The 121,896-nt window shown below is 52.7% G+C and overlaps 7 protein-coding genes and 1 long non-coding RNA gene across 21 annotated transcripts in view; 3 read left to right on the top strand and 5 right to left on the bottom strand.

Moving 5' to 3' along the window:
* The first annotated feature begins 3,059 nt into the window (after positions 1 to 3,059).
* Positions 3,060 to 5,777, top strand: HYI (hydroxypyruvate isomerase (putative)). 2 transcript variants are annotated; one of them, XM_045799774.2, is made up of 9 exons: positions 3,060 to 3,311; positions 3,396 to 3,507; positions 3,915 to 4,031; positions 4,531 to 4,645; positions 4,847 to 4,925; positions 5,014 to 5,063; positions 5,176 to 5,245; positions 5,365 to 5,499; positions 5,618 to 5,777. In XM_045799774.2, the coding sequence occupies exons 1-9, from the start codon at positions 3,113 to 3,115 to the stop codon at positions 5,689 to 5,691; spliced, it is 951 nt and encodes a 316-aa protein (XP_045655730.2). In that variant the 5' UTR covers positions 3,060 to 3,112; the 3' UTR covers positions 5,692 to 5,777. The 2 variants fall into 2 exon arrangements, with proteins under 2 accessions (XP_045655730.2, XP_045655731.2); XM_045799775.2 differs by lacking the exon at positions 3,915 to 4,031 and having other exon boundaries at positions 3,063 to 3,311.
* On the bottom strand, positions 5,769 to 55,901 carry SZT2 (SZT2 subunit of KICSTOR complex). 4 transcript variants are annotated; one of them, XM_045799770.2, is made up of 72 exons: positions 55,800 to 55,901; positions 45,633 to 45,758; positions 45,154 to 45,327; positions 44,701 to 44,871; positions 40,995 to 41,126; positions 40,115 to 40,256; positions 39,594 to 39,700; positions 36,366 to 36,576; positions 35,985 to 36,155; positions 35,336 to 35,570; positions 35,020 to 35,149; positions 34,149 to 34,291; positions 33,763 to 33,915; positions 33,506 to 33,620; positions 33,073 to 33,290; positions 32,757 to 32,972; positions 32,281 to 32,359; positions 31,956 to 32,050; positions 31,526 to 31,694; positions 31,209 to 31,323; positions 30,982 to 31,095; positions 30,605 to 30,775; positions 30,341 to 30,435; positions 29,975 to 30,098; positions 29,712 to 29,876; positions 29,417 to 29,621; positions 28,997 to 29,112; positions 28,646 to 28,892; positions 27,746 to 27,887; positions 27,496 to 27,588; positions 27,275 to 27,353; positions 26,878 to 27,171; positions 26,574 to 26,715; positions 26,310 to 26,417; positions 26,159 to 26,222; positions 25,769 to 25,954; positions 25,228 to 25,395; positions 25,060 to 25,138; positions 24,853 to 24,924; positions 24,467 to 24,668; positions 23,610 to 23,709; positions 22,777 to 22,906; positions 20,896 to 21,048; positions 20,714 to 20,816; positions 20,518 to 20,623; positions 20,319 to 20,430; positions 19,570 to 19,688; positions 19,299 to 19,463; positions 18,969 to 19,053; positions 18,656 to 18,820; positions 18,408 to 18,575; positions 17,942 to 18,075; positions 17,375 to 17,541; positions 17,133 to 17,230; positions 16,908 to 17,040; positions 16,654 to 16,784; positions 16,451 to 16,551; positions 16,202 to 16,378; positions 15,729 to 15,996; positions 15,553 to 15,632; positions 15,340 to 15,465; positions 15,017 to 15,216; positions 12,980 to 13,070; positions 12,737 to 12,817; positions 12,580 to 12,654; positions 9,951 to 10,164; positions 9,469 to 9,622; positions 9,195 to 9,317; positions 8,688 to 9,093; positions 8,442 to 8,558; positions 6,765 to 6,833; positions 5,769 to 6,641 (listed from the first exon to the last, which is right to left on the bottom strand). In XM_045799770.2, the coding sequence occupies exons 1-72, from the start codon at positions 55,824 to 55,826 to the stop codon at positions 6,498 to 6,500; spliced, it is 10,290 nt and encodes a 3,429-aa protein (XP_045655726.2). In that variant the 5' UTR covers positions 55,827 to 55,901; the 3' UTR covers positions 5,769 to 6,497. The 4 variants fall into 4 exon arrangements, with proteins under 4 accessions (XP_045655726.2, XP_045655727.2, XP_045655729.2 ...); XM_045799771.2 differs by having other exon boundaries at positions 16,217 to 16,378; XM_045799772.2 differs by lacking the exons at positions 5,769 to 6,641; positions 6,765 to 6,833 and adding an exon at positions 7,202 to 8,328.
* A 65-nt stretch (positions 55,902 to 55,966) lies between these two features.
* MED8 (mediator complex subunit 8) lies at positions 55,967 to 64,276 on the top strand. The gene is made up of 7 exons (XM_087865793.1): positions 55,967 to 56,048; positions 57,393 to 57,511; positions 58,215 to 58,359; positions 58,884 to 59,024; positions 59,224 to 59,305; positions 59,680 to 59,928; positions 60,951 to 64,276. Exons 1-7 carry the CDS (start codon positions 56,043 to 56,045, stop codon positions 61,013 to 61,015), a joined length of 807 nt encoding a protein of 268 aa, XP_087721919.1. The 5' UTR covers positions 55,967 to 56,042; the 3' UTR covers positions 61,016 to 64,276.
* Positions 64,277 to 66,686: 2,410 nt separating this feature from the next.
* LOC148109125 (uncharacterized) lies at positions 66,687 to 69,965 on the bottom strand. The gene is made up of 3 exons (XR_015726233.1): positions 69,837 to 69,965; positions 69,291 to 69,488; positions 66,687 to 67,670 (listed from the first exon to the last, which is right to left on the bottom strand). It is a non-coding gene; the product is annotated as an uncharacterized LOC148109125 (long non-coding RNA).
* ELOVL1 (ELOVL fatty acid elongase 1) lies at positions 69,884 to 77,049 on the top strand. 5 transcript variants are annotated; one of them, XM_045799778.2, is made up of 8 exons: positions 69,884 to 70,001; positions 74,882 to 74,941; positions 75,113 to 75,303; positions 75,477 to 75,557; positions 75,696 to 75,752; positions 75,837 to 75,942; positions 76,030 to 76,166; positions 76,318 to 77,049. In XM_045799778.2, the coding sequence occupies exons 1-8, from the start codon at positions 69,965 to 69,967 to the stop codon at positions 76,537 to 76,539; spliced, it is 891 nt and encodes a 296-aa protein (XP_045655734.1). In that variant the 5' UTR covers positions 69,884 to 69,964; the 3' UTR covers positions 76,540 to 77,049. The 5 variants fall into 5 exon arrangements, with proteins under 5 accessions (XP_045655734.1, XP_045655735.1, XP_087721918.1 ...); XM_045799779.2 differs by lacking the exon at positions 69,884 to 70,001 and adding an exon at positions 72,297 to 72,446; XM_087865792.1 differs by lacking the exon at positions 69,884 to 70,001 and adding an exon at positions 72,315 to 72,439 and having other exon boundaries at positions 74,876 to 74,941.
* Positions 77,050 to 77,188: 139 nt separating this feature from the next.
* Positions 77,189 to 81,941, bottom strand: CDC20 (cell division cycle 20). Of its 2 annotated transcripts, none has more exons than XM_045799777.2 (11): positions 81,805 to 81,941; positions 81,483 to 81,712; positions 81,219 to 81,367; positions 81,034 to 81,130; positions 80,720 to 80,848; positions 80,424 to 80,620; positions 80,216 to 80,310; positions 79,874 to 80,102; positions 79,590 to 79,715; positions 78,572 to 78,689; positions 77,189 to 77,432 (listed from the first exon to the last, which is right to left on the bottom strand). In XM_045799777.2, exons 2-11 carry the CDS (start codon positions 81,661 to 81,663, stop codon positions 77,254 to 77,256), a joined length of 1,500 nt encoding a protein of 499 aa, XP_045655733.1. In that variant the 5' UTR covers positions 81,664 to 81,712; positions 81,805 to 81,941; the 3' UTR covers positions 77,189 to 77,253. The 2 variants fall into 2 exon arrangements, with proteins under 2 accessions (XP_045655733.1, XP_087721917.1); XM_087865791.1 differs by having other exon boundaries at positions 81,483 to 81,688; positions 81,818 to 81,933.
* On the bottom strand, positions 81,917 to 101,369 carry MPL (MPL proto-oncogene, thrombopoietin receptor). Of its 3 annotated transcripts, none has more exons than XM_087865790.1 (12): positions 100,784 to 101,369; positions 100,502 to 100,634; positions 100,005 to 100,183; positions 99,169 to 99,467; positions 98,614 to 98,776; positions 98,228 to 98,354; positions 93,190 to 93,368; positions 92,885 to 93,027; positions 90,786 to 90,945; positions 90,524 to 90,620; positions 88,358 to 88,445; positions 81,917 to 82,033 (listed from the first exon to the last, which is right to left on the bottom strand). In XM_087865790.1, the coding sequence occupies exons 1-12, from the start codon at positions 100,860 to 100,862 to the stop codon at positions 81,983 to 81,985; spliced, it is 1,698 nt and encodes a 565-aa protein (XP_087721916.1). In that variant the 5' UTR covers positions 100,863 to 101,369; the 3' UTR covers positions 81,917 to 81,982. The 3 variants fall into 3 exon arrangements, with proteins under 3 accessions (XP_087721916.1, XP_045655732.1, XP_087721914.1); XM_045799776.2 differs by lacking the exon at positions 81,917 to 82,033 and adding an exon at positions 86,474 to 88,152; XM_087865788.1 differs by lacking the exon at positions 81,917 to 82,033 and adding an exon at positions 86,474 to 88,152 and having other exon boundaries at positions 100,502 to 100,607; positions 100,784 to 100,863.
* A 10,945-nt stretch (positions 101,370 to 112,314) lies between these two features.
* TIE1 (tyrosine kinase with immunoglobulin like and EGF like domains 1) overlaps positions 112,315 to 121,896 on the bottom strand; it is a 19,363-nt gene continuing 9,781 nt past the window's right edge. For 2 of the 3 annotated variants that reach the window (XM_045799784.2, XM_045799785.2), the window contains 11 exons: positions 121,036 to 121,326; positions 120,556 to 120,746; positions 118,173 to 118,383; positions 117,895 to 118,005; positions 117,542 to 117,732; positions 116,433 to 116,546; positions 116,261 to 116,331; positions 115,079 to 115,119; positions 114,896 to 114,992; positions 114,715 to 114,814; positions 112,315 to 113,018 (listed from right to left, as the gene is read on the bottom strand). In XM_045799784.2, coding sequence (XP_045655740.2) covers positions 112,947 to 113,018; positions 114,715 to 114,814; positions 114,896 to 114,992; positions 115,079 to 115,119; positions 116,261 to 116,331; positions 116,433 to 116,546; positions 117,542 to 117,732; positions 117,895 to 118,005; positions 118,173 to 118,383; positions 120,556 to 120,746; positions 121,036 to 121,326 — 1,490 coding nt within the window. In that variant the 3' untranslated portion in view covers positions 112,315 to 112,946. Of the gene's footprint in view, positions 113,019 to 114,714; positions 114,815 to 114,895; positions 114,993 to 115,078; positions 115,120 to 116,260; positions 116,332 to 116,432; positions 116,547 to 117,539; positions 117,733 to 117,894; positions 118,006 to 118,172; positions 118,384 to 120,555; positions 120,747 to 121,035; positions 121,327 to 121,896 lie in introns of those variants that run through there. The other variant, XR_006780073.2, reaches the window with a different exon arrangement.

The raw sequence follows: 121,896 nt of genomic DNA, 5'->3' as shown, positions 1-121,896 counted from the left end.
TGTCACATGCGGTGTGTGTGTGCGTGTGTGTGTGTGTATATATATATATATACATATATTTTTTTCTTTTTTTACCACACTGGCAAGTGCAATCCAGTGATTAAGCAAGACTCTGAACTCTGCACTCAAGTCTTAGTCATCATCCATGTAACTATTTATAAGTTGTTACCTTAACTCATTGTCATACCAAATTCTTTGGTTCAAAGTTAAATGCAAAGAATCAAGATCTGTAATAATAACTTAGTGTAATGCCTATGTTGCAAAGTGGCATATGGCAGAAAGTCAAACAGTGAGTAAAGAAAATAAATACTTTTCGGGGTACCTGGCCAGCCTAGTTGGTGGAGTATGCGACTCTTGATCTTGGGGTCGTGAGTTTGAGCCCCACATTGGGTGTAGAGATTACTTAAAAATAAAATCTTTTTTTTTTTTTTTAAGATTTTATTTATTTATTTGACAGAGACAGCCAGCGAGAGAGGAAACACAAGCAGGGTGAGTGGGAGAGGAAGAAGCAGGCTCCCAGAGGAGGAGCCCGATGCGGGGCTCGATCCCAGAGCACAGGGATCACGCCCTGAGCTGAAGGCAGATGCTTAACGACTGTGCTACCCAGGCGCCCCTAAAAATAAAATCTTAAAAAAAAAAAAAAAAGAATTTTCACAGGCATTGTCCTCCTCTTGGATTTATTTTGACGTATAATGTAAAAGTGTTGAAGAAAATTAAGGGGGAAGTGCGTCGTGCCCCTCTAGTTTATATTTATACATCGTCTCTGCCGCCCTGCCGGGTATACACGCAAAGGAGTGGACCCCAGCAGATGGTGGTGCTTTCAAAGTCTTGAGTAGAATTGACACACCCAGAGATTTACAGTGAAGCTTTAAAAAGGAATTACTTCTGGGATGCCTGGGTGGCTCAGTCGGTGAAGCGTCTGACTTCGGCTCAGGTCATGATCCCGGCGTCCTAGGAGCGGCCCGCGTTGGGTTCCCTGCTCATCGTGGAGCCTACTTCTCCCTCTCCCTCTGCCTGCCGCTCCCCCGCTTGTGCTCTCTCTCGGACAAAAAAATAAAATCTTAAAAAAAAAAAAAAAAGGAATTACTTTCCTTGGATGTTATTCTGCATGGTCAACATTGGACTATAAACATGTGGGTTGATTAAAATGTTAAACTTAGTGAGGTCACGTCCTGGTTGGACTATATCCAAGAAACACGTTTCAGGACAAGTCAAAGTTCCAAGTGTAACACCAGCTGCAAATAGGCAAGAAATCAGGTGATCAGTACAAGCCGATGGCAGTCTGCTCCCAGAGGCAGAGCAGAAGAACCCGAACTTGCTCGCACTTGGATGAACTGTGATGCCCGCCTGGACCCCCCCGGGGCTGAGTGGGCCTGCCTTGCCATCGAGGCCAGCAGTGACAAACAGGCCGCGCGAGTTGGGGGCTCCTCACGTTGCGCCTGCAGCTTCCTTCTGTCAAAGCTAGCACAGAAAACAGACCAAGAGGACTTCCACTCGCGTACTGGTTGCAATATTTTTGAAAAGCAGTTCAGCAAAGCATCAAGACCTTAAACATGTTCCTATTCTCTGACTACGTAAGTCCAACCTTAGGCATTTTCCCAGTCATTCGGGTTATTGAGGATGAGATAAACTCATTGCAATTCTCTCAAGAAACATTAAGAGGCTACAGACAGAGAAACCTAGGGAAGTCTAAACATCCCAGCCTGGGAAGTGCAGAGATCCCAGGCGGTTGTGGGGTTCGCCAGCGGAGAAACTCCACGCAGAGGTTTCTCAACGTGCTACCTCTACCCCTAATACTCTGGGGCTTGGTTACCCCGTCTGCACTAGCGTTCCTTCCCCGACTCCTGCTTACTTTGTTTCTACGGCCACAATCATCTTCGGGCAACACCACCTCTTAGTTGACTTTCTCAGCACTTCCTGGTTTGAACTTTGAGAAAGAGAATCTGATTGGCTAGATCATCTCTCCAAACTAGGCAAGTAATGAGTCTCCGGCCGTCTGAAGCATTGGCTGCCCTCGGATCAGATGTCCTCCTGCGGCCCAATCAGCTGGGGATAAGAGGGAACAGCCCACCCATAGCCGCTCAGCGCAGAGACCAGTGGAGGGGCCAGTTTTCCTTGTAAAGGACTTTGCGCTGGCAAATACTGTAATGAACATTTCAAAGGAGCCAAGAGGTGCGTTAAAGTGCTTTCACAGCACGCACACACGAATGTGAAAAACCCTAACGACCATCAACAGAGCAGTAGGATAAATTCTGGGTTGCGGGTATGGCACAATGAACAGCGAATGCAATGACTTTGAAGGATATTGAACACGCGGAAAAGTTAACAAAATAATATTAAATGAAAAAGCAGACCACAAAACTGCATGTACAGTATGATCAGAATTCTCTAAGAAAAAAAATCTGTTTATGTTTATTTTTTAATTTGTAAGGGAAAGTTAACGGTTAGGGGTGAGACGACTGGTGATTTAAATGTTCCTGATTTCGTCTCGTAGCTTTCAAACGTTGCATAATGAACATATACTATTTTTATAATGAAATAAATACTAAGTATTTGTTGAAGTTCACGTTCCTCACTTTTAACTACGTTCTCGAGACGGCCCCGTTCTCTCTTGCCCTTCTCTCCGGGCTCTCAGCCCAGGGGTCCCAGGCCCCCGTCTACCCGCGCGGGGTTGGAACCGGGAGGCGGAGGAGGCTCTCCCGCCCACACCCGGGCGGAGCTCTCTCTTCCTCGGCTCTGTCGCCTCTCCCCGCATTTCCCTTTCTCCAGTCTCGAAAAATGTCACTTTTCTGGACCGTCCGTGGTCTTTAGCCCACACTGCTTTTCTAACCAAAAAAGTCTGGCACAGAGGGCTCTTGGCTCGGCTCGCGGCACCAGCGCGCCTCCCCTCGGGTCGGACTACCCGGACGCGCCCTCTCCGGCCGGGCCCAACCCGGCCCCGCAGCGCCCCCCTCCGGATCGGCGCTCCCCGCGGGGCCCGGGCTCCGCAGCACCCTGCCCGGGATCGGCGCTCCCCCGCCAGGCCGGGTCGGGTCCGGTCCGCGGAGCCCCGCCTCCTTCCGCCTTCCGGCCCACCCCGGACTCTGCCCTGCGCGCGTGTCCCCGGCCGGCCATGGCTCCGCTCCGTTTCTCGGCCAACGTGTCGTGGCTGTTCCCCGAACTCCCCGGGCTCCCTGCGCGGCTCCGGGCGGCCGGCAGCTCGGGCTTCGAGGCCGCCGAGGTGGCCTGGCCGTACGCGGAGCCGCCCGAGGCCCTGGCGCGCACGGCGCGGGAAGCGGAGCTGCGGCTGGTGCTGATCAACACGCCCCCTGGTGCGCCGCGGGCCCGGGGCGGGGGGCGGGGGCCGCCGGGAGCCCGGGGATGCGAGCCGGGGCTGAGGACCGTTCTCTCCGCAGGAGACCGAGAGAAAGGGGAAATGGGGCTGGGGGCCGTTCCCGGGAGGCAAGCGGCCTTCCGAGAGGGGCTGGAGCAGGCAGTGCTGTACGCCAAGGCTCTGGGCTGTCCCAGGTATCCTGCCCTCTCCTCCTCCACCTCCTCCCCATCTTGCCCTGTCTCCTCCAAGACCCTGCCCCACGTTTGGGGTCTGGGAGAGAACGCCAGGTTGGAGAGGTTCGGGAGTCAGCGCACTGGCTCTTCTCCACTCCTCCAGCGCCGGTCCTTTGTAAATTGCCTTTTGTATTTTATTTGTCCTGTGTCATTCTCAGTTTGCTACTCTTTCATGCTGGGATCCCGTGCCAGGAGCTGTCTGACTAGGGAGGTAGCAAAGCAAACATAGGGAGTGATCCATTTGAGGGTCAGTGGATGACAGCTGTGGGAGCAGACTAGGCACCTGTCTGGGATCAGAGGAAGCTTCTTGCGGGTTGTGATGTTGAACTGGGTCTCAGAGGAATGAATGGGCATTTGCTTGATGTAAGGAGCACTGGAGGCAAGGATGCAGTGGCCAGAGACAAGAGAAGGCTTGGGGTGCTCAGCAGAGTTCCTGAGGCTGGAGATGTGACCCGTTGGAGTTGGGTGTGGCCAAGAAAGATCAGGTGATGGCCCGGGGAGGTGGAAGAGGCACAGTGGGGCTGGTCAAATAAATGTCAGATCCCACTGAGGGTGAATGGGCTGAGACGGAACTGGTAACAGGGTCATTACTTGTGTGGTGGGGGCAGAAAGCAGATGGGAAGAAGCTAACAGATGCAAGGAGTGGAGACAAGCAGCACGGAATACTTAAGGGAAAGGGTCAAAATACTTGTTAGAAAGAGGCTGACGTGCACGTTTATAGCTGCGAGGAGACAGCCACTGGAAAGGAGAGGTAGCAGAGACAGGGAGGGCTCGATGAGAGGTCTCTGAGGCGGGAGGTTGGGGTGGCCCTCAGAAGGTATCTGGGAAGGGGCTTGGCCTCAGGCTGACACAGGAGTACAGGTGACAGACCCGCCAGCAGGGGGGATGGGAGGGAGCTGGACGAGGCACACGCGGAGCCAAAGGAATGAGGGGCCTGCTGTCAGGACGGGGCCCCCCAGCCTCCTCCAGTGCCATTTCTGCCAGGATTCACCTGATGGCTGGCCGAGTACCCCAGGGGGCGGACCGAGCAGCCGTCAGGAGTGAAATGGAGACAGTTTTTCTGGAGAACCTGAGGCACGCGGCTGGGGTTTTGGCTCAGGTGAGACCAGGGACACACAGACAGGCATACTGACATGAATGCCTGTGTGTGCGGGGCGGGGCACAAGGTGGGGAGAGCCAATGAGGCACGAGGCCGGGCACTACCCAGCTCAGAGGGAACAGTGAGGGGCTTCACCAGTGACTGGCTGAGGGGGGACAAAACTGGGGCAGAGCTCTGTTCACGGGTCCACCATGGTGCTAGGAGAGCCTCGTGGGACTGCTGGAGCCCATCAATACTCGCATCACTGACCCCCAGTACTTCCTGGACACCCCCCAGCAGGGTAGGACCACAGCCCTATGCCCCCGAGTCCCCTCTGATTCTTGTACTCTCCGTGGGTCTCATGGCCCTCTCCCCGATTTCTCTCCCAGCGGCAGCCATCTTACAGAAGGTTGGAAGACCCAACCTCCAGTTACAGATGGTAAGTGGAAGAAAGGGAATGCTTCTCAGAAGGCCCGTGTTCCCCACATCTGGGGAGAATGGGGTGGGGGTAAGGGAGCCTGCACGGTCTCCGACTAGTATTCTCTATCCAGGACCTGTTCCACTGGCAGATCATGGATGGGAACCTGACAGGAAACATACGGGAGTTCCTGCCCCTCGTTGGTGAGAGGGGTCTCTTTCTTTGCTCCTTCTCGTCTGCTGTGCTCCCCCCCCCCCCCAGCATCAGTCCCTCAGGACTCGGCTGGAGCCTGGGCCCCACACCTGCCCTCCCCTGTGTCTAGGGCACGTGCAGGTGGCACAGGTCCCGGGCCGGGGGGAGCCCAACAGCCCTGGAGAGCTGAACTTCCCCTATCTGTTCCAACTGCTGGAGGATGAAGGCTACAAGGGCTTTGTGGGGTGCGAGTACCGGCCTCAAGGTGAGGGGGGTGGGGGCTCCAGGCCGGGCCCTGGGGCAGGGAGCTCTGGAGGGATGGGTATGGGACACGGCTGCTTTTCTCCTCGGGGGCTGAGGCCGTCACCTCCCTCTCTCCTCAGGAGACACAGTGGAGGGCTTGAACTGGCTTCGCTCTTACTGGGATAGGCGGGGCCGCCCACAGGCTGGCCGGTGAGGTCCTGCCCTGTGCTTGCCTGCCGCTGGGGACAGGGTGCCCTGCAGCCCCCATCTCCTGGATTAAAGACCACCTGCTGAACACTTGCCACATGTGTGTTATTGGGAGGGGGGAGGACACACAGTGTCTAACCTGTTGCGCTCCCGGGGCTGCTTCCCCCCTGGTGAGAAGGGACGAGAGGGGACGCACAGCTCACGCTCCAGTGCTCCGGTCTCCTGAGCCAGTGCTGCTGTGCACACGGGGGTTTTGAGCCCACCTCCTCATTTACAGGCCCGAAACCACAGGTCCGAGAGCTGAGGGGCTTGCCTGTGGTCACAGGGGCTTCAGAGGCAGAGCTGGCATTGGAACCAAGGTGTCGAATCTCAACGGCAACGTCCAGCAATGATGTTCAAGCGGGAAATGACCAGAGGGCTCAACGTGGGGGTGGGTGGCTGACGGCAACCAGACTTGGAGGCAGCGTTCAGGCAGAGGAGCTCTCGGGGGTGAGCGCTTGCCACCTCGTGTGAATTCCTGGGACTCCACCAGGCGAGCGGGAAGGTAGAGACCCTTTCTGGAAGGGTCCAGGGCCTGAGAGGAGATGGGCACTTCAGGGAGTTCACCTGCCCCTCTGGAGCCCTGTGGAGGCAAGTGCTTGGGGAGGGCAGCTCCCACTTCAAGGCTGGGGCTGCAGACCCCTGAGATCTAGTCACAAAGCTTTTGGTGTCCTTCAGTGTCTGGACCCAGAAGGGCTGGTCAGTCCTGCTTCAAGTGTACAATCTTACAGACCCCCATGATTCGAGGAACGGTGACATTCACTGGCCTGGCCCTCAGAGGAGGCGGGTCCAGAGGGTGAAGCAAGCTGTGTTGATGACGGACTCGAGGTGGTGGTAGGTGGAGACCAGCTGGGCAGGGGGGCTGTCGCTGTCTTGGGGCTGTACCGGGAAGGGCTCTCGGAAAACCACTGTCAGAGACTGTGGGGAACATGGCGGGGATGCAGTGTTGAGGGAGGGCAGACACGGGGAGCAGGGACCTCAGCAGGCTCGCGGGGGAGCCTCCCACTAGGCTGACACAAAGCCCCTCACCCCTGTTCTCACCGTCTTTCCCAAGTGGGAATCCAGAAACACCAGCACAAAACAGTCGGTGAACTTCTGATTCAGCACAACCTGCAGTGAAAGACAAAGTGACATGGGGAGTGAGGTCTGTGTCACCTGAGGCAGTATCCACCTTCCTTGAGGGCATTCTGGAAGTGGGCCTGGTGTGAGGAAGGCCTGCTTCCATCACCACACCCGAGCCCACGTGCATTCCAGTCAGCCAGGACCTTGTCTCTGAACTGAACCTCAGTGCTCATCCTCGCTGGCTCTGTCAGCCCGACCAGCCTCCTCAGAATGAGGGGGAGGCGCCTGACTGGAAGGTTTCAGAGCTCGTCTATCTGGAGGCCCTGCACAAAGCTGGCACACTGAAGCCCGTCAGTGACGGAGAGTTCTCTACCCTTGGCATAACCCCTCCTTGCCTCCTGTCCTGGGTCTTGTAGTTTTTTTTTTTTTTTTTTAAAGATTTTATTTATTTATTTGACAGAGATAGAGACAGCCAACGAGAGAGGGAACACGAGCAGGAGGAGTGGGAGAGGAAGAAGCAGGCTCATAGCGGAGGAGCCTGATGTGGGGCTTGATCCCATAACGCCGGGATCACGCCCTGAGCCGAAGGCAGACGTTTAACCGCTGTGCCACCCAGGCGCCCCTGGGTCTTGTAGCTCTTTGACAATCCCCTGGGACTGTCCCCCTGTGCCTCACTGCCCCTCTGCTCAGCTCTGTGATCTCTTCCAGGTGATTCCCTCTACTCCCAGGCTTCAGTGACCACCTGTTCATGTAGCTGTTGCCCAGGTCTCTCTCTCTGGGCTCCAGTCTCCAGCATCCGTAAACCTAGAATGTGGTTCTGGGAGGGCCTCACGACCTCTGACTCGTCACCCTTCCCCCAAAGCCACACCTGCTTCAGCACTCCCACCACCCACAGGAGCACCCCCATCTGCTCATACCCCCTGCACAACTGCAGCCTTACCAACTCACCTCAGCATCCCAGGATGCCCCTTCGCACCCTGAAACTAGCCTTGCCCACAAGCAGTGTTGCGGGACCCCTCCCTACGGACAAGTTCCTACTTTTTTTGAAGTCTTCTTCTGAACGTCTCCTCTCCACAGCCACTGCTCTCATCAGGCCCACCTCTTCAGTCTCTTAACCCCCACGCTCTCTGGCTACCACCTGAGCCTTTTGCCCTCTACCGGGCCCAGGTAGTGCTTCAGCCTCTCACGTGCGCCTGGGGATTGGGCTGGACGGCACGTGCTGGGTCGGCGGGGCTGGGGCCTGAGAGTCTGCAAGCTCCCAGGTGTTGGCAAGCTCCCAGGTGTTGCCGCCACCACTGGTGTGAAGACCACACTTGGGGTAACGAGGCTTTAAAGCCTCCGCGGTCCTTCTTGGGATTTCAGCCGCTAAGAACAACCACTGATAAGGTTCCAGAGCTTGGCCTTCAGAGTCTCTAGCCAAAGGTTTGTGCTTTTTTTGTGAGCTTTTAAGGTCAGAGCCCTAGGCTGTTCTCACGAATCCTATGTCGAGGCTCGTGCTCAGTGCTTGAAGAGTTTCACATGGATTCCATTCCATCTAGGCTTCCTGCCAAAGCAGACCTTGTTTAGTTGGGCTGGGGCTCCTTCAGGGACCTCTCATCTCTCTGATGAGGCATTTGGCTATGTCTCCCCTTTCAGAGGAGTCTCAAAGAGACTTACCAAGTATTGAGTTCCCAAGTCTGGGCTCTGGAAATGGCGACAGCTCTGAGGAAAGCGGCTTAGGAGAACCTTGATAAGGCTCTGGTACCAGGAGACCGTCATGGACAGGAAGCAGTCCTAGGGGAAGGTCCATAGGGCTGGATCTGCAGTCCCAGGGCCACCTGAGATCTCTGCACCCTCTACCCTGGCTGCTGCTAGAATCCCTAGTATCCAAACCAGCCCCTTCTAGAACCCACAGCCGCTTACCAGCTGGGGATCAATGTCCCCAATGGATTTGGCATGGACTGCTTCCAGGAGCTCCTCCAGCTCTGCCAGGGCCAGGCGCCCCCCTAGCCGTAGCCGGTCAGGCCCTGGAGGCTCGAGCAAGAAGAGGCGCTTCCAGAGGGTGTCCCGACGGCAGTGCCCTCCAGCCAGGCGGACCAGCTGAGCCAGCCGTGCCCGAGCCACGCCCACCTCTGCAGCCAGTGGGGGGAACAGGGGAGCTGGTCCAGGGGCCAGACCAAGCCCTGAGGCCTCCCCAGGACTACCAGCTGAGCTCCCAGGAGCTTCTGGCTCAGGGGGCAGTCTGGGTGGCTTCCGGAACCGGCGCATGTCAGCGGTGAGTCTGGGGAAGAGCTCTCGTTGGCTGGTGAGCACCACGAAGAACTGCAGCCTGTGGTGGGGAGGGGGCAGGAATGGGGTGATCAGAGCAGGAGACACAGAGAGCGAGGGCACAGGGGAGGCTGCGCAATTCGAGGTGGGGGATCTGCTGACCGCAGAACGTGCCGCTCGGCTTCTCCTTGCTCTTCGAAGGGTGCAGCACAGTGACACACCAGCAGGGACACATCAAAGTCGTCCTGGTGACGAAGCCCCTCAGAGTCCAGGTAGGAGCCGGAGCTGTACAGTGGGGGTGGGGAAGATGCCAACCCCAAGGTTCTAATGAAGCCCATCCCTCTGGCTCGAGAAAACACGTTTCCCTACTGCCCGATGGCCCCGACCTCAGCTCCACCAGAGCACATGCTGGCACCGCCCCCCCCCACAACTTCACCTGTGCCAAGCCGATACCAGGGCATATTCATTATGTTCTGGGCCTCCGGGCCGGGCCATCCGCAACGGCTTCATGTGGTAGGAGCTGGCGTGGTCAGCTACGTAGTTGTACAGCTGGTGAGCAGCAATGAGCGGCGTGGAGAGCTCCAGTGTCCCTGGGGGGCAAGTTACAGGAGACCCTGAGCGTGCGACAGACACACTGCATAGGTAGGACAGGGGACAGACGTTCCTAAGGCTCTGACAGGTGGATTGGCTCTGCTTTTCCGCAGGGGCTCCAAAGGTCCTGTAGAACATGGAGACGGGCCCAAAGTGGCTCAGAACAGAGAGCGGGGTCTAAACTTTGATAGGAAACAGTGTGAAGAACTTAAGACACAAGCCAGAAACACGGAGACACAGTCCAAGTGACATGAGGTGATTAACAGCACCGGACAGGAGGTGCAGAGGTTCTATCTCTGGCTCACCGGCTTGCCCTTGGGCACCGACCTTGGTAAATGTGATTGCGGCCAAAGTGCGGCCCGTCGGGGTGGTGGGCCAGGAAGTGGCGCAGGAAGGTGGTCAGGTGGTAGCCGTGCCGCAGCACCAGGTGGGCGCCCAGCACGTGCTGGTGCACGAGGCGCAGGTGGAAGTCGTAGCTGAACGAGTGCACGTGCATCAGGTCCCGCACCTTGTCGCATTCCTCCGTGAACAGCATGGACAGCTAGGGGGAGCAGCGGGGACCCGGTCAGGACCCGGCAGGCTGCCCAGCACATTCCCGTCTCCCTCCCTTTCCCATGGGAAGAGGAAGTTCGTATTCCCCCTGTTGCTGTGGGCCCAGGGGAACCCCCTCTGCCGGAATGACTTCTGTGGGAAGCCCTCAGTGTATTCTTTTTTCATACAGAACTATCGTTCTGTTTACGTGAAACTACGACTGTTTTGATAGATCGGCCTTTGTACTCCAGCCCAGGTTCTGCTAAAGTCCGGCACAGACCCACTGATGCAAAACATACTTGTTTACTGCCTGCCAGGTACTGTTTGAGCGCTGGGGATACACTGGGAGAGGAGCAAAATCTAGGAAAAGCAAAATCTATGGAAAATCTAGGGAAGGGCCGCAGTTTTACGCAGGCGGCCAGGGGAGGCCAGGCATGGCATGTGCTCCTGGGAAGTCTTTCCTGGCTTCTCCCACCTCTCCACCTTGACCTTCCCATCAAACTACCTGCTATTCCCAGATATCACATGTTCTCTTCACACTCTTGTACCTGCTTGTTCTCTGCCTGGAATGCTGCTCTCCCTGCTCCCCAAATCTGGCTAGCTCCTACTTGTTCGTGAAGTGTCCTCTGGGACATCCTGCCAAGGCTAGGCCAGGGTGGGCCTCCTCTAATTGATCTGTGAATGAATGAATGAACCATGGACGGAGGAAGAAAGGCAGACAGAGACACGGAGCTGGTGCTTCTCCTGGCAGAAGTCACCGCCACCGAGAGTGTGTTAGCGGCTGGATCCGTGGTGCCTGGCTGCCTGGACCTACACGCCCATGCCCTCCAAAGCACTGGGCGCAGGAGTTATAGAAAAGGAAAGAGCTGGCTGCCGAAGGAGCGACAGCCTAGGGGTCAGAGTAGCCGTGTGGTCTTGGCTGAGTCACAGTGTCTCGGTTTCAGCTCCCTCACCCACACAGAGATAAAGCAGAGGTCTTTGTAAAGCTAGAGAACGTGTGATAAACTGAACTGCCCACGGATTACGACGATCGCGAGCACTAAGCGGTGCCCGGGGAAGGCGCTCAGATGCTCATGGAGGAGGGGAAGAAGTGAGGGAGGCCGGGGGACATAATTCAGGCTCAGGGACGTCGCTGACCTGGCTGTCGGGGATGGTGCATGGTGGTGTGCGTTAGCTGAGGGCTCCGGCCACAGACCTGGATTTCAGCCCCAGTCCTGCCGCCGACTAGCGTGTGCTCAGGGGGCACTTACTAAACCTCCGTGGGGGGCACAGGTCCCCTTATGTGCGCAGCAGGAGGAAAACTCTCCCCTCCTCTGAGTACGCATCCCCCACACTTAGTAACAACAGCAGCAGTACAAGCGATTTAGAAATCTACGTAGGGTCAGCGATTACACAAGTAGGGGAGACAGAGCCAACTGGATGGAGATCAGGGGCAGAAAGCCACAAGGACTTCCAGAAGCTCGAGAGAGTCATGGAGCTGGGTCTTTCCCACAAGCAGGACAGCAGAGTGTGAACACGTACCTGCCTCTCCAGAGCTCCCTCTGGAGCCCTTTGGAGCACTCTGGCCCAGGGAGCTTTCTGCACGTAAAGTCACCACGCTTTCTGGGTCACCTTATCCCATGATGTCTGGACTAGGTGTCCACACTCAAGGCAAAGGCAACCACCATCCATTGGCTGGATGCGAACTATCCAGATATGAGGAGTCAGGCAGACTAGGCCCAGTCAGATCCTGATCCCAGGAATGAGATGAGAGGCACAAAGAAGGCACAGGCCCTCACACAACTTGCCTGGTGACCGAAGGAGCAGAACTAACTCAAGTCCAGAGGGCTTCAGGTCCCTGACCTCACTCGATCCTGACTCGTTCTGAGCACTGCTGGGAGCTGGGCCCTCATGGGTAGAGAGGCCCTGCCCTGAGGCAGACAGACAGGGACATAAATAACAACCAAGTGCCAGGGGTATGCTGTGTGGCTGGGAACTCTGGTCCTCATTCTAAGTGTTAGTGGCGATCCTGACAAAGCCTGGCTGTCTCCAGCTCTAGGTCAGGCCAGGAATGCCCATGGCACAGACGTACCCATGTGTCAGATTACCCACTATGTTCACAGGTCCTCACTGACCATCTAGGGTTATGGATCGCCCACAGTGCCAGGCTCCTGTCAGTGCCATGATGACCACAGGGCCCGACCAGCCACTGTGCTGGGCACCTTCTGCCTCCAGTGCTATGGTGGAATATAGCTCTGGCCCGCTGCCAGAATGGGGCTGATGGGTGGATGACCCAGTCGTGGTGCCGGAATGGCCACTGACCTGGCCAGTCCCCAGCAAGAGATCACCACTGGCCCAGACGACCCGTGCATTCCTCTTACTGGCCACAGCGCACTGGGGATGCGCTATGCCTGAGATCCTCTATTTCTCTGTCCCCACCACATACCTGAGAGTTGACAGCTTGGCCCATGGGGATTCGGGAACATTCGAGGGCAAACTGTTTGACACAGAAGTAACAGCCCTGGAGAGAGGGTGAAGATGAGGTCAGGAGGGCAAGAGACGGGTGGGTCTGGCTCTCCCCACTCACTGTTCCTCCCGCTCACCTGAAAAGCTAGCTCCATGAGGATGATGCCCCCGGGCAGTGCCCGCTGCAGGTGGTAGGTGGTGACCGGAGAGCCAGTGCTCTAAAGAAAGGAGAAAGACTAGGGTTCAAGGGCAAGGGTTGGGGATTCATAAGCCTCAAACCAGCAGGGGAGTCCTCTGGGTCAGTGATTCTGGCTCAGTGACACCTGGGTCTGGGGCATCGCTGATGGCACTGTCAGGGAAGGTACACAATGATGCATTACCTTGGGGCTCCCGTCAGTCTTGGTTTTAGGGCAGGAGAAGGAGCCGCGACCCTCCGTTCCAAGGATAGCCATGGCCCGCAGCCGGCTGGTGCTGCAGAAAAGAAGAGGGAGGAGGATGAGGCAGGCCAGTGGGGAAGCAGTCTGGCCAGTAGACCCACAGTCGCTTTCACGGGCAAGCGTTCTGCAGGAGTGGAGACGGGGCTGGAGAGGCGAAGGACCTGTTTGGGGTACTGTGCTGTGTAAGCAGCTGCGACTGGAGTCCAGGTCTAGACTGCACGCGGCAGGGCTCCGCAGCAGCTCCTGCTCTAAGGGGAAACTGGAGGAGTGTTCCGTGGGGGGGTAGAGAGCAGGCCCCTCTCCACCAGTGAGAGGAGAGGGGTCAGGTTAGGGCGTGAGAAGCTGCTGAGACTACGGGGAGACACCATGAGGGGATGGAGATGTCCCTGTACTGGGGGGAGTGGGGATGGGGGGAAGAGGAAAAATCAAGGATATGCTTGATAGCCTGGTTAGGTACCTTCCTCTGAGAGGAAAAAGGGGTTCTCTTTTGACTGAGAAATGGCAGTTTTAGGGTCCCACAGGCCTACTCAACTCAGAGGTAAGGGGAGAAGAGAAGCAGGGAAGGTACTGCGAACAAGGGAAACAGCAAGGGCCAGCAGGGTTCACGCATTACCTCGGGAGCTATGCACCGCCAGAGCTCTTGCTGGCGATCTGGGGTTGGGGGGGGCGCTGTGTGTCAAAGCCTCTGGCGAAAAGAAATGTCTCATTTAATCCTCAAGGAAATTGGAACGAGACTTAAGCAGTGATCGGTGATGGTTAAAGACTGGTGAGAGAGGAAGGCCTAACTATAAATTTGGCTCTAGAAACGTATTTTTCACCCTACTGTCTTTTTTAAAAAAATTATTTTATTTTTTTAAGTAGGCTCTACACCCAGCGTGGAGCTTGATTTCATGACCCTAAGATCAAGACCTAAGCTGAGATCAAGAGTCAGACACCCAACTGGCTGAGCCACCCAGGTGCCCCCGGTGTCTTTTGTTTTAAAAAGGTACCCAGACTTTTGGGAAGAGCTTCAAACTGAATGGAAAGTATGGAAACTGAAGTCTTTCAGAGACGCTCCTTTAGGGGGACCTGAGAGGGCAGCAAGCAGAGCTCCTCCTCGGGCCCTCCCCAGAAACGAGAGGGGCGGGGTCCCCGAGGAGCAGGCCTGTCCTTTCTTCCTAATGCCTGGAACAGGGAGGGAGGCTGGGAGCTGGACAGCTGGTTTCAGAAACGCTAAGGAGCTGGAACCGGCGCTCTGGCCACGTGGTGTCCCGAGTAAGAAGTACAACCTGCACACAGAAGTAAGCGTGTGCAGCACGAAGAGGTGCGTCCCCACAGCCACTGGGAAGGTGCTGAGAACACAGAATCTGGAGGCTCCAGTGTCGAGAGGAACATAAAAGCAGGGGCCACAGAAATGGGAATCTGAAATGTGATGGAGGACAGGAAAGGTGGCCGTGTGTCACTGTGCTCTGGGGAGCTGAAAGGTGGTGACAGAGGAGCTGCCTACTTTGCAAGACTCAGACCTGTCACGACTGCCCCACAACGGGCCGGAGGACAGTGACACAGGCGGGCCTGGCGCAGAGGTCCCTGGTGAGAGAGACTAACTCGGCGAGGACAGGGCTCCCTGGGCCACGAACCATGAGAAATACCCGGAGAGGTCCCTGCGGTGATGGGGCCGGGAATCATTAAGCCCCAGATCCAGAAGCCTAGGAGCTCCCCGTGCGTGGATGCACACCGGCCGTCAGCACGCAAGACGGCCGTGGGTGTGAGCCTGTGAGGATGTACGCAGCTGTGCATACACCTGTGCGGCCGTGAGGCTCACAGGACGAGCCTGCGGCCCGTGCGAAGGCGACCCTGACCCTCGTGGATGTGTTCTGCCCGGTGGGATTGACGTGCACAAGGCCCACGTGGTTCAGATGGGGCCCGGGTGAAGATAGTGAGGCTGTGTGGGGCCTCGCCTGCAGCGGGGGAGGGGAGCGAGAGGGGAGGAAGGGGGCTCACCTGCGGGCAGGTGAGGGGGGCCGCAGCGGCACGAGCACGAAGCCCATGCTCTGCAGGTACTGCACGTACTGCTGCAGGAAAGCCAAGCTCAGCTCCTTCAGCCAAGGCTCCTCGCGGGCACCCGGCGCAGGTGCGTCCGAGGGCTCGCAGCTCGCAGGGGCCTCCCGGCTCCCAGCCCCCGACTCGGGGCGATGGCGCCGCTGTGGGAGTGGAGATTAAGGCAGGTTCTAGCCGCTGTCAACCGCACCACGGGAGTGAAGGACGGAGGGCACGGCGGCTAAAGGGAAGTCCCATGGGAGAAACCCAGGAGTCTGGAGCCTCACCTGGCCCTCGGGGGGCCCAGAGGTCTCTGGGGGCCCATGCAGCCAGGCAGCGGGGTCGAAGAGCAGGGCCGTGGCACAGTAATGCACCAGGCGGGACGACTGCTTCAGGGTCTCAAGCTCTGTGGCCTGGGGAGATGAGGCAGTGAGTGCTAGCACGGTGGCCAGGAAAGGATCACAGGACGCTCACGGAGGACACGGGCTTGGGCCACTCACACTGATGGGCATGCTGGCTGGGGCAGAACGCTGCTGCCAGGTCACAAACAGGTTCTCCATCTTCATCTGGCGCTCCAGCTCTGGGGGGTGCGGGCATTAGTCACGGCCCCCAGGAGCTGTCACTCCTCTCCCTCCCACACTCCACAGACTGCCCCTGCCCAGCCCACGGCCCTCACCTCTGCGCTCTGCCATCTTGATCTCCAAGAACTGTTGTCCATGGTAGGTGACGGGATCAGGGGGTCTGGGCACAGGACCGAGTGAGGAGCTGGGGCGGGCAGCCGTGATATCCCTCAGGGCCTCATCGAAGGGGAATGTATCCAGGGGAAGGGGGCCCCCGCCCCGAGAGGATGCACTCAGCCGGCCCTGTTCACGGCTCAGGGGGGGGCTTGCACTCCGGATGAGGGTCTCCGCTTCCATGGTAGGCAGGAGGAACGGGTTTGGCTCCTGAGAGAGACGGAGTGTCACAATGGGTTCAGGGCCTTTGCCTTCAGACACCCTCTCCCAACCCATGGCCTCCTCTCTCAGATGCTCCCTCCCCCCACTGCCTCTGCCCTCAGTCTGTCCCCTCTCCCCTGCTTCTGGACTGGCACTTCCTTGAACTAATCCCGTAGGAACCAGAACTAGAGGAGGGAGCCCGAGCAACGGGCACCTTTTCATCCCGCACCGGGAAGTCCAACTGGCCGTAATGATGGAAGAGCCCAAGCTTTTGGCTCAGGAGGCAGAAGATGAGGTGGGCACGCGAGTTCTGCCACTGCACGAGGCGAACCAGCGCTCGGCCCAACGCCGCTCCCAGGTCTGGAGCCCAGTTGTAGGTCAGCAGCTGCAGCTGGAAGTCAGGGGTAGGGTCAGTGAGATCACTGTACCCCTTCTCCCACCCAGCCCCTGGCCCCACATCTACCTTCTTGTCCACGACCTCCAGCAGCAAGAACCTCTGCCGGGGAGCACTTCTCCCGGAGCTCCCGTCACCTCCTGGCTCAAAGCGCTGCACGGCTTTGGCAGCTGGAGGGGGGAGCGCTAAATTGGGGTCTGGAGGCAGATCCCCTGGAGCCCATCCTGCCCCCGCAGAACTCTGAGCTCACCCCCTCTAGGCCATGCCCTCACCCTGCTGGGTTGGTCTCCTCCACTGCAAGAAGTTCCTTCCCAGAAGCAGCAGATGCCGCTCCATTGCGGGGCGTGGTGCTGGGCCCAGCTGTCCAAGGGAGCAAGGACTGAAGATCTCTGGCTCTGAACCCCTGGAGGGAGGAAGGGAGGGACAGAGAGCAGACCAACCATGCATGGCCCCACTCCCTGGCCATCACCTCCCAGGCCTAGCCCCCACCTGTCTGAGCTCAGCCCCCAGGAGACCCCCAACTCACAAATGCTGTTCAAAGACACGGACACTGGTGTCTCCGGCCATTGACGTGACCAGAGTGGTGAACTCAGAGAGGACAGATGGAAGGAGAAATCGGGACACCATGTGGGTGGAGCTCCTGGACACTGAGGCACAACCTGGAACCGGGGCAGAGAAGTCACAGTGGGGCTGTAGGATGGGGACCAGGCCATGGGGTTGAGTACAGGGGACGGGGGTGCTGGGGTCTCACCAATCTGAACCATAAACTCCATCCAGCGCTGAGTCACACGAGCAAACACAGGCTGCAGGGTCCCCACCTCACCCTCTTCTAGCTGTGTGGTCCGGCGTCTGAAGACACAGCGGGAGTAAGAGCCCCACCTCCACACGTGATGCGTGTGTGCTTACATACACCCAACACCCACCTGTGACTTCAAAACCCCCCATGATGTGACAAGACGACAGACAGACAGACAGACAGACAGACACACACACCTTTGTCTCTGGGCTCCAGAATCTGGGCCTGGTGCCCGCTCAGTTCCACCCGGAGTCCGAACACTTTCAGTTTTGTGACGCCTCCGGCCCCGGGTGTCTTCTGGCCGATCCAGGACAATGTCATCAGTTGTTTTGGGGGAACCCAAGTCCCCACATTCTGTTTTACTCTGGGGGCAAGGCAGTGAATGAGGAAGTGCTGCTGGGAAGGGGGATGGTGTGAAGGATGGGGGTGTCGAGGACCAGTAACGAGAGCCTGGGGGGTTTGGAGGCCCAGGGGCAGGCTCTGGCCTTGGGGAGCACTCAGCTTTCCCGAGCCCTGGCACCCTCACTGGTAAAAGCCCTACTTCTCCCGCGGGCGGCTGTGAGGGCTCCGTGAGAAAAGGGAAGTGAGGGCGCTTGTTAAGCCGAGGCTTGCTACGTCAGAACCTGCCCCGCTGCACCCCCCGAGGGACAGCACTGCTTTATGTAACAGGCCATCCGGGGCCAGGTCTACGGGGTGTAGGGGAGTTAGGGGACGGGCACGAAGGCAGATGCCAACTCCACCACCTCTTCCCACCCTCTCATTACCAGCATATCCCAGAAGCTACGCCGGCCAGCTTTGCTGGGGGGAGTCACAGGCTCCCCGGGGCCGGGGCCAGGGGGAAAGGTGCTAGCTCGGCCCGCAGGGCTCTTAGCTTCCAACGACCCGCTCCGGAGACTTCCTGTGGACATGAGACGTGACAGACTCCTGTCACTGACCACCAATGCCTACTTCAGACGGTATGAGAGCGACTTGCCCCCTATTCCACCTGTTAGTCAATGTCGGTGTATGCAGCTGACAGCTACGTGTTTGTGTGAGGGGTTCCTGAGGAGGACCAACTGCACGTGTGCACTTCTGCTGGCATGTCGCCCTGCTGACGCAGAGAAGATAAAGGACAACTGAATGTGTACTTCAGAGGGAGCCTCTGTGATGCCTTCCCAGACGCCCACCTTTGCAACCTCACCGGAAACAGCGTACTGCCTGGGCCTGGCACGTTCTCTGGACCCCACGTACCTGGAGATGTGTCCTCTGTACACAGTGAGGCTGGCAGCAGCCGCAGCTCCATGATGGCATCAGCCAGGGCCTGGCGGGCTGCTCCCCGGAGCTTCTCCTCCAGCTGCACAATACTGATGTTCCCCTTCTCCCACACATCCAGTCGAAGCCGTGGGGCCCCATTCTGAGCTGGAGGAAAGAACGGGGGTGACGTGAGGGTGCCCTCTGGTTCCCAGAGCATTAACTGAACACACCCTCCACTGGCCCACCTGAAGAACTGTCCGGCACGATCGGGCAGCGAGTGACCTGGGTCAGCTGCTCAAATTCCTCCTCTTGCAGTGGGTCTAGGGGCCCCGGAGAGGAGGGGGGCCATGATGCCAGTGAGATGGGGCTCCCGCTTTCATCCACGAATGCTAGAGTGATGCAGGCAACCCCTGTAGAAACCCACACGAAGGCTCAAACCCAAGACCTCCAGGTCGTCCTGAGCTGTAAGGCTGGGCAAGGCCCCGTCAGCCGCAAGGCAGGAAAAGGCTCTTGCAAGCGCGCGGGAGTGGCACAGGCCTGCGCCCTGCAGCGTCGTACCTTTGCCGCCGGTGCCCTGTCCACCAGGCTTGTTATACAAGTAGATGTCCAAGTCGGGGAGGCCGCCCTGTGGTGGCAGCGGGTGCTGGCGAGAGAAGCACCACCGAGAACTAAGCCCAAGCAGATGGACGGGAAGCATCAGGGGATGGTATCCACAGCAGGGAACGGCGGACAGGCATCGCCAGGAGCGCGGGAAGACACAGGTAGACAATAAAGGCGCAGGGGTGGGGGAGGCAGGGTGTATCCAGGTCCACAGGCGAAGGGGAGCTGCGGGCACCCGCAGGGAAGGATTCCGCAGTCAGGGGAGCGCGGCAAGGGGCCGAAGCTCACCTGGAAGTGGTTGCGGCTGTTGCTGTCCGTGTACTTGGGAGAGTGCAGGAAGACCAGCAGGCTCTGCCGCAGGTACCAGGCCAGGGCAGGGAGCCAGGGCCTGCAGGAGGCAGGGAGGGCCAGATGCAGCACTTCTGATGGGGGACTGCCGGGCGGCTGGATGAACTGCAGAGAGCAGGGAGGGGCGTCAGAGCTGCCCGGAGAGGGTAGAGCACAGACTGTCCCCGCACCCGAGCCTCGGAGGGCGGCCAGAGGCTGGGAGGGAGCTGACCTCCACATCAGCGGGTGTCAGCTTGCAGTTCCGAACAAGCATGACCGTGATGACATCCAGCGTGGCCTCGTCCAGGCGCCGACGCAGGACCCGTACTAGCTCATCGGTAATCTCTGGACCTTGACACAGCCACGGCAGGAAGGTGGGGACCCTGGCAGAGGAGCCGGCAACCCCCAGACCGGCCCCTGACTCCCAGACTTGAACATCCCCCCACATACTGGAGGCAGCCAGCACTAGGCTCTAGTTCTGCCAGGTTCTAGTTCACTGTGTACCTGCACAGGTGAGTGTCACCTCTCAAAGCCTCAGTGTCCTCATCTGTAAGATGGGAGTAATAATAACATCTACCTGGTAGGTAACGGTCTTAGCGCAAGGCCCCGTCCACGTTAAACCAGCCGTAAACGTGAGCTGCGACAGCCAGTTGCCTACAGGGTACCTCATGCTCACATTGCCCAAACTGAACCCATGACCTTCACCCCAAACCTGCCCTTGGTCTCCAGCCGGTGAGCCAGCATCCACCCAGTCATCCAGGCCAGATACTCAGGGTCAGCTTTAATGACTCCTCTTTCTCGAGCTACATTCAGTCACCTGCAAGGCCTACCCTCTAAACATGTCTGTCTGTCCCGCCCGGCTCCTGCTTGAGGGAACCCAGAGCACGGCATGAGCTAGAGCAGAAAGGTGCTAAGAGAAGTCTCGGGAGGATCCCAGAATCTCCTCTGGTCACTCCCCTGCCCCCTCCACACAGCGCTTACCTGCTTGCCCCACGCCATGCACCAGCAGCTGGATATGCCTGTCCACCTGGCCCACAGGACGAGCAGTGTCGGAACTGCGGCTAGAAGCCATGTCCAGGGGAGACCGAGGACCCTACAGGGAAACTGGGGTCAGGGCCTGGCTCCAGGGGGCAAAGTATGAAGGGAGCACAGGGGCATCGGGGGTGGGGGTGATACGTACTGAGGCTTCCTCAGAGTAGATGGGCTCCTGGCTTCGGGACAGAGCTAGGGAGGGGGGCAACGTGTCACCTTCCCATGGCCGCTCGCTGCAGGACGTCTCCAGGAGCCTGGGAGAGAGCGGCACAGTCTTTTGGACATACCGCCTCTGCCACCATCCTTGACCCCTGCTTTACCACCTCTTCCCGGGGCCCACGTACCGCAGGTAGTACACAGCCTTCGTTGCTCGTTCCTGATAGACAAACATATTCTTCCGGTTCACCACAGAAAAGGCATTAAGAACGGAGCGCAGGGCCTGGATGGCTGTGGGAATAATAGGGGCTCAGGACACCCCTTCTCCAGGTCCCCCCCCCCTGCCTGCCCTCTCATACCCATCACACACCCCGAGAGACCCCCATGCTGGGCCCCATTTTCAGGCGCGAATGGACTCGAATCACGGTTCCCCATACAACGTCACAGGAGAAATGGCCAGGGACAAACTGCATTGTGGCGGCTAGATACCCTCGGGGTGCACAGCTCTCATCAGCAGCGTAATCTGGGGAGAAGGGAGACAGTGATCAGAAGCGGAACACGGCCCTCTGCTCTCCTACTTCTCACTTATGAACTGGCTACTTGTTCTCACTCCCCAGGACTCCTGGGCCCTATCTATTACCCTGCAAGGGAAAGAGTCATTTCAGATAACAAGGCAGGACCATGCTCTCAGGAAGCCAGGTCACAGCACAAAGGGTCTCAGGGACATGTGGAGAAGGAGCTAAGAAGAGGTGTCAGGTAAGGCAGAGCATGAGAAAATCCTGAAGATAATGTCAAGACACTCTGGCTGTGTCGTAATGTAATATATAACATACACCCCGTCCACGTACTCACAGGCAGTGGCAATGAGAACCCCGTTAGAACCAAGACGACAGGAGTGCTGGTACACACCCGCAGAGTCAGGGAAAACACTGCTCTGAAGGACAGCTATTCCAAAAGAAACCATAGGGCAGCAGGGCAGAATGCAGGAGCCCAAGGACACAGTCCAGTGCTTGTCTGCCCCTTTCCAACTTCCCAGGTTGATGAGCCTCCCCGTACGGCAGAAGTGGCCATCTGGTTTCCCAGAGAACTGCTGCCAGATGTGAGCAGCGTATAGAGCACACAGGAGGCTGTCTGGAACGGAATGCTGGCTGCTGAGGGCTCTAGCAAAACCATGTGGAGAGACTATAATGAGGAAGCGCCGTCTCCGGGCTCTGACCGTCTTCTGTCGCACACTGCTAGAAGGCATTGCAGCAAAGGTGCGCGGCTATCCTAGCTCATGCTCAATGTGCAGAATAAGCCATCAAACCCTGGGAAGTCCGCTAATTAGGGGAATGGTGCTGTGATATGGAGCACACCTCAGGATGTGCTGAGAGATGTGATGTCCGGGACTGTTAGGAACGTTCACCTATAGACTTGCTGAGAATATTAAAACAAGAAGTGGTCTGATTTTACTTTTAAACCAGATGAGAGAACTGCAAAGGAAGGACATCATTTGGTTTTCCCCTCTGAGCTGGGGTGAGGGGTCATCAGGAGTAAGAGAAGAGAGCGAAGTGTCAAGACTTCAATTAGCATCTCGAGAAGAGTATCGGACTTCCTAACCGCAACCAGAAATCTCAGGAAGCCCAAAGGGGTCCTGTGCCTGCCTGTCAGGAGGGACAGCCGATCTGAAGGCAAATCCTCCTACCAGGCCTTAAGCTCCTCCCCTCTGATCTTCTCCCACCTGTGACCTGGCCGACTCGCTCACCCCCTCCCCCACACCATTCCTCGGCCCTATTACCCAAAGGGGAGAGATGGTCATTTTGGAAAGGAAGGTGGGGCCAGGCAGAGGCGCAGCCTTAGGAAGACAAGTGCCCCTTCCACAGTCCCTTTTCTCCTGTGTTCTTCAACCGTTCCTTGTCTCCTGGCTCCTTCACTGTGGAACATACATGTGCTCGAGTCCGGCTTGTTGTCAAATTCCTTGTGTGCCTGCCACACTACCTGAACGAGTCTTTCTTCTCTGCCCCACCCGTGTAAGATCCTCCCACTTGTCTCCCCTGGTTCCTAGTCCCACCCCTCCGCCAAAACTACTTTCACTAATGACACACGGGAACTCTCAACAGCCAAACTCAGTGACCCTTTTCTGTCCTATCCTCTCTGCTCTCCTGGCACAGGTGACCAAGTCACGGTGACCCTACCTTCATCTTCTCACCCAAGTAGGGACACAGGAAGGGCGGCAGCAGCCCATGAGGGAGGCTCCTGGGTGGGGTCTCACCATCGCTCGGCAGCGGTGCCCGCTGACGGGAGTGGAAGGGGGTCTCGCTGCGCCACAGATCCTCTTCACTTTCGGCCACCAGAAGAGAGTTACACACGTGACTGTCATGGAGGTCCTGCAGAAGCAGCCGCTGGGAGGAGGAGCCAGGTATCAGGGAACTGAAATAGTCCTCATACAATTGGTGGCGGTCAGGGGTGATCAAAGGCCAGAGAGGATGCCCGTTATCACGGGGGGTCAGTGGTCAAGAGAGCATCAGTAATCACTGGGGGCGTCAGAGATGTGTCTCACAGTCACCGGGCTTAGGGTTCTGAATTCCAGGTTAGGAACACTCGTCCCTCCTCTTTGCCAGAATCTGTTCCCCATCCTTCAGGTCTCAGCTTAAAAAAATAAATTCTTTCCCTGACACTTCAGAAGGTCAGACCCTGTCCTACGTGCTCGTCGCACTTTCTACTTTTCCTCTGTATGATTCTTCATAATCGTAGTGGAAATAATTCATGTAATTTAGTTGTTCAATGTCTATCTCCCTCACTCGACGCAAGCTCTAAAGAGTCAGGGTTTCCCTGTCACGTTCACTATTATATCCCTAATGCTAGCGCAATGCCGCAGATGAACAGCTCACAGCCAGGGTCTGGGAGAGTGACCCATGTTACTGGGAGTGGGTGAGGGAGCGTGCCCCAGTTTGCAGAGCCCAGGGAGTGAGAGCACCCCAGACTAGGTGTCTAAGGAAATGTCCAAGATGGATCTAGAGCCTCCGAAGGTCAAGTTCCTGGAAAGCCCTTCCTCGCTGAGCAGTGTCCCAAGCCTAGACAGCCCTGCTCCCAGCTGTCCCTTACCTGGTTGACCTCCCTGCAGATCTCCCCAACTCGCCTCACCAGGAGCTGCTGCAGGTGGCGACACTCGGTGCCTGGCCCCCCATCCTCCCGAATCAGGCTCCTGGAGGGGAGGGATGGCTCAGACACAGTTGGGGGGGCGGGGGCTTGGGAGCTGGGGCCAAGAGAAGCCATGAAAAGAGAGTAGGACTGGACCGAGGGAGGCAAACATGGTGGAAACGGGAAGAGCGGAATTCTCTGCAGCAATTATGGAAGCACAGACTCCAGGCTCATCAGCTTCCACAAGGGCAGCGCACCAAAGCTTCCTTTCTCTCCATTCCCAGATCTTCAGCAGGAGGGTGGTCTGCCCTTCTCAAACCCACTCCACCCCATGACAGGAGCCATATTTAACCGGGGGCCTTGCTGGGAGTCCTGGATCTGCCCTTTCCTGTGACCTTGGGCAAGTATTTAACTTACCTGTGCTTGAGTTTCTTCACCCCTGCCACAAGGAGAATAATACAGTCTAGGACTGTGGCATAGATGAAAGGAGCTGATCCAGGCGGAACACTCAGAACAGCGTCTGCCACGTGTAAGTGCTTGGTAAATATCACCTGTTAGTCCCATGTCAACTTCTGAAGCTGCTCTGAACTGTGGAAGCTCTTAATGCTTGGCTAGGAGCCCAAATCTTACCAGCTCTGAACTCCATTAGGAAAGCAGAGAGTGACCTGCTCTGCTATAGGCTGTGGGAAGTGGTCAGAATAGTCAGACCCCTGCCCAAACCCTCGGTCCCAAGTCTTACTCTGGAACGACCCTGGAGAGGAGTGTTGTGGGACCAGGGGAAAGCAGCGGACATCGGAGTCAGGGTGCAAGGCCCTGCTTACCGTGCGTGGGCGTACACTTCTACACGGTCCTGCAGCACCCGAACGATGAGCCAGAAGTCAGGAAGGCAGGGCCCAGAGAGGCCTGAGAACGAAGGCTGGGGAGGTGCTGGCCCAGGTGGGGTCTGCAACGTGAAGGGAGCCTTCTCCCCCAGGGTCTCATTGGGACCCTCACTGTCTGAGCCACTGCTGCCACCATCGTAACCTGTGTCAAACGTGAAGTTCAGCCCCATCCTTTGGCTCATCTGATCCTCCAAGCGTATCAGGCTTGATGGGCCTGGTCCCTTCACGTCAGTCCCTTCTGATGTCCCCTGCCCAGTCCTTCTGCCGCACAGCCCTGCGTCTGCCTCCCATCAGCTTAGAGTCCTCCCCGCGTTGTCCCAGCTTACCCAGGTGGTCAGAGTCCACGCTGCCCTGACTGGACATAAGGCTCAGTCCCCAGCTGGGCCCAGGCTGGCTCCCTGGGAAGAGAAGGGAAAGGCCTGGAACCTCTACTGATCTTGCTCAGGACCGCCGTCCAAAAATGGAAACAGGGCCAGGGATCTACAAGTCCCTGGTCCTAGCCCCCAGACTTTGTTGCCCAAGTCCTCTCTTACCTCCCTGTGGCAGGCTGAGGAGTGGAGCGCCCTCAGAACCCTCTGGGGAGCCAGGGGCTTGGGGGCTGGCTGTCAGGGCCTGAGGGGCAAGAAATCAGAACTGAATACAAGCCCCCACACATCTACCTCCACCCCCTCCATTTCCAGGTCATCCCAGGAAAGGCTCACCCCCCCTTCGATGCCTTCGGCCCTGTCCTCATGGCTGTGCCAAGCCCAGGCTGCTGAAGGGGGCTCCCCCTGGGATGCCCCTGGCTGTTGGCCAACTGCCACAAAGAAGAAGCCACTGTCAGGATCCTCAAGAAGAGCATGGCCAGGGAGGTGAAGGCGGCGGAACTCCTGGGGAGCAGGAGCCAAGGTCACAGTTAAGGCAAGAGCAGCCCTGCCTATTCATGGCACCCCACACTTCCTCATCAGATCCTCACGACCACCTGGTGAAGCAGACACTGGCACCCCCATTGCTGAGGTACCCAGAGAGTCAGGGACTTGCCTAGACTTCAATAAGGCCTGGTGGCAAGGAGGGAGGCTGGGTCTCTTCCTCTTCCCACTGAGTTGGGCTGCCAGGCATGGGGTGAGGGACAATGTGGTGAGGAGGCTGTCCGGAGGGCAATGCTACGGACTCAAACCAGGAGAGGCCCTTCTACTTCTGTATCTGGAGTCCAGGGAAGAACGGGCCCCAGGATGACCAGGGGGTGTTATGAGGGCAGCGTACCTCCTTGAACTGTGTGAGGGAACGTTCTGGCCCAAACACAAAACTCAGTGGCAGGGTCTGGCGAAGGCAGGTGCTGCGTCCAGGAGAGCTACGGATGTGGGCAGCTGCCCGGTGCAGGGCAGGGCTCTGTGGGATGCCCCCTCTTCGGAGGGCCCCCACCATCTCATCCTCCAGCAACCAGTGGATCTATAATCACAGAGCAATCCGGGAAGTGGCAAAGGGCACCTCCCCTGCCGCTTGGGGCATCACCTCCCTCGCAGACTAGAAGACCCTGCCTCACAGATTAGGGTGTCCTTACTTTGATCCCAGAATAAAGGGGCCCCTTCCTTACTCATATGCTGGCCAGGGTATCAGTTACAGTGCTTAGCTTGGGGGAGGGAAGGCCCTCACCTCACTCATGGTGGTCTCAATAGCCAGTCTGTGGGGTGTGGCCAAGTTGGATAGTCCGGGGTGCCTAAGTGGAAGAAAGGTTTAGATGTTGGTTTCCAGAAAACAAAACTGACAAGGAGCGAGGAACTCTGAGAGGCAGAAGGGGAAGTACCTGTCTTCTTCTGGGGGTGGCAGTGGGGGCCCCAGGCCATCATCCGACCTTAAAGATGATGGCTGCCCTGGGGATCGTGGGAATGAAGCACTGCTTTCAGACGTGGACCTGAATAGGGTAGGAGTGAAGGTCAAAGATCAACTACTCTCTTCCTAGACCTCCTCAGCACTCCTTTCTTGGAATCCTTAAGGCGTCCCTAGATTCCTTTAATGGGCCCCTACCCCAGCAAGGCCCAGACCGCCCCCACCAAACTTGCTGCCACACCGGTGGTGCTGAGGGTCCGAGGTCGGGGGAAGCTCCACTTCCAGAGGCAAGGTCAGCACGAAGACGTCCAGGGTAACACTGAGGTCCCTCAGGGGCACTCGGCCTCCAACGGGGGGGCCCTCCAGACTGGAAAGCACCTGGCCTGGGAGAGGCGGACAGTCAGGGGTTGCTGGAGCCCGGGGACAAGCACAGACTTCAAGTCCCTGTGCTAATGAGTTATAGCCGTAGGTTCTGCCCCCGACCCCCCAAAAGGCAGGCGGGCTGTACTGGGACCTGTGCCCCGCCCGGGGTACCCCAGACTCACCCAGGCAGGTGGGCAGACTGCACACGGGGACTGAGTTGTGCTGCCCGCGCAGCCGCACAGAGCACGTGAGGTGCAGGAAGAGAGGCGGCAGGTCACGCACCAGGCTCTCAGGCCCCGTCGGTGAGTCGCCCCCCAGGATACTGAAGGAGTCCTCATCAGGGTTCACGGTGTCTGCATCTGACAGCGAGGTGGAGTCAAGCCCCGCCGGCCCCAGGTCAGGCTCACGGCTCTCGCGGTATTCTACCTCCAGCTCTGGGTCACTCTCGGTGACGACACAGCAGGCTGACGTGTCTCCTAGACGGGGATGCACGTCGTGTGCTTATTGGGGCAGGCTGGCAAAGGGCCCCGAATCCTGGCTTGAAGCAGCCTTCCCACCTCTCCCCACTTGCCCACACACCTTCTTCTCCTATGAGCTCAGCTTCTGAGAACTCCAGGTCACTGACTTTTCTGTCTACTGTGTCCCGGGGGCCCTCATCCTGAGCAAAAGAAAGAGACAGCTTTATCCAAGGCCAGACAAGAGCCACATCGGAGCCTCAAGGAGCCAAGAGTCAAAAGGATCTGGGTGGGCGTGTGGGGCTATGGCTTGGGGGTCTGAGACAAAGAGAGGAAGCCACTGACCTCTCGCCGGCTGGATGGAGGGCAATAGAAGAAGTAGTGTGGATTGGAGGGCACCGTGCGGAAGTGAAGACCGCTGATCTCCAGGAACTTCTCCTGTTAGGGGGTTAGGAGGAGACTATTATGCCAGCCGGCCCTCAGCAGAATACTCCCCCCAGCCTAGAGTAAACATCTACGCACCCTGCCCCAGGAGAGCACACCGCACCGGGGCAGGCGCGACTCCACCCTCCTCTTCCTCCACCAAGCGTCCCACCTGGATGAGACTATGAAGGGCGTCATGCGCCTCTCCTCTGAGCTGGCAGACGTCCGTCAGAGAGATCTCCAGGCTAGGGTCTGGGTTGCCAGGGACACGGCTGCTCTGAAACTCAGGCTCGCTGAGGTCCTCGGTCTCTATGCTGAGTGGTCAGGGTGGGGGTGAGGGGCGTCGAGGCGTTAAGAGCCACCAAATCCTGGAGGAGCCTGCTTCCCTACTGGGAGCAGCACGCACCGTCTTTGGCTCTAGCAAGGGTGCTTAGCACGACGGCACAGGCAGTGGCAGAGGTAAGGAGAACCACCCCACACATTTTGGCTCGAACCCCCACGTTTCTTAACGACTGGACTCCCAGCTTTCTGACTCAGACCACTGGGTGATCTCATTCACTGTGGAAGAACACAGGTGGGGAGAAAATGCCCAGATTCGGGGCATGACAGGTAGAGGGTCCAGAGCTCCAGACAGGGAACTGGGCTGGAGTTTGGGCCTGGCGTCATCAGCACCCTCCTCCCTGTGTTTCTTCTGTATCCCTGATGCTAATACACTGCAGAGGGCCAGACACACACCTGTCTGCTCGCTGGTCTTCCTCCCTCCCTTCATCAGGGACCTGCTGGGGACTCAGCAGCGAGTGACACACTCTGAAACTCACAGAGTGGTTCCAGGAATTACTACTATTGCATGAGGGTCCCCAGAACAAGCTCCTACTTTCACTGATGGCAGCCGGCAACTCTACCCCTCACCCAGCTCACCACTCCACGCCAGAAGAGGAGAGAAAAAGAAGAGACTGATAAGTGGGAGCAAGAAGCCAACTGCCTCCCCGGTGTGTGGGCATGACCTCGCACAGCCCTACGCCTGGCTCGGACCTCATGCAACCCCGACACGTCATTCCAGGACCGTCCTAACCTGGACTCAGAAGCCAGGACAGCTCGTTCCCGAGGCTCGGGGCCCTCCTCGATGCTGCTGCTGAAGGGCCCAGGGCTGAGAGGCCCAGGGCTTGGGGGTGCCTGGGGCAAACCCCGTGTGTGGCCACACAGTGCAAGCAGGAAAGGGGTGATGTCTACTTCTTGTAGTAGCTCCTCGCAGGCATCGACCGCTATCAGCAAGTCCTGCGAGGAGACACTCTGCGCTTGCTGCAAACTCCGGAACAGCCCTGAGGAAGCGGAAAGGGCCATGACGGTCAAGCTCTGGAACGGCCCCTCCAGTCCCCATGCCCGTAATCCCACAAGGCCCCCCTCCTCCCTGACGCTCCCTCACCACGGACGTAGCATCGCTGTGCGTGCTCCTGCAGCAAGGCACAATGGTTGGCTGCCTCCTTGAACCTGGGTTCCATCCAGGCTGAGGATGCGGAGGGCTGGTCGAGGAACTGAGTCCTACAAATAGGACGGAGGGGCGAACTTGGCCAACTCTCCTAAGGGATATCTCAGACTCCCTATCTACCCACGCTCCCGTGGACTGTCCATATGTCTCTACCGAATATATTCATGGCCCAGCATGTCCAGCTGATTTGCTGAAGGAAGCTAAGCTAGGCGTCGGCGGGCCATGGACGGAGGTCTGGACACTGATCATCCACCTGTCTGTCCAGACGCCTGGACACCACCCTGAGCGTGGTGGTCACGAGCCCTGGCTGGGGGCCGTGGCTGGGGGAGGACCTAGGTCAACACTGAGGGTATTCACCGGAAGATGAGGTCTCGGGGTGCCTGAGGGGGTTGCAGGCCAACCATTTGCTCCCTCAGCGCTTCCAGGGCACAGCTATAGATGTAAACAGGACATCGGGTCCGGGGACCATCTGCACCCTCTGTCTGTGGAGCCTGACGTCCAGCGTAAGCTTGTAAGTCCCGACGGAAAGGTGGGCTTAGGTCTCCTGGGTTCTGGTCAGTGCCTGTGGGAAGAGGTGTCACATGGTCTCCAAGCCTTCTACTTCTTCCCGTTCCTGCTCCTGCTTAACTGACTTAAGAGTCAGCAACCTTACCGCCGGCTGGGGTGACACTGAGCATGGGGACCTGGGCCTTTGCAGGCCTCACCCCAGGTGCTCCCAGATCTTTCAGGCTGGCTGCCCCACTCCAATCCCCGAACTTAGGCTTGGTCTCCTCTTGAGAGGGTCCCTCCAGGCCATAGGCAGCCAGCTGTTGGACATCTGAAGAGAAAAAAAGAGAAGTCAGAGCTGCCTGCTGGGCTGGTGGGGGAGTCCAGGGCTTGTACCTGGGTCTAGTGACAAAGGTGAGCAGGTGGCACCTGAGAAGGTAGCTGGGAGGAAAGTTAGAAACACATGCTGGGGAGTCACAAGCCTTGCATAGCAGCGCCACTGAGGGGGCTGGGCAGAGAGGAGAGGCTTGAGAGTCTCAGGGAGGCCTCCACCCTGTAAGAAAGAAACAAAATCAGAGCAATCTGCAAGGGACCACCCAACCCCTGCTCCCTTCATCCACCCTGGAGTGCAGCTCGAAGTATAGCTTCTAAGATTCAGGACAAAGGGAGGTGACAGTATCCCGTCTCTGGCAGGAGGCACTTAGCATCCCCGGTGACAGAAAGTCGGGCATGTGTATGTGCTAACGGAAGGAGGTCGGTGGGAAAACGGGCTCAAGGAGACAGAGCAGTGCTGACCAGGGGAGAGAGCGCTGAGTCTCCACTGCCTCGGGTGCTGTCGACTGCTCCATCCTTTAGGGTCCCATGGCCCCCTGCGGGTGGCTCCTCTGGACCTACAATGGGGGCTGAGGTGAGTGGACGAAGGCAGGGCCAGCGGAGATGCAGGGCTATGAGGTGAAGAGATGGGGAGGCCAAAACCCAAAGACAGAACCCCCCCCACCAGGGGTGGGGAAAAGGGGGCTGGGCCAGAGTGTGCCATCTAGGCAAGAGGCGGGAGCGCACCTGGACTGTGGCAGGTCCGTCGCAGCACCTCACTCAAGAAGGTGGCCTGCTCAGCAGCGGTCAGCGGGATCTCCCGGTCACTCAGCTCCTGCCCCAGGCAGCTGTGCAGCAGGCACAGCACCATGTCGTTGGCGGGACAGGGCCCCTCGGCAAGGGGGACGCCCTCTGGCTCTGCCCGACACACACTCCGCTCAGCACCGAGAGCCTGCTGCTGCCCAGCACGCTGGCTCAGCCCTGACCACGGCGGCCCCCATGCAGCCTCCAAGCCTCCTCTGGCCCCAGCACTCATCTGCTCACTGGCAGACTCATCTACTCTCTGTGCCCATCACTCCCACGCCCGCTGGCCCTGTGGGTCAGTAAGTAGGAAGCTCACCCACCTCGGGAAAGCAGAAGGAAGAACATCTGGAGCTGCTGACACTGAGGCAACAGTCCCATTAGGTCAAAATGGAAAGGGATCTCATGGACACAGGTATCTCCTCCCTGGTCCAATCCTAGGAGGGACGGCAGGAAGACGAGACCCACGGTGAGACCCAGATGCCCCAGCTATGGTTGCTCCCCACCCTCCACTCTCCAGCTCCCCCTCAGGGGCCCCTTCCCCACTGACCATCAGAGACCCTTGGCTCGGGGGGCAGGGGGCTCCATTCCTTGCTCTGGCAGAGTTGTATCAGGTATTCGAAGCTCAGCATGGAGCCTATGCAGGCAGCATCCCGAGGGTGGAGCTAGGGCACACACAGCAGAGGTCAGGGGTCAGCCTGCCCGAGGCCAGAGTACTCTGGTGTCCAGCTCTCAAAGAAGCACACACAGTCACAGATGGGCAGAACAGAGAGATTCGGAGGGACCAGGAAGCCCACAGGCTGTGGTCCTCCAGAGGGGACGGCGCCTCACCCGGTAAGGCATGGGGCTCTTTCAGAGGTCACTCACAGCTCGAGGGATCTCAGAGTATGTCAGGTCCTGAAGATGCTTCCAGCTCTCAGGGCCGGGTCCCACCCGCCCATACTGAGGTTCCACCCACACCTCGGTGACCAGGTTGAGCTCTGAGTCTCCTTCCAGGGCCTCAACCTCCACGTCGTTGTCATCATCTGTTGAGAAGCTAAAGGAGGAGGAGCCCTGAGCCTGGCAGAGAGGAGAATTTGATCCACAGCCGAGTGCCAGGGGCTCAGTCCATGGAAGGAACACAGGACGGATGTAACTCCTATGTGGCCTTTCGGGACCAGTGTCTGCCTGATGAAGCATCTGAAAACAGCACCCCCTACCCTGACTCTCTAACAGCCCGTGAGACAGAACTCCAGGGCCAGTAGGGACAAGTGGGAATGTGGAGAGACGCCACTCCCAGAGAGGACATGGGTCTCACCTGTCTTTGGTGGAGGTAGAGTGAGGGGGGAAGAGGATGTACTGGATGACGCAGGTGTGCTTCTCTTCGCCTGCAGCCTGCCCCAGGGGCTCGTTCTGGGGGCCAGAACAGGAGATCCTGGGTAAATCTCGGCCAGGCCAGCTCGGGCCCTCAGACCCCAGCCCCCGCCACACTGTCCTGGGACTGGCCTCAGGTTTTGGGTCCTCTGGTCACAGGGTCCCCATGAGGCCGAGTTTACAGCAGTCCCAACCCAGCTGAGCGGCAAGTGTCCCTGTGCTGACAGCCTCTGGCAGGGAGACGTCATGAGGGATTCCAGTTCACGTACCTGAACCGGAAGCTCCAGCACCATGTTGATGATCCCTTCCCCACTGCAGGCGAAGTGGAAGCCTTCGGAGAGTCGGACTCTGAAGCCCCATGAAGGTGGGGGTGGGGACGGGATGAGAGGGGGAGACACGCTCAGAGTGCATCCCCCTGACCCCCGAGCCACTTACGTGGCCACTTCCAGCAGCCACCAGGCAGACCTGTCTGCTGGCAGTCCTGCTCAGACTACTGGTGCCCCAGGTGCAGCAAGTCCTAGCTGCACAGGCCAAAATAAGTCGACTGGGGTGGGGGGCGGAGGGGAGGCAGGGGAGGGCAGTGGCAGGTGCTGCTCGGAGCTAAATACTGTGCGTAATGGCGGTGGCAGCACAGGGGCTCAGAGAGGGGCAGGGTCTGACCTAGGCTTTCTGCCAGGGCCAAACCCAGAGTCTACACTTGCTCTCTCCCCGCCCTGAGCTGCCTGGCTGGGCCCGGGTAACATACTCAGTAAGGATGGACAGGAGCTGCGCAATGGCGCTGAGCGGCAGTGCGGGGGCCAGGCCTGAGGGGACACTCCAGAGCCAGCGCTGATGGTAGAGGTAGCGGGACAGCGACGCTAGGCTGGAAGAGGCTGAGCGGCCCGACACCAATGGCAGTGGCCCCGGTGGCTCCAGTGTCAGTAAGAAGGGCGCCCGGTAGTCCAGGGGTAGCTTCTCATACCTGGGCAATAGAGGTAACCCTTCGATCTCCACTCAGACCCAGCTGAACCTCAGCTGGGGCTCCCATGTGCCCAGGCCTGGGCTCCAGCCTCTACACCAACCTGATGAGGAGCTTGTCCAGGGGTTTATGCAGGACCACAAGGCAAGGCCGGTCAGAAAGGGCCTGCTGCGGGCCGAGCATCGGGGGGGACTTGGAGGGAGAGCTGCCCCCACCAATGCCCCCCAGCCCTTTCCGTTTGACCTTGGGTGTTGGCTCCTTGCTTTGCACCCGGTGGGGGAAACGCAGCCGCAGGATCTCTTCCTGCAAGCCCGACACAATCTGCGGGAGAAATGTGATCAGATCCTCCTAACCCCGTCCCCTCTAGGTCTGGGAGAAGGGGCCCCCAGACAAGGTGAGACAGCCCTCTACTCCAAGCGTTCCTTGGTCTGGGGGCTCCTGTCTCCATTGGCCCTGGCCCTGTATGGTGTGGGGAGAAAGAGCCAGGCCACCCTCCAGGGCTCCTGCATCTCGGAGTCAGTCAGGGCCCGGCTCACCTTGTGTCGGGCCTGGGCTGGTGTGCCGATGGGAAAACCCAGGCGAAGGACCATGCACGGGGCCTTGGAAATGATGCGGACCATGTAGAAGGAGGAGGGGGGCTGGTCGGGGGCACTAGGGAGAAATGGGGGTCAGTGAGCAGCTCTAGGCCAGGAGTCAGTGGGTGGGAGGAGGAGGAGCGGTGAGGTTTGGGGTTAGAGGAAGAGACATGGGATGCGGTGGAGCGGGAGGCGCGAGGGCCCATCACTTCGTGCACCTGGAGAGCAGCTTCACGTAGGAGTAGCCCTCGACCAGCACAAAGCTACTCCAGTCCCGAAGCAGAGAGGTCAGCGAGGAGTGCGAGATCCTGCACTGCACGGTGCTGTAGCGTCCGTTGCTGCCGGGGGTGTGCAAGTGCTTGGGGATGGGGCTGGAAGAGCGGTGTGGGCCCAGGTCAGACCGGGAAGCCCCAAGCTTGGGGGCAAAGCACAGACCGCTGTCCCTCTCTGCCCAGTCCTATCTGAGGATGTGGGGGTGGGTAACCGGGAAGGCTAGGGAAGGGTCATCAGTTTTCCTTGGCTGAGGTGGATGAGGGCTCCTTGGCCGCCCCCTTCCCCATCGCCCCCCCACCCCGTCCCTTCAGCCCGCAGAGGACACACGCACGTGTCGTGCTCCAGGATGAGCACCAGGCGGTGCATGTGCAGCCAGCGCTGCCAGGAGTTGGCGTCCATGGACAGCACAGGCTTCCAGTAGGCCGCAAACTGGGCGTGCGAGGAGTCGGACCCACTGTGCTGAAGGGAGAGCACCTGGGGACGGCAAGCGCTGCCCTTTAGGAGCATTCGTGGCGAAACACGGCACAAGGGCCAAACGGCCAACAGGACCGTGGGGTCCGGGGGTCAGAGAGGAGCTCAGAGTCCAGCCTAGGACAGGAGCAAAACCCAGAGGCCTCTAGGACGAAAGCCAGATTGGGAGGAGCCCAGAGACAGACTGGGTAGCCCTTTCAGCTAAATTCAGGCAAAGGACAGAGCTTGCCGTGTGTCTATCACTGCCTGAGGAGGACAGCAGCTGAGGGACGGCAGGAGCTCAGGGTGAGGCCACTGCGTGCCAGCATAAGCCACCGCCTGGTGGCATGAGGCTGACGTCCGCGGGCCGAGTGTGAAGTCAGCACAGGACAAAGGAAGCTCTGGTCCTCGGAAGTGCACAGTTCACGGTGGTTGGCACTGGTGGGAAATGGGTGAAGATGCCGGGGGAGGCCAGAATACGCCATGTGGAGGTGGGGTGAAGGGGCTCGTGGGCACCTCCATGTTCTCCAAGCCGCGTGGTCAGCTGAGGACAGCCTCTCTCTACAGACCCTTCTCTGCCAGGAACTTGGAAGGAGGGAGAATTGTTCTCAAGGCTAAAGCTTAGGAATTCTGGTTTACGTGCCTCGGACTTGAGAGGGAAGGAAAAAGAAGGTGGCGCTGGGCTCCAGGAGCTGTGCCAGTCAAGCCTGGGTAGGCGTGGAGCAGGGCTGACGAGCGTCAGAGCCACTCACCGGGGTGGCGGAGCCGGGCGGGATATAGAAGAGCGGCACTCCACTCTTGGTGCTGTCGGGAAGCGTGAAGTGTTCTGGGACTGAAGAGAAGGACTGAAGGTGGGCTAGCATCTGGTCCGTCTGGTTAATGCTGCAGAGCAAGGGCCAACCCTGAGCCACCCCTAACTCTGGAGGGCACAGAGGAAGGGAGCCCCAGGGGGACATGGGACACTGGACACAAGCCCGGGCCTCAGCGGGTCTCTCACTAGCTCCCATTTTCACACCTCTGCCCCCCCCCCAAACGGGACATCACTCACTGAGCGGTGGGTGACCTCACCTCTGTAGCGTGTTCCAGAACCGTCGGATAACATGGGTACGATACAGTGAGCGAATGGGCTGCCTCAGTGCACAGGACACGTCGTGCAGAATGTCATAGCCCCCTTCCATTGTCACTTCCACCCGTGTTCCTCGAGGGCCCTCAGGCTCCAGGGGCCAGGGCGCCACGGCCACGTACTCAATGCGCATGTTGTGTTTCCACAACAGCACGAGCTTCACCTCCAGCTGAGACCCTCCTTCAGGGGAAGCGGGAGGCTAGTCAGGGGAAGAGGGCATAGGACTCCAAGCTGGGACTGAGTTCTTTCCGAAACCCCCACCTACCTCCTGGAACTCTAGCTTGGCTAAAGGTTCCAAGCACGGTTCCAGAGATTTCAGGCCTAGAGCCTGCCAACTGCCACAAACAGAAGTTTGCAGGAGTGATGTGAAAACAGAGCCACGGTCAGGATACCACACCACCCTCTGCTGACCCCCCCTCTGACAAAGGAGATGGAACCGGGAGGCTCAACGCTGAGAGAACGAGGCCCTGAAGGCAGCTCAGAACCCACTGTCTCCAACGACGAGCAGAATTTCACGGGTGATACCTAAGTGCCTTCCGCTTTGTCTGGCAGCTCTGAGACTTGAGCGACGGGGCAGGGCCTAGTGACCCTCACCTTTGGCCAGTGTGACCTCGCGGACACTGTAACCCTCTCGAAGACGTACAGACACAGTGCTGACCAAGTCGGCGGGCACCTCCTTCTCAGTGTGCTTCTTCCGGCGCAGAGCCAAGGCAGGGTTGCTGCTTGCAGAGACCAGGTGCTCATTAAACAGGCGGTGCTGAGAGCCTAGAAGACCAGCAAGTGGGGGAGAGGCAGGTGGCTATCTGTGAGCTGACAGAGAGCTGGGGGCGGGGGGGAGGCCATGCTGCCATCCCAGGGGAGAGAACCATGCCAGAACAGTCAGCCCCACTCCCCCCAGGGACCCATTCCTGCATCACCTCCAGGTCTGTGGTACACTCCCTGGCCCCCCACCCCTGGCCCCAGTCTGCCCCTCACCGCAGTAATACTCGGGGTTCAGGGCTTCCCCACTGCGCAAGAAGGAGTAGAGGAGAAATGCCCGGTGGTAGACAGTCAGACCCGGGCTGCCTGGCTCCGGCTCAGGACAAGTGGACAGGTAAGAACCAAATGTGGCCATTGCGATAAACTTCATCAATTCCACGTTGGGCACATGGCCAAAACTGCAGTCATAAGAGTAAACTCCTCCCACCTAGAGAAAATGAGCAATTAGAGGCCTAGCACCAAAGCAGGCACTCGAGAAGGAAGTACAAAGAGTGGAAGAGACTGGGCTGGTGGCTGTTCCCAGCCCTGGGCACCACAGAGCGGGAAGTGGGTCAGTGTTCTGCAGCCTTCCTTCCCTTGGGCCCTGGCTGAAGCCCCGCCATCTGGCCACACCCCTCTGCAGAACATCAAACGCCAGACTACATCACTCACTAAACATTTTGAGAAGTGGTTCACTGATTTCCTGTTACCATTGGAGAGACTTCAGTGTCTCTAACAAAGTGCTTCTCAAACCTTAGGGTATATACAAAATGCCTGGGGATTTCTTCTTAAAATGCAGTAAGTCTGGGATGGGCCTAAGATTTCCCATTTCTAACAAGCTCCCGGGTGATGCCAATGCTGCCGGTCCGTGGACCGTATCGTGAATACTAAATCCACAGATCAGAGACCGGCCAACTACATACAACCTGCGGGTCTAATCGAGCGCAGCACCTGGTTTCGTAAATGAAGTTTTATTCGAACACAGCCGTGCCCATTCATCTGACCTACGACTGCTCCGACACTACAAAGGCAGAGCTGAGTAGTTGTGACAACCGTATGGCCAGCAAAGCTTAAAATATTTACTAGCTGGCCCTTGACGGAAAATGGTGACAGACCAACTTGAGCTGTTTCATTCAATTCCTTGACCTTTCATCTCCAGGAATCCTCTCTATTCCACTCGCCGGCCCGCTGCCTACACCCTGGCCCCTGGCTTCTCTTGGAACCACTTCACTTGCGCAATTTCAATTGCCACATTCTACTGATTACACACAACTGTACCCGTCGGGGCTCCTTCCGTCCTCCCACTCCTGCTGCTCTTTGACCTCATTAAGACTGCCAGCCCTTGAGCCTCCGCTCTCCAAGCTATCCCTGCCCTCTTGACTGGACTCTGCTTCAACCTCCAAACTCCAAAGAGGATCACCACCTCGCCAGGGGATCTCAAATGGAGAAAGGTGCACCGTTGTCTAGGCTGGCACCACCTGGGAACACACGACACCCAGCCCAGCAGGTCCTTCAGGGCTGTCCTCAACACTGTTCTCCCCAGTGCTGGCCGCCCCTCCTCACAGTACTCACCCTCACCTTTTCCTTCAGAGAGGGACCAGAAACCCTTGGCTGAATTTATCCCCATCGTCACTTCTATCCTTCTAGTTTCAAAGGAAGAAATGACTCCTTTCCACTCCCAAAGAGACCCTTATCTACTTCTTTGAGCCAGTGCCCTCTTGTCAACAGAGAGACTTTACTCCATCAGGCTTCCTTTTCTTTCCCTTATTTTCAAACTCTGCTTCCTCACAGGTCCTCAGAAACGAGCTGAAGTCTCTAGCATAGAAAACAAACTGACAGAACAAAGTACCTGCCTCTTCTGCCCTGCACTCCCCTCCAGCTTCCATTTTCTCCTGCCCCCGCTTGATCGGAACAGCCGTAGTCCTCATGTCTGCTTGTCTCTGCTTCCTTCTCTCCCATACGCTCTTCCAACCACTGTAATCACTTCCCTTGCCACCTCTTCACCAAAATGGCCTGGATAAGATCCTGGTGACCTCTTCATCACCAAATCAAGAGGGTGCTTCTTATTCCTCATTTTACCTGACCTGTCCGCTGCATCTCACACTGTTAACTGCTCCTTTCTTCCCCAAACGCAGACTTCTCTGACATGAGAATCTCCTGGTTCTTGTCTGATTCTTTCCCTTCATTCTTTGGTGGGCCCCCTTCTTATGAAAGACCTCTCAACACTGGTGTTCCCTAAGGTTCTTCAGGGGCCCTCTTCTCTGCTCAATTACCATCTGCAGGCTGACAAACCCTAACTCTCCTGAGGAGCGCTGTCTCCTGAGTACCAGATCTGCATACCCAACTGCTACCTGCTATGAACAGCAGCCGTCTATGACGTAATTATGCACTCTGCTGAGCACTTTCAATGCATCGTCTCGCCCAACGAGGGAGGCACTGTTATCATCTCCACTCGCAAATGAATCCGACCAAGAATCAAGTGATGTGCCCAATGTCACACAGCTAGCAAGTGGAGCCAGCATTCAGGCCAAGCATGTCTAACTCCAAAGATGATGCCTTCAGCTGCTATTCTGTTGACCCACAGGTGCCTCAAACGCAACATGCACAAACCTGGTTTCATCATCTTGTTCTCAGTCGACCCCAACTGCTTCTCTTCCCGTTTGCTCCGCCAGCTACCCAGTCACCATTGACTTCACAAACTTGGAGACATCCTTGACCCCTTTCTTGCTCACTCCTCACACCTTGCTAACTGTAAGTCATGCTGACTACCTCTTCATTTTCTCAATTCTATCCCCTTGTCTCTTACCTTTTATTCCCCTCATTTAAGCCCTGTTCCTCTCTCACCTTGAGCACTGCAAATAATAACCGCCCCGCCTCCACTTCTGCCTTCACGCAGCACCAAGAGTGACCTTTATAAAACATAAACCCAACTGGTGACTTTCCTTGTGCTTACCTGCGTCACCCAAAGAATTATCCTGAAGAGCCTCAATATAGCACAACCAGCTTTTCACGTTCTGGCCAATGCCTACCCTGCGGCCTGTCTCCCACAGCGCTTTGCTTCCCCCCTACGGCCTGTCAATCCAAATTGCCTGTGGCTTGCTGAATATTCCTATTCCTTCCTTTGCTCAAGCAACTTTGAGTTGGGTTCTCTGATCCTTGCAATCAAAACAGTGATAAGTAATCTAACGGGAGAGATGAGGCTGGACAGAAGCGTCAGACTTCAAATTCAGCACTCTTTTTCCTAGAACATGACGTCTCCCCACATCCTAAGGACGAAGATGAGAGTCTTCTCCCACCACCGCCACCTACCCTGTTCTAGACACGACACCTATTCCCCCCACTAACACACAGGCAACTATGTTATTGGCTTTACGTGGGAAATCGTCACCTGTAGGAAAGTAACCAGCCATGTCCAACTTTGTGACGTACCACACTTCCCTCTCCTCCTTCCTAGAAAGCCCTCACCTGCACAAAGGAGCAAGCCACGGTGCCACTGCGAAGCTGGTTCAGCAACGTCTCACAGACGGCAACATCAGGGACACTGGTCACGCCATCTGTGATCACGATGATACCTGGCACAGGAAACAGCGGACAGGCCTGGGGACGCTGACCAGATCAAAGTCACAGGGGGGCATCCAACTGATGGGGCCCTGAGGACCTCGGTGCCACCACCTGATGCGTTTTATGATCCACAGACACCCTTCCTTCTTCCCTTCCGTCCTGCTGCTCCCTCCTGAGTGCTGGGTCCCAGTGTCCTAAGTGATGTGGGGCTCTGCTTGGAGCACCACTCCTTCCCACTAGGGTCCCCGATGGTTGTCAGAGCTGAGAGTACTTGAGAGACACACTCATTCACATTCACCTCAAACGAGGAGATAGATATTCTTCCCGGGGACCCACTGGTGCCCTGGAACTTCAATCAATACTGATAACGTCCCCTTCTTATACCCTCCTATTTCCCCAACCCCAGGAACATTCCTTCTACTGACCTGCACTAGAGTTTGAGGGGAGCAACTGCAGTGCCAAGATGCCCTGACGAATCATACTGACGAGCCCGAGGTCAGCTGTCACCATGGAGACTCCCACCTTCCGGCCCGGAGGCTCCCCTGAGTCCGGGGACTGGTCCCCCGCCTGGCCCAAATTACAGAGGAGACAGAATTGGACAGATGGCACCCACAGCCAAGCCAGAATTTATAGCTTAGCACTGGCCAGGCCAGGCAGGCCTAATCCTAACCCCAATCCCCCGCTATGTAGCCAAGTCCTGACTGTGCTTGCTCTCCCAGGGTGTGCTTAGATGCTGACCTGCAGATGGACAGGGAGTCCGGCCCCAGATGGAGCACCAGATTATACTGGAGCAGGGTTCCCCACCTTTTGTCGACGAGGCCCCTTACCCAGAGTTTCCCATCACTATGAAGAAATATTCTCTACGTCAATCATATTAAGTCTTCACACAGATATGACTTAATTTCCTTGGCTACTTCTAGGATACCCAAAGGAATGAGCAGTGCATTTGAATGAGTCCAAGCAGCTTTATCCCTGACTGTACAAAGTCCTAGAGAACAAAGCCCCCCATAATCACCTTCTCGGATCCAGTGGGGGAGGAGTTCTAGGACTGAAAACACACAGGCAAATGGCTTTCACGTTTTCTCCCAGCAAGAGTGTGTGCCTTGGGGCACAGATTTGAGCCCTCCTCCGGCAGGGAACCTGTCCTGTGCACTCACCAGCAATTCTATCCTTGGCTCCCTCCGTCTACTCGCCCCTTTTGTTGCCCTCTTCGCTCCATGTTGGGGCTTGTCCCTCCTCTCTCCCTTCTGTCCCTTAATAGCTCCTCTTTCTAAGTGGCCTCCACCTCCTTTCTCTCGCACATACCTGACTCTGGCGGTCGTACTGCTGCTGCAGCATGGTGGCCACTTTATCCTCAAAGAGACAGAGTTGCTCATATACCTGCTGCAGGAACGCCTCCCGCTGGGAAGGGTCCAAAAGGCAGCCCTGCACCAGCACCTGAGAAGCACAAGGAAAAGACCAGATATGAGCATCAGGGGGACACTGGAAAGTCCCCCTCTGGTCTCCCTATTTATTCTCCTCAGCTCCCTCTAGGCAATCCTGACTTTTCGCCCAGAATCTCAAGTCAGCTAAATCCACAGCCAGTTCCTCTCTTATCAGATCATCTACTCCATCAGGGATACCGGGCCATTCGTGACCTTAATCTGGGTTCACAATCTTCCTCTGCTTTCGGTCCTGCACACTGGGTTTCCCCAAACTCCCGCATGGGGGTGCCCTAAGATTTTCCATCTCAGGTCACCAGACTGCCCCACCTCAGCCTGGCCAAGCTTTTCTCGTTCTGACTCATACTTTTTTATTCTTGTTGATTTCTAAGCACGGCACACAGAGGCAGCTCTGGACCTTTTCCCTTTCAGGTTCAAAATCATCTTCCCAGTGAGTGTTCCTTCCTTCTCCTTCCCCTCAGCAGGTAACGCCCACCCACCTCTTCACAGAGAAAGGAAACCAGCCAATGGGAACCGCCTGCTCACTTTAACCCCAGGGGTGTACTACTCTCTAATCCACTGAAAATACCCACAAAGTCTGCCCCACGTTTACATCTATGTTTTTGTTGTTCTTTTGAGGGAAAAAAAGACTCCTCCTCCGCTTTTTTCCCCAAAGCTATCTCCAACCAATCTTGGGCCTTTTGTCTAATATCTAATACCTTCATTCTTTCTCCATGGGGTTCCTTTCCTTCTTTCAACATAAAAAAGTGCCCTCATCCTAGAAATTTCACACAGGCCTGGAAGCCCCTGTGATCTCTCCTCTCTGCCAGGCTCCCACCACGTTCTCACATGCACACTACCCCCTGCCCTGCCCTCCTGGGCAACAACTACCCCTTCACTCCCTACTCGGGGCTGGGGAAATGGGTGGTCACAGGCAGAAGAGGGGAGAGGGGGCCTCCGTACGTTCACAGGCCTGACTATGAGAAGAAAAACAGAATCAGAGGAATAGTAGGAACTGGGGTCTAAGGTGGGAAAGATGTTCACATCTGTTTGTTTATAGGATTGGAATGTACTGTTTATAGGAATGAAAAGTGGGTCAACCCAAGAGTCCAACAGTAGGGTTTGGCCAAATACAGAATGATAAATGTGATAAAATATTAAGCTCGGCAGCAATTAAAAATCATATTTTCAAAGAATACTTACTGACAAGGAAAAATGCCCAGATTATACATTAAAAAAGCAGGATGTCAAACCATGCAAATGGCCTGATGTTTCTCCTCTCTTTGGAGGGAGGGGTGGTAGTGAGGGAGGATAAACAAGTACTCAAAGACAAGAAGAACATCCCATCAAACGTTCATAGTACTTATTTCTGGGTGGTGTATTATGGGTGAGTTTTGTTTTTCTTTATATTTTATGTATTTTTCAAATTTCCTTCAATGGACATACCTTATTCTTATGATCTTTTGTTTTGTTTTGTTTTGTTTTAAGGAACAGCACGATATATCTTGGGGAGCTTTAGAGACGGGGTGGGGGCTGACCCTGGGCCGGGGGGGTAACCTGAGTAAGCCTCCTCCTTCCCCACAGCTGCTGCCCTGGTTCAGGGCCTGCCTCTTCTCCAGGGCTGCGCTCACCCTCTGCCCGCCCTCTCAGCACAGAAGCTGTCTCCTCCAATCCATCTTCCCAATGTACAAATCTGATCACGTTACTGGCCATTTAAAAACCTTCCGTTTTTAATAGTTTTAATAACAGTGAACAGTTTTAATAGCTAACATTTTTGCGTGTTTTCTATGTGGCAGGCACTGTTCTCAGTGCTTGATACACATGAACTCAGTCACCATATGATATTGGTCCTGTTAATATCCCTATTTTGGAGAAAAGACACAGATGTGCAGAAAGGTGAAGTCACTTGCGTAAGGGCCCACAACCAGCAAGCAAATACACGGGTATGTGAATCCAATTCAGTGCTGGTCATCACCATGATAAACTCTTCTATAGAACAAAGGACAAGTTCTTAGCCATGACATTCAAAGCCTCTCGTAATTCTGCCTCCACTTAGCTCTCTCTCTCTTTTTAAAAGATATTATTTTTAAATAATCTCTACACCCAACGTGGAGCTCGAGCTCACAACCCTGAGATCAAGAGTTGCACACTCCACCGACTGAGCCAGCCAGGTGTCTCTCCACTTATCTCTCTCGTCTCCTCTTTACTACAACTCCCCGCCCCCACATCCAATGTTACTGTGTCAAAGAGAATTACAAAATTACTGTGTCAAAGGGCACCTGTGATTGGGAGCGCTGTCTCATAGCTCTGTGGCTTTGCTTTTGGGCCCCCCTGTCTCGAAAGCCCATTTCCCCTTCTTTGAAGAGTTAACCTCAATCCTTCCTTCAAGACTCAGTTCAAATGCCTCTTTGTGCAAAAGTCTTTCCTGTCACAGCCCCAGGCTTGGCTGGGTGCTCCTTCTTGGTGCTCCTGCTCCCACCGCACCTAAGTCATTACTTATCAGTGTCCTTATCACATTCAACTGAAATTACCTCCTTCAATATCTGTCTCCCCCTCCCCCCCACTAAACTCTCAACTCCTCCCATCAGGAAAGGGACAGTGTCTGATTCATCTGCGACTCCAGGACGTAGCCCAGGCCTTGCACAGATCGGGCTTCCGTAAGCATCTTCCAAGATGAACTGAGCGTTGAGTGATTACCTAACACCTGTGCCATCCCTGTCTTGGCTACTGGGGCCTGCGAAGCCCAGCCTCTACCTGGGGATGCTGCCTACAACCAACAGTCCTACCAGCTGTGCTAGGACATCACTTGAACCACAGCACAGGGCTGGGGCCCAGACAAGCACCAAACGCCCTGCAGATTTCAGACCCTCAAGTGCCGTTCCTTGCATCCCTGTCTCAAAGCCAGTTTGACAGGTAAGGTGACAACATGGCCATCAGGGATAGTTTCAGGGTAAGCCCCTACCAGTGAGTTGAGGGTGGTTAAAAGCAGATGAGGGGAAATTGGGCCACTGCTTATCTAAGCCCCAGATATTGCATTAGCAGACTTGGCTATCGTCCAAAAGGAGTGTCTTGTGCTGGCCTGCTTGGTGGTGGATAAGTCTTGTCATTATCCGTACGGTCAGCGTAACACCTAGCAGTTCACAGGGCCCTCGAAGAAAATGACCCTCTCTGTCCTTGGGAGAAATTATGTTTCTGGGTATTTGTTATATTTCAAAATCATAAAATTATTCTAAAAGATCATCTCCCAGGGATAGTGCCAGGAGTCAGGATACAAGCCAATCTTCTAATCAAATTAGGAGGCTGGGGGTGGTAGAGTCATAAAACAGACATCCAAGGGCTAGAACCACAGACTTACAGAAGGAGAGGGAGAGAGGCATTTGTCCAATCAAGCTCATGAGAAGGCTCTTGAAGAGCAGAGGAACAGATACTTCTCTAGAGGAGAGAGACTCAGAGATGACTAGTAAAGAGGTTCAAGAAGCTGGCGGAGCCGGGGACTCTGGGCACAGACCGCAGCGACAGGACAAGGACTTGGTCAGCAGACTATCAGAAATGAGGTCTGAGCATACAGACTTGGGGAAAGGATGTACTACCTGGTGGGCCTGCAGGCCAATGATTGAGGAGTAGGCCTGGATGGTTATGTAGATCTCAGGCTGGAAGTCGATGCAAGATCCGGGCACACGGAAGGGTCGAAGCAGCCCGCCTAGGCAGCGGGAGAGGGCATGGAAAACTTCATCAAACAAGATCTCTCCTGTGGAATCATCCTGAGGGCAATGCAGAGAAAGATCTCTCAAGTGTGACCACAAGGAGCCCTGAGCAGAGGGCAGAAACGAGCAGCTTCCATGGGAATTCTTTTCTGAAGGTTGATCACACCCCCAAATATGGTGCCACGGATGGAGGGGATCTTTCAACACTCACCATTTAAAGGCCTGTTTCCTTCCTCCAATGGTAGGCTGGGATCCCTTTCCACTTCTCTCAGGCCTCTCCCTCTCTCCCTCACCCCCTACTCCCTCCTTTCCTCCCACTGTCTCCCCCCAACCCCTTACCACAATGCCAGTAGACGGGCTAAGGTCGAGCTCAATGACAAATCGATACTGCCAAGCCAGGAAGGTGACCCGGGTGGAAGGTACAAGGAGGAATGGCCTTGGGACCACTGGTTCATCTGGCTGCCACCCAGGGGGCAGGACACTGAGGACTTCCAACTCCTGCTCGGACTGGAGCTGACAATTAGAACAGAGAGAAAAGGAAAGGGTCTGGGAAGAGTCACCCTTGTATTTCCAGGACCTGAACTGCTATATCCAAAATGGCAAACCATTGGCTCCACCTCCCGCAACCCAACCATATATTCTTCCTGTCTGGAAAATTAAACAACATTTCCCCTGTGGAATCATCTTGTGGGCAAAGTCACTTGCCCATCCTAGAATCGGACCCCTCAGAGTTAGTCTCCCCTCCCGTTTCCAGGACCCTCTTAAAAAAGCAGATTCTTTTGAGCCGGCCTCTCACATCCTGTGCTTCTGGGCCTCACCAGCATCTCCTGGGGTGTGGCCTGCACAGTTTGATGCAGGTGATTGAGGAACCAGGCCAGGCGGACATTTCGGGAGATTCGATAATCCTTTTTCATCAACAGGAACACCTGCCCAGCTTCTTCTACCTGCAGACAAAGAGACATTTAAAAATCTCTAACAATTCACTGAGTTCCTAGTATCCGCAGATCACCGCGCAAGGAACTTGCCCAAGGAGTTCACAATACATAAGTGAGAGGCAAGGCGGCAGAGGTGAAAAGTTAACTCCCGCCTCAGTGCAAGGGGTTCCCAAGGACTCGCTTCTCCGCTCCCACTCCCCCACGTGGGCTTCAGTGCTGATCAAGTGACCCTTTCACATTATCGAACGTCAAGGTGTTTCTCCTATAAGCTACGAGCTCGTTGAGGGCAGGGACTGTGTCTTGTTCTATTTTTTGTGTCGCTATGTGTAGTAAATTGTTTGTAACAGAGCAGATACTCGATAATGCCGGACACTTCCTCCTAAGAAGCCTTGACCACAGAGGCCACTAAAGGACTCTTCACTGGATGACTAGTAAGCCTGCTGAATGCCTCAAAATTCAACTTCTTTGGGTCATAACCTACACTTTTCCCAGCCTCCACACTTCTTAGTGGTCGGCAGTCTAGACCTTTCCCACTACTGCCTCACAGGCTGTCAACTCAACAGTGTCCTGCCCAGCATAAGCTCCCTTATCCGAGTCCTTGTCCTTCCACTCACAAGCCCCGACAAATCTTGACTCAGGATGGATTCGACATTCTCTTATCTGCACATATATCACGCCAGCTGCACTTTGACACAAAGAAACTCGTCACCTTGCCGTGCCACCTTGGACAGGCCTTTACCCATCCTTTACTTCTCCCTGGTGAGCAACCTCTCCTGTTCCCCCTTGAATGTTTCCCGATCTCTTAACCCCTGGGGTCCCAGCAGATAAACTCGCCTACTGTCTCACGCAGAAAACAAGGGTCTACTGGTCTGAACTCCCCCAAGGTTTCCTCCTGATCAAGGTTTATCTGAAATTCCTTTATTCTCTTACTCTCACCTCCGATGAAACGATTACTGTCCTCCTGGTTTAGACAAATTGGTCCCTGACAGGTCAGGGGGAGATGCCAGGCTGCAAGCACTGATGAGAGTGGCAGAAGACAAATGAACAGAGGCCAGGGACTGCCTGTTACGAAATGTGGTATGGAAAGGAAGGGAAGGGTTTTTCCCCCTAAATGGGGAAATGGGAAGAAGAAATAGAAAAAACCCTAGAAAAATACTAAGGAAGGGTGCCTGGAGGGAAGAGAAGAGAGTGGAGAACAGAGATGCCACGACTAAAGATGAAAAAAGCCTTTCTTCTCCAGGACAGTAGACACACAGCAAAAGACACAGAAACAGCCCCTGGGACGTGGCATGGGTGAGAGCAGAAGGCAAGAGGAAAGGCATTCCTATTCCTTGAGCACCTATACTATACCTAGCAGATCCTGGAGAAGCTAAGTGCAAGAACTTCGGACTCAGACAATCTGGCATGAATCCCGATTCGGCCTCTTAGTAGCCTGTGAGGTCGGGGAAAGGGTACTTAACCTCCCCAAGCCTCAGTGCCCTCATCTGTAAAATGATCTAATCCCAATACCGATCTAGTGTTGTTAAGGAAATCAGGTACGTGAGGAGAGCAGCACTGGGCCTGGCACTTACAAAGAATCTGATAAAAGTTAACTATTACAGGTTATTACCAGGCACAATACAAGGCTCTTCACACAAGCTCATTCAGTCTGCACATAAAACGTTTAACAGAAAAAAACTTGAGGCCCAAAAGAGTGAAATGGTTTAACACAATCAGTGGGTAGAGGATCAGAGGTCACACTCAGGCCTCATGAGCCACACCATCCAACGACTGAGAGTGACAAATGGATAAAACTGGGGAAAGAGGGGCGCCTGGGTGGCACAGCGGTTAAAGCGTCTGCCTTCGGCTCAGGGCGTGATCCCGGCGTTCCGGGTTCGAGCCCCACGTCAGGCTCCTCCTCTATGAGCCTGCTTCTTCCTCTCCCACTCCCCCTGCTTGTGTTCCCTCTCTCACTGGCTGTCTCTATCTCTGTCAAATAAATAAATAAATAAATCTTTAAAAAAAAAAAAAAAAAACTGGGGAAAGAGCAGAAAAGATTCGGGGCGCCTGGGTGGCTAGGTCGGTTGAGTGTCTGCCTTAGGCTCAGGTCATGGTCTTGGGGTCCTGGGATCAAGCCCCACATATCGGGCTCCCTGCTCAGGGGAGAGTCTGCTTCTTCCTCTCTCTCTCTGCCCCTCCCCCCCATTCTCTTTCTTACTCTTGTCTTTTTTTTTTTAATTTATTTAAAAGAGAGCGACACAGAGAGAGAGGGAACTCAAGCAGGGGGAGAGGGAGAAGCAGGCTCCCCATTGAGCAAGGTGCCCAATGTGGGACTCGATCCCAGGACCCTGGGATCATGACCTGAACCGAAGGCAGATGCTTAACTGACTGAGCCACCTAGGTAGGTGTCCCTAAAATCTTCAAAAAAAAAAAAAAAAAAAAAAAAAAGAAGGAACGTGATGGGTCTCTACAGGCAGAAAGGATGCTCTGGCATGATTAGAAAGAAAAACAATTTAAACATGTGATTCAGTATTATTTTGTTAGGTCTCCATACTAACCTAAAATCACATAACTCTCTATTATACTGTTTCCCTACACTGGGCTCAGGTAGGTGCTGGCCAGGATTTTGGATTTTATCACCAGAGTTAGGGCAAGCTACTGAACTTTTTTTCAGCAAAGCAGTTGAACATTTTATCTGCATTTAAAAAAATCCCTTCTGGAGATGCCCTAGAAAGATCCCCTAAGGACCAGGCGAGATGACAGTGGCCTAGACCAGAGCTACTCAAAGCAGCCATTCTGTGAACTGTTTGAGACTGGTCCCCCCATGAGACAGCAGTTGTGCCAGAATGTAAAGCCAGCACTGCCTTTCATTGAGAAAGCCTGGTTTTACACACACACATACACACATCAGCTGAACTAAACTTTCAAGACAAGTGAGCTTAGCTGCCATTTTAAGGAATCTTTGGAATAAGACAAAAATTGGTGATTAATTGGAAAGTAGCAAAATGGTGTCAAGATGGCTAAGATAGCACTGGAAACCAGTAAGCTGCAGAATGATTTCCCAGTTAACTGGAAAAATCAGATATAGGTATTTACCATCACTTCTAATCACCGTTCCCCCAAAAGGTCCCATCAGATTGTACACCCTTATTGCCAAGATGCTAGAAACAGAAAAGGGATCTACTGGCAAAGAAGGACACTGCAGCTGTTACTTGCCCTCTGCCTGGCCCTTAGGTCTCAAGGTGGGATGCTCTCATAAACCAGTCAAGCTCTCTCTCAGAACCGACTGAGCTGGTGTGGGTGTAAGATGGTTGCCCACTCTTGTCTAACTGCTGATGCCGGATCCCTGCCAAGGTTCTTATCTAGAAAAGGATGGGCTGGGGCTTGGAGTGTTATCAGAATAGGAAGGATACCCGAATTCAGCAGTCTTGTTTTATCACTCTATCTTCAGAGCCTATAGCGGTGCTGGGCACATTAGATGCTCCATATGGTTTTGCTGAATAAGGGAATTCACCATATGTTCTAAGCAAAGCAAAGCTGATGTTTAAAACTAATAATCAGGGGGTGCCTGGGTGGCTCAGTTGGTTAAGTGTCCAACTCTTGATCTCAACTCATGTCTTGATCCCACGGTTGTGAGTTCAAGCCCCATGTTGGGCTCCACGCTGGGCATGGAGCCTACTTAAAAAAAAAAAAAATTAAAACTAATCATCAGTACTACTCTTCTCAAGGTGAGATAATCTTAATACTAATCTCGGTACTATTTTCCTCTTGTTCTTCTTTGGTAGTTAGTGAAGACTTTTTTCCAAACACCAGCCTGTTTCAGCTACACAGGAAACACCAAAGGGAGTCTGGGGCCCAACTGAGCTGGGTTACACATGGGAGAACGCGTGCCCATGGGTCAGCACCATAAGAACAACTGGGAACGCTTGCTCAGTCCATCTTCTAGGACTAAAATTTTGGCGATTCTGGGTTTAATGGATGAATCTTTCTATGGTTCCCTACACTAAGTTAGGTACCTCTGTCAGGCACTCACGAAGCAGTCTGTAGTTCTTCTTCATAGCACCAGTTTATAATGAAGAATTTGTGGATTTTGTAATGTCTGTTTCCCTTACAGGTCTGGAAGTTCCAGGGGGGTAGAAACTGTGTCTATATATTGTTCTTTGCTGTATCCCTAAGCAACTAGCACAATGCCAAGACACACTAGGTGTTCAAATATTTGTTGAATGAATGTATAAAAGAGGGAAATTGCCCTCACAAGCTTTATTTATTCTCTTCTCTGTTTCAAGCTATGTTCTGAATTTCTTACCAGTGATTCCTAATTTTTCACTGTTATGAACATCTCTGCTCTTTGTTGTCCAACAGTTCTTGTCCTTCCTCATCTACTTTATGGAAAAACTAGCCTATTTTATTGTTTGGATTTTTCATGCTTCCACGAAAGTTGTTTTTTACCAGGTTTTCACTAACATGTGCTTTTCTAATATATATATATATATATATATATATATATATATATATATATATATATAAAATATATATATATATTTTTTTAACTGTTCTTGGAATCTGGGGATAGGGTGCTGGTGTGGGTTCTAATAGATTTGTTTTGAAAGCAAGTGTACTTTGATAGCTGAGCCTTTCAGCTTGAGCTTTAGTTTCCTCTCTATAAATATGATCACCTACCCCAACGGCATGTAAAAGGATAAATGCACGTATTAGTGTAACAAGTAATAACAAGTCATTCATCGATCAGATGCTTCTTTAAGTCTGGAAGGAGTCCTGCACAGCCATTCACCACCTTTTTCGCTCTTCTCCAGTTACCTGGCATAGTTGGGCATTTCCTTACACTGAGCCAAAATGTCTTCTTGATATAATCTTGACCCATCCTTTTGGTTTACTTCCTAAGGTCCCACAGGGAAGTCTGATCCTCTGCCAAAGGAGAAGCTACCAAGCATTGAGGGCAGTCCTGAGTCTCTGCTTCTCCAGAGTAAACTTCTCCCAAGTTCTTTAGGTGTATCTCAAACGGCATGGTTTCCAGTTTCCTCACTATTTTATATCTTGGATCATATGCCTATGAACTCTGGCTGGTCTTTTTCAACTTAAAATGTGGGTGCCAGATGGAACACAAGACCCACGTGCGATCATAGATTCAGAGTCTCCTAAGTTCTATCTGGAAGCTTTACCATACCATTGGCGCAGGGAACTTTCATGACATTCTCACTTGTGTTGCTGTTAAGACACATCCTCCATTCCGTCCTCATGCAGCTCGCTTTTTCGGACACATACAATTATTCAATTAGTCCTGTTAAATTGGATAGACTCAGTCTATTATTCTAATGTGAGGCTCAGAGTGCTCTTTTGCCTTCTAGCAAATCTCTTTTCAGCTTAATTTCCTGCTAATTTGATCATGACGCCAGTAAGTCCTCATCCTGGTCTGGACAAAGACAAGGAGAGTGTGCAGTGTGCATTCATTCATTGGTCAACAAATTTATGGAGAGCCAACTACATGCTAGCACCGGGCTAGGTCCTAAGGATACCATGGAAACAAAAAACTGGCATTCTCTGCTCTCACAAAGTTTACCCTATAATGGAGAAAAAAATTAATCAAATAACCATTCTTAATTACTGTATTATTACAAACTGAGTTAAGTGCACCGAAGAAGAATGTGGTTCCATGGCAGCATACAACAGAGTAACCTGACCCAGGCTAGATTTTAGGAAAAAGTGACACTGAAGGTCAAGCAGGGTTTGCTACGTGAAGAGGGAAGGGGAGGACAAACTAGATGGAGGACACATTCAGGGGCTGTGGTATTAGAAACGTTCTTTAGATTAGTAGTAATTAGTAGGCTGCTTAATTCCACTACTGTTTCACTTCCATTTCTCCACCTTGTCTTGATTTGAATGATAGACTGACTGCCCAAGGCCAAGCTGCAGCCCACCTAGTTCATCAACCAGTTCTTACAGAATCTACCTCTTGAAACCAGGGATGTTTGTTCAACGTGAGCTTTCACACAACATTCTCCTTCATCCACGATCCTTCAGAGTCAACAGGTATGTGTTCAAACCATCATATCAAAGAGTTCCTCACATTCAAAATGTAAATGATCAGAACCAGAAAACCTAAGAATTAATTTAAGCAGCTAGAACAGTAGTTTTCGAAGTGTGATCCGAGGACCAGGTACATCAGAATGGCCTGAGGTGCTTATTAAAACGCAGGTTCCTGGGCAACACCCAGACCAACTGAATTTGAGTTGATAGGACTTGGGAACCTAAATTAACAGGCTCCCCAAGGGATTCTTCCATTTTAATGTCTGACAATCTCTGAAATAGTTGTGTTCTCCCAGCATCCACACTCACATGGAACTTCCGTTCCCTGATATTTAATCCCCCTGACTCTGAAGTGCATTACTCTTGGAGTAGTCTGGCAAAGAGAAAGCAGGGTTCTGGAGTCAGAGACCTGGATTCAAATCTGGTTCTACTACTTGCTATCTATGTGAGCTTGGACAAGTTACTTAATTTTTCCAGGCCTCAGTTTCTTCATTGATAACATGTAGGTGAGAATATCTACTTCATAAGGATGTTGTTGCAATTAAACATGAGAATCCGAACAATGGTGGAAGAAGCCTAGCATTCTCTGGAACCTTATTGAGGCCTACATACCACGTATAACAAGATGAATAATACATTATTAGGCACCGTGCTGCATACCATGTACACTAGGATGAAGGAAACATCGCCCATCTCCATTTGTTGGCTTTTGTTTGTTCTTTGCACCTGTCCACCTTTGTGGTTAAGGTATAAATAATCTTTGAAGCCTTTTCCAACCCTCGTGCTATTTTCTGTTAACAGAATCCCATGAAACAATGTAGACACTTCTCCCCCCTTGAACTGTCTGAAGGCTCCTTACTACTGTGTGCATGCCGAAGTCCTGAACCTCCAGCATGGGCTCAATCTCACTCTTCTCATCTCTCCCCAATCTCCCACTGAGTTAGAGCATCTAGGATCTTTTAAACACTGGTTCTGCTGCTGCTTATTAGTATAAGGCCTTGGTGAAGTTACTTAACCTCTCTGTGCCTTAGTTTCCTCATCTGTTACATCAAGAAACTAATAATACCTATTTCATAGACATTTTACAAGGATTAGGTGATACTCAGTAAGCACTCTGGAAGTGTTAGCTGTTCTCACTGTCACACTGCACCCACATTAGCAGCTGCTTCTTCTGTTCTCTGAAGACTCTAAGCTCCTTCTCACCCCAGGATTTTCACTATTGCCTCTGCTCATGGCCAACTTCTACTCAGTCTTCAGGCTGAAATGTCATTTCTCTGAGACGGCATCCCAAACCACTCCTCCCCTCACACTTCTTAACAGTCAGGTAAGAACCCCTTTTAAGCACTCATTCACTCTGTAGTTTTCCTTTGCAGCCCTCATTATAATTCAATGTTTGTTTACTCCATTAAAATAGGAGACATGTCTGTCTTACACTGCTTGGCATCCACCCTGATACTTAGCACAATTCTGAGTCCACAGTAGCACTCATAAAATATTTTAAATATCTGATGAATGAATGATTTCTTAAATCTGACTCTGCCCAATTTTTTTCTCTTGAGATTGTAACAACCTCTAAAAGTCAGTCACTTTTCTGCCCAGTGGCAGAACTCTTCACTCCCCTTACTCTGTGAGATAAAATTTTCAGAAATGCAAATCAAGAACTTAACACATGCTTAACTTTTGGCTGAATGAGACTCCCACAAGTATGCGTCTTGACTCTAAGCTACTACAGATCCGCACTGATCAATACGGCAGCCACTACCAAACGGGGCTACTGAGAACCTGAAATGATGCTAGTCCGATAGTGCAGAATGAGATGTGCTGTTAAGTGTAAAATACATGCTGGATTTTAAAAATTTGGTACAAAAAAGAATGATAAATATCTCATAATTTTAAATATTTATCACATGTTGAAATGGTAATATTTTGGAAATGTAGAGTTAAATAAAATACATTACTAAAATTGATTTCATTTGTTTCTTTTTACCATTTTAAATGTGGCTGCTAGAAAATTTACATATATGGCTTGCATTAGATTTCTACCCTTTTTTTTTTAAGATTTATTTATTTATTTATTTATTTATTGAGGGGGATTTATTGAAGATTTATTTATTTTTGAGGGGGCAGAGAGAGGGAGAGAAAGCATCTTAAGCAGACTCCCCGCTGAATGTGGAGCCTGACCTGGGGCTGTTCTCATGACCCTGACATCATGACCTGAGCCGAAATCAAGAGTCAGATGCTTAACCAACTGAGCCCACAACGATGTTTTAGATTACCTGACTAAAAGGTATGTTGTATTTCCCTACAACGTCCCCCCATTTCCTCTCATCTTAATCCTTAAGGAGATGCTCAAATTCTTTCAGTCTTTCTCAATATTGGTATTTCTTTTTTTTTTTTTTTTGTTCCTTTTTTTTTTTTTTTGAGGTTTCAGATTCTCTGGTTTATTTATTTATTTTTTTTAATGATTTTTTATTATGTTATGTTAGTCACCATACAGTACATCCCCGGTTTCCGATGTCAATATTGGTATTTCAGATGCATGGGCTATTCCACCATCCCTGTGGAACATGTCTGATTCTTTTATTTTTCTAAAGATTTATTTATTTATTTGAGAGGGGAAAGGGAAGAGGGAGAGGGAGAGAGAATCTCAAGCAGACTCCCTCCCAATGTGGGACTCAGTCTCACGACCCCGAGATCATGACCTGGGCTGAAACCAAGAGCTCAACTGACTGAGCCACCCAGGCGCCCCATCTGATTCTTTTAAGCAGCACAAGGTTTCCTACTTAATCTTGGGTCTCATCACATCAAATCCCAACAAACTGGAGATTTGCCATCCTGTGACTACGTTATTATACTAAAAATCACGATGGTTAAAAACGTAAGATCTGGAGCCAAGCCACCTGTTTGGGAGTCCTGCCTCTACTACTTACTAGTTGTGTAACCATGTTACTCTGGTGAGCTCTGTGCCTCAATTTTCCCAACTGAAAGATGGAGATGATAAATACGTCTATGGATGAGAGCACTAATTGATATTGGTAAAGTGCTGAGAATGGTGCCCAGCATGCAGTAAGCATTCAATAAGTAATGACTACTATTTATGTCATTATACACACCCTTCACCCTTCCCACCTACTCATATACTCTCTTAGAACACTGGGCACCTCTTCTAGTGATGTTCTTTCCAAATCTGATAGATTTTATGCTCAGATCTTCTAACTTCAAAACTCTGCTACTCCCGTGACTGAGTAGCACTTGGGTAAGGTGCTTAACCTCCTTCAGTTTTCAGTTTCCTTAACTGTAAATGAGAACGGGTATTGCCACCTTCCCTTCCTTGCACAAGTTTGAATAACATCATGTAGGTATAAGTTCCTTGCATTAACGCTAACGGATGCCTCATACACATTTTCTGGTTTAATACGTAAAGTTCTCACAACACACCATAAGACAGGTATTTTATGAAGAAAGAAACAGGATCCCGACAGTCAAGACTTGCCCAAAGTTGCACGGATAGCTAAACAGCAGAGCCAATGTTGGGGGGAGGTTTCACTCCGAGTCAAATGTTTTTTCACGAAACCAAAGCTGCTCCCTACGTGCACGAGCGCTACAACTAAATTAATTCATGCTGTTTACGGCATTCCCATGTTTGGAGAAATGCATAAGCCAGCTAAGTAGGTCTATTGCCGAGCTGCCCACGGAAATTGCAGCAGAAATCACACCACAGGTTTTGTTAGTATCATTATTAAGACCAAGAATCCGAGAGCCCCAGGGTCGGCGACGTATCTGAAATCTCAATAAACAAAACAAAGTGACGGGTTTCTGCTCCAGCCCCCCCTGAGGAAACTGCGGGCAGCGGGGAGGAGGTTCACTTGTCGGGCCCTCGGGGCTGGGCCGATCCCTACCCAGGCCACTCAGCCCGGCCGCCCCCAGACCAGGAGGAGGCCGCCGCCGCCAACGCGCCGGGCCGCCGGACCCTCCGCCTCAGGGCTCGAGGCCCAGCGCCCAGCGTTGCGCCCGCCCGCCCCTCACCTCCGGCTCCGGGCGCTCCGAGGCCATCACACATCCCTCCCGCGCCGGCCCGGGCCAGAGAAGATGCTCAGCTCGTGACCCCTGACCCGACTACTGGAGCCCCGAAGGAACCGGAAGTGAGTGGGAGGGCCGAGTTCTGAGTTTTCTGATTGGCGGACGAAGCCCTCTCAGAGCAGCTCGCAGATTTGGCAACCGGAAGGGGAAGTCTTTGCCGCCGCGGCTGCCGCCGGCGCTGCCGCCGCAATGCAGGTGAGAGCGGGGGTTGGGGCTGTTGACCGCTAGCTAGCTAGGTTCAGGTAACAGGACTGAGAGTGGGCTGGTCGAGTAGAGTGAGGAATTGGGGCTGAGAGGAGAGGGCAGAGCCCGTAGTTGACCGGTAAGGGCCCGCAGGATGGGGAGGCACAGCAGACTGGAGGGGGGGTGGGGCCCATTTGGCAGGAGCCTTTGGCCGAGTCGCAAGCGAGGAGGCCCCGCGGATTTACGGGGATGCACGAAGGCATCAGGCTACTGTAATCTGGGAAGGTTGAAATGCAGCCCAAGGAAGACGGCTCAAGAAAGTGGCGGGTTGGCTCAGGCCCCGGCCTAGGCTGTTGGATTGACGCTGTTGGATGCAGACCTAACAAGGGATCTGGAATTGGAGAGAAGCCTGAGGGGTGAAGGAATTGCGGGGGGAGGGGGGAGAGGGTGGCTGAAAGCTGAGCTAAGTATAATCTGCGGCTGTGGGTGGAACCTAGGATCAAGGCTCACGTCATATAGATTGGTGAGTTTGTAAGACGATTTTGCATCATTCTTCGCGGCCTGAGCTGTTAGTTGTTAAGGATGAAGAAATGAAGTAAAACTGGAGACCACAGATGGGAGGGAAAATGTGTGCAGACACGTCAACATTTAAAATTGTTTCTCTGGTGCCTAGGAGCATGCGCATTTTTTTTGTTTTTCACTTGCCACTTACTTTCTTGCTCCTGGTTGGCTGTCAGTAATGTTTATAAGTTGACTAAGCTTGTGAAAGGGACACAGGAATATTGGCACAGAGATAAAATGAGTGCTGATTAATTCAGCAAAAAGAAGTTTGAAAACATCAAATGCTGAGGGTAAAGACAACGGGGGGGAGGTTGGGGGGCAGTGATGGTACAAGCCTGGTACTCAGGGAAACCTTCATGTGTGGGTAGGTTTCCCAGAGATTATGTTATTGGCAGGAACTGCCAGGCTCACAAGGCAGATTGTAGTACAGGAGAAGCTGAAATACATATGCTGCAGAGGTGCACAAAAGGTAATAAAGCCCAGGCATCAGGTCTGGTGAAAATGTCTCAAAGAGAGAGTATGGAGTGTTTCCAATGCAGAGAAAAGCCAGACATGAATTAGGAGATGATGAGGGAAAGGAGGAATCGAGGTCAGGCAAATGGATTGAAAGGTCTAAGGGTTGATACTGTCTGTAACCCAAATACCAAAGATAGAAAACAACCTGGCTGTCCTGCGCCAGGGAGGTCCTGTGTTATTTGACTAGTTTTGCATACTGTCATCCTGGCTTTTCAGCCTTCCTCTGTATGTGTCATACTCACGGCTATCTCGGTAACCAACCTGTTCCTATTGGTGCAGAGGGAGGAGAAGCAGCTTGAGGCATCATTAGATGCACTGCTGAGTCAAGTGGCTGATCTGAAGAACTCACTGGGGAGTTTCATTTATAAGTTGGAGAACGAGTATGACCGGCTGACCTGGTAAGGGTTGCCAGGGCAAGCTGAGGAGGGCTCCATGGGTGTGGGGGGAGGAGGGGCAGACCTCCTGGTAGATAGGACATCGCCAGTGATGTCACAACTTATCACTTGGCAAACATCTTTTGATTGGAAAGAGCTGGGTTTCCCAGCATTTAACCAGTGAAGTTTGTCCTGGTGCCACTGTGGCGAGGAAGTAGAGGAATGCCCAGTTTCCCAACCCAAGTTCTTTCTAGCTTTTGATTCTCACCCTTTGACTTCTCTGGGAGGAGGTACTCCCTCAGTGGGTCCTCCCACTACAGTAGAATCCAGTGTTCATCCTGGATCTCTTACTACAGATATTGCTGAGTCTTTTAGGTCCACCCTACTCTGGAAGTGTGGATCCTATTTTCAGGCCTGAGAGGAAGCTTTTACACAGTTTCTGAATGTTTAGTGATAGGTACAGCTGTGGTTCTTATTTCGCCACTGGTCCTCACCCCATTCAAAGAATGAACTGCCTTATTTCTCCACCTGTGTCAGAAACTGAAAGTGTGTCTCTCTTTCCTAACCCCATAATCCTAACTCCACAATCCCAAGCCAGTCTGGTTCCTGCCCAGTCCAGCTGTAGTGCTATGAGTCTTTTTGGGGTGAGCCTGGGTGTTCCTAGTCTGAAGGACCCCTCCAAGGCTACTTTACTGAGAACATTCTGATACCTTCTTATCACCACCAGGCCCTCTGTCCTGGACAGCTTTGCCTTGCTCTCTGGACAGCTGAACACTTTGAACAAGGTCTTGAAGCATGAAAAGACACCACTGTTCCGTAACCAGGTCATCATCCCTCTCGTGCTGTCCCCAGACCGCGATGAAGATCTCATGGTAAGAGGAGGAGAAGGGTACAACATGGGAAATTAAAGTCTTAGATGAGGACTTAGAGCACAGATGTTGCTTGGTTATTTTAGAAGTTCTGAATGTGTAGTGTGTGGCAATAAGAAAGCAAGGGCTGCATTTTGGAGGCTTTGCTTTTTTTCCTTCTGGAGTTGGGGAGCCTTTCCCAAGTAGTGCCAAATAAACCCGAGGCCTGTGTCACTAAGGCAAGGACCTTTCTCCTCCAATACCTATTTTTAGCAAAAAGTATGTTCTTTTGTGAGTTTGTCTACTTTGGCATTTTATTAAAATGTAGCAAAGAGAAACTTGCCTCTAGGTCTGGTAGAAACAGAAGTGTGAGGAGACAGAAATGAAGCAGGGAGTAAGGGCAAGAGTGTCCTAGGAAGCTAGACTCTGTGTCAGGTGGTGTTTTCCCGGAAAATGTACCATTTGCCTCTGGAAGGAACTGTGTATATCAGGCCAGACTGAATCTGCTTGAATCGCGTAGGAGGATCTATCCAATCTGTGTGTTACAGCGGCAGACTGAAGGACGAGTGCCTGTTTTCAGCCATGAGGTGGTCCCTGACCATCTGAGAACCAAGCCGGACCCCGAGGTTGAAGAGCAGGAGAAGCAGCTCACAACGGATGCGGCCCGCATCGGTGCTGACGCAGCTCAGGTTGGACCGCGTCGCTGCCCACCTGTACCCCCCCAACCTCTGGGGTCCCATCACGAGAAGCTAGACGTTGCCATTTGTGTCTGGTGGGCACACACAGTTGGTTACACATAAGTTGCCCCTGGAAGAGCCCAAGGAAGAAACTTGACCACACTCATTTCTTGTTTGCCCTGATCTCTGCACAAATGTGTGTGTGTTACAGAAGCAGATCCAGAGCTTGAATAAAATGTGTTCAAACCTTCTGGAGAAAATCAGCAAAGAGGAACGGGAATCGGAGAGTGGAGGTGCGGAGGGATTGGCGGCGACACGGAGAAGGGAAAGAGGGAGAAGATCGCTGGGATGGGAGTGGTCGTTTTGGTGGTGGTGAAGTGAGGACGGAAGACCGAACTGCTTAGGAGAGGGACACGTCCATTCTGTTCGCCGTGTGTGCTTAGGGCTAGCCCTGGAGCAGGTGGAGGAAATGGGCAAAATGAGAGGGGAGAATTCCAAGATAGCTGTGGGGGGTCTCCGGGGGCTCTTCCTTTGGGCTCCCGGTGAGTGTGGATGCTGCTGAGCCCTGGTGCTCCGAGCCCCGGGGATCATCCTGGTCTTCCTGCTGCTAGCTTCAGTCCAGGGTCAGAGGCATACTTCAGGCTCCTCACTTCACCTTTTCCTTCAGGTCTCCGGCCAAACAAGCAGACCTTTAACCCTGCAGACACCAATGCCTTAGTAGCCGCTGTGGCCTTCGGAAAGGGGCTGTCTAACTGGAGACCTTCAGGCAGCAGTGGTCCTGGCCAGCCGGGCCAGCCTGGAGCTGGGACAATCCTTGCAGGAGCCTCAGGATTACAGCAGGTGCAGATGGCGGGAGCTCCAGGCCAGCAGCAGCCGCTGCTCAGTGGGGTGCAGATGGCTCAAGCCGGTCAAACAGGTAAGGTGGAGGGAAGGACATGGTAGCAGGCCTTGAGCATGGAAGTAGGAATAAGCTGGATTGTCTGAGCCTCCAACATCCCAGAGCTGGAGATTTTCTCCTTTCTTCTTGGCTCAGACCCAGAAAACAATTTTTGAGGAGTAAAAATCTTTGAAACTCTGTAGCAGGCACCAGAGAAAGGAAGAACTTGGAGCAGCAGAAGCTGTACCTCCCACCCCATCTTAAAGCTCTGTCTCAGCTACCCTTCTGTGCCATTTTCTCTGGACACTGGGTGTGCTGTTAGGGTCTTTTCTTAGAGGGACCGACAGTCTTAAGACCGTTCAGTAGGTGTGCTGAGAATTGACAAACGGGCAAGCTCCGTGTACTCTTTTCTTTGTATCCTGTCTCTCCTGCTTACTGTTAATAGTTACAAGAACAGTTTGGAGGAGTTCAGATGGACGAAGCTAGAAGAGGTATTTTTTTTCAAAGCTGTCCAGGAAAAGGAACAGTTACAATAAGAAAAAACCTATTTTTTTTACCTGTGACATTAAATGGGGTCTAGCTGTCTTTTCCAGGAGTAGCTGAGCAGGAGACAGCTGGGGTGTGTTTTGAGCCCTCCTACCATCAGCTCTTTCCTCCCAGACACCTGCAGGGAGAGGGCTGGTCAAGATCCACACCTCTCATCTTTGCTACCCAGGGTCAGAGGCCACAGAGGTTCTGAGGTGATAGAGCGAGGGGGTGGCAGAAGGGAACCTGGGAGACCACCTCTCTGATTTATCATAATAGTCTTACCATGCTTCAAGCGTCTTTTTTTTTTTTTTTTCAAAGATTTCATTTATTTATTTGACAGAGAGAGAGAGACAGCCAGCGAGAGAGGGAACACAAGCAGGGGGAGTGGGAGAGGAAGAAGCAGGCTCATAGCGGAGGAGCCTGATGTGGGGCTCGATCCCATAACGCTGGGATCATGCCCTGAGCCGAAGGCAGACGCTTAACCGCTGTGCCACCCAGGCGCCCCTCAAGCGTATTTCTTATGTTCCTTTTAGGGAAAATGCCAAGTGGAATAAAAACCAACATCAAGTCAGCTTCAATGCATCCCTACCAGCGGTGAGTGTGGCCGGCAACCTCCACTCCCAGGTGCCCCTTGCAGAGCTGGGCAGTGAAATCGCGTTTTGCCCAAAGCTGAACTAGGTGGGTCCAATAAAGAGAACATGGGCTTTCAGCACCAGACAGGTCCCAGCTCTACCACTGACTAGCTGAGTGACCTTGGGCAAGTGACCTAATTTTCCTCAGCCTGTTTTCTTGTTTGTAAATGGTGATGATACCTACCTCATAGGGTTGTTGTGAGAATTAAAATGAGAAAATGAATGTAAAACACTTAGTACAGTCTATGAAATGACGGGTATTCAATAAATGACAGTTTCTACAGCCACTTCTCCCCACTGCCCTCCTCAGTCCTGGATCCAGAACTTAGTGGCATCTGACGCTGCTTCCCGTCAGTGGTGAGCTATTGGACTCAAGATCACGGACAGCTCTGTTCTCTTTGAAACCTGTGCTTATTTTGTGCGGCCAGAAACTGTCACAGCCTCTGTATGTCCTTAGAGGCATGAGGGCTCTTCAGGCCCACCCCCCCCCACCCCCCGGTTCCATCCTGGCCATCTCTCCGCGCTGTGGGCAGCGAAGCTTCTGGGCTGGGTCAAACGGTCCACCTGCAGCTCTGGTGAAGTGTGGGCCTGCTCTCCTCCTCCTCTCCTCTGAGAAGCCGGTTCAGCTCTTACCCGGGAAATAGTCACAAAGTTCCCTATCCTTTACCCTACCCCATACACATGAAAGAAGATGTTGAAGGTCCAGTAGGTGGGGGCTTCCCAGAAAGTTGCTCTTCTAGGTAGGATTGTGTGAGAAAGGGATTTTCTTAGCACGTGAAGAAGCCCTTTCTTCCCTGGACTCATTTTTCTTACTTTAGAGGGAGAGGGGAATTACACTTCACACCATCTTTCTTCAGGGTTTAGCTGTCCTCATAATAGTGCCTAGTTCCTAGATTCCAGCCAGGATGCCTTTCCTCCAGTCCAATGAAACTCAAGTAAGAGCCAGATTGCTGGTGGGTGGGGACAGCCACCAGGACCGTTGCCTGCTTTGCATAAAGCCGAAGAGCAGTGTGAGTCTGGTCTGCACTTACGCAGCCTTTCTTGGTGCTCCTTTGCAGGCAGGGGCAGGGTCTGAGTCAGGGGAAGACCAAAGGGTTTCTCTGAATAAAGTTTTTTAAATTGATGGCAACCATGTCAGTGTTAGCTGACAGTGATTTATGAGAGAGCTATATAGAGATCAGAGACCGTAGGTCAGAGACTTTCAAAGTTGCTGCAAGGCAATTCTGATTTGTTCTCCATAAAACATTTTCTAGCCTCGCTTAGCTTTGATCTAAAAATCCTGAGTGGTATGAGGAGGGCCCACTCATACCTTCCAGCTGCCTTCTTTCTGTTCTCTCCTGTCACACAGCAGTACTTGGGCATTTGTTTGGTGCCGGGCCAAATGCTGCCAGGCTGTGGCAGCAAAGGACTGGAAAAGTGGTCCCCAATGTCACATCCATTCCTGCTCCATCGAGACAAGAGATGGTCTCCACAGAGTTCAGTGGTCATAGCACACAACAGCATGGGGAGTCCTGTTATCAGCTCTGAGGCAATGCCAGACCTTTCCCCCACTTCAGCAGACCTGTCTATTGCTCTGTCAAGTGTTCCTTATGTCCTTACCCTATTTCTCCCGGCTGGAAGTGTCAGAGCGAACTGCCATATTGGATAAAGTTCAAGTTGTACGTCTCTAAAACCCCTGAAGCAGCTTTTGGTGACTGCTGTCCTTCATTCCACCAGAAGATTCCCTCCACTGAGAGGCCCCAACCCCGTTTCTTTGTTTTCTCAGACTAATACTACCTTCATTCCCACCATGATATTTGAGGTGGAAATGTCCTCCTCCTCAACAGCAACATGTGCAGGACCTCACCTACATCTTGGGCCCTTATGCAAACATTCCTTCCTCTGGAGGCACTCACATCTCTATATTCTTTACTCTGGAAACACATGTTCTCATTTCTGACCCCTTCCAACCCCCACATCCTCTGGAGTACCCACACCTATGTAGCATCGCCAACTTTGGGACCCATAGAACCCAGCAAATGCCCCAGTGGAAAGTATCTCCCTCCCCTCACACATACATTCCCTCCATTCCCTCAGGCGCAAATATATATGGCGCTCCCTTTGAAGAGGAGGACGTGAGGTGCTTCCTTGCTCAGATTTAGGATTTGTAAAAGATGGCTCCCTCACTCTACTTTGGTGGTATTCCTCTGTTTCTGACTGCTCTGTTTTGTCTGGGGACGTGTTTTCTCCTCCTCTCAGGGCCTCTGGAGAATGAGATTAGGCCATTGTTTCCTGGGATTATGCCTAGGATGGAGAAAGAAGCACTGTGAAACCGTGAGATCTTTCTACAGCGCAGAGTTCACCCTGCTGATGGCAGGAGTTTACTTAATCTCCATCAGCATGACCACCATTGCCTGGGACCGCTCCATCTCCAGGCCTGCCCTGTGGCTAGAACTCTGTCATTGTTGACCCTCCCTTTTACTCATACCCCAGTCACCCCTTTCTCTACCCCTTCTGAGGTCTACTCCTGCCCTACCTAGCCAACTTTACTTAAGCTTGCTACTTTCTTGTGAAACAGCCACTGTTGATAGGCCGTAGCCAAGTGCTCCTTCCGGTTCTGTAATGGGCTCTGGCTTGGGAACTGAGCTGGAGGTGTAGATTGCCCACCTCCTGTCCTGCTCTCAGGGGGGCGGCTGGTCTCTGCAGGAACGCCCTAATGCAAGGCTGGTCCCTTTTCCACCCCATTCTCACCTCCCCCAGGCAGCTGGGAACAGCCTCTCTCTTTGTTTGAACTGCTTGTACAGAATAATCCTCCTTACGGACAATGTATTCTCTGTGCCTGTGGACATAGGAGCCGTGTGAGCTGATCCCAGCACCAGGCAGGACGGAGGCTGAATCCTTCCAAACGCCCACCCTGGGTCAACTCCTGATTACTGTCCAGAGAAATTACTAAGGGATATACGTTGACCTACTGGCTAAATCCAGAATTTTTTCAGTGCTCTTCTTACTTGATCTCCATGGCGTTTCATAGTGCTGACCAGTTCCTTTTCATTTCTTTCTCCTCTGACCGGTCCTTTTCTGCAGCTTTTGGCCTTCTTTCCCTCTGCCCGCTGTCCCTGTAACCACCACTTTTATTTTCAGCTCACCGCTCTCTGCCCCTAGGACCCATAGGTACCTCAGATTCTGAATGTTCAAGTCCAGTCATCCTTCCCTCTGAACCTGTTGTGGTTTTTTTTTTTTTTTTTTTTGCTTTCCCTAATTTCCTGGGTGTGACCTAGGCCGAGACTATGGAAGCCATCCTTAGCCTTTCCCTCCCAGCCCCCCATGACCCAGTCAGGTGCCAAATCCTATCTGTTCTGGCTCCCTAATATCTATCTATCCTGCCCTGCATTTTAGGCCCTGGCCCTCTTTCCCTAAAAGTGATGTTCAGACTCCCTGTCTCCCACTCTGACCCATCTTTGATGTGGCTGCCAGGTCTTTCTAAACTGCTGATGAGATCACATTGCTCCTTTGATTAAAATCCTTTTGATAGTTCCTTCCCCATGTTTCTCAAACTGGAGTCCACACACCTGGCAGGTTGGTGGCAATCCAGGATCCAATCACCCCGGAACACTCATTTTCTTGAGGGTAAGTAATTTAAACAGAGGACACAAAATTATCTCATATGCATTATTAGGAGAAAATAGACTTCCAGGAATTCCTCCTAGTCTGAAGGGGTTCAGAGTAAGCCACCAGATTTCCTGGGGCATATTTCTTTGTGTCTTTTTTGCCATTACATTTACTTCACTGAAAAATTTGGAAAAATGTCTCAGATTTCCTGGAAAGGCAAGTAAGATTCTGTGCAGTCTGGCCCCCTGACGTCTCCTGACTTAGTTTCTTTATTGTCCTGCCGCCCACTCTGTTCCTGAGCCATACAAGCTGCTTGAAGTTTCCCGAAAGGAGCAGACTTTCTAGCCTCCGTTCCTTTAGTCCCACCATTCCCTCTGCAAGTAACATTTTGTCCATCGTTCTGTCTGATGAATATCCAATCATCTTTCAAAATTCAGCCCGTGAGCCACTCCTCTGTGAAGCTTTCCGACAACCCAGTGCAGGCACAACTCAGTGCCACTCTAAGTAAGTAAGGTCAGTTACCTCCTCTTTTATGCTCTTTATTGTCCCCCAGGTTCAAGCACCCTGAACTTGGGGTTTGAATTCCAGTTCATCTACCTGGGAACGAGGTGATCTTTGGCATGAAGTGTGTGTGTCTGGCATACTCTAGCATCGGCCCGTCATAAACACTGTGAATGCTAGCTGCTACTATTCTCAGTAGTGGTGTGGTGTGAGTTAGTTGACTTGGGGCAGAGAGAGTAATGTAGCATTTTGGTTAAAAGAGCAGGTTCAGACTGCCTAGGTTCAAATCCTAGCTGTGCCACTTACTAGCCGTGTGGCTCGGGAAAGTTAATTTACCTCTGTGCCTCAGTTTCCTTATTCCTGGGGATGATGATATCAGTGGCTATATTGTAGGGCTGCTCTGATGTTTCAATAGGTTAATACGCAGTGAAGTGCTCAGAGTAGTGCCTGACGATAAAAGCTGGATAAATATTCGCTATCCTCAGGGTTGTGTCTAGAACTCTGCTGGCAGTAATTGTTGCTTAAACCAATGATCGATCAGTCCCTTTAGGAGGAGCTAACTTCTTCCTCCCTCTGCACCTTGTCTATGCTGACGTCACGCTCAACCTCAGGAGCTCAGCCTTCTGAGAGATCCTTTGCGCACATTGCATCCCCCACGGCGTCCCTTCAGAACCGAAGGCAGAGCATTTTTTACCTGGTGTGATACATCATTCTTGAATCTAGTTTTGTGAATTTTTTTTTCTCCCACTTAGTTGATGCCCATACTCTTCCATAAAAGCCTAGTTTGGTCTCTTAAATTGTGTCATTTTGCTCTGAGGCCAAATGATAAGCTCCGTCACCTGAAATGTTCTTTGTCCTCCCTCCTAAACTGTATCTTCTGTCCAAACCAGTTGAAGGCTCAGTTCCACAGTCAGCCTACAGTTCTGTCCCTAAAGGGGGCCCTACACCACGCACAGATCTCTCCGTGCAGCCGTGATGAGTTCCCTCCTCGTTCATCTGTGATTACCAGGTCTGGGCTCAGGGCTTCACGGGCTGCTGTTGTAGTTCCCCGGGCATCACAGATCGGAGCGTGTGCTTGCCTCTTTTCACGCTCACCATCTGTCCCATAGGCCTTGTTGTGTCATGGCAGCTCCGTGGTTCTTGCCACCAAGCCTGAAGTACTCTCAGCTGGAGCCAGGACCTGGGAGTCAGGCGCTGTGTCCCACCTCCACTGCTGACAGAGGCTCTGCCCTCTCCTTGGACTGTCTGCCTCTCTTTTTCCTGCTTCCGGGCCCCTTGTTCATCTAGTGAATAACATCCTTCCAGTGTCACCTACTCCTATCACGTCTTTACCTCCTCCTTCCCTGTACACTCGACTGTTCTTCAATTATACCTCATCTGGACACATCCATTGTGTGGCCTGAGGCAAGTTACCTCACTTCCAAGAACCTCAGTTTCCACCTCTGTGAAATGGGATTATAGCCCAGACCTCAAAAGGGTACCTTCAACTGAACATATTTAAAACTAAAGTGAAACCTGTAAGTAGCTCATAATTTTCTACAGGGTGAAATCCGAACTTTTTATTTTTATTTTATTTTTTAAGAGTTTGTTTATTTGACAGCGAGAGAGAGAACAAGTGGGGGGAGTGGCAGGCAGAGGGAGAAGCAGGCTTCCCGCTGGAGCAAGGAGCCTGATGTGGGGACTTGATCCCAGGACCCCGGGATCATGACCTGAGCCGAAGGCAGACATTTAACTGACGGAGCCACCCAGGCGCCCCTAAAGTCCAGACTTCTTAGAAGGGCATAAAAGGCCCTTGAGGTATAGTCAGCACTCAAATGCTAACTACTGTTCTCTTCCACTACTGTCTCCTGAGCAATTTCATTTTTTATTGCATTGTGGTATATTAGACTGCTTTGATTATAGCACATTACCATTAAACTAGCCTAACCAAAAACAAAGAAAGGGGAACCCGATTGTATTTGGGTTATTCGGGTGGAGGGCTGAAGGGTGACTGGCTACAGGTGGGCTCAGGGGCTCGGAGGTTTGAGGCTCTCTGTCTCTGTTTCTGCATTCTGTAGCAGTAGGGCTCATCTCGCGCAGGAACTCTTGATTGTTCTTGCTTGGATTCTGGCCTGTTAGGAGCTCGAATTGGGGGAAGTGGGGAGAACAACCATGATTAACAGGCCAATGGAGTGGGGGCAGGAATTCCTTAAAGGAAATGAAAGCAAGGGGCTGGGAAAGTGAGCTCTCACAGTCCACTTTATGTGATTTCAGAGAATCCTTACCTTTTTTTTTTCCTCGAGCCCTGTCCATCCTTCTAAACGTACAGAACTGTGTTTAAGATTGCCTGCTGAATGTGCTATCTTACTTCACATTCCAGATGTCCCCAGATGCATTCATTTCCTCCATTCTGCTCCACCGGAGTTATCCAGCATGACCACCTTCCTGTCAATTCTGTGTCCTCTCTCTGCTCTATCCTCTCAGGCCTTCTGTGCGTCACACCTGTGCGTTGTAGATGGCCTCCCAGCTGGCTCCCCTTCCTCTCCATTCCTCCTGGTGAGATACCATATTGTCCCCAGGTTTGTCCTTCTGAAGAACAAGGGGGATCATACCAACCCCTTTCTTTAAAATTCTTAGGGATGCCCCCAAACAAACAAAACTCCTCATTCTTTCATTCAAACCACTTCATGATTGGGGACCAACCAACTTTTTTACCTCCTTGCCTACGAGGGCCTCTCATGCAGCGTGTGGTTTGGCCAAGCAGAATCAGGCGTAGCAATCCCCTGCACCTGTGCTGTGCTTTCCTCCTTCCATCCCTTTGTCCCCACTTTCCCTCAGCCTGGAACACCTGTGTTGCTTCTGCCTTACTTGCCATGTGACCTTGAGAAAAATCCATCACCCTTTCTGATTCAGTGCTTTCCGTCCATGAAGGGGCGATAATAGCAGTTACAGGAGTGAACCATATGGACACATGGAAAGCAGCTCTTAGGGCCACATTCTTGCCAGAGGAAGTATTGAATAATAAGCTGCGCTTCTCTCTTCCCCTTTTGGCCTTTCTCAACTCATCCTCCAGATCTGGCTAACTCTCTTTCCTTCATCTTGATCACCTCCCCTGGTTTGTCCCCGAACCAAAAGTCTCCCCTTTTCTCTCTCCACAGCTTTTTCTGCAGGTTCTATCACAGCCCTCTTCCCCTACCTGAGTTTCTTTAGTTCTGTTCAGTGAGCACTGAATGCTACCCGCAGTGTGTAGGCATTGGCTACCCACGGACAGATGTGATGAATGTTTGCACGCAGTCTCTCCCTTCTGCCAGCTCCGGTTCCTTCAGTGGAGGCCTCAGCCTTAGGTGGAGGACACTAACTGGCTGGCGAAGGCCCAAGGATATGCAGAAGGATTAACTGACAACCCCTCCCCTCTCTTCACTCCCCTGTCCTCACAGACTCAGCCCTCCCCCCAACTCTGCCTGGCGACTATGGAGAAAGTGTCTTTTGTCCTTTATGGGATGGGAAAGGGAGAAGCCCCCGGGAGACTACTTCCATTTCTCCCTGCCACTCCTGGTGTCCGTTAGCCTAGACCCGCAGTTCCTATCGTTTTTAGCTGACTCCCCGCGTCTCCCATGCTCTGTCCCCTCCGCTGCTCCACCGTTAGCCCGCCTGCTCATACACACACAGGCATGCCTTTGTCCAGTCGTTCCTCATTCCCATTCCTGCTTCTTTGATCCCAGTTCCTTTTAACTTTTCCGCTGAAACATGTAAGTCCTCAGATAATCATGAGAACGGAGTTGTTTGCGTTCACATGGTTGGTGGTTTTCAGACTGAACCCTCGCAGAAAGTATGTCTGTGGTTTATCTTCTGGGGAATGAGGGTGGAGAAGGGCCCCCAAGAGAGCAGTGAGTGACCAGTCAGACAGGGTGGGACCCTGGGGGGGGAGTCACATCACTTCCAGTTAGGAAGGTTCCATGAAGGAGGGGGAAGTTTAGCTTTTGGACTGGGGATTCTTCCCCTGCACCCCCCTCCCCAACACCTGGCCTTCATCCTTATCAAGCCTGTGAGTTCCTGGACGCCTTCGGTTTCTCCAGTTTATCAGCCTGCCCCTTCTAACCCAGCTTCTCCGCAGGCCCCAGACGACCTCCTTCACTCCCAGTCCCCTGACAAATTTGCCCTTCTTTTCCGTACATGTCAGTCTGTGAGGTGTTCTCCTTCGCCAAAGGCTAATCCCCCCGTGTGTATGCTGGATCCCACTGTCTCCTTCCACAGCACACGTAAACATGCACAGGCCTCTTCCCGTTAAAAACAGCCGTTAGAATCAATCTGAAGGTGAGAGCCAGACATTGATATTTTAAAAGCTCCCCAGGTGATTGTGTGCAGCCAGGGCTGAAAAACATAAACAGAACAAAATCCACACTTCTTACCGTGGCATTCAGGGCTCTATGTAAACTGACTCCTGTTCATGTGTCCTGCCCTGACCTCTGCTGTCTGAGCTGGAGCCACTCCGAACTACCCAGAGCTCCCCCAACCTGCCACATCTCTTGCCTCTGTGCCTTTACACTCATGCGTCCCTCTGCCTGGAATGCATTTCCCTGCTTTCTAGAAAGTGTCCTTCAACGTTTAGCTTAGTGTCCTTTCTGTGAAGCCTTCAAGAACTCACCCCCACCCTGGAGTAGGGTGCCTCCCCTCGGTGCTTTCATAAGCCTCTGCGTTTATCTCTGTGGGAACACTCACCACATGCTAACTATGATTGGTCTCCTTGACGTCTGTCTCCTCCTCTAGACTGCGAGTGTTTTGCAGGAAATCCAGAGCCGTGGAGATGCCATTTGGTAGGACATGGGGCCAGGTGATGTCCATCAGAGATGCTTTCTCCCAGGAACAGGACAGGAACTGAGCGAAGTGAGTCTTGGTGCGTGTTCATTCGTGTAGTCAACCTCAACTGAGGGCCTGCTGTGCTCATTTCCCACCGGGGCCCAGGTGAATAAGTGGGTAGTTGAAGTTCCCTGCCTCTACTACGTTTGACCTCTGGGACCGCCCATCCTGTCTGGTCGTCTGCTTTGTTCGGGTCTCATTTGTCCCTAGATGGGTACTGACTCCAGAACCTCTCATTAGAGCTCTCAGAGCAGTGTGTGCACACTGAGCGCGTAGGAAGGATCTGTTGAACCAATGCTCATGAGTCCGCACACAAGACTGACGTACTGGTTATCGGCAGTGGTATGTGCTTGACGTCGTGGTTGCCTCCCACCCTGTATGAAGCAGGGCCGAGTGCTGTGCGTGGGCCAGCTCCTCCTCTCTTCGCGAGGATGAGGGAGGCGCCGTCGTGCCTGTTTTATAGACGTTCGGCAACTTGCAGAAGGTCACGCAGGTACTCACTGGAAGATGTAAACTCAGGCCTGTGGAGTCGGGTGACCCCAAAGTATACCTGGAACACATTAGGCTTTCAACAAATAATTATGGACTCAAGGGAGACTGCCACCGCCCGGGAAGTAGAAAGCCGCCTGAATTCTCAGCATTCTCCCCGCCTGACTCTGGGCCCCTCGCCCTCTTGCCTTTCTCGCAGTCTCATTTATTCTCATATTCACTCCACAAACATTAGGAAAAGGATCAAATGAGCCAGCCACTGGGCCAGGTGCAAGAGATACAGAGACGACTAACACGTGCCTCTGGCTGAGAGGAACTGAAGAGTCGGGGAGGTTGTGATAATTGCATCGCTGTAGGATTGCAGGGTCCGGCAGGGGAGGAGTGGTTACTACCTGGGAGGGCTGTGTGTACCTTGTATGGAGCCAGGGGACTAAGCTTGGAGGGGTGGGAGTGTGTGAAAGATGTAGACATCCTTAGGGAACAGTTAAAGCCTAGCACAGGAGAGTAACAGGTAGAGTGGGAGGCTGAGGGCCAGGTCAGGGAGGCCTTAGTGCTAGAACGCTAAGAAATTTGAGCCTTTTGAATTCTCCTGCCATTTCCTTTCTGGATCATAGCTCTAGTTTGGCTCTGACCGCTTACCTCTAAGACGAAACTCCTACATGGCTACATCCCACCATTTATGAACATATTTCTCCCAAACCACTGTCTCTTCTGAATCCCCTTTCCGTCCACATTTACACCGTCTGGTCCGACAAGCAGTCATTGGGTCACTGTACGCAAAGCACCGCTCCAGGAGCCGCTGGGCTGCACATCTCATTCCGCTCAAACTTCGTCCTCGCCCCAGTTCAGTCTAGTGGGTGAGCGTGTGGAGCTGGGAGCGCAGTGCAGGAAGCTGGGTAGACAGCTAAGTTTGGAGAGTCAGTCCACCTGGCTTGAGGACATCTCCAGTGTCTGCCACTCCCATCCCATCAGTTGCCAAAGCTTCTTAGGTCAGGCTGTTAGCTCTCACCTGGTCTGCCTCAATAACCTCATCGCCCTGGCTGCCAGAGTGACGCGACAGCTAGCCAGTAAACCGCGCGCCCGGACACCAGCATCTGCCTCCTTCACCCATGTGTCACTAGCACTTACACAGGCTTGCACATGGTAGGTGCTCAATAAATATTTGATCACACAGGCCTGATTGTAGCCACCGCAGGAATCCTCACTGTTTCTCCTCTGCTTCCAGAATAAAACCAAACTGCCCGGGTTGGCCTTCAAGCCCTACTACATTCAGCCACAGTTGTCCTCACTTCCCTTTTTCTCCTTTCAATACCTTCAAGGCCCGTTTAACCAGTGATTCACTGTTCCTGCCCCGGGCCACTAGTCCTCTTAGCAATTCCTAACGCCAGGGCTCAGCCAAGTTCACGGGCTGGTCGAGAAGGCTTTCTGGCCCAGCTGCTCCCTGGGGCTGAGACCTCCCTGCTACCCCAGACCAGCCCGGAGCACACACGTGCTACCTACCGCCCAACCCTCCCACCTCCCTCTGGAGAGAGAGCCCTGGAGGAAAGGAACTTTCCGCAGCGTCCCAAGGTGGGTGGGCCTGCCACAAACAGAAGATGTGTTGGTCGCGCTGGCAGGCAGTCACCGGAGGTCCCAGGAGGACACAGTGTCAGGAAGAAGTCAGGTGCCTCTCCGGCGGGCGAGGGCCGGCCCAGGGCGACCCGATGGAGGCGGGCTGCCCGATGCCTAGGGAAAGGGTGGGGAGTCCGGGCTGGGCGTGCTTCCTGCCCCGGAATCTGGCGGCCCGCCCCTGCGCCCGCCCCTCGGGCCGAGCCGAGTCGGGGCCAATCAGCAGGCGCCCCCCGCCCGGCCCGCCCCGTCCCCCTCTGGTGACAGAAAGTCGGCCCAGCAGATGAGGAAGTGGCAGGCAGGCTGGCCCTGGGGACTTCTCTCTGGCCCTGCTCCCTCCGAGCCCTTCACTGCTGCCCGCCTGGCCCCCCACTGGTGAGTCTGGACCTTCCACGGGCGGGCTGTTCACGTGCCCGGGCACCGTGCCCGCTTGGCCCTGCCCTGCCCTGCCCAGCCTGTGGGCGAGGCTGTTCCCGGGACCGTGGGTGGGAGGTCCCAGCTCTCTGGGGCCGGGCCTGGCCAGCAGCCTCCCTCTGATGCCGGCCCCTATTTGCTTAAACCTAGGCCTTCCACCACCTCCGGGTCTTGCCCCTCTATGCCTCTTACCCTCCCTCTGCCTTGCTCCCAGCTCTTCTCGCCTCCCTTCCCCTCCCCCCTCCTTTGCCTGTCTCCTTTTCCCTTCCATCCATCTTAAAGGAAGGAAGCTCCCGCCTGAGTTCCCCTGCGAGGGACACACCCAGTGCTCCTCAAGCAGGGGGAGAGGTCCTTTCCAGAGCCTGGAGCCACTCCTGACCTCCAGGGTGCAGGAGTGTTTGGGAGGGGGTGAACTTGAGGTGGTGGCTGAGAGCGAGCGGGAGAGATAACCAGCTGGCAGGCTCACATGGGTCAGGGAGGAGCTGTGTGTGTGAGCGCAGGCCGCTGCCAGGTAGGCCCCACTACAGGACAGGCGGCCAGCGGGGTCCGATTGTGAATGAATGAATGGCTGTTGTCGTCCGTGAAAGAGATCTGTGTGCATGACCAAAGGCAGGTGTGTCTGAATGTGGGGAGGGTGATTTTATGTTCATTCATCTCTAAGTGGGGTGTCTGAGTTTATGTCTGTGACCACATTTCCCTGTGACTCACGTACGTGTGAGTAAAGCTGCGTGTGGGCCCGGGAGTGCGAGCGCGAGCGTTTGCACATGGTGGGTAATGCAGGACCAGGGAAGGCGGCCATGTGAGTGGTTTGGGTGTGTTGCCAGTGGGAATGGAGTTAGGAGTGGGTCTGAGTATCAAAAACTCTGCATGCCAAAGTCCACGGGGGCTTGCTTGGGTGGTGTGTCAGGGGGGGTGGTGAATGTCAGCAGGGGGTGTGTGGGCCCTGCGTGTAGTGTACTCAGGTGTGCCAGCCCTGGGTCGGCCTGTCCTTGGTGCTGGGGAGAGCTGTGCGAGAGGGAGGGCTTGGGCCCTGACCATGGTGGGGGCGGTTGGGGTCCCCGTGGAGGCTGCAAGAGCATCCGTGGGTTGTGTGCCCAGGTGAGTGTGTGAAGGGTACGTGGACGGCCTCGGTGGAGGTGAGCGACGTGTATATTCCTCACTTAGTGCCTGCACGGCTAGGGGGCACCTGGCATGCTAGAATGCAGGCAGTTCCCAGGCCATCTGCTGCCCTGGCTGGCTGGGGAGTGCCTTGCCCCTCTGGGACAGCCTTGGCATCCCAGGCTCTCCTGGGTCTGGGCCTCCCCCGACATTCCTTCAGGTTCTGAGAGGGAGAGGGCCTAGCTCATTAGGACCCTCCCTAAGGGAGGGGAAGATTCCTGAGACCTCCCCCACTCACCCACCTCCTCACATGCCACTGGCCTCCCTGCCCCTCCCAGGGAGAGAAGGGTGATTGTACCCATCCTGAAGCAGGACCAACTGAGAATCTATGGCTAGTTTAGGAGAAGATGCTGGGTGTGGGTTTTCAGCAGTTCTCTCTGGGCCAAGGCTAGGGCTGGAGCCCCGCGAGGTTTCTCGCTCAAAACTAAGCTAGAACCTTAGCTCATGTGGCCATCCGGGGTGGGTGGGTGGTGAGTCCCATGCTTCACTCTTGGCTTTCTCAATCCTGGTGGGTCCTGCTCCTCCGGGCCCTGACCTGTGGCCTGGACCCGCCCTCCACCCCATGCGCAGGGCAGCGGGGGCGGGTGGAGGGCGGGGCGCTCCCAGATCTAGTCAGACAGGTGGAGCCGCCGGGGCAGGAGTCTCAAAGAGCCAGGCTCCGGAGAGGAAGGGCAGGAGGGGAGTGCCGGAGAGGAGGGGAGCGGGGAGCGGAGAGCGGAGAGAGTCGCTGGAGGTGAGAGCCTGGGGAGGGCAGAAGAGAGGAGCAACGGGCAGGGGTGGGGGGAGTCTTCCCGGGAGCCGAGAGCTTCCCAAAGGTGGATTGGAGCGGTCGGAGGGGAGGATCCCTGGGGAGAAAAGAGAGGTGGGAGACTGGCTGGGAAGGGAGAGGCGGTCATTCTGGAGAGGAGAGGCAAGAGTCTCCGGAAGGAGACCACAACTGGAGAGTTCACCGTTGGAGAGGGGAGGTGAGGTCGGGTGGTAGGAATCTGGGTGGCGGAGCAGGGAGTGAGGGGGGCGAGTGAGGTGCGGAGAGGGGGGCGGAACAGCCCTTCCCAGCAGGCAGGATGTGGGGAAGCCGTGCCTCCTGCCCCCAGTCCCCAGCTGTTCCTTCCTCACTCTTCTGTCCTTTCTGCAAGGTGTCGGGAGTTGTCTCATCTGGTCTGTGTCCTGTCTGTGGGTCAGGGGTGGGATGGGGGCATAGCCAGCCCTGACACCCATGGCCCCCCATGCCTCCCCAGATTCCTTAGCCAGGATGGAGGCGGTCGTGAACTTGTACCAGGAGATGATGACGTACGCGGGTAAGATGCTGTCCTCCCTCCTGCCCCGGGATCCCTGGATCTAGGACTGTCTCCTGCTGGAGAGTCCCTGCAAACCCCTTGACCCTCTGTGACCCGACCCCATGCCTGTATACCTGGTGGGGGCCGCTTGGTCCCTGTGACTCTTCCTGACTCCTTGACCCTTATCCACAGATCCTCGGATCCAGGGCTACCCTCTGATGGGGTCCCCCCTGCTAATGACCTCCATCCTCCTGACCTACGTGTACTTCGTGCTCTCCCTCGGGCCCCGCATCATGGCCAATCGGAAGCCCTTCCAGCTCCGGGGCTTCATGATTGTCTACAACTTCTCACTGGTGGCGCTCTCCCTCTACATTGTCTATGAGGTGGGCCCCTGGGATGTCTAGGTTTCATTCCTGCTGGCAGGAGAAGGGGCAGGCCTTGGGGTCAGAGCATGGCATTTCCTTTCCAGAGAGGCTCAGATCCATTTCTTCAGCTAGATAGCAGGAGGGATTGGGCAGGGTGGATCTCTGGTGGTCTAATCCACACCCCTTCCTAGTTCTTGATGTCTGGCTGGTTGACTACCTATACCTGGCGCTGCGATCCCGTGGACTATTCTAACAGCCCGGAGGCACTAAGGGTAAGTGGGGGCGGAGTGGGGGGAGCTAGGTTATAACACCCTGGGGATAGCAGTTTGGCTGTGACCTGGGCTCATGGGCCAGTTCAGGGAAGTTGGTGGAGTAGTGTGGGGGTCCTCAGGCTGCCTGACTTCTTGCAGATGGTTCGAGTGGCCTGGCTCTTCCTCTTCTCCAAGTTCATCGAGCTGATGGACACGGTGAGTGGTTATAGGAGATCCGAGGATGCTGGGGGGAGAAAGGAGAGGCCCTGGCTCTCAATCCCAGTTCCCTACTCTTCTCAGGTGATCTTCATTCTCCGGAAAAAAGATGGACAGGTGACCTTCCTACATGTCTTCCACCACTCAGTGCTTCCCTGGAGCTGGTGGTGGGGGGTAAAAATCGCCCCGGGTGAGTGGTGAAGGCCACTGCGGGAAGAGGGGCAGGCACTGAGGACCAGCAGCTCGACTCTCCTGACCCTGTTCATTGTCCCGACAGGAGGAATGGGCTCTTTCCACGCCATGATCAACTCCTGTGTGCATGTGGTCATGTACCTGTACTATGGCTTGTCCGCCCTCGGCCCGGTCGCTCAGCCCTACTTGTGGTGGAAAAAGCACATGACAGCCATCCAGCTGGTGAGGGGCCTGGCCCGTAACCACCCCCAGCCTTCCTGGTCTGGATCCTGCCTTTACTAAGCCTGCCTCACCTTTGACCCCATGCCTCCACATTCCACATTTGGTCTTTGTCCGCCACCTCCCCTGTCCCCTGACCCCTTTCTCGTTCTAGATCCAGTTCGTCCTGGTTTCGCTGCACATCTCGCAGTACTACTTCCTGCCCCGCTGTGACTACCAGTACCCCACCATCATTCACCTCATCTGGGTGTACGGCACCATCTTCTTCGTGCTCTTCTCCAATTTCTGGTACCACTCCTACACCAAGGGCAAGCGGCTGCCCCGTGTGCTTCAGCAGAACGGAGCTCCAGGTACCACCAAAGTCAAGGCCAACTGAGAAGCGTGGCCTCGCCAGGTGCCCACCTAAGTGCCTCAGGACTGCGCCTTGGGCAGCATCTGACTTGTCCCCGCCGACACCAGTGACCTGTGACCAGGGCCTGTGCGGTCAGGACTGAGCAGGGGACAGGCCCTCCCCTTCCCACGGCTGGTACACAGGGGACCACGGCTTCCGCTCCTCGCCCCCTTCTCCCGGCCAGCTCCAAGGACATGGGCTCATGCCACTCCAGAGCTGGGGGCTGAAAGGGCTGGACGCTACTCCCCCTCCCTGCCTTCAGCTTGGGAGAGGAGCACTCAGGACTGGCCCCCGCCAGGGTCTTGTGGCCTTTTTCCTCACACTGAAGAGGTCAGCAATAATCCGTCACTGTGGACCCAGGATCCCTCCTTCCCTACCCCACACTGAAGCAGAAGCTTCTCGGCCAAAGGTCAGGGTGGGTGGGGGGCCTGGGAATACAGCCTGTGGCGGCTGCTCACTCACTTAGGTCTTCATTAAAAGTGACAGAGGAAACCACCGAGGCTGCGTGTGTACGTGTGTGAACGGGAGAGGCGCCAGCCCTGTCTGCAAACGGGAGGGACGGTTCTGGCTCTCTTGAGGACAGTGGAGGGGAGCCTCTGGGAAGGCTGCTGGGACAGAGGTCATACAAAGAGAAGAGAGGGAGACATGACTTTATTAGAAAAATAAAAAACCCACACAAGTGAGGTGAGGAGTTGGTCCTCAGCGGATGCCTTGGTGGATGAGGCTGTTCTTGGCCGCGCTGGCCTTCTCCCGCTCCCGCCGCCGCGCGGGGTCCAGCTCAAAGCAGCGCCATAGCCGCAGGGTCTCGTCCGCTGCTGCTGAGGCCACGGTGGCCCCATCTGGGCTCATGGTCAGACTTAGGACCCGGGCCGTGTGACCTGAGGCACGAGGAGGGCAAAAGGGAGAGCAGTGCGTATAAATGCAGACACACCTCCAGCCTCCAATATTGAGGGCCCCCCACCTTTTTTGTTTTTTATAACGCCTCTGAGATAATTGCTCACGTAACATAGAAGTCATCCTTGTGAAGTATACAGTTGACTGGTTTTTAGTATTTTCACAACGTTGTGCAACCATCACGACAATAATTCCGGAATGTTTTCATCGCTCCATAAAGTCTCCTCATCACCTTCTCCCCCCAGCCCAAGGTAACCATCAATCTGTTTTATTTCCTTGCATTTGCCTCCTTTGGACACTTCATGTGAATAGTCATATATAATATGTGGCCTTTTGTGTCTGGCTTTGGTCACTTAGCACCTACCTTTTTCTTTTTTTATGTTGACCCATTTTTAAAATTTAAGTTCGATTAACATATAATCTATTATTAGTTTCAGAGGTACGTGTCAGTGGCTTATTAGTCTTAGATAAGACTGCTTGACTGACACCCCAACTTAGTATCTCAGAGGCAGCTCAGACTTAACATGTTCAAAAGGAAACTCATCACCGTTCACTTCAAACCTGTTCCCCTCATGGGTTTTCCTTTTTTTTTTTTTTTTTTTGTTTCAGAGGTAGAGTTTAGTGATTCATCACTTGCATATAACACCCAGCGCTCATTACATCATGTGCCCTCCTTAATGCTCATCACCCAGTTACCCCATGCCCCCACCTCCCTCCCCTCCAGCAACCCTCAGTTTGTTTCCTATGATTAAGAGTCTCTTATGGTTTGTCTCCCTCTCTGGTTTCGTCTTATTTTTTCCTCTCTTCCCCTATGATCCTGTTTTGTTTCTTAAATTCCACATGAGTGAGATCATATGATAGTTGTCTTTTTCTGATTGACTTACTTCACTTAGCATAATACCCTCTAGTTCCTTCCGCGTCATTGCAAATGGCAAGGTTTCTTTTTTTTGATGGCTGAGTAGTATTCCATTGTATATATACATACAACATCTTCATCCATTCATCTGTCAGCTCTTTCCACAGTTTGGCTATTACGGACACTGCTGCTATGAACATTGGGGCACAGGTGCCCCTTCGGATCACTACTTTTGTACCTTTGGGTAAATATCTGATAAGCACCTACCTTTAAGCTCAGCCACCTTGGCCATGGTTGGGTACTTCCAAATAACCAGCTGGTTCTGGGCAAAGCCGTGGCCTGAGATGAGCTCCTTGTAGTGGGGAGACCAGAGGATGGAGCACACCTGTGGAGAGGGTTTGGGGTGTGGGCACGACATACATAGAGCCAACACTACTCAAATGAGAACTAAGTCCATTTGAGTGTTAGGCACCCTGCCAGGTGCCAGATTCAGACTTGAATCATCACAGTTCTTATAAAAGCTTTTTGAGAGTTAGAATTACTATCCATTTTAACAGATAAGGAATCAAGAAGAAGGAAGTTTAAGTAGGTGACAAAGCCAGAATTTGAACTCAGGCTCCAGAGCCCAAGTTTAGAACAGAATGAAGGCTGCAGGGGGAGACGAGGGTGGAAGGAGAGAAAGCTGGAGTAGGTGCAGGGAGACAACCAGCAAGGGCCTCAAATGTCATCCCACCCGATGTGGATTAAGCGCTGCAGGTGATAGGGAGCTCCTGCAGGGTTTTAGGACAGTAACAGACCACGAGACCCAGTGCAGAGGACAGACTGGAGGAGATAAGAAAAGGGTGCTGAGAGATCAGTGCAATGGGCCTCCACCGGGAAGAAGAGTGACCAAGAGGGGAGGGGACCCATGTGAATGATACTGAGGTAAAAATGATGTGTTTTGGGGACTAGGTGAGGAGGAAGAAAGATTCTAGAAGTTTTGCAGATTTCTGAATAAGTTCTATCTCTCTCCATATAAGAGGAGGGGAAACACATTTCAGGGAGATAAGAAGTGACAAATTTAATTTAGGATATATTAGGGTGTTGCTGCCTATAGGACATGAGGTTGGAGTTAAGCCACGGACATTAGTATGGTCTGGACCTCTTGAACGAGAGCTGAGTTAGAATTTTGGAAATCATCAGGGTATAGAGTCGGTGAAGCCACTGGAGGGGACAGTTGCCCAAGGAAGACCGTACAGAGTAAGAATACTTCCGGGAGGGAGAGGTGGAACAGGCAAAAGACTACCTGGGATTGGGCATCCACAGCACTCAGACAGGCCCCAGAGCAGACATTCCAGATGCGAATGTGTCGGTCGCTGGTGCCCCCTCCGGTTGCCAGGACATTGGACTGCCAGGGACACCAAGCTACAGCCTAGGTAGGATAAGGTGGGGTCAGCAGGTACAAGAACTAGACAAGGATCTACAGGGGTCACAGGGCAATCCCGATCAATCCTACCATCCCATCTCCCCTTAAGAGTGCCCAGGTTCTGGGGGAGGGCCTGCAGAGGCCCCAACCCAACCCACTCTCACCTTGACAGCCCCTTGATGCTGAGTGAATGTCTGCAGGGGAACCCAGCCGCCCTCTCCAGGAGCACTAGGCCACACATTGACCAAGTTATCGTTGCCACCGCTGGCCAAATGTCGTCCATCTGGGGCCCAGCGCAGCCCACACACCTCCTGGCTGTGGCCGCTCAGGGTGGCCACATGGTGTTCTGCCACCCGAACATCATGGTGGTGGATGTGGCCAGAACGTGAGCCACTGCAGGGGGGAAGGGAATGAGGTTCAGTGAGGTGCTTCAGTTCCAAGGCGTACCTCGGGAGAGCTGGCAAAGATCAGACTGACTTCACAACAGACTAGCTACCACCACAAACCTGGACACGATATAGCTGTTCCAACACAGGGAGCTCACTCGGGCGGAATGACTGGTCATGTTTCGAAGCCGCTTCTGCTGCTGCACATCCCATAGCTAGAGAGAGAAGGCTGCTGGGATCAGGTTGTGACTTGCCATGAACACCCTCCTGCCCGACAAGCCCCCTGGGTCTGGGCGCCACAGAACTGCGGCACAGGGACAGGTCTCACCTGCACCTCAGCATTGCTGGTGCCCACAGCCAGGTAGTTGCCCTCTTTGATCCAGGCCACAGAAGATATGTAGTCCCCAGGCTGCTCCATCTGCAGCAGCTGCAAGATGTCACCAGAGCTAGCACTCCACAAGTACACGCTGTTGTCCAGCGCCACAGCCAGTACGTTCCCAGAGCTCCAGTCCACAAGGTTCAGGTCTGCCAGGGCAGGGAAAGGGAAGAGCATGAGCCTCCTTGTTCGCCTGGTCCCCGGGCCCTCCTCCTCCATCCAATGGGCAAAGAGAAGGCTGCACTTACAGTAGTCATTCCGGATTTCAGGGGCATCCAGGATTCGGTCCGGCAGGGAAGGAATGTAACGGCAGGTCTTCCGGCTGGAGCCAGGCGTGGCCTTCTGGCTGTAAAGCACTTTCAGTCTGTTCTGGTAACCTGTGGCAACGGCAAAGGAGTGGGTCCACACACCGGGACAACTGACTCCTCCCCCTGCCCCTAGCCTGGAAGGTCAATACCTCCCCTCTCCTCCGTCTCAGGTGGGAAGAACAGACAGGCATCTCCCCTCAACCCCAGGGATGGGCTGACACCTCCCTCCAAGAACCAAGAACTTCGGGTCTTACCCTCTGGGGCATTTTGTGGTTTTCCACTGAGCCGAAGGATCTTGGCTTCCTCCACATCAAAACCGTTCAGGTTCAAAGCCCAGGCTTTCTGGTGTTCCTGGCACAAAGGGTAGGGGTGAGGCACGACGGCATGATCCAGATTACACAGGCGGGTCTTGGGCCTTAAGCCCCTCTGGGCCACATACCTTCTTGGTGGGCGTCTGGCTGTCTTCAGGCTGGTTTTCCTTGCTCAGGAGGAAACTGGCCACCTCCATCTGGGAAGCGCTGCGATGGGGGATATAGCGGTCACCGCCAGGTTTGCTGGGAGTGGTCTGAGCCTTGGAGCTGGATTTGCCTGGGGCGGGGAGAGGGAAGCCAGAGAGTCTGACCAGGCTCCTGGGGGAGGAGGCACGAAGGCCGCTCTCAGCCATCCCCTGTCCCTTCCCGATGTCCCGCCGCACCCCACGGACCGGGAGTTCGGCCTGGGGTCCTGCCGGCGCTGTGGGATCGGTTGGCCGCACGCATGGGTGAGGGGGCCGGCCCCGCGGCTTCCTTAGCTTTGCGCTGCCAGCGCGCGGGGGGTGCATTGGGGATAGGTGCGTCCAGCTGCAGCAGCGAGTGCAGGTCACTCTCGAACACGAACTGCGCCATGGGGGCGTCTGCAGGGGCTGGGGTCCTTGGAGTGGGTGCCCGCCGAGTCCTGGAGGAAAAGGCGACCGTGCTCGATCTGGGACGGCTGGCCACTCACTCAGGGCTACCCCGGCCGCCCCGGGACCCCCGGCCGCCTCTCACCTTCACCCCCAGCAGGTTCCAATCGCGGACCGGCTTGAGCGGTGCCGACCTACGCTTCTTAAACTCTCCGCTCGGAGCACTCATTGGCTCCTTCAAAACCCAACCGCCGCAACCGTCGCCTTCGCCCATTGGCCTTTTACGGCACAGGAGGCGGGTCTTCCGGTGCAAGTCACAGATCTCACGAGAACCCAGCCATGGGACGTGATTTGAAGAGTGAGAGGGTTAAGACCTGTCCCCAGAAAACGGGTGTCTGAAAGCGAGAGAGGAGGGGCGGGGCGGGGCGGGGCGCGCCTGGGGGCGGGGCCTGCGCTGGGCCGCATTCCCGAGCCGCTTCCATTCATTCCTCGGCTTCCCCTTCGCGCTTGAAATGCGTGGGATGTGCGCCGGGAGTGCGCGTGTTATGATGTGTGGAATTGTTGAAGCACTCTTAAGTACACCTGAAGCCAATATAACACTGTATGTTCACTAACTGGTATTACTATAAAAACTTAAAAAAAAGATACATATTAACACACATATATTGGAATATTACTCAGTCATAAAAAAAGAATGAGATCTTGTCATTTGCAACAACATGGATGGACCTAGAAGGTATTATGCTAAGTGAAATTAGTCAAAGAAAGACAAATACGATGTAATTCCACTTACAGTGGAATCCAAAAAATAAAATAAAGAAAAAAAGTGAAAAAAACAGAAAAGACAAATACAGAGAACAAACTGATGGTTACCAGAGACAAGGTGGGTGGGGTGATGAGTAAGACAGGTGAAGGGGATTAAGAAGTACAAACTCCTAGTTGTAAAATAGTCACAGAGGGCTCCTGGGTGGCTCAGTTGGTTAAGTGTCTGCCTTCAGTTCAGGTCATGATCTCAGGGTTCTGGGATCGAGTCCCATGTCTGGCTCCCTGCTCAGCAGGGAGTCTGCTTCTCCCTCTGTCTCTGCCCCTTCCCCCCTGCTTGTGCTCTTGCTCTCTCTCTCTCTCAAATAAGTAAGTGAAATCTTAAAAAAAAATAAAAATAAAATAAAATAGTCACAGATGAAAAGCACAGCATAGGGAATATAGTCGATAATAGTATAATAATATATGGTTGTCACCATGGTGACTATACTTATCATGGTGAGCACTGAGTAATACATAGAACTATCAAATTGCTATGCTGTATACCTGAAACTAACATAACTCTGTATGTCGACTATACTTCAAAAATACATATCTAAAAAATTTTTTAAAAAACTGCATGTGGATTGTATTGATGATATATTTAGGTGCAGATCTCGGTGGAGGGACCTAAAGCACTTGAGCCATTCAGAGAAAGGAAAGGCGGCAGGTGGGCAGCGGTGGGGAAGGAATTGAGAAGCTTAGGAGCAGAAAGAAGGCCAGAGCTAGTTAGCTTGGTGCCTGTAGGAGCGCTGCGAGGAAGGAAGTAGCACGTGTGTTTGTTCTTTAAAAATTGTTTTGTTGTTGTTTTCCAGACAGGGAAAATGAGGCTGGAGAAGGGATGAATTCCTTAAGGTCAAGAAAAAGATCAGGACTCAGAGCTGCCTATCTGGAGATAAGATTGGACTGCCTTTGGAGAGACACGGTGGCTTATCTCCATGGGGCTTCAGAGGGGTCAGGAATTTTGCAGATCCACTAGCCTAATCTGCGCGTGGTGCACCCTCCCCACCCTGGCAACATACCCATATTTCACAGATGACAAAGCCAAGGCCCAGGGAAGGGATTCGCCCTGGACCACACGGTTGGTGGGAAGCCAGGTCTGACTCCTATTCAATCCAGTGCTCTAATAAGGACTTGAATGAGTTGTGTGAATATGCTTAGAGGTGAAGCAGCAATAATAAAGATAATAATGGGTACCATTTATTGGCCATCTACTAACTACTGTGTTTAAACAGTTTACATACATTATTGACTTTAATCCTTAATCCCACAAGGCAGATACTCCATTCCCTTTTTATAGACAAAGAAACTGGGTCAGAAAAAGGTTAGAGACTTGCCCGAAGGCATACCGCCAAAAATAACTAGCGGCACCAAACTATCTGGCTTACGCCTGCACACCTAACCATATGCTACACTGTCCCAGAGAGAAGCTGGAAAAAGCATGTTTTCAATCATTATCTGGATCAACTCTGATGATGACGGAGAAAAATCTAGTGCTCTTAGCCCAAACTTAATGTTGTTATTTTTTATTTTGAAGTTTTGTGTTTTTTTCCAGTTACCTGGATGACCTGAGGTTGGAAACAGGGGGACCTTGAACCTCAAAGAACGGAGAAGAGGTTGTTTAGAGTCAGGCTGGTCAGGGCCTTAAAGGTTAAGCTAAGGAGTTTGGACTTTTATCTGCTAGGCATTGTGGAATCAATGAGTTTCTGCATAGACAGGAGCCAAGCAAAACATATCTGAACGCAGGACATGGCCAGAAAGCTTCTGGAGTAAGGTTAACTGTAGAGAAAAAGAAGGATAGGGTCTAAATAAGGGGACAACCTCAGAGAATTCTACATTTTACAATAAAGGAATGAAAGAAGCCAGTGGAGATTATCCTGACATGGACCTTGAAGAGGGAGGAATTCTAAGATATGCAAAATGGTCAAGAAGACTGATGGCAGAAAAGGTCAGATTGGGCCATTGACAAATAAATCATCAGTGACCTTGGAGAGAGCTGGATCAGAAGAGTGAGTGCTTGGAGCAGGGGCTGCAGAAAGAAGGCGGGGGATGGGGACAGTGTAGAGGCAGCAAACATGGGATACTTGTGTGAGAAATTTGGGATTGAGAAAGGGGCAGTGCACAGGAACTTGAGGGAACCAGTACCAAGAGGCCAATGCATGTTTGAAGGTGAAGGCAAAAGAGCCAAGGGAAATGAAAGAAGCCGGGCAAAGGCCAGCTGATAGAACAAGGTGCCTGGGTTACCTTACCCAGGAAAAAATGGGGTAGAAAACACAGGGAGCTTTCCACCCTGCTCCCCTGGGAGTCTGCTTCTTCCTCTCCCACTCCCCCTGCTTGTGTTCCCTCTCTCACTGGCTGTCTCTCTCTCTGTCAAATAAATAAATAAATAAATAAATAAATAAATAAATAAATAAATAAATAAATAAAATCTTTAAAAAGAAAAAGAAAACACAGGGAGCTTTCCAGTCTAGGAAAGAGAGATCATGTCCTCTTACACTGAAGGGAAGGAGAACAAGGCTTTAGAGAAGGGTAATTAGAGGCCAAGGAGCTGGTTAGATGGAAGAACTCCCACCTGAAGGACTTGAGTCTAGGAAAGCAAAGGGCATGGAAGGAATAAAATATAGGTGACATCTAGGCAGTGGAACAGCCCAGTTGGGATGATAACAAAATTAGCTCAATAAACATTGAGTATTTACTATGTGCTTGGCATGATGCTAATACTTTTAATCCTACCATAGGAAAGCACTAGACGAAGAAGAGATTGGGTTCTGCAGAGTAAAGCTAAAGATTTAGGGGTACGAGGTGGGATGAATAGGAAGATCACTCTGGAGGCAGCACACAGGTTGGGTTTATGGAGAGATACTGGAGGCAGAGATACTAGTTAGAGGGCTGAAGCAGTAGCTCAGTGCCGTTGGAGGAGATGGACCCTAGTAGGTAAAAGTGGTCAAGACATGATGGTTGAGTGGGTGTAAATGTGAGAAGTTCCATGGTTTGGATCTCAATCCTAGTCTTGAGTCCCTAGCGTTAGAGTTGGGGCCCTGACCATGGCTAGGGGAAGGAATTATGGAAAATGAGTATACTGGATGTCATCCATTTGTCCCACTCAGACCTACTCTTACATCCATTTCTACCACACCCTGTGCCTTGTGAAGCTGATTTATATGGCCTATATCAATGGATCCCCTTGGTCTTTGGTTTCTGTTTGGGTTCCACCAAAGGGAGGATACTATGAATTAAATTTTGTGCCCCCCCCCGCCAGATTCATATGTTGAATTGAAGCCCCAGTACTCCAGAGTGGAACCTTATTTGGAAGTAAGATCACTGCAGATATAATTAATGAAGATGAGGTCATTTGGGTCATTCAATCCAGTGAAATTGGTGTCCTTATAAAACGGGGAAACCTGGACACAGACACACATGAGAACGCCATGTGAAGATGAGGGCAGAGATGGGGGTATTGCTTCTCCAAGCCAAGCAACACCAAGAGTGCCAGGGAACCACTAGAAGCTAGCAGAGAGGCCTGAACAGATTCTTCCCCACAGCTCTCTGAAGGAACCAACCCTAATGACGCTTGAACTTCTAGCCTCCAGAGCCGTGAGACAGGACATTTCTGTGGTTTAAGCCACCAACTGTGTAGTCCTTTGTTACGGCAGTGCTAGCAAACGAACACGGAGGAGAACAACGGAGGGTGGAGGGAGAGTGAGCCTGAGATATTTATCCTCCCGACTCTCTCCCTGCCGTGTCCTCACAGGCTGGCTCTCTACCGAAGGTCACCACTCCAGTCAGGCAGCCCTCTCTTAGAGAAAGTCTCCACGTCTAGTAACCACACTCCCCCCTGGGGTGGTACCAGCTCCCAGCTGTTGTTAGCACTGGGGTACGGCATTCTTCCTTGACGGTTTTCCTAAATCCTGCCTTATCTTTATAAACATGCCCTTTATTAAACTCTCACCGAGATGCCCAGTTTGAGTGTCTCATCTATTTCTGTCAAGACCCTGATTAATACAGTGGGTATGTCTGGAACAAACAAAAAATACCATTTATTTGTGAATTTGAATGAGTCAGGGGAATCCATAACCAGAATGGCCTAAGCACATTTTTAAAAAGATTTTATTTATTTATCTGAGAGCGAGAGCAAGAGAGAGCGAGCGTGAGTGCACGCACAAGGGGGACACAGAGGGAGAAGGAGAAACAGACTCCTTGCTGAGCAGGGAGCCCAATGAAGGGCTCAGTGCGGGCTCGATTCCAGGACCCTGAGATCAGGACCCTGGGGTCAGGACCCGAGCCTAAGGCACACTTAACCGACTGAGCCACCCAGGCGCCCCTGACCTAAGCACATTTATTGTTGCAACTGAATGGCCTAGAGGATGAGGGCACTTGGCATTGTCTAGAAAGATTTCCTTCATTTAGAAAACATTTATTGAAGGCCTACTATCATGCACCAAGCTCTGCTCTAGGTGCTGGGGGACAAAGGCAAATAAATCACAGCCCTGGCCCGCAAGGAGCTCACAACCTAGTAGCAGGAGACAGACATGTAAAAGGCTCTTGCATAAAGAGCGCAAGTATGGTAGGTGTCAGGGCTGGAGATGAGAACTTTGCAATGGTCGGCTGACAGGAAAGGCAGTGGACTCTTGAGGAACTACAATAATTAAGGGTTGGGAGAGACGCCAGGATAACAGAACAGGAAGGAATAATTACAATAGTGCAGATGTAAACATACTACGTCCTAGGCACTGTGCTCTACTTAGACTAGCTCACTTATCCTCTTCACAACTCTGTGGGGTTCTGGCATCATCTCTGTTTTATAGACGAGAAAATCAAGGCACAAAGACTTTTAAGTTATGTGCCCAAGGTCACACAGCTAGCAAGTGGGTAAGAGAGCAATAGAAGCCCAGCTCCGACTATAGAGTTTATGCTTTTAACTACTCATAATACTCAGAGCCAGGAGAGATGGTGGTACTATGGAAGCCGAGGTAGGAGAGAATTTAAAGAAGTGAGTAGTCACCATGACAGATGCCGCAGACAGGTCAAATAAATTGAGGATTGACCAGATCCTACCGGACCTTGCAATCACAAGGTTTGACGTGAATTCTGCCTGAGTGGTTTTGTTAGCAAAGTAGGGGAACGAACTGAAGTAGTCTGAAGAGCAAATGGGAAGCGGGGATGTGGAGACGTCTTTTCAAGGAGTGGAGCATTAGGGAGGAGAGAGAAAGCAGGTGAGTTAGAGGAGCTTAGTCAAATGAACCTGGCGTGAGGAGGGAGGGTCCTGGCTTTTTGTCTGCAGCAGTACCAAACGTTGTCAGTGTCGGGGAGCCCAACTATGAGGACAGACAGAGGGGGATGGACGTGAGGTCTGAGATGTTTGTGTTGTGGGGCTGGGGTGGGTAGGGAGGTTGGGAAAAGAAGTCTGGCGGGTTTGGATCTGTCCAGGGTACGGGGAGAGAGGGGCCTGCCAACAGCTCAGAGGTAAGTAGGAATGGTTGGCGATGTGGGTGGTGCAGTAGGACCCCGACTCAGCCATGGGTGGGCACACACACAGGGGCATGGTCCCCAGGCAAGAAGGGGGCAATCCTCGGTAGTCCATCTGGGCCTGGGAGGAACACAGGGCCACGGAGATCTTCTCTGAGGACTTGGGTAGAATTTCAAGGGGGCTGGGTTCCACATCCTCAAAGGCATCTGAGACTGCAGCCTTAGGCTGGGAGAGATGGGGGGAAAGAATCTGTCTTAGAGCAGGCGCAGTGGGGAGGAGGACTTGGACGGTGCAGGAAGGAGGGTTAGCTGGGCGTAGGGCCCAGGAATGGTATGCTGCTGGGTAAGGGCCTTGGAAAAGTGTGCAATCGGGCAAGGATCCAACTCCAGGCAGGGCTGGTGCTGGGGAGTGGAGAAGGGAATGTACTTACTGGACTTAGTGCTGCCGTATCCCTAAGGTACTGGCCTAGGACCCGGTGCAGGTCTGGAAGTGAGGGCCACAGGGCATGCTTCAGGCTCCTTGGGGAGAAGGAAGAGGAGACTGAGAGTCACAGGAGTGAACTGGGAGGGAGGAAGAGAACACTGAGGTGGCGGGGAGTTGAGGCTGAGGCTAGGCAGTAAGGCTTGGAGAAGTAAGAGTTAGTCAGGGCAATAAGATAAGCTAGAGGGGCGTAGGTGAAAAGGAGGGAAGGGGGGTTCAAAAAAGGGTTTTTAGTGTCCTCAAATATCCCTGCCTCAGGGCCTTAATACTTGCTATTCCCTGTGCCTCTTGATTTGTTCCCTCATTTCATTTAGGTCTCTGCTCCAATGTCATCCTGAGAGAGAAGCCTTCCCCGACTGCCATGTCTAAAATAGTACCAGCTCCCTTCCCTGTCCCTGTTTCCTGCTCAGCTTTATTTTTCTTTATAGCACTTGACTTATTGTTTACACGTTATATTATCACATATATTTGTGTCTGTCTGTCTCAGTCCACTAGAATATAAACTCCATGAGAACAAAGACTTTGTCTGTTTGCTCAGCCCTCTATCTCCAGGGGATAGAACACTGTCTGGCTTATAGTAGGTCCTCAAGAAATTAGTTGACTGGGTGAATGAAGAGAACCAGAGGGGCTTATTACTAAGTTATGGGGAAGGTGGTCTCTCTGGGACGAGTGTGGACTAAGGTAAGTTGGGGGACCCTGCGATTCTTGAGGCTCATATTTCCACATGGATAGACTTGAGTTGAACAACATTTCAGGCTTCTTTTGTGACCTCACTTATATCTCTCCAGGGGAGGAGTGAGACTTATCTGGCAAAGTGAGGACAGGGAGCTGAGTTTGCCTGGTTCAGCAGCATCTCCTTCCTCTTCTCCCCCAACTTCTTGGTTGGATCTGATTACCTGCATAGAGGCTACAATCCGGTCTGCTCATACAGATGAGTGAATTAAAAATTCGAAGAAAAACATGTTCAAGGAGAGATGGGAGCATAGAGGACGGACATCTAACCTAGTCTAGGGTCACCTAGAGAGGCTGCCTGGAGGAGTCACCTTCCAAGTCCTCAAGAACCAAGAGATGTTACCAGAGGAAGGACTGAGGTGGTACGGACTCTATCCTCGTGTTTGTTTGTTTTACTTTTCTATCCTCATGTTTATAACTTCCAGTGACATTTCTCTTCAGCCTTAGTCTTCCCAGATAAACAAGTCATTAATAACATTTATTTAAGGGTATGCTATTTGGCAGGCACTGTGCTGAGGATTTAAAGATGACCAAATAAGGTATAGGGAAGACTTACAAAGAAAGAAATACCGTGAAATGCCACTGGTGCTGTGGTAGAGGTCTGTACTGGGGCACAAAGAGAGTAACCCATAAGGGAGGGTTGAGGAAAGGTTTCTAGGAGTTGGTGGAGAAAGTTATTTAAAGATGAAGGCGTGTTAGTCATGCGGGGAGGAGATCCCTGGCAGAGGAGACAGCGCATACAAAGGCACTGAGAAGTAAAACCACTGGACTTGTGGAGGAAATCAGCAACAGCTTGGCAAAGCCGATGCACAGGGTGGGAGGGGGTGGAAAGGCTGGCGGGGGGGGGGGGGGGCAGATGCTACAGAGTCTGGACTTTCCAGAGTCTGGACTCTATCCTCGGAGCTAGGAATAAGACTTAAGGAGAGGAGTGACAAGTGCACGTGTGCGTTTTAGAAAGATTATTTGGGTGGCTGTGTGAGGCCAGATTGGAGGGTGAAGAGGCTCTGTTTCAGCGAGCCCGGTAGTGTTTGTAGGGCGAAAAAAGGGGCCCATTGTTTGAGCGACATTAGGCGGTGGAAGGAGCAGACCAGGCCGGACTGGATAAAGGGGGGGAGGCGCCCAGTGTTCCAGTTTGGGCGACGGGCGGACAGCAGCCCGTTACTGAGATGGGAGTAGGTGGGGTTGCTCGAGGGGTCCGGTATAGCGGGCCTGTTAGAGGGTGAGCAAGCGTGCGACTCCCAGGGGAGAGTGCAGGAAGGGGCTGAAGCACAGGTGTGGACATGCGGTCCTCGGTCCTCGGGAGCACGGGCGCCACAGAGGAACCCTGGGAGGCTTGTTTAGACGCCTCCGGCCCCACCCGTCTCCCGAGTGACCGGGGCGGTACCTGTAGCGCGCAGGAAACTGCCATCTCAGCAGCAGCAGGCCCAGGAGGGCGCTGAGGCCGAGCGCCACGAGCAGGGCGGTCACCAAGGAGATCCAGGCTAGGGGACAAACCCAGTCAGACCTCCGCGCCCTGGGCCGGAGCCCCGCCCCCAGGCCCGCCGGACCCCGCCCCTCGGCGCCCCTCAGCGCCCGCCCCTCGCTGCGCCGGCGCCCCCTCCCACTCGCGCAGCCGCAGAGCGCCTTGCCCGCCGCCGAGCCCTCACCGGTGTCCGAGGTGGTCTCCACCGGCACTGGGTCGGACCAGGCGCTCCAGGGGCCTTGGTAGGTGGGGCCGTGGAGCCTGGCGCGCAGCTGCAAGCGGTAGCGGGAGCGCGGGCGCAGCTCCAGGGTCTCTCCCTGGGCCCCGAGAGGCGGCTCCAGCACCTGCGCAGAGGGGGAACGGGCCGGTGGGCAGGCTCCCGGCGGCGCTGCGCCCGCGTCGGTCGGGGCCTCGACAGCCTGGCATCCTTTTGGCCGAAGGTTTACCGCTTTGAATCTCCGGGGATCCCCCCCCCAAAGAGCCTCCCTGACAGAATACATGCATCCCGGCGAAAACTTGCAAGACAGAGCACCCCGACAGGGAGCCTCGCCCTCCCGACGCACGACCTTAGAGAAACACGTCCCGACACACACGCTGGCACGCAGACCTCGTCTGCACAGAGAACCGACTACTCATCCTGACACAAATGCATAGACAAGTGCAGACTGACCAGGTCACGCGGACATCCCGCCAGAAGCGCTCCCCCGGGTCCAGGTCAGGCGACGGAAACCCCGGGCACATTCAGCTATTCAGGGCCACACAGACTGTTCACAAGTAACGCGCATCCAGCAGCGGATGCTAGGTGCTGAGGGTACAGGGACAGATTCCAAGCAGAGGGAACAAGCGTTGTGCGGACAAGCGGGGAGACTAGCCATCACGTAGCAAACGTTCACTACCTGCTGGGGATCTGCCACTGGGCTAGGCACTGGGGAAAAGGATAAAGGAGCATGGTTTCTCACAAGTCTCATGAGGAAGACATGCAAACCGGTAAATAATTACAAGTAATTAGTGCTATAATGATGATATACGTAAGGCAGAATGGGAGCATGAGGACGCACGTCATGCTGCCTGAGCTGCTTGGTTGGGGCTTACAGAGTAATTCAGTGTGTTAAAGGCATGGACGCGCAGGCCGGGTGGTCAAAGATGAGCTAAGGGCAGTGGTAGTAGGGATTTGAGGACTGTTAGTACTATAAACTCAACTTCCGTGCTGATGGATGGAGGGAAGAGAGGAGGGAAAAGGAAGAAGAGTTATGGGTGATTCCAGGCTTGGATAACAGGGTACGTGGTAGAGTCACTGTCAGCGAACGGAGAAGTCAGTTTGAGGACAAAATACCACCTGGTTCTATTTTCTCAGGTTTTCAACAACAGTCAAAGCGTATCCATGGTGATGTCAGAAGAGTGGTTACCTTGGGGTGTGTGTGACTGTAAGGGGCTTGAGGAGCTTCAGAGGTGCTAGAAATAACCTATAGCTTGATCTGGGTAATGGTTAGATGAGTGTATACATGTACAAATTGATCCATTGTATATTTAAGATCTATGTGTTTTACTGAATGTAACATACCCCAATACAAAGGTAAGATAAACTTGGGGAGGAGGATGAGTTTAGTTTTGGATATATTGGGTCTGAAATGCCCCTGGCGGCTTTTAGGCAGAGCTGTCTGGTAAGAGGTTGTATATACATATGGTTAATGAGAATAAAAGTAGAGCAAGTAATATTTAATGTATATTGAGTACCTTCTATCTGCCACGCAGTATGCTAGATATTTATATATTTAATTTTTTACTACAGCTCTGGAAGATAAATACTGTATCTCCATTTCACCAGTGACAAAACTGAGACTTCCAAAGTTTAGGTAATCTACCTAGGGCATAGAAGTTCCTTTCCATATGGGTGTTGGAATGATAAGTTTGGGCTGGTTAATGCGTAGTCATTAAAACTATAAGAGAAAAGAAGAGTCTAGAATGGGACTACAGGAAGCAAAACATATTAAGGAAGGGTGGAAAAGGAAGAGCCAGGAAAAAGGGAGAAGGTTCAGCCAGAGAAGTAGTATGAGAATCAGGGGACTGATATCCCAAAGGCAAAGGAAAGAGAAAATTTTAAATGGGAGTAGTGAACAGTATCAGATGCCCAAGAAAGATTAAGATACCAGTTGAATCAGATCGACACAGATATACAAACCCAGACACAGATACATGGATACCTTCACTCTTGATAGCAGACCTGATGAAACTTGGGAGTACCCTGTGTACTGAGATCTGTGGGCATTTTATCCTCGATCATACCTTCCAGTCTTGATGGCCTTCTCCTGTGTATCGGAGCTGATAGCAGGTCTCTTGGGCTCCCCAGGATGATGGGTGTTGCCATTCCAATTCCAGCTGCCCACTGGAGACCTCCCTCCAGTGCAAGTTTGGAGTGGGGATGAGCACTACAGGGAGGCCAGCAGGGACTGGCCTAAGCCCTTCTGTGCATGAGACATCATGCCCCCAAGGCCATGGGTCAGAAGTGCCAGAGCTGGTGATCCTGGGCATGGGGTCAGGGGCGGTAGGGGCAGGAAGTAGGTGGGAGGAGAAGGGAAGAAAGTTCTTACCAGCCTGGTGGATCCAGAAAGGGGAGCCCAGGTAGCTGTGAACAGCACCCTGGGCTGTGGTCACCTCCACAAGGATATGAATAACACTGTCGTTTCGTGACTTGAAGTGGCAGCGGGAGAACTGGGAGGGCTGGAATCCTGGGTTTTTCTCCTCTTCACACTTCTCCCAGATGGGGTCCCTAAGAATCATCCCCAATAGAGTTATTGAATCAGGCCTGCCTCCGAAACTAACCTTGATAGTTCCCATCCCACAGGGGATTTGGCCTGTAGGGATTGTAATCGAACTCCTCCCCTGGATGGGCTTCCAAGGCTTTCTCTTTCTCTTCCCGCCATGATGTTTTGTTTTCTGAAGCTGACTTTGGTGTCCAGCCTCTTCCTTTTAAGGGAAGAGCTAGATGATTCATGAAAACAGCCTGGGCTCTAGAACTCAGGTCTTGGCTTATTGGTATACAACTCATAAATGATTGATCTCTGCTCCCATTTCCTCATCTGTAATATGGGTTAAAAATCCTTACTTCACAGGATTGTTTCAAAGAGCCTTCATCTCTCTGGTGGAAAGATCCTCATGTTTTAATCTCATACAGCAGGCCTGTTAGTCACCTCTCCGTGATATTCTCATATTAGATGATTGTAACAGCCTCCCCACTGGCTTTTCTGCCTTAATTTTCACCACTCCCTTATGGCGTTTCTTCTCCACATGGCCATCAGAATTTGCTTCCAGAATGTGGATCTGATAATGTCCAGACGAGATCACAAATCTGTCCATTTTGAATCTTTCCCACGGCCACATTCGGTGAACCGCCTCTGCCTCCGGCCTGGACTAAGGCAAACTTTTAACTGGTGAGTCTGCTTCTACCTTTGCTTCTGCGTCATTTCACAGAGAGACATACCTTTCCGAGAGGAAAGTCACATCATGTCACTTCTCTGCTTGAAATCCGTCCATAACTCCCTGTCCCGTCTTGAATGAGATCCAGACTCCATGCCAGGGCCCACAGGACTCGACATGGTTCAGTTCCTCCCTACCTGGCCATTCTCATCTCCTATGGTTCTTACACCAGTTTGCCACCCTTATCCACGTGGGCCTTCTCGCTGCTACAGATATGCCCCAGGTACTGCCTCTGCACTTCGCCTTGCCCTCGACTGCTCTGACTCTAGTTTTCCATGTCATTCGTTCTTTTTTTGCCATTTAGGCCTCCAGGTGAGGACTTCTCTGACCACACGGTCTAAATGAGCACCCACTGCCCCCATCCTCCCACTTAGTCTCTATCATATAACCATATAACAGGTTATATGGGTCTCTTCACTTCTTTGTCACCCCTCCCTTCCCCCCTCCCCAACTAAAATGGAAGTCCCAACAATGTGGAAACTTTTCACTTTTGTCACTCTAGCCCCAATGCCTGGCACATAGTCACCCTCAATAATTGTTTATTGAACAAATGAATCATGTCTCCTTCTTGATTATAATCCCTAAATGGCTAGCTCTTATTTACTTATGTATTTATGTGTTTACTTCTTTATTCAACAAGTAATTGATACCATGTGCCAGGCACCACGCTAGGCACGATGAATACATAGAGGAATAAACATGGAGCTCTCATTCCAGTGGGAGAGGCAAAAAAACAGATAGCTGGTATTTTTCTGTGGTGTGCACTGGCTGGTTTGGGGGGTATTAAGGAGGATAATCTAACCCAGATGCAGAGGGTCAGAGAATACTTCCTGGACAAGGCAGCGCTTAGACCGAGTCTTGGACTATAAATAGGATAGGCAAAGGGGACAAACAGGCATCCCAGGCACATGCTTGTGCACAGATAAGGATACGGTGCTTTGGGGGAAATTCTAAGTGGTACAGAACGCTCTTAGCTTAGAGGGCCTGGTGGTGAGTGGTAAATGGGAGAAGGCAGACTAAGATCATGGAGGGTCTTATGGCCTTTCTAAGGAACTTGAACTTAATCTTGTAGTAATCATGGAGACATTTAAGGATTTTAAGCAAAAACTTGTCATAATTAGCATTGTACTTTGGGAAGATCACTGTAACTGCAATTTGCAAGAAAGAATTTGTGAGGACAGACTAGAAACAGGGAAATCCAATAGGACACTTTCATGGTCTCCATGTATGAAGTGATGAGGACCAGAAACAGGGTGGTGGCTATGGAGGTGGAGAGAAAGTGATGGATTCAAGGGATACTGAAGACGTAGAGATGGTAAGACTGTTTCTGATTGGACCTGGAGGGTGGGGAAAAGGCAGAAGTGGAGGAAATCACCATGTCAGGCCTGGAAAACTGGGTTGATGGTAGGATGGAGGACAACAGGAGGAGGAGCAGGTTTTGGCGGAAGAAATGATGACGTCAGTTTTGCTCCCCTTTAATCCATTCATGGCACCTCTAGACCATGGAAATCTGTGCAGTTATTAAAAAGAATCAGTTACATTTTTGTGATGGGCTCCAAGATACATTTTTAAGTAAAAAAAGGAAGTTGGCAAACCATATATATAATGTGATCCAATTCAAATTGAAAATGAAATGTGTATAGACACATAGAAGTACATAGAAACACTGGAAGAGCACATTAAAATTGTTAATGGTGGTTTTTTCATTATTCATTAATTTAGCCGTTTTTTACTGAGTAACTGCTAAGTGCCAGGCACTGTGGTAGGTGAGAATACATTAGTGAGTAAGAGGAGACATTGACTTTGCCCTTAGGGATCATGTATAGTCAAGATCAGCCCCTCTCAACTGGAGTTCTGAGACAGAATGAGATTAGTCAAATAACCACATAAAGTATAAATGTGAAATTGTAACTATGAACTCCTTAAGAAGGAGAGGTAAATGGTGCAATAAGTATGTATAATAGTACTATTGGACCTGATGAGGAAGATCAGGGGAGGGGTCCCTGAAGAGGTGACATTTGAGTTGAGATCTGAAGGTTAAGACAGGAGGGCTGGGTAGACAGCATGCACAAAAACCCAGAGGCAGGAGAGAATATGGAAGATAGAAGGGGACCAAAGAGTCATAGAGAGGAAAAGGCAGCCTAGTAAAGATGAAGCTGGAGGCATTCAGGGACTGAGTCTGTTAATACTCTGTAAGGTCACACAACGGGGTTCTTCTTCTTCTTTTTTTAATCCCAAGATCAGTGGGAAGCTAGCGAAGACTTTTAAGCAGATAGTGTTATGTTCATTTTTGCACTTTAAAAGGTCACTCAGGCTCCTATGTGGAGAATGATTTGGAGGATTTAAGAGGTGATCAGCTAATAAGTCTCCTCAGTAGTCCAAGTGAGACATCATGATGGCTCGTACTAGGGCAATGGCAGTGATGAACAAAAGTGGACAGATTCTAGAGATATTTAGTAGGTAAAACCAACAAGACTTGGTAACTTTCTTACACTGTAGACAAAAATAAATTCAAAATGTTTGAAAGACCTAAATGTGAGACAGGAAACAATCAAAATCTTAGAGGAGAATATAGACAGCAACCTCTTTGACCTCGGCCGCAGCAACTTGTTACTAGAAACATAACCGGAGGCAAGGGAAACAAAAGCAAAAATGAACTACTGGGACTTCATCAAGATAAAAAGCTTCTGCACAACAAAGGAAACAGTCAACAAAACTAAAAGGCAACCTTCAGAATGGGAGAAGATATTTGCAAATGTCTTATCAGATAAAGGGCTAGTCTCCAAAATCTACAAAGAATTTATCAAACTTAACAAAAAACAAATAAGCCAGTCAAGAAATAGATAGAAGACATGAACAGACCCTTCTCCAAAGAAGGCATACAGATGGCTAACAGGCACATGAAAAGATGTCAACATCACTCACCATCAGGGAAATACAAATCAAAACCACAATGAGATACCACCTCACACTGGTCAGAACGGCTAAAATTAACAACACAAGAAACGACAGGTGTTGGCGAAGCCGCGGACAAAGGGGAACCCCTTACACTGTTGGTGGGAATGGAAACTGGTGCAGTCACTCTGAAAAACAGTATGGAGGTTCCTCAAAAAGTTAAAAATGGAACTTTCCTACAACCCAGCAATTGCACTACTAGGTATTTATCCAAAGGATGCAAAAATACAGATTTGAAGGGGTACTGCACCCCAATGTTCATAGCAGCATTACCAACAATAGTCAAACTATGGAAAAAGCCCAAAAGTCCATTGACTGATGAATGGATAAAGAAGAGGTGGTGTGTGTAGGTATATATATATTCCATATATATGTGGAATATTACTCAGCCATCAAAAAGAGTGAAATCTTGCCATTTGCAACGATGTGGTTGGAGCTACAGTGTATTATGCTAAACAAAATAAGTCAGTCATAGACAAATACCATGTGATTTCACTCATATGTGGAATTTAAGAAAGGAAACAGATAAACACATGGGAAGGAAAGAAAAGAGAGGGAAGCAAACCAAAAGAGACTCTTAATGATAGGTAACAAACTGAGGTTGATAATGGGGATTAAGGAGGAGGAGGGCACTTGTTACGGTGAGCACTGGATGTTGTATGTAAGTGATGAATCACTAAATTCTACTCCTGAAACCAGTGTTACACCGTATGTTAACTATCCAGAATTTAAATAAAAATTTGAAAAAAAAAAACCCCAAGACTTGGTTTTAGATTGGATATGTGGGGAGTGACAGATGAGTGAGGAGCTTGGTGGTAATTCTTGAAGGCAAAGTGTTGATTGTATTTGAATGTGGAGAGGTGCAGTACGTATTTGAGTAGGGGAAGGCCATCCAACATTTGAGTTTAACAAAGGTCATTCTGTCAGCAGCACAGGGGATAAATGGCAGGTGAATGAGAATGTAGGTTGTTGCAGTGGTCCAGGTGATACGACTAAATCTGGACTAAACCAAGGCATTGCAATGGGGATGGAAAGAAGTTGGGAAGGTAAAACAACTATTGGAGGATGAGTGAATGGAGACCAGTTGGTTTTGGGACAAGGAAGGGATGTGAAGGAGATGGAGAACAATCTCTCCCTTTCTGCATGACCCTGTCTCTCTCCCAGGACATCTAGCTCAATCAGCAGTTCAACTCTCACCTGTCTCTGGGGCAGCACCGTGCCTTGCTGTGGTAGAAGAAGCCTTGGGAGCTAGCATGGTCCTGTTGCTGCCACTGACAGGTAACATTCTTCAGGTTCAAGGTAAAGCACTGCAGTCCAATTTCCACTGAATTAACAGAAGGAAGTCCCATGAGGGTCAACACATGCCCACTCTATAGGGTATCCAGATTATCTTTACACACATAACTTGGAATATTTACCCCATTCTTTGTTCTCTCCCTGAATATAGTTCACTCTGTCTGTCCAGTGGCAAGTTCAAGGTTATCAGGAAGGACCATGGTTCTCAGAGCTTCCATATCCAGTCCAGACCTCTCCAGAGATCTTTTCTATCTCCTCCCCGTCTTCCCACTCTTTCGTTGACTCACCTGCATCTCCAGGCAGGTCCACAGTTGCAGGGAGGGACCAGGATCCCCAGGAGCCAAGGAGGGAGACCCCATCGGGTTGGCTGCGCAGCTGGAGCCTGTAGGATTTACCAGGCTGGAGCCCTGAGATGAGGCAGCTTCCACTCCTCACTGTTAGAGATGAAGCCTTGGGAGAAGAACCACAGCCTCAGAATCTAGGTCTGCCTCAACCAAGACAGCCTCCAGCTCTTACATTTGAAGCCCCATAGCATACCTGCGGAGAGATGCCCAGTTCCTCAGTGAATAGATACGCACACAGACTAGGGGCCAGGTCAGTGGGTTTTAGGTGGTGTTCAGAGCTTTTTAGGGAAATCCCCACTAACTCAAAGGCCTGAAACACTCAATTTTGTTGGTGTGAATGACCCAAACTGGGAGATTCCTAAATGGACATGGCTCCCAAGCCCATACTAACTCCCAAAGGACCAACCCAGTTTGGAATCCCCAAAGTATGGCCTGTCCTTTCTTGGGGCAAAATTTGGGATAGGAGATAGGAGGTGGGGCAGAAGAAGGCCAGGATACTTCTCTAGTTGGGGAGGTCTGCTCTGGTCCATCCTGTTGGGGCATCATGGGCTGAGCACATGGAGGCTGGTGCAGAGCTGGGACTGGGTTTAGTCTCTGCAGAACTGGACAGCAGGTTTCTGTGGGCAGCAGCTGCATGACTGTGGGACCAATGGAATTCCTGGGATCCTTGGGGCCATAGCGAAGTTCGTGCCTCAGGAAATCACTGATTTCGGGAGCTGGGGTCTCCCAGCTGATCTGAAGTTCCCCTGGCTGGCTCCCGCCCGAAGCCTTAATGATATCTGGGGGAGCTGGCAAGCCTGAGGGCAAGACAGGGTACGTCAGAACTCTCTGAGTGCCACAGTCTATGGTTCAAACCATGGACTGTAGAGAGGGAAGCTGCAGCTGGGTTGGGGGCAGCCCCTGGATTCTAGAAGATCACAGGCCATTGCTCTCTTGGAGGCCAGGGCAAAGGAGGCTCCATATCCTATTCTCCTTTCCTCATTAGAACAGTGACCTCACTGCGGCTTTGTTAGACTCAGTGCTCTCAAGAGCAGGGATCTCTTCATCTCTGTATCCTTGTCACCTAGCACAGTGCCTGGCACATAGTACGTATTCTGTAACTGTTGAATGAGTCAATGAATGGATTAATGATGGGGGGGGGCAAGGTTGTCTCTGGTGTGAAATGAAATCCAGCTCTGGATGCGAAGAATGATAAGGGGGTCTTGAGGTGCCTTGGTGGTCTGGTAATGAACGGCATCCACATTGCCCTAAAAGAGCACAGGCCAGTCTGGTCCTAGGAGCTGGACTGAGGGCAGCAAATAGAGGGGCCAGGGTGACAGAGGGATGGCCCTTACCCACACTATCCACAAAGAGCACTCGCTGGGTCAGAGTCTGGTTCAGAAACACGTTCTTCACCCAGAGGTGCAATGGAAAGAAGAGGCGAACTTCATCCTGGGCTGGAAACTGACACACGTATCGGGTCCCAAAGGGGGGCACGCTCTTGAAACTCAGGGGGCAGGCACGGGGCTTCTCCCTGTGGGCGTAGGAGAAGTCTGTTCCACCGACACAGCCACCATGACGGGCCCTGAGAAGCCAGGTCCGGGCCCAAGCCCAACTTCTATTTCCATTACTGCCACTTTTCTGCTTAGTGGCTGGGATAGGTGGGATTAGGGATTATGCAGGGGCTGGCGCTGGGGATATCCAAAGCACATCTGTTCATTAAGTGGCTACCGAGGGCATGTACTTGCAGTAGTCCTCTGACAGGGCCAAAGCAGGGAAGCTACGGGAGCTGGGCTCAGCTGAGGTAAGGACAGGACAGATATAGGGGAGTGTGGCACAGCCCAGCACATACCCTGGGTACGCATACAGCAGCTGGTATGTTCCATTGGGTGCTGCCTCTTCCTCATCCCAGAAGCAAGTGAGGTCCTCAAATGTTCGAGAGAAACAGTTCAGGGGCTCTGCATCCGAGGCCAGAAAGGAGGCATCTGAGGAACAGCTGGTGAGTTGAGCTCTGGGTGCCCCCAGCCATGTTTATGGGCAAGAGTAAGGGGCTGGCGGGAGCCTCCTACCTTGCACCCCTCCCAGGGCTCCCTCTTCCTGGGTATAGGTGATCTCCACCCTCCACACACCTCACCTTGGCTGGTGACTTGTGCCAGGTTTTGGGGGGCCAGGAGGAGGCAGGAGGTGACCACCAAGAGGGCCCAGGAGGGCATCTTCTCCGGCACTGTGTGCCTGGCTTAGCCCATCCTCCCCTCAGGAAGCCGGGCCCCAATCCCCTCCCAGGCCAGCCCCTCAGGTTCCTGTCAGATACAGCCCCACGTCCTGTCCCTGTCCCTGCCCCTGTGGGGCCCATCCAGACCACACTGGGGCCAGGGGCCAGGGGAGGGGGAGTGGGAGTGGGCAGGAGGGTAGGAGGAATTTGCAAGAGAAGGTACAGGCCTTTTGGTCGGAGAGAGATGGGGGTTACATTTTTGACCACGAACCAGGAGACTGAGCCTCCGCGTGTGTCTGTGTCAACTATCACAGGAGCGTGTATTATCAACAGGAAGAGCAACATTTACTGAGCACTTACTAAGGACTCTGTGTCTATTAACTCAGCTCACCCTCACAGTAGTAGTATTTCCACTATAGACATGAGGAAACCGAGATGCAGGAAGTGAGAAGATCTGCCCTAAGATTCAGACCTACCGAGAGGTAAAGCTCAGGGGTCGGGCTTCCGAGCCCAGCGCTGGACAGCTGCGCCGCGCTGCAGGAAGGCGGACTCCACCGAGAGATGACCGCCGCAGCCGTAACGCCCGGTGCCTATCGCCGCTTGAACGGCTTCTGTAACCCGGTGCGCACACACGGTCTCCCTGGAACCGGATGTGCGCCCTCCCCGGAGGGGAGTCTCCGGAGCTGCCTCTTGTCCTTTGCTACTCCCAGTGTGGCCTGCAGACCAGCAGCAGCAGCAGCACCTGGGTGCTTGTTAGAAATGCAGACTCTGGGGCGCCTGGGGGGCTCAGTCAGTTAAGCGTCTGCCTTTGGCTCAGGTCATGATCCTGGGGTCCTGGGGTCAAACCCCGCATCGTAGGGCCTCTGCTCAGCGGGGACCCTGCCTCTCCCTCTCCCTCTGCCTGCTTGTGCACCCTCTTTCTCTCTCTCTGTTAAATAAATAAATAAATAAATAAATAAATAAATAAATAAATAAATAAATAAAATCTTTTTAAAATGCAGACTCCTAGGCCCCACCCCAGGCCTATTAAAACAGGATCTGCCCTTGAGCAAATCCCCAGATGATTGGAACACACATTTGAGTTTGAGAAGCGCCGGCCTCAGTGGCTCAGCCGTGGTCATCTTTTCCACATTAGCAGCGAAAGTAGGTAGGATGCCTTGTCTGAAGGCCAGGCTGCCTCCTGGGAGCTGTAGTGGTGGGTGGCTTTTACACCGCCTCTCAGAAGCTCTGACTCTTTTTTTTTTAAGATTTTATTTATTTATTTGACAGAGAGAGAGGCAGCGAGAGAGGGAACACAAGCAGGGGGAGTGGGAGGGGGAGAAGCAGGCTTCCCGCTGAGCAGGGAGCCGGATGCGGGGCTCGATCCCAGAACGCTGGGATCATGACCTAAGCTGAAGGCAGACGCCACCCAGGCGCCCCAGAAGCTCTGACTCCTGCAGGGATGGAGAGGAGTACATGTGCCATGAGCTCCTACATTGAGCCTCTCCAGCCTCAGCTGGGGCTACCATTGCTGGCTCTAGAGGCTAAGTGTGTATCAACCTTTTCTCCTTCTCCTGAATTAATGTTACTTACAGAGAGGTTGGAGGGGCAGGTTGGCGGGGAGTAAATGGAAACCCTTCCGCCTTCCTGTGAGGTCTTAGTTTCTCTGGCACTAGTACTCTGCAAGAAGTCCCTGAGGCCAGGCTTGTCCTGATTCCTGACCAGCTCTCAGGTTACAAGGACCAGCTTCCTCTGTCCAATGGGGATGACTTTGGATGCCTCCCCCAGCCCCCTGTCACGGGCCACCCAACCTCCAGGGCAAGTGAGAGGGGAAACACATCTTTCCTGTTCACACACTCCCAATGCTTTGATGCTCTGTGTACGCTGAGGGCTTCAAAATCAGTATCTCTGGCTGCGGCTTCCCCGGGACTCCGGATCTGGGTCGCCCTGGCCTGCTTGGCATCGCCACTTGCACCTCTAATGGGCACCTTAGGCTTAAGATGGCCAAAGTAAAACTCTTCATTCTGGTTCCCACCCTGAAGCTTGTGATTTTGTTTCTTTTTCCTCTAGTCTTACCCACCCCTGTAAATGGTACCACAGTCTACTCAAGTGATCAAACCCGAAACCTCAGTACTCCTTGATTCCTATCTTTCTCTTACCCTACATTCAATTCGCTAATAAGTCCTATTCGATATTCTTTCAAAACGTACCCTGAACGTGAACACTATTTACCACGTCCCACCGTCCTAGTCCAAGCAGCAGCTTCCTACCTGCCTTCACTCTTTCCGGGGCAGCCTGCCCTGCAGTCCTTCACAGGAGAGCGAGATCTTTAAAATGCAAATCAGAATCCCCCCCCCCCCCCCCCGCGCTTAAAACCTGCTAATGATTTCTTACTGCACTTAGAATAATATCCAAATACCTTCTCGTGGCCAACAAGGTCCTGCCTGGGGATACAAGGTCCTGCATGATGCTTCCTGCTTACTTCAATCTCGTCTCCTACCGCTGTCCTCACTCTCAACCAGCCACAATAACCTCATTGTGTCTCTCATCTCAACCGTTATCATGCTCAACCTTTCCGCAACATTTGATATTCTCCTCCTTCCTTGGCTTCTACAAAGTATCACATTCTCCTGGTTTCCTCCTACCCCCTGGAGCATTCCCTCCCAGTTTCTTTCTTTCTTTACTCTTTCTCTTAAATGTTGTTGTTCCCCAGGTGTTCTTGCTTTGCCCTTTATCAACCCCCCCCACCCCGAGTGATCTCATGGCTTCAGTTCCATCTATAGACCTGTAACCCCCAAGACTGTACCGATCTCTTGAATTTCAAATTCTCAGTTACGTTTGGGTGTCTCTATTTGTTTTTCCACGGGCATTTCTCCTAAATACACCAAGTCCCAAATGCAACTATCACTAACTCCCATACACCCTTTCGGATTTTTCTCTACCGATGTTCTGCATCTCACCCTGGGTTTCTGTGCATCTAAGCCTGGAACCTGAAGGTTATCCTCAAATCTTCATTTTCCCTCCAGTCCTGCATCCAAGCCTTACCCAGTCTGTGACTTCTACAGGGAGACCACGTAATAGTGGAGAAAGATGCAGAACCCGCAAGAAAAGGGGCTTTGTCTGTCGAGAGTTGAGATGGGGGCTCTGTGTGAAAGGAGGTCCAGCTACCTGTCCCTGTCATTTCCTCATTTTTCTCTGTTTCCACACAGCTGGGAAGAGGTGACTTCCCCAGTCCTTTGCTTCTTTAGAATATCAAGGGGAGCTAGAAGAGGCCTAGGGGAAAGGAGACCACTTAGGTAATGCCCACTCTTTGGCCAAAGAGTCCAGTAGGCTCCTCAAGGTCCAGCCCAGGTCAGCAGCCCCAGGCTTTTCCGCTGGGATATAAGAAATAGAAAAGCCTGTATTTGATTTCTGTGGAGCTGTTGCTGAGAGAATTTAAGGGGTTGCTGGATGAGGCTTGGCTCAGACAGTAAGTCTACTGTTAAACTACTGTCTGGGGGCAGGAGGGAGCCGTGTTTTGTAGCATTTGCAGCTTTTTTTGGTGCAAATATGCTGCCATGGCCGATTTCAAGCTGCTAAAATGATGTCACTGAACAGTGAAGAGAAGTGGCTCTGGTGAGCCCGTGCCTGTTCTCCCCCTTTCCCCAGATTTCCCACACCCGTCAGACAGTCGGGGACAGGCAACTCTGGGCCCCTGGATTCTCCATCTCCCCATCACTTACTTCCCCAGCATTGCCAAACCCTCTCCAAAAGGATGGCTCCACTTGTTCGATTGTTCTAGCAGGGTGTCAGAGCACTGTATTTTCCCCACACCTTTGTCAAGGTTGTTTTAAGTTTGCTATTCTGATAGTTGACGATGGTCTAATCTCCTCACTCAGTGCTTTTTCTGAAGCTCAAATTTGCTGTTATTCTTTCCCTGCTTAAAATCCTTTCATGGCTCCATGGATCCTTTGGGCCAAGACTCATCTCTCGATGCTGGAACGCAAGGGCCTAATGCCTTTCATCTTCCCCTTCCTGGAATCCCTTCCCCAAGATGCTCCCTTCACTGCTCCCAAACCCAACCCCCTTTCTGCCACAGAGCTCTGGTCCCTTGCTTCCCCAGGCACAGGACCCCCCAATCTCTCAGTCTGTTGGAACTTCCTTTGTGATTCAAGACCAGGCTCCAACTTTTCTTATCCCCCAACCACCTGTAACAGAGCAGAAAGGTTAATTTAAAAAGAGAGAGGCAATTTTACATTCCTTCCAGAGGCCTTGTAGCTCTTTTGGGATCATGAACCACTTGGCAAGCCTTTGGGCACGGCCTTGGTAAGACGGAGTGGAGACAGATAAATTTGCAGAGTGCGAAACTGGTGGGAATTTGGGATTATACTGTGGTAGCTCCAGACAAAAAGGAGGAGGGCTAGTAAGTGAAAGACTTACTAGGCAACCCGAAGAGAAGAAAGCCTCACCAGTGAGAAATCCCGGTAGAAGGACCGTGGGAGGGAAGTTTCAGCACAGTGATGCCTCATGCCCAGGCTGGAGTTTACTGGCTACTCTGTGAATGCCCAGCCGCCCCAGAACACCCTCCCCCACACACTCAGTGACAGTGTCCTCGACGCTCAGCCTTCATCCGTGGTGTTTTCAGAACCAAGGGAGAAGAAGAGTGATACCTGTGGAGTGGAGAGAGGATGGCAGCCACAGAATTCAGGTCGAGAGGTGATCGTGACGGTGTGAACCATGGGAGGGAGGGGCCAGTAGGAACAGAGGGGGGTGTGGACTTCCCGAGGATGTGGAAAAGGGACTGAGCTGTTCTAATGGGATATAAATGGAAAAGGTGGTCCCAAAGGGCTGCCCTGAGGACATCTGGGTTGCATACACACAACCTTTCCTTCCTCTCAGAACTCCCCCTAGAATTTTGTGCCCCTGTTGGGGTACTTTTATATGTAAACAGCTATGCTAGCCTTGCCTGAGCTAGATAAGCCGAGAACCCTGCCAGAGGGGAACTGTCATCCTAACTCCCTCTTCCTGGGTAAGAGTTGGGTGGGAGCGGGCCTGCCTCTTCCTCCCCGACCCCTGTCCTGCCATCGTCATAGCTACCGCCAGTGAACACCGGCTACTTGCCAGCACGATGCTAATGCCCCGTCTGGTTTCTTCCCTCAGTGACTCTCTCAGGTTCCCTGTCCTTCCTTTAGGGAAGCGAAAATGCAGGCTGAGATGAATTAAATGAGTTGTCCAAAGTCACCGTTAAGGGGCACAGCTGAGATTTGAATTCAGGTCTGTTTGATTCCAAAGCCTGTTCTTTTCACCGTTACATGGACACCTCGCACCGTTTCATCCGTTTTATTCGCTTAACGGTAGGCGCCCGGCAAGGGGCTGCTGTGAGTCTCTCCCACAGTAGGAGGCTGAGTCAAGACAGGCGTCAAGAGAGGCTTACTTCAAGTAAATGGGGAAAGGACCACCAGTACGCGTCCAGCAGTGACCCCCAGCGAGAGAGCTGCGGGGAACCCAGTGGGGTCAGGCCTCCGTCCTCCATCCTCCATGGGACAGCCTGGCCCTGAGCTGCTCTTACTCAGCTGCTGGGCTGTCTTTGACCCCTGAATCCATGTTTCCTGCTGAGGAAACAGGGGGCCCAGCCCACGACCGTCAGACACTGGCTGGCCTGCCGCCCTGGGAGAGGGCCTGGGGTGAGATAAGAGGATGCCTAGCCCGTGGGAGGAGCCTGAGCCGGCCAGAGGGCCAGGCAGGAAATCACCTCTTCCTTGGGGGGCCGAGAGGGAATGACTCAGGGCTGACTGGCGGGAGTTCCGTTTTTGTGGCCAGGACGGGCTGAGTGAGGCCCCTTGGATAAATGTGCTTGGGGCCGCCGTTCCCGGCCATCTGCCTAATGGGGCTTGGAGAGGTGTGCCTGGCCTTTCCTCTTTCCCTTTCCCACCATTTCTCTGGAAACAAATGGGCTGGGCTTGTCTCTTACTTTCTGCCTGCCCACCCCAGGCTGTCCCCTGGGCGGTAGAATATAGCCATAGGGGGAAGCAGTGAGGATTGAAGCTAGACAGGCGTGGGACAGCTGAGGCCAAGAATCCAGGTGCTCTGGACCTGTGGTCTGCTGCCTTGTCTATAGTGGGGCTCTGGCTGCTAGGAGGCCACAGTGGAAATGTGGGCATCTTCTGTTGGGGGAGGGTGCCCTCGGGGCCTGCCCTTAGCCCAGGACTGGGGCTTATCTCCCTGCGTTCACACATTCTTTCTCTAATACTTTCATGGAGATACAATTCACATGCCACGCAAGCCACCCACTTAAAAGGTGAATTTAGTATTCACAGATATGTGCAGCCATATTCAATTTTAGATCTTTTTTATCGCCTCAGAAAGAAATCTGAAACTTTGAGCTCTTGCCCTCCTACCCCCCCACCTTCCTCCCAGCCCTAAGCAACCACTGAGAACTAGTAACTGAGTTCGGCAAGGCTGCAGGACATAAGATCGACACACAAAACACAGTTTTCTTCTACAGACTTGCAATCTACTGTCTATCTCTATAAATTTGCCTATTCTGGACATTGCATATAAATGAAACACAAGCAAATACACTAGGTGATCTTTCGTGACTAGCTTCTTTCGCTTATCATGGTGTTCCCAACGTCCACGCATGCCGTAGCACAGATCAGTACTTTATTCCCTTTTAATGGCAGAATAATACTCCATTGTGTGGACAGACCACATTTTGTTTATCTGTTCATCATTTGATGGACATTTGAGTTCTTTCCACGTTTTGGCATTATGAATAACATTTCTATAAACATTTGTGTACAAGTTTTTGCGTGGACATATGTTTTGATTTCTCTTGGGTAGATACCTAGGAATGGGTCTTATGGAAACCCTTATGGAAACTTACGTTTAATCGACGAACTGCCAGATTATTTTCTGAAGAGGTTACACAATTTTACACTCCCACCAGTAGTGTATGAGGGTTCTGATTTCTCCTTGCCAACTTTTGTTATTATCTGACTTGTTGATTACAGCCATCCTAGTGGCTGTGAATTTGTATCTCCTTGTGGTTTTGATTTGCATTTCCTGGATGATTAAACGTGTCAAACATCTTTTCATGTGCTTATTGGCTATTTGTAGCTCTTTGGAGAACGAGCTATTTGAATCCTTTGCTTGTTTAAAAATTGGGTTGTCTCTTTATTTATTACTGAGTTATAAGTCTTCTTAATATATTCTAGACACAAGTCCCTGAGCAGACACATGATTTGCAAACATTTCCCCATTCTGTAGGTTTTCTTTTCACCTTCTTGATAGTGTCCTTGGATGTACAAGTTTTCTATTCTGATAATGTCTAATTTATCGATTTTTTATTTTGTTACTTGTCCTTCCGTTGTCCCTAAAGTCCATTAACAAATCTGAGGTCATGAAGATTTACTCTTATGTCTTCTTTTAAGGGTTTTGTAGTTTTGGCCCTTACATTTAGGCCTTATTTCCATATAGTGTTTGGGTAGAAGTCCAACTTCATTCTTTTGCATGTGGCCGTTCAGTTGTTCCAGCATCATTTGTTGAAGACCATTCTTTCCCCATTGAATGCTCCTGGTGTCTTTGTTAAAAATCAGTTGACCTTAGACACATGGGTTTATTTCTGGACTGTTGATTCTATTCTATTCATTTATTTGGTATTTGTTGCTTTGTAGTTAGTTTCGAAATTCAGAAGTGTGAGTCCTGCAACTTTGTTATTCTTTTTCAAGATTGTTTTGGCTATTCTGGGTCCTTTGCAATTCTATATGGATTTTAGAACTGGCTTGTCAATTTCTACTAAGAAGCCGGCTGAGATTCTGATATGGATTTCATTGAGTCTGCGGATGGATTTGATACGAAGTTTTCCAAATCATGAACATGAGAGCCTTGTCCATTTATTTAATCTTGCTTTCATTTCTTTCAATGGTGTACAAGTTTTGCACTCTTTGTTAAATTTATTCCAAAGTATTTATTCATTTATTTTACAAATGGTATGTTTTTGTTTTGTTTTTAAAAGCTTTATTTATGAGAGAGAGCGAGAGAGAGAGAGGAGCAGAGGGAGAGGGACAAGCAGACTCTGTGCTGAGTGCAGAGCTTGGCTTGGGGCTTGATCCCATGACCCCGAGTTCATGACCTGAGCTGAAAACAAGAGCTAGACCTCTAACCGACTGACCTCCCTGGTGTCCCTGTATTTTACTTTTTTAAATGCTATCGTAAGTGGAGCTGTTTTCTTCTTTTCATTTTTGGATTACCCATTGCAAGTCTATAGAAGAAAACTGTGTTTTGTCTGTTCTTGTGTCCTGCAAACTTGCTGAACCCATTTATTAGTTCTCACAGGTTTTAGTGGATTCCTTCGGATTTCCAATATATACAATCATGTTATCTACAAATAGAGATAGTTTCACTTCTTCCTTTATAGTCTGGATGCTGTTTCTTTCCTTTTCTTGCCCAGGTGCCCTGGCTTGAACTTCCAGTATAATACTGAATAGAAGTGGGGAGAGCAGATACCCTGGTCGTGTTGCTGATTTTAGGGGGAAACATTCAGGCTTCCACTATTAAATAGGTTGTTAGCTGTGGGTTTTTTTTACATGCTCTATACCAGGTTGATGAAGTTTCCTTTGATTCCTAGCTTCTTTGTTTTTTACTCATGAAAGGGTGTTGGATTTTGCCAGTTGCTTTTTCTGTATTGAGATGATCGTGTAGCTTGTATTTTGTAGGCTATTGCTGTATTACATTAATTGGTTTTTGAATCTTAAACCAACCTTGCATTCCTGGGATAAATCCTGCTTGTTTATGGTGTATAATCCTTTTCATACATTCCTGGATTTTGTTTGCCAGTACAGTTGATCCTTGAACAATATGGGATCAGGGGCACCAACCTCCCACACAGTCAGAAATCTGCACATAACTTTTGGCTCCCCAAAAACTCAACTATCAATCACCTGTTGTTGGCCAGAAATTTTACTGCTAACAGTTGATTAACACATGTTTCATAGACTATTTGTATTATCTACAGTAGTCTTACAGTAAACTAAGCTAGAGAAAAGAAAATAGAAAACCATAACGAAGAAAAAATACACTTATGGTACTGTAAATTCTTGAAAAAAAATCTGCATATAAGTGGACCCCATGTCCTTCAAACCCATGTTGTTCAAGAGTCAACTATATTTTCTTGAGAAATTTCATGTCCACATTCATAGGCTATATCAGTCTGAGGTTTTCTTGTGATGTCTATGCTCTGCTCTAAGTTGCAAGGCAATGATACTGGCTTTGCAGATTGAATCGAGAACTATTCTTTCCTATTTTGAGGGGACAGTCTGTGAAAAACAAGTATCTATTCTTCTTTAAATGGTAGAATTCACCAGTGAAGCCTTCTGGACCTGAGTTTTTCTTTGTGGGTAGTTTTTAAATTACTAATTTAATCTCTTCCCTTGTTATCACTCTATTCAGATGGCCTATGTTTGCTTTAGCCAGTTTCAGTAGTTCTTTCCTTTCTAGGAATGTGTCCTTTTCCTCTAAGGTATCTACATTTATAGACATACTCTTCCCCTTCCCTCTTGCTCTTCAATAATCCATTCTTCACACTGTTAAAAGATGCAGATCTGACCATGGCACACCCTTGCATTCAGCTCTCCCCTGGCTGCTCTCTGCCCTTAGGATAAAGACCCATCTCCTTAATGCTGCCTCAAAGGCCCCACCCCGTCCGGTCCCTTGTTACCTCTCTGGACTCATGACCCACACAGACCAGAGTTTCCTTTTGCTCCAGCCACGCAGAACTCTTTGCAGCTCCTGAGCATACCACACGTCACAGGTGCTGTTTCCTCTGCCAGGATCCTTCTTCACGGCCTAAATTAAGATGTCACTTTCTCTGGAAAAGTGTTCCTGACTCTACCTGCTCTGTGTTTCCCAGGCCCCCTCCCTGGATCTACAACATACTCTTGTTTATAATGCTATATTTCAGTGTTTACACACGTCACCCCACAGAGGCACTTTGTTTATATGTTGGTCTCCATCAAGGACAACTTTGTTTTGTTTTGTAAGTAGGCTTCTTGCCCAACATGGGGCTTGAACTCATGGCCCCGAGATCAACAGTTGCATGTTCAACTGACTGAGCCAGCCAGGTGCCCCCAAGGACAACTTTTTAAAAAGTTTATTTATTTTTGAGAGAGAGAGGAGAGAGAGGGAGAGAGAGAGAGTAGGGGGAGGGGCAGAGGGAGAGGATCTCAAGCGGACTCCACGCTGAGTGCGGAGCCCCCTGCAGGGCTCGATCTCACGACCCTAAGATCATAACCTGAGCTGAAATCAAGAGTTGGACACTTCACTGACTGAGCCACCCGGGTGCCCCCCCCCCCAGGACAACCTTTTAATCTCCACATCCTGGACCTTCAAATATCCCTGTAGTCGATCTGAAATTTCATTCTAGCAAATCCTACCTCCCCTGTCCTGCATAGCCTAATTACTCCAGTTTGTTTCTTCTTAAATTCAGCCCCACACTCCATCCATTCAAGTCCCTTTGGAATACAGATTCTGGTAATCACCACCCCTTCCAAACTCCTTGCATTGTATAGAATATCAGCTAACACTGAGCACGCACTGTGTACCAAGCCCAATGCAGCCCATGCCTGTGGGCTCTCATTTAGTGCTGACGACAGTGAGGTAGCTATTACTAACCCCAGTCTTCAGGGGAGAACACGGAAGCTTAGAGAGGTTAAGTGACTTGACCAATGTCACACAGACAGGAAGTGATAGTAGCAGGAACTTGGACATGGGTCCATGTGATTCCAGAATCTATAATGCCATGCTGTGTTATACCTTCTTTGATTTCATCTGATTCACTGCAGAAATGCGTGAAGCAAGACAAGCCTTGTTTCTTAAGGACTGGTCGGAGAGAAATCTGAGGACAGCCACACAGCCTGAGGTGCTGATACGGGACTAGCTTTCAGGACAGGAGCGCCTCCCAGGACCCTATGAGATAGATCCTGAGGAAGGAAAGGAATCCTGCCGTGGCTGGCTGGACTCAGAAGTGATCTCTGCCTTCCTCCTTGGGGGCCCACAGGCCGGCCAGGAAGGTGGCTACCAAGCTAGGGAAGGCCACCTAGAGACGTAAGAAGCTCCAGACAGGCCGGAATCGGTCTGGTGCTGAGGCGTCAGTCTGAGCTGAGGCTGAGCTATTGCTGATCCTGGCATGGACTCTTTGGACAGAGCAGACCCCTGGCCTGGCAGTTACACAGAGATGTAGGGAGAGCTGCTGGTGATGGGCGCTGGAGAGCAGGGAGGAGACCGGGGAAACTGGACTTCTCATAGAACAGAGAGGTGGGTGGTGGTCTGTGTAAAATGGGTCTTCCAGAACATACCCCAGCATGGACAGGCAACCCCGACAGCGGGCTTGGGCCTACGACTGTGTCACTGGGGACAGCGTTTTTCTTGGAAAGTCCAGTTTCTCTTCGGTTCAACTTTTCCTTGGGATTGGCCAACAGTGAAAGGAAGCCATTGGATGGAGTGTCTCATAGCATTTATTTTTTTCGGATGATAAAGCCAGGAGTGGGGAGTAGACGAACGGGGAATGGGTGCTGGCTTGGGTGGAGGAGCTGAGGAGGGCTTGAGTGTGGGGAGTCGCAGAAGAGGATACACACGTCGAGCAGCCCAACTAGAAGGAGAATGGGAAGAGTCACTCACTCTAAGAGTAGCTGCTGAAGGCATGGGAACAACTGCAGAGGATGAGGACCCGAGTCCCTGAAGCCCACCCCAGCCCTGGGTCCTCTCTTTTCTTTCTTTTTCTTTTTAAGATTTTATATATTTATTTGAGAGAAAGAGAGAGCAAGCGAGAGAGAGAGTGGGGTGGGGGAAGGAGCAGAGGGAGAGGGAGAAGCAGGCTCTGAGCTGAGCATGGAGCCCGATGTGGGGCTCGATCCCAGGACCCTGAGATCATGACCGGAGCCAAAACCAAGAGGTGGACGCTCAACCAATGGAGCCACTCAAGGGCCCCGGATCCCCTCTTTTCTTAAGTTAAAAAAATAAAAAAATTCCTCGAGGCAGCTGAGATGAGAGGCTGCAAGGATCAGAAGTCACAGGTTGGAGAGTGGAGTCTGCTCTGACCAGCAGAGCCGGGCTCTGGCTTGACAGTGGCTCAGGCCTCCTCGGCGGTGGCGTCGATGCCCGCGTAAGTGAAGTTCTCAAACAGCGACATGTTCACGTAGGCCTGGGGGGCGGAACAGGCTTTAGTGTGGGCCAGGGGTGCGGGTGACTCTGGCCTGGAGCTCCCCGGGGGGCAGAGCAGGCTTCAGCGCGGGCCAGAGGTGCGGGTGACTCTGGCCTGGAGCTCCCCGGGGGGCGGAACAGGCTTCAGCGCGGGCCAGGGGTGCAGGTGACTCTGGCCTGGAGCTCCCTGGCTCCCAATGTGATAGCGCTCCCTGAGGAGACCATGAGTTAGACTCAAGATGGCCCCGTGGCCAGGGCGGCCCTCGGCAGCCAGCACAGACCACAGCCGGGGGTTCAGGTGAGAGCCCCTTGTCACACTGTTACGAGGGGTTTTTTCTTCTAAAACATTTTCATTGAAGTGTCGTTGACTATGTAGTTTCAGGCGTACAACACAGCGACTTGACAGCCACCATCTGTCACCACACTAAGTCAGGACAGTATTCGTGACTACATCCCTTACGCTGTGCCTTCATCCCTGGGACCCGCTGATTGCGTAACTGGAAGTTTGCGCCTCTTGTGCCTCTTACCCATCACCGATTTTGCCCAAGGGTGGGGTCTCCACAACCACCAGTTTGTTCTCTGTTTTTGAGTTTCTGTCTCGTTTGTTCATTTATTTTGTTGTTTAGATTCCAATACAAGTGAGATCAAACGGTATTTGTCTTTCTCTGACGTATTTCACTTACTTAGCAGAGTACCCTCTAGATCCACCCATGTTGCTGTGAATGACAAGATTTCGTTCTTTTTGATGGCTGAGTAATATTCCATCGCCCACACTGACCCTGAACAACATGGATTTGAACTGTATGGGTCCGCTTACGCCAGATTTTTTTCAATAAACGCTCTACAGTGGTGTAAATATATTTTCTCCTCCTTATGATCTTCTTGCAAAATATATGTTAGTTGACTGTTTATGTTAGTGGTATGGCTTCCCGTCAACAATAGGCTATTAGTAAATAAGTCTGGGGGGAGTCAAAAGTCTTACACCGGTTTTTGACTACCTAGGGGATCGGTGCCCCTAACCCATCCATTGTTCAAGGGTCAACTGTATATACCACATCTTTTTTATCCGCTCATCTTAGGTTTCTTTATGTACCCATCAAATGAATTGTTTGTTCATGCATTCATTCATTTATTCATCTATTCATAAAGCTATTTTTTATCATTTATCCATTTACGTGGTTATTTGATCATTCATTCTTGTTTGTTTGTTTAAAGACTTTATTTTTAAGTCATCTCTACACCCAACGTGGGGCTCGAACTCATCACCCCGAGATCAAGAGTCGCGTGCTCCCCCAACGGGGCCAGCCAGGTGCCGCTGACCACAGCTTCATTCTCAAGACAGTTTATTAATCCCTACAGCTACTTAGTCAGTAATTCATGTGAAGAACTCTGTGCACTTGCTCACTGTGATCGATTTCTTCCTTCGTATTTCCCTGATAATTCATTTATTCACCTGGTTATCAGATTCAGCTACTTAGTTATGTGTTTGTTCATATGTTTGCTTGATCACCCATCCACTAACTCCATTCATTCATTCACTTACCGTATCATTCATTCACCCATCCATCCATTTGGTTAGCTGACCGTTCATGCGGTGTCACTCTGGCTCTGTGCCCGGTCAGGAGAGGTGGCCCAGATGACGGTGGCACCCCTGGAGCCTGCTGAGCCCTAGTCCCCGTCACCCCCAGGCTCCTCACCTTCCTGGCTTCCAGCATCCGGCCCAGCTGTAGCGCAATCTGGGCAAAGGGGGGTCGCTCGTACGGACGGTCCCGCCAGCACTGGCGCATCAGCTCGTACCTGCAGATGGGGCATTGCTGAGAGGAGGGGTCAGGGTCGACTGGGGTGGGGGTCCCAGGGCTCCAGGCTGAGGACACTCACACTTCATCGTCACAGTTACGAGGCTGCTCCATGCGGTAGCCCTGAGGCAGCTTCTCATAGAGCTCAGCACAGGTCATGCCACAGTAAGGCGTGCCCCCTGCAGGAGGGGATGGCACTCTCTCAGCCCCGGAATGGGGGGTGGGGGGGAAGGACAGGGCTGGGGTCTGGGAGTTTGGAACTCACCGAGGCTCACGATCTCCCAGAGGAGGACCCCAAAGGACCAACTGAAATGAGAAGGACGTACTGAGCTCCCCTCTAGGCCCTGGGGCCAGCAGTTTAGTGTCTACCCGCCCCAGGTGCAGCCCCTCCCAGCTCCTGAGTGGGTCTACTTTGCAGGTGTCCACCTTGGCCAGCTGCTGGCTCTGTTCCACGGATTATTAGATTCAGTTCACAGATTATTAGATCCACTGAAATTCCTTCATAGCTGCTCCCAGGCTCAACATCAGCACGGCTAACATTTTAATGACCTGCTCTGGGACACGCACTGATCACCTAACGTATACATTCATGCATTTAACCCTCGCACCAGCCTTATGATATAGGTGCTATTGTTGTGCCCATTCTACAGATGGAGATACTGACGTGCTGGCAGATTGGCCAGCTTGCCCAAGGTCACACAGCTTCTAAGTGGTAGAACTGGACTCAAGCCCTGACAATTCGAGTCCAGAGCCCTTGCTCTTAACTGCCTCTTATACTGTAGCAACCTCTATGCAGGTGAGACCAGGATGGAAGTTCTAGTGGGGGGAGGGCATCTAGGGGGTCTGGGGGCAGAAGCAGGAAGTAGCTGAGTGGCGGTCAGAGGGGTGGTCGCTGTGGTGGACAGTAGGGACCAATGGGCAGAGCCAGAGCTGGAGGACCAGGCAGGCCGGGTTCCCCGGAAAGAGGAGCAGAAGGGGGGCCAATATGGTCACCTGGGAGTGAGGAGCATAACGAGGGGGTCTTGGCGGTCGTGCTCTGGTTAGGTTCTCAGGTGGGGATGACCCCGCCCTTCAGAGACGAAGGTGAGAACGTTCCTTGAATGGTGTCCCCATCCACCCCGGCATTATCCACCCACATTCCCGACCGTGTCCAGTGTATCTCCCAGTGTTAGACGAGCAGAGCTCTAAAGTCCCCACCCCAATCTTAGCACTGAAACACCTTCTAAGACAATGCCTCCTTCCAGCTAGCCCCCCGCCTTCCCACTAAGATGCTGGGCATCGCCAAGGTACACCCAGGACACGCTTGCATCATACCTGTGCCATGCCTGGAACATACCCTGGGAATGCCCAAATCGCGCTTATACTGCCCGAGGCGTGCCTAGGATGTGTCTAGCTTATGTCTGTATGCATCTTTGGGGGACCAATCCCTCCAGCGCCCCACACTCACACATCACTCTTGGTGGTATAGACGCTGTAGTTCAGAGACTCAATGGCCATCCAGCGCACGGGGAGACGCCCCTGGGAGAGAGTGGGTTCGAGGGGTTGGCTGAGGAGGAGGGGCCTGTGTCAGGGGTTCTGGGGGGCAGGCATGGAACTGGAGTGGGGAAACTGAGACCTACCATTGTCTTCTTCACATAAACCTCCTCCCCCCGAGAGAGGCCAAAGTCGGCGATCTTGGAGGCCAGGTTCTCTCCAACCAGCACATTGCGGGCAGCCAGGTCCCTGTGGATGAACTGTAAGCGTGGGCAGAAGTCAGGAAAGACTGGGGGTGAGCAAGCCCAAACTCTTGGGCCCGTGAGGGACCTGACCTCACAGCTGGTCTTTGTGGGTGCCCTCCCCCCATAACAGCCCCTTTCCCTTCTTCCCAGCCAGCCAGGCCTTATCCTGGATCAGCGACTCCTGCCTCAGCAAAGTCATGCTGCTGGCTGTCCCTTCCTTCCTGGGACCTGGCCATGGCCAAGCTCAGGCTGCGTCCCTCTTCCTGGGACAAGGGTGGGCCTGTCCCTGGTGACCACACCGCATCCTCCTTTCTCCACTTGCTCCCTTTCCCCTTTCCTCTCCCCTCCTTGGTGAAAGTGGGGAAGGCCTCTTCTTGCCCGAAGTGACCTTTCCCTTGAGTCCCAAGTCCTCCCCACAAGACCCTCCACCTTCCTCAGAAACCTCTCTCCATCAACCCCTCTGCACTGACCCCTACTCCTTTGCCTCAAAGACACGCAAAACTTCACTAACTTTAAAATGTCTTTTCTAGGTCTCATGCTCATGCTACTGTCCCCTCCGTCCTTCCATTCAAGCAGGGTATCCTCAGACTTGGCTCAGGCCTCCATTCCCTGCCCCTCCCTCCACCCTGTCCTGGCGGGTCTCTCCACCCACCCCCTCACTGGCCCCCTCACAGGGTCCACTCCCTTGTCATGAGACTCTCCACCATTTGTGGGGTGATGGCTCCCAGAACGTCTCTGGCCTTGACCTTTCTCCTGAGTTCTAGGCTGCTATCGCTAACTGCCAACTCAACGTCTCCACCGAGATGTCCCGCTGATGCTTCGTACGCCACACCTCCCCAGACCTGCTTCTGGGCCTGTGTTCTCGGCACTCGCCCAGGCCAGCAGCTCGGGGTCTTGTCCGCCCCTGTCGTCCCGACCCCGCGCCCGCTGGCGGTCTGCTGCGGCCCCGCCCCTCCCCCGCGCACGCTCACGCACGCTCACGCACCCCCCCCCCGCACGCTCACGCACACCTGCTTCTCGCTCAGGTACTGCATGCCGTTGGCTGCGTCACTGGCGAACCGCAGCAGCTGGCGGGAGCTGAGGGTGGAGGCGGTGCCGTGCTCGCGGGCGAAAGCTGGGTCCGTCTCCAGGACCCGGCTCTTCCGCAGAAAGTCTAGCAGGTTCCCGTAGGGGGCGTATTCAATGGCGATATACAGGTAACCTGGGAGGGAAGGATGGGGACAGGGTGGCGGTTCCCAGGCTGGCAGCCCACTGCTAGCGGCGGCCCCACGGTAGGAGAAGGGAGCCTGAAGCGCTGGCAAGCTGCTGCTGGGAGCAGCGGTGGGGCCTGGGAAGAGGGACAGGTGAGGAGCTGGGGGCTTACCTCGGTTCTCACAAGCCCCCAAGAGGTTGATGATATTGGGGTGATGCCCCAATTTGCACAGAACTTCCAGTTCTCCCGCAAAGTCACGATGGTCATTTTCTGAGGCATACTCTGTGTAAAGAATCCAATATCACTTTAGTCAGAAATAGTTCTGGAGAAAAGGCATAGCTACTGAGGGCTGGGGTCAGTTCTGGAGGGACCCAGGTAGAGCCTGGGATCTGGGGGACAAAGGAGAGGGGGCTGGGCCTGGGGGGGGTCAAGGGTCGCTCCCAGGGGACCTTTCAGCATCTTGATGGCCGCGTTCATCTTGAGCCCGTCCTTCTTGATCATGGCCCGGATAACCTGGCCGAAGTTCCCCTCCCCGATGAGGTCCTCAAAGGTGATGTCTTCCCACTCCAGCACTGGATAACTCAGGGGCTCGGGCTGCGGTTTCGGCCGCCGGGTTAGCGTCAAGGTGCCTGAGCTGAACTGCAGGATGGTTTCTTCGCCCTTCACAGAATGGGACAAGTGGGCAGACAGTCCGTGCAGCAGACACGGGGCCAGCAAGAGGCACAGAGAGGCATCAAAGAATAGTTAGACAAATGGACAGAGACCCCCGCAGAGGGCACTCTGGTGGTCAGCTAGGAGCAGACATGCAGACAGAGGACACACACTGAGACAGAATCTCCATAGGGGATGAAGCCATCGGTGGGCCACTGGGTGGACAGATGTCCAAGAAGAGAGATGTGAGGCCGCAGCCAGGCATCAGGTATGTGGGGCTCTGGAACAAGGAGTGGGTAAGGCAGCTAGAAGCCAGGAAGACATGAATCAATGGTGAGAGGATATCTCCACATTTCAAACAGGAAAGAACTGGATTGAGCTGTGACGGTAAGCACCAAGCTTCCCATTACTGTGCCGATGTCACGTCATTAGGGACACCCTGCAGAGGACTCCAGCCTCAGGCCGTGGGCTAGGACACATTTTACGAATCAGCGGAGTGGTTTTCTCCCCAGCAGCAGAAGCAGAGATGACGACTGCCTACCCACTTGGCCGCCATCTCTAGCTCTGAAACCACCCAGGAGCTGAAGATAGAAAGACCACCACAAAGAGGAACAGCCACTCCCCCAACTGTGTAGGAGCCGGTCCACCTGGGCAGGGCTGATGGCAGGAAAAGGAAACAGCTGGACAGGACCCAGGGCGCAGCCAACAAGAGAACTGGAAGAGGGTTAACACAGACCTGGGGGGGGTGGCTCCCTAGGTGAGCTGATGCTCAGCTCCCCACCGGCTAAGGACACGGCACATGGAGTCACAGGAAACACGCACAGCCGAGGGCACTGTACACAGGTGCACGCACACACATGTGCTCAGGGAGGGGCCCAAGCACAGGGACACACGCGGACACCCACGGACGTGCCCACGGTGGACGCCTACGCGCACTCCTGCGTGGCACACGCGTACACCTTCGTGGGGGCACACGAGGGAGGGTATGTCTGGGCAGATATGAGGATTATGCGTCTGTTCAAGGCTGCTCTCCCACCTCCCTCCCTCAACATTGTCTCCGTTACCCTGCCCCCACCTCAGCAGTGGCAGCTTTCTGTGCCCGCTGACCTCAGAGGGGGCAGCTGGAACAAAGAAGCCACTTGAATCTCTGAAGGGACTTTTTACTAAGGCATGGCAGAGACAGTAGCCGTGGACACTAGGCTTTCTATTACAAGGATCAGCCCTTGAGAGAGAAGAGGGTTTTTTGTTTTTTGGGTTTTTTTTTTGTTGTTGTTATTTTTGTTTTTTTGAAATGCCAAAGCTTGGCTGTAACTATCAAGGGCCCAGGTGTGGAGGGCCAAGGGCAGAGTCTGGACCATCAGGGACAGCGCTGGGGAAGATCTCACAGGAGGCAGGACGTGCAGGTGCGAGAGAGAGATGGGAGGTGGTGACAAGAGAAGAGGCTGGGTGCTGGGAGAGGGGCATGCCCTGCCCCCACCCAAGCGTGGGCCTGCTGGCTGGAGGGGCTCAGACCACTGACTGACTGAGAGCTCGGGCAGGTTTAGAGCGAGGCCAGGGAGAGTGGAGGCGGTACTTCCTTTGTGCCCTGCAGCGACAGGTGAACCACGGTCTAGCACAACTCTGGAGCGCTGGAAACAGCCATAACAGGGGTTGCGACGAAGGGTGTGAGGGCCACAGAACACGCTGCCCTCCGTAGGGTACAGGGAGTGCCTCCTGGCTCTTAAGTCTCCCAGAGGAGGCCCTGGCCTTTGCAGAGATGAGGCCGGGACTAGGAACTCACAGTTCCAATGGCCCGTGGGCAGGACGCCACAGAAGGGCTGAGGGCATCAGCCCCAGGTATGTGCTGGCTCCCAAGTCTGGGAGCGTCTGCCAGGACAGAGGCCAGCGTGACGCCCGGGCGTCCTCCTGCCCCCACTCCCGTGTCATCACCGTGCTACCTAGGCTTACAGCGCCTCCAGTGAGAAGCTGGAGAATCCTGAATTAACCGTGGTAAGATATGGACATACAGAGTTATTTTGAACTGGGAATATTAACTATTTCACCAGTAACATAAACTGACTTATGAACTGAATTCAGTTCTAGAAAAATAAAGAAAATCGTATCTTGCACGCCTGAGCACTGCTGAGCGAAGTCCTACGCCCGCGACAGACACGCGCACGCGCAGGGCGCACGGGCACTGACCGATCCTGACTGGTAGGTGAAGGTGCGTCTGTGGCGCAGGCAGCTTCTGCGGATGCACACCAGCGTCAGCAGGGCAGCCAGGATGGTGAGGCACGTGGCAGACACGGAGCCCACCACGGCCAGGATCAGCTGCCGATCCAGGCCCTCCTCAGCTGCCTGGACCTCTTGGACCGGGCCCTCACTCTGCAGCCCTGCGCACAAGAAGGGGGGCGGGTCAAGGGGGAGGCAGAGGTCAGAGATCCAAGTACCAGGAGGGACCAGGGGGTCAGGCCGAAGGCCGATGGGTCACTGGAGTGGCAGGATTTTCCCAGCATTAGGACAATGGAAGCAAGGAAGGGTCAGGGTGCCCAGGATCAGGACTGGGGTGACTTGTTGGGAAGGGCCTCGGATGTCCTAGCTCCAAAGCTGGAGATTGAGTGGAAGGAGAGGGCAGGGAGACCTACCCCAGGACCCGGAGCCCCCGGGGCCCTGCTCTCTCACCGTTGCCCAGGGTGGACTCCTCCACCACGCTGCTCCAATCGCCGGGACCCTGGATACTGGCCCGCACACGGAAGAGGTAGCGTGTACTAGCATTAAGGCCATGGACAACGGTGCTTGTCTCCTCGGGCCTGTCCACGTCCATCCACAGCGGGTCTCCCGAGCCCCCAGCCACCTGCACCTCCACGATGTACTTGGATATAGGTCCAGCCGAAGCTTCTGGGCGCTGCCAGGTCAGCTGGATCTCAGAGTCTGAGAGGGCCTGGGCACGGAGGTGTCGAGGGGCTGGGGGCCCTAGGGAGATAGGGGTGGGAAGGCAGGGCTCACACGGGAGCAGGGTATGTGGCTCTGGGGTCAGATCCACTCTAGCTGTGTTCCCTGCTCTGCAGACCCCGGAACGGGAGCCACCCCACCAACCTCCTCCTTTCTCTTCTGGGCTGAATTCCACTCTATACAGCTCCCTTCACCCCCAAAATTCTGCGTCCCCTTGCTCTCCTTATGTGCCAGGTCTTCCTGGCGGCCCAGGTCCTCCCAGCATGCTAGGTCCTCCCCATGCTCCTTGTGCCCTGTGTTCCCCCAAATCCCATGTCCTCCTGGTGCACCACATCCTCGCCATGACCCTTGATCTCCACATGAACCCTGGCTTCCCCATCTTTTCCCTGTCCTGTATGCTCCTGGGGACCCACCTCCCCCTGGCCTCTCATATCAGCCCGTCTCATGTCCTCCATGCGGTCATGTCTGTCTGACATCCTACTTTTGCCCTTAATGCCCACGTTTTCCACGCGTCCTGTGTTCTCCCCAGTAACCTCCCATGTCCTTTTGTGTTTCCTGTGTCCCATGTCCTCCCCTCATCCTGACCCCACA

The sequence above is a fragment of the Ursus americanus genome, chromosome 12 (genome assembly GCF_024610735.1).
Source record: "Ursus americanus isolate L20-20 chromosome 12, mUrsAme1.1.p, whole genome shotgun sequence".
NCBI lineage: Eukaryota > Metazoa > Chordata > Mammalia > Carnivora > Ursidae > Ursus > Ursus americanus.
Note: the sequence above shows the minus strand (reverse complement) of the source record. Positions and strands in the feature narration are given on the sequence as shown.

Bases quoted from the DNA above. Each gene is read 5' to 3' on its own strand.
- HYI (XM_045799774.2), top strand. From the start codon at position 3,113: ATGGCTCCGCTCCGTTTCTCGGCCAACGTGTCGTGGCTGTTCCCCGAA. The intron at 3,312-3,395 runs GTGCGCCGCGGG...TTCTCTCCGCAG, and splicing joins GCTGATCAACACGCCCCCTG to GAGACCGAGAGAAAGGGGAA. The intron at 5,064-5,175 runs GTAAGTGGAAGA...TTCTCTATCCAG, and splicing joins CCAACCTCCAGTTACAGATG to GACCTGTTCCACTGGCAGAT.
- SZT2 (XM_045799770.2), bottom strand. From the start codon at position 55,826: ATGGCCTCGGAGCGCCCGGAGCCGGAG. The intron at 44,872-45,153 runs GTAAGGGGTTGG...CATTGCCCTCAG, and splicing joins GCCCGTCTACTGGCATTGTG to GATGATTCCACAGGAGAGAT. The intron at 29,622-29,711 runs GTAAGGTTGCTG...CTCTTCCCACAG, and splicing joins CAGTGTCACCCCAGCCGGCG to GCACTGACCAGAACCCAGGA.
- MED8 (XM_087865793.1), top strand. The intron at 57,512-58,214 runs GTAAGGGTTGCC...TATCACCACCAG, and splicing joins GAGTATGACCGGCTGACCTG to GCCCTCTGTCCTGGACAGCT. The intron at 59,306-59,679 runs GTGCGGAGGGAT...CTTTTCCTTCAG, and splicing joins ACGGGAATCGGAGAGTGGAG to GTCTCCGGCCAAACAAGCAG.
- ELOVL1 (XM_087865792.1), top strand. From the start codon at position 72,355: ATGAGGAAGTGGCAGGCAGGCTGGCCCTGGGGACTTCTCTCTGGCCCT. The intron at 75,304-75,476 runs GTGGGCCCCTGG...ACCCCTTCCTAG, and splicing joins CCCTCTACATTGTCTATGAG to TTCTTGATGTCTGGCTGGTT. The intron at 75,753-75,836 runs GTGAGTGGTTAT...TACTCTTCTCAG, and splicing joins TCATCGAGCTGATGGACACG to GTGATCTTCATTCTCCGGAA.
- CDC20 (XM_087865791.1), bottom strand. From the start codon at position 81,933: ATGGGCGAAGGCGACGGTTGCGGCGGTTGGGTTTTGAAGGAGCCAATG. The intron at 81,368-81,482 runs GTCCGTGGGGTG...TCCCCGCCCCAG, and splicing joins GACCCCAGGCCGAACTCCCG to GCAAATCCAGCTCCAAGGCT. The intron at 77,433-78,571 runs GTAGGTGCTTAT...CTCGTGCCTCAG, and splicing joins CAAGGTGGCTGAGCTTAAAG to GTCACACGGCCCGGGTCCTA.
- MPL (XM_045799776.2), bottom strand. From the start codon at position 100,862: ATGCCCTCCTGGGCCCTCTTGGTGGTCACCTCCTGCCTCCTCCTGGCC. The intron at 99,468-100,004 runs GTAAGGGCCATC...TCTTGCCCTCAG, and splicing joins GCTCTTTGTGGATAGTGTGG to GCTTGCCAGCTCCCCCAGAT. The intron at 93,369-98,227 runs GTGAGAGTTGAA...GATGATTCTTAG, and splicing joins CGGTGCTGCCCCAGAGACAG to GGACCCCATCTGGGAGAAGT.